Source organism: Ovis aries, chromosome 2 (assembly GCF_016772045.2).
Source record: "Ovis aries strain OAR_USU_Benz2616 breed Rambouillet chromosome 2, ARS-UI_Ramb_v3.0, whole genome shotgun sequence".
Lineage (NCBI taxonomy): Eukaryota > Metazoa > Chordata > Mammalia > Artiodactyla > Bovidae > Ovis > Ovis aries.
In genome coordinates, this window is record NC_056055.1 from 35,407,385 (window position 1) to 35,551,563 (window position 144,179).

Here is a 144,179-nt window from a genome sequence, read left to right on the forward strand (position 1 = left end):
TCAGCTTGAACATCTGGAAGTTCATGGTTCACATATTGCTGAAGCCTGGCTTGGAGAATTTTGAGCGTTACTTTACTAGCGTGTGAGATGAGTGCAATTGTGTGGTAGTTTGAGCATTCTTTGGCATTGCCTTTCTTTGGGATTGGAATGAACACTGACCTTTTCCAGTCCTGTGGCCACTGCTGAGTTTTCCAAATTTGCTGGCATATTGAGTGCAGCACTTTCACAGCATCATCTTTCAGGATTTGAAATAGCTCAATGGGAATTCCATCACCTCCACTAGCTTTGTTCGTAGTGATGCTTTCTAAGGCCCACTTGACTTCACATTCCAGGATGTCTGGCTCTAGGTGAGTGATCACACCATCGTGATTATCTGGGTCATGAAGATCTTTTTTGTACAGTTCTGTGTATTCTTGCCACCTCTTCTTAATATCTTCTGCTTCTGTTAGGTCCATACCATTTCTGTCCTTTATCGAGCCCATCTTTGCATGAAACATTCCCTTGGTATCTCTAATTTTCTTGAAGAGATCTCTGGTCTTTCCCATTCTGTTGTTTTCCTCTGTTTCTTTGCACTGATCACTGAGGAAGGCTTTCTTATCTCTTTTTGCTATTTTTTGGAACTCTGCATTCAGATGCTTATATCTTTCCTTTTATCCTCTGATTTTTGCTTCTCTTCTTTTCACAGCTATTTGTAAGGCCTCCCCAGACAACCACTTTGCTTTTTTGCATTTCTTTTCCATGGGGATGGTCTTGATCCCTGTCTCCTGTACAATGTCACAAACCTCCGTCCAGAGTTCATCAGGCACTCTATCTATCAGATCTAGTCCCTTAAACCTATTTCTCACTTCCACTGTTTAATCATAAGGGGTTTGATTTAGGTCCTACCTGAATGATCTAGTGGTCTTCCCCACTTTCTTCAATTTAGGTCTGAATTTGACAGTAAGGAGTTCATGATCTGAGCCACAGTCAGCTCCCTTGTCAGTACAGTTCAGTTCATTTCAGTCGCTCAGTTGTGTCTGACTCTTTGCAACTCCATGAATCGCAGCATGCCAAGCCTCCCTGTCCATCACCATCTCCCGGAGTTCACTCAGACTCATGTCCATTGAGTCCGTGATGCCATCCAGCCATCTCATCCTCGGTCGTCCCCTTCTCCTCCTGCCCCTAATCCCTCCCAGCATCAGAGTCTTTTCCAATGAGTCAACTCTTCACATGAGGTGGCCAAAATACTGGAGCTTCAGCTTTAGCATCATTCCCTCCAAAGAAATCCCAGGGCTGATCTCCTTCAGAAAGGACTGGTTGGATCTCCATGCAGTCCAAGGGACTCTCAAGAGTCTTCTCCAACATCACAGTTCAAAAGCATCAATTCTTCCACGCTCAGCCTTCTTCACAGTCCAACTCTCACATCCATGCATGACCACAGGAAAAACCATAGCGTTGACTAGATAGACCTTAGTTGGCAAAGTAATGTCTCTGCTTTTGAATATGCTATTTAGGTTGGTCATAACTTTTCTTCCAAGGAGTAAGCGTCTTTTAATTTCATGGCTGCAAAGTTGCGTCTGACTCTTTTCAATCCTGTGAGCTGCAGCACGCCAGGCATCCGTGTCCTACACTGTCTCCCAGAGTTTGCTCAAACTCATGTCCATTGGGTCGATGATGCCATCTAACCATTTCATCCTCTGTTGCCCACTACTCCTCTTGCCCTCTTTTCCAGTGAGTCGGCTCTTCACATCAGGTGGCCAAAGTATTGGAGCTTCTGCTTCAGCAACAGTCATCCCAATGAATATTCAGGACTGATTTCCTTTAGGATTGACCGGTTTGATCTCCTTGCAGTCCAAGGGACTCTCAAGAGTCTTCTCCAACACCGCAATTCAAAAGTATCAATTCTTCAGTGCTCAGTCTTCTTTCTAGTCCAACTTTCACATCTAGATTATGTGCAGAATATTCAGATTGGACAGGAGAGAAGCAAAGAGTGCCTTTTACAGAAGTTGGCTTCTGTCTCTGCCCCTAAGGCAAGAGCTCAAGGCAAAATTCTTGGCTTGGTCTCTGGATCCTTCTCTTGGTTGTAGGCCCCACAAATTAAGAGGGGGAATCTTTGTTTTGTTCACTGATAACACTTAAGTGTCTAGAATAGTGTCTAGTTCATGACAGGCTCTCAATAAATGTTTAGGAACTGGAGATGCCAAAAGCAGAAAAGGAACAGTGGGGAAATCTCAAGTCTTCAAGGCAGACAGCATAGATTGGGTTGTCTGGCTCTAGCAGGTTCTAGCTCTGTGACCTGGGGCATGGTGCTTAACTTCTGAGGTCCTTGTGATTCTATAGGCCTGGACAGGGAAGGTGTTCCACCATGGTTCACTGGGGGGACAAAGCAATTCTGCCTGGGGCACCCATTGCCCTGTCTCTGCTGTTTGCCAAGGCTGTACTCAGTCTCCACTCCCTGATCACCTCCTCACCCAACTCTGGGACACGGAGACCTCAGCACTGACAGGCTCCTTTGTAATCAGCTGCCCTCGTTTAGGAGGAACAAAGAGAGGCGGGGATTGGAATCTGAATTCCTATTTACTTCCTGTGACTAAACTGCACAGAGAGAGTCATGGGGAAAACCCAGTCTGCTATGGCTAGTGACAGGCACTGCACGTATTTACAAAGTCCTTGCTCAACTTCGACGTTTCCCTGACTCAAATCAACCCTGAATGGAGACAAGTAAATGTAGCCCTTTTACAGAACCTGAGCCCCATGTTTTACAGAAACACTCAATATCCAAGCTGATAACTCTGAAAGGATTTTCAAACAATTAAACTAATATTTATCAAATATTTACTATATCTGAGGCACTGTTATAGGTCCTGGAGTTGCATCAATGAACAAAAACAAAGGTCTCTGCCGTAACAGAGCTTATGGTCTATCAGGCAAGCAGGTAATTGGTGTGGTCAATAAGTACATTTTACTGTTTTGTTAAGTGACAGTGCCATGGAATTTTTATTCTGGAACAAGAATTATGATCATAACAGATTTAAAAGATTTAGTAAACAAATATTTGTTCACTAAATCCTGAAAAGAGTAGAATCAGGGCAGCCCTCAGTTTTATTTTAGAAGATGTTAAGAAAAATAAGACCAGTGTGCTGCCCACTGACAGGGAAACATCACTTTTATCTTACACGCATGTGTCCCAGGTTTTAAATCACAATCATGCTGAACAACATCTTAATACCCTGTTTTGTGTCATCTTTCTTCCCCACATGGCACACATTTAAGGTCCCCTTCACCCTGCCCACCTCTGTTCCCAGGCTCATGGTGAGAAAATTGAGAGTCAGAGTCTCTGAGCAACTGACTCATTCAGGTTCTACAAGGAGATTATTAATGGAAGAGTCTGGAACTTGGGTCCTGATAATTTAATGGGTTCTAGAAAATTCTGAGAGAGATGGGAATACCAGACCACCTGACCTGCCTCTTGAGAAATCTGTATGCAGGTCGGGAAGCAACAGTTAGAACTGGACATGGAACAACAGACTGGTTCCAAATAGGAAAAGGAGTACGTCAAGGCTGTATATTGTCACCCTGCTTATTTAACTTATTGCAGAGTACATCATGAGAAATGCTGGACTGGAAGAAACGCAAGCTGGAATCAAGATTGCCAGGAGAAATCTCAATAACCTCAGATATACAGATGACACCACCCTTATGGCAGAAAGTGAAGAGGAGCTAAAAGCCTCTTGATGAAAGTGAAAGAGGAGAGTGAAAAAGTTGGCTTAAAGCTCAACATTCAGAAAACGAAGATCATGGCATCTGGTCCCATCACTTCATGGGAAATCAGTGAGGAAACAGTGGAACACAGTGGCAGACTTTATTTTTCTGGGCTCCAAAATCACTGCAGATGGTGACTGCAGCCATGAAATTAAAAGACGCTTACTCCTTGGAAGAAAAGTTATGACCAACCTAGATAGCATATTCAAAAGCAGAGACATTACTTTGCTGACTAAGGTCTGTCTAGTCAAGGCTATGGTTTTCCAGTAGTCATGTATGGATGTGAGAGTCGGACTGTGAAGAAGGCTGAGCGTGGAAGAACTGATACTTTTGAACTGTGGTGTTGGAGAAGACTCTTGAGAGTCCCTTGGACTGCATGGAGATCTAACCAGTCCATTCTGAAGGAGATCAACCCTGGGATTTCTTTGGAGGGAATGATGCTAAAGCTGAAGCTCCAGTATTTTGGCCACCTCATGTGAAGAGTTGACTCATTGGAAAAGACTCTGATGCTGGGAGGGATTGGGGGCAGGAGGAGAAAGGGATGACAGAGCATGAGATGACTGGATGGCGTCACTGACTCAATGGATGTGAGTCTGAGTGAACTCCAGGAGTTGGTTGATGGACAGGGAGGCCTGGTGTGGTGTGATTCATGGGGTCGCAAAGAGTCGGACACAACTGAGCGACTAAACTGAACTGAAACTTACACAACTGGAAGTCTAGAATCTCATGGGCTGGATTGGGATGAGGGCAGGAGAGGGGAGATTATACACAGACATATACAGAAAATACAACAAGAATAGCTAATTTATTGAGTCCTGAAAGTGTCAGGCTCTGGTCCAACAATTTCACAAATATTATTATTAGGTCCTCAAAAAACCCTAAGAGGTCTAAGAAACTGAGTCTCTGAGGGACAGCCTAATCGCTCAAGAACTCAGACTTGAAGAGGGAAATTTGGGTTAGAACCAGGTAATCTAACTTTAGGGCTTCCAGGTGGCTCAGTGGTAAAGAATCTGCCTCCCAATGCAGGAGACACAGGTTCGATCCCTAGGTCGGGAAGATCCCCTGGAGTAGGGAATGGCAACTTACTGCAGTATTCTTGCCTGGGAAATTCCATGAGCAGAGGAGTCTAGCAGGCTACAGTCCATGGGGTAGAAAAAGAGGTGGCTTCTGTTTTAGCGACTAAACAACAACCTAACTTTAGAGCTTTTAAGAAAAGTGACACCAAGACATCCATATTCAAAAATAGAAATGTGTGTACTTCACATTGTCCCACTTCAGAAGTTCATAATATCTGGTGGACCCACTTAAAACAAATTGTCCATTTGGACTGAGATTGGTCTGATCTTTTTTTTTTTTTAATTTTTTAAAATTTATTTATTTTAGTTGGAGGCTAATCACTTTACAATATTGTAGTGGGTTTTGCCATATATTGATATGAATCAGCCATGGGTGTACATATGTTCCCCATCCTGAACCCTCCTCCCACCTCCCTCCCCATCCCATCCCTCTGGGTAATCCCAGTGCACCAGCCCTGAGCACCCTGTCTCATGCATCGAACCTGGACTGGTGATCTGTTTCACATATGATAATATACATGTTTCAATGCTATTCTATCAGATCATCCCACCCTCACCTTCTCCCACAGAGTCCAAAAGACTGTCTATACATCTGTGTCTCTTTCTGTTTCACATATAGGGTTATCGTTACCATCTTTCTAAATTCAATATATACGCATTATTATACTTTATTGGTGTTTTTCTTTCTGGCCTACTTCACTCTGTATAATAGGCTCCAGTTTCATCCACCTCATTAGAACTGATTCAAATTCTTTTGAATGGCTGAGTAATACTGAATAATACTGAGTAATATTCTTTTTAATGGCTGAGTAATACTCCATTGTGTATATGTACCGCAGCTTTCTTATCCATTCATCTGCTGATGGACGTTTAGGTTGCTTCCATGTCCTGGCTATTATAAACAGGGCTGCAGTGAACATTGGGGTACACACGTCTCTTTCAATTCTGGTTTCCTCGGTGTGTATACCCAGCAGTGGGATTGCTGGGTCGATGCCAGTTCTCTTTCCAGTGTTTTAAGAAATCTCCACAGTGTTCTCTATAGTGGCTGTACTAATTTTCATTCCCACCAACAGTGTAAGTGGGTTCCCTTTTCTCCACACCCTCTCCAGCATTTATTGCTTGTAGACTTTTGGATCGCAGCCATTCTGACCGGCGTGGAGTGGTACCTCATTGTGGTTTTGATTTGCATTTCTCTGATAATGAGCGATGTTGAGCATCTTTTCATGTGTTTGCTAGCCATCTGTATGTCTTCTTTGGAGAAAGGTCTGTTTAGTTCTTTGGGGCCTGGTCTCTTTCTTCTGCCGTTTCACCATGCCCCATGCCAGTGTGTCACCTGTGTCCCACGAACTTGGCTCCATAGAATATCCAGCACCCCACCTACTGTCCACTCACTTATTTAAGACCAGCTGATCATCTTTGCTCAAGAGGTCTCCTAATAAGGCTTTTCAAATCCTGTCATTCCTTTTATACTTGCATTGTATAAAATGTAGCTTCTCATCAACTGGGGCTATTTTGTTACCTTGAGATGCTGTTCCTATTGGATGATATAAATGCTTACTTTTCCCCATAACTTTCACAGTAAGGAATTCTTCCCTGGTGGCTCAGACAGTTAAGCATCTGTCTACAATGCAGGAGACCTGGGTTCGATCCCTGGGTCAGGGAGATCCCCTGGAGAAGGAAATGGCAATCCACTCCAGGACTATTGCCTGGAAAATCCCATGGACATAGGAGCCTGGTAGGCTACAGTCCATGGGGTCGCAAAGAGTCGGACACGACTAAGCAACTTCACTTCACTTCACTTAAGTGGTTACAAGCATGAGGGGATTTTTCTAGAGTTTTCTTTTTAAGAATGGTTATGAACTCATGAATTTTTGTAGACGTGATATGGTTTCACTGTAGTAAACATTGCCCTTTTGGATGTTAAAATCGTCTTAACTTTGATTACTTTTCAGATCATGTTTAGATGCAACCTCAGGTTTAAAAACGTCCTTGTTTCTAGAAGTCATAGGTGCACCTCTCTGGTTCTTTTCAGGGAGATGCTTTGTAGAAGCCTTCCGAGCCCCTATATAGCTGTGCTGTCTCTGCACTCCCTCCAGGCCAGGCCCTGTGCCCTGTGATACCCAAGACAGTCAGCACCTTCAAGAAGATTGGATGGCCCCAGGCAGCTCACCTGAGGAGCTGAGAGTCGAACTGTGAGAATGAAGCAGTCCAGGGACTGCTCCAAGTTCAAGCAAAAAATGCCCCAAAGCCAGAACAGAGCCGCAAAGCCCTGGCAGATTTGTGAGCAAGGAAGAGAGTAGAACAAAATGAGGCAGACGAGGGCCAGGCATCCTCCTGGGTTCCTCCACTGGCAGAACAGTGATGAACAGTTTCTCAGTACCTGCAATTCTCACTAGAGACACTGGGAGTAGGATTTCTTTTTTTTTCTTTTCATAATTAAAATTTGTATTGAGTGAATGAGTGAAAGCTACCCAGAATGACAGGTTTTGATGACTGTTAAATCAGGCTGCAGCTGCTGCTGCTAAGTCACTTCAGTCATGTCTGACTCTGTGCAACCCCATAGATGGCAGCCCACAAGGCTCCCCCATCCCTGGGATTCTCCAGGCAAGAACACTGGAGTGGGTAGCCATTTCCTTCTCCAATGCATGAAAGTGAAAAGTGTAAGTGAAGTCACTCAGTCGTGTCTGACTCTCAGCAACCCCGTGGACTGCATTCAACAGGTGCCTCCATCCATGGGATTTTCCAGGCAAGAGTACTGGAGTGGGTTACCATTGCCTTCTCCGTTAAATCAGGCTAATGAATGCTAATAAAGCAATTGGTAAGTAAGAAACTAAAGTTAACAGAAAAACTCAGAAACAGAGGTTTTCTTGCATATTTTTACATAGTTTTCTGTGTTTGTGAGTGTTACACTACATATGTAGGACATTGTCCTTTCCTGCACAGTAGATTGAACAGACTTAAATACCAGTATTTCCCTGTGTTCCCAAATAATGCTGCAACTTCCAGATGTTCTACCAGCTGCTCTAAGAGCCCTGACACTATCTCGGGCTTCTGCCAAAATGTGAAATAACTGGGTAATGATGGATGAGGCTGAAAATATGAGCTCAAGGTGTGTTTTAAACATTTACTTTTAGAATTAGAGCAACTTTAAGGGCCACTTACAACTTTGGGGGTACATCCTTAAATTTTTGAAGTTCAGTATCACCCACATCCAAGGTAAGAGAAACCCAAGTAAGACGGTAGGTGTTGTGAGAGGGCATCAGAGGGCAGACACACGGAAACCATAATCACAGAAGACTAGTCAATCTGATCACACTAGGACCACAGCCTTGTCTAACTCAATGAAAATAAGCCATGCCCTGTGGGGCCACCCAAGACAGGCGGGCATGGTGGAGAGGTCTGACAGAATGAGGTTGACTGGAGAAGGGAATGGCAAGCCACTTCAGTTTTCTTGCCTTGAGAACCCCATGAACAGTATGAAAAGGCAAAATGATAGGATACTGAAAGAGGAACTCCCCAGATCAGTAGGTGCCCAACATGCTACTGGAGATCAGTGGAGAAATAACTCCAGAAAGAATGAAGGGATAGAGCCAAAGCAAAAACAATACCCAGTTGTGGATGTGACTGGTGATAGAAGCAAGGTCCGATGCTGTAAAGAGCAATATTGCATAGGAACCTCGAATGTCAGGTCCATGAATCAAGGCAAATTGGAAGTGGTCAAACAGGAGATGGCAAGAGTGAATGTCGACATTCTAGGAATCAGCGAACTAAAATGGACTAGAATGGGTGAATTTAACTCAAATGACCATTATATCTACTACTGCGGCCAGGAATCCCTCAGAAGAAATGCAGTAGCCATCATGGTCAACAAAAGAGTCCAAAATGCAGTACTTGGATGCAATCTCAAAAATGAAAGAATGATCTCTACTCTTTTCCAAGGCAAACCATTCAATATCACAGTAATCCAAGTCTATGCCCCAACCAGCAATGCTGAAGAAGCTGAAGTTGAACGGTTTTATGAAGACCTACAAGACCTTTTAGAACTAACACCCAAAAAAGATGTCCTTTTCATTACAGGGGACTGGAGCAAAAGGAGGAAGTCAAGAAACACCTGACCTAACAGGCAATTTTGGCCTTGGAATGCGGAATGAAGCAGGGCAAAGACTAATAGAGTTTTGCCAAGAAAATGCAAACACTCTCATAGCAAACACTGGTCATAGCAAACACTCTCTTCTAACAACACAAGAGAAGACTCTACACATGGACATCACCAGATGGTCAACATCAAAATCAGATTGATTATATTCTTTGCAGCCAGAGATGGAGAAGCTCTATACAGTCAACAAAAACAAGACCAGGAGCTGACTGAGGCTCAGATCATGAACTCCTTATTGCCAAATTCAGACCTAAATTGAAGAAAGTAGGGAAAACCACTAGACCATTCAGGTATCACCTAAATCAAATCCCTTATGATTATACAGTGGAAGTGAGAAATAGATTTAAGGGCCTAGATCTGACAGATAGAGTGCCTGATGAACTCTGGACGGAGGTTTGTGACATTGTACAGGAGACAGGGATCAAGACCATCCCCATGGAAAAGAAATGCAAAAAAGCAAAATGGCTGTCTGGGGAGGCCTTACAAATAGCTGTGAAAAGAAGAGAAGCAAAAATCAGAGGATAAAAGGAAAGATATAAGCATCTGAATGCAGAGTTCCAAAAGAATAGCAAGAAGAGATAAGAAAGCCTTCCTCAGTGATCAGTGCAAAGAAATAGAGGAAAACAACAGAATGAGTAAGACCAGAGATCTCTTCAAGAAAATTAGAGATACCAAGGGAATACTTCATGCAAAGATGGGCTCGATAAAGGACAGAAATGGTATGGACCTAACAGAAGCAGAAGATATTAAGAAGAGGTGGCAAGAATACACAGAAGCACTGTACAAAAAGATCTTCATGACCCAGATAATCACGATGGTGTGATCACTCACCTAGAGCCAGACATCCTGGAATGGGAAGTCAAATGGGCCTTAGAAAACATCACTACGAACAAAGCTAGCGGAGGTGGTAGAACTCCATTTGAGCTAATTCAAATCCTGAAAGATGATGCTGTGAAAGTGCTGCACTCAATATGCCAGCAAATTTGGAAAACTCAGCAGTGGCCACAGGACTGGAAAAGGTCAGTTTTCATTCCAATCCCAAAGAAAGGCAATGCCAAAGAATGCTCAAACTACCACACAATTGCACTCATGTCACACGCTGGTAAAGTAATGCTCAAAATTCTCCAAACCAGGCTTCAGCAATATATGAACCATGAACTTCCAGATGTTCAAGCTGATTTTAGAAAAGGCAGAGGAACCACAGATCAAATTGTCAACATCTGCTGATCATTGGAAAAGCAAGAGAGTTCCAGAAAAACATCTATTTCTGGTTTATTGACTATGCCAAAGCCTTTGACTGTGTGGATCACAATAAACTGTGGAAAATTCTGAAAGAGATGGGAATACAGACCACCTGACCTGCCTCTTGAGAAACCTATATGCAGGTCAGGAAGCAACAGTTAGAACTGGACATGGAACAACAGACTGGTTCCAAATAGGAAAAGGAGTACGTCAAGGCTGTATATTGTCACCCTGCTTATTTAACTTCTATGCAGAGTACATCATGAGAAATGCTGGGCTGGAAGAAGCACAAGCTGGAATCAAGATTGCAGGGAGAAATCTCAATAACCTCAGATATGCAGATGACACCACCCTTATGGCAGAAAGTGAAGAGGAGCTAAAAAGCCTCTTGATGAAAGTGAAAGAGGAGAGCGAGAAAGTTGGCTTAAAGCTCGACATTCAGAAAACGAAGATCATGGCATCTGGTCCCATCACTTCATGGGAAATAGAAAGGAAAACAGTGGAAACAGTGTCAGACTTTATTTTAGGGGGCTCCAAAATCACTGCAGATGGTGATTGCAGCCATGAAATTAAAAGATGCTTACTCCTTGGAAGGAAAGTTATGACCAACCTAGACAGCATACTGAAAAGCAGAGACATTGCTTTTCCAACAAAGGTCTGTCTAGTCAAGGCTATGGTTTTTCCAGTGGTCATGTATGGATGTGAGAGTTGGACTGTGAAGAAAGCTGAGCGCTGAAGAATTTATGTTTTGAGCTGTGGTTTTGGAGAAAACTCTTGAGAGTCCCTTGGACTGCTAGGAGATCCAACCCAGCCATTCTGAAGATCAGCCCTGGTTGTTCTTTGGAGGGAATGATGCTGAAGCTGAAACTCCAATACTCTGGCCACCTCATGCGAAGTGTTGACTCATTGGAAAAGACTCTGATGCTGGGAGGGATTGGGGGCAAGAGGAGAAGGGGACAACAGAGGATGAGATGACAGGATGGGATCACTGACTCGATGGACATGAGTCTGAGTGAACTCTGGGAGTTGGTGATGGAGGGAGACCTGGCGTGCTGTGATTCATGGGGTGGCAAAGAGTCGGACACAACTGAGTGACTGAACTGAACTGACAATTACTTGGGGCATCTCTATTATTCTAAGTCACATAATTTGACCTAGAAATGACAAGTTTTACTGGTTTAAAGATATATTATGTAAAAGAAAACCCCTATTCCAAAAACCTTAATCTTTTTAAGTAGCAGAATCTTTGCTGTTGTTAATAAGTCCATCCCAACTCTGCACATGAATAGTAAAATATGTTTGGAATCTGTATTTAACCACATGGGGTGAGGGGGCAGGAAATATATGGAGTAACGTAGTTTCAGAGATGTAAAAAATAGAAATTAGGGTTTCTGAGTTCTCTGGATGTCCCGTTGTTAGGACTGCATGCTTTCACTGCTGAGGATGCAGGTTCAATCCCTGATCAAGGAACTAAGTAAGAATCTGCAAAGCTGTGTGGCACAGCCAAATAAATATGAGTTTCTGGGGCAGGGAGCAGCCAGGCCAGGGGGAGGCGGTTGCACTGTGTGTTCTGGTGACACCTGGCTGTCTGTTGGCCCCAGCCCCACAGATCTACTTCCTCAAAGGGGGATATGAGACCTTTTAACTGGAATATCCTGAGCACTGCATGGACATAATACTTATTTCACAAGACAAGGTTGAAGGTAAGAGAGCCCTCAATAGACAGAATGGGAACCAGTGCTCACATCAGCTATTGGCCAGCTGTTGAACACGGCAGCCCTGTTACAGTCCTTCTGTTCCTCAACCTTGGAAACGCCTGCCATGCATCCAAGTGTTATCCTCACCAATCTGCATTTCACAGCCCCACTGAATGTCTCCTACAGATCTACGAGGCCTGCCCAGCCCATCTACACTACAAAGGGGTCCCTGCAGAAGACAGTCCCAAGTTTGACATTAGCTCCCACTTTCAAGAAGCCATAGGCTTCACAGAATGTCAGGGAAAGAAAGGAAAGGCCCTGGTCCACCGTGAAACTGGGCTCCTCATTCACCTACCATCTGCAAAGTTAACCTCACAAAGACCAAGCAGTTCTGCCTGAAGGAGGCCTTCAATCCCTCAAGAAGAGGAGGAGTAACCGCCTCCTCTTCGGCCTCCCAGGCCAGCTCCTGCACTACGGCTCTGAGATCCTGCCTTCCAAGCCACTCCCCGGCTCCCTCCTGCGGAGGGCGGCAGTCGGTCCTTCATTCATGGCCGCCTCACCATCACTGAGCGCTGTCGTGCCAGGCTCCCGCTGCATGTGCCAGCTTCATGCTGGTACCAGTGCTGACCCTCCTCAGGGTCTCAGAGCTCAGCGGGAGCCCATAGCCACAGCACTGCCGTACTAGGACTGGGTTGGGGCACCAGCCCAGCCAGGAACAACTGTGGTTTTGTTTTCTAAACTCACAGATATTTCAGACCCGTGCAACACTGAAAACCTCAGGTTTTCATGTCATACTATCCCCGTGGAACAGTGAGTGGTCATCAAGCTTGCAAATGAGCTTTACTGACTTCAGGGATAGGTTCTCAGGACTGAAGGCAGGCCCAGCCGTTATGAGAACACAGTGCATGTGGCTCCTGGGCCTCCAGACGTCCTGTCCTTAGGACTGCCCGGTTCTTGAACTTCAAAGTTCACTGCTTCATTGCCTTAAGCATAAGGCAATAAGTACCTGCAGGAACAGAGGGTGGGGAGCCAGGAGGGGAAAGCTGTTGTTAGACTAGAAGAAAAGGAGGCTATGAAGCCAATTCATTTTCCACCTTATTTAACTTTGGAAATCTCTGTCTGTGCTTCTTCAGGGCATAAGCTGTCACCATCTGGTCAGGAAAGTAACCCTACAGGGTTTGTAAGGACACCATATATATGCTGATTTGAACTCTCCCTCAAATGCTGTTGAGACTCCTTCATGGGTCCAGTGGAGGTGGTTGGCTGAAGCAGCAAGACATCAGCTCTCTGACTTTGCTTTTCACTGTGGGTTCTTTCTGGGACCTAGACCTTTAGAGTGATTCTTATTGTTCTTGAAACTTTCTTGTTGTATGTCTCTTCAAAGCAGCTCATGTGTCATTTGAAGTCATTCTTCAGACTACAGACCACAAATCACCCTTTAAAGTGAAGAAGGAAAAGCGTAACTACTGTGTGTTCTGAGTCAGTGGCATTGGAAACATTCATTTCCCCAGCTTGCCCTCCTTATGCCTGCCTGCCTCTTCTCTCATGACACTTGTTTTCTTCCCTGCCCCTGGGAGTAGGCTTCACGCTATTGACTTCTGAGGTTCGCAGATTTCACAATTTGATACTATTTGTTTCATCTATAAGCTATTTCTCCAGGAGAAAAAGCAATTTCTTAAAATCATACAGATGTGAAGAAAAGCAGTATGTTACTGATTGTTGTTGTTTTTATTGTGCAAAATAAAAAAGTAAAAGGGAAACATGTGTATGCAAATTAATGTCCCTGTCCACACACACGACACAGAGGTTAAATTTATAATTAGCATATATGAATAATTCACATCTTTTTGTATCTTTTTATTTTGTAACACCTCATTAGCTTTATATAATACCTCAATAGCTCTCATATACATTTGAGTGTCGTTTTGCTCTGAACCACTAAGGAATAAATTATAGACATCATACCCCTTTATTCCTCCATATTCCAAAGTCTATTTCCTGAGGTCATTCTCTAACATAACCATAGTATCATTATCAATATGAGGAAATTTAAGATTATACCTTACTATGACCAAAATTCAAATGTGCTCAGTTGTCCCTATGTTGGTCTTTATAACAGACCTCCCCCTTGGTACAGGACTCACTCCAGGATGATGTACTGCATTTATCTGTCAAATATCTTTGGTAGTCTGTAATCTGAGATGGACTCTCTGTCTTCTTTGTCTTCTACAAACATAACAATTTTGAGAAATATAGTCCAGTTATTTTGTAAAACATCCCCCAACTGGCCCCAATTAGACTCAGGTTATACATTTGGGGCAATAATTCCACAAAAGTGATGTGGTGTCCTGCTCAGTGCTCATATCAGGAGGCACAGAATGTCACTTTCCCCCATTTCTGGTGACTGTTTGGTAAGGTGGTATCCTCCAGGTTTCCCCATTGTAAAGTTTCTCTTACTTTTTCTTTGATTAACACATACTTTGTGGGGAGACACAAAGAAGCACATAAATGTCCTTCTCATCAAATTCTGCCAGCCACTAACTTTAGCATCCATTCATAATTCTTGCCATCACAGTTGCAAAATGGTGAAGAAAACACATTTGAGTGGTCTCTGCTCCACAGATTGCAATATTTTTTTATAGTAGCAGCCTTATTTAGCTGACCATCCAAAACCACCTCCCATGGCCTTGCAAACCGTGTCTTGTTTTCTCATGCACTGAAAAAGAATGAAGAATGTTTCCCCTGGGTTGCCTTTTGGGGCAGCTGCTGGCAGATTTGCCCTGGAATCTTGAGTGTGTGCCGTCTTCCTACAATGCACCAGACACTTTCCATGTGGTACCCCATCAAACTCTCCCAGTAGGCCTGTTAGAAGGTAGGCAAAATTCCGAACCTCGTTTTGCAGGTAACAACAGATATTTAGAGAGGTTTCTGGTGAGTAATTTGCCTGAGGTTCCAGCTAGTTAGCGTTAGTAAGAGGCAGAGCCTGGGTTGGCAGCTAGACTGAGCCCAGAGCCTACATGCTTAACTGCTACCTTACACTGATCCAAAACAAACTCAGGGCTTGTTTGTGGCAGGACCAGGAGTAGGGTGAGCTGGGCAGGGGGTCTGGGGTACAACATTTAAGAAGGCTCTCACTCTCATGTCCTGACCCTGTACTCACTTAAAACATGCACCCTAGATTCTGCTTATTTCACCCTCCTCCCAGTGCTGGTTCTTGGGCAGGGCCAGCCATGGGCGCTAACCTCCTTCACAGTTCATTATACAGTTCACACAGATTCCTGGGACAATGGGAATGCAGGGGTTTCCAGTTTCCTCCTTTGGTCAATAGACAAGCTATTCAGCCTTGAGTCTGCTCTGCTCTAAGTGATGCTAAATACAGAGACTAAGGTGGGTACCATCCCTGCCCTCCTGTCATTTGCAGGTCCAAACATTCACTTCCAGTGGAATCAGATATGACAGGTCAACTCTTGGGGCTTCTTAGGAATTACCTCAGTGAAGCACTGGCACATCTTTTGGGGATTTCAAAGTATGCAGATGGATTAAACTCAGCTTTTTTCCATTTTATTAAGCTTTTTCCATTCATCTTGGTTGTAGTTTGCTTTTCCCACTAGCAGACTGAACACTTTTGGGTATTAACTCAGTTGTGCTTCTCTTGGGCTTTATTTCCTTCCAGAACTTAGCTCTTGACAGGTCTAGGTTTCAGACACTTAGGCTCAAATCACGATGTTGCCACTTACTAGTTATGTTCTTGGAAAAGTCACTTCGTCCCCTGAGCCTCAAGTGTTTCATCTGTGAAATGGGGCTATTAGCACCTCATTTGTAGGGCTGTTGCAAAGATGAAATGGAAGCACTATAAGTACCTAAAAGGTGCATGACAATGATCAACAGATGCTAGTTCTCTTCCCTTTTGCTTTACTGGCCCACCATTGTACCAAGATCATCTGTCTAAGGATTATAACTAAAGTGATCCATAAGGCCAAGTAATTGTAAATCATGTGTGGGCATTATCCAGGCAGCAGATTCTACACCTGGCCTTTCCTATACCAGCTCTGTAGTGGGGGTGTTGAAAAGCAAAATCTAACTTCAAAGATGATTTTGTTGGAGAAACATCTCAAAGTATTTTCTATTTCAAACACACATTCAGTTCAGCTCAGTCGCTCAGTCATGTCTGACTCTTTGCAACCCCATAAATTGCAGCGCGCCAGGCCTCCCTGTCCATCACCAACTCTCGGAGTTCACTCAGACTCGTGTCCATCGAGTCAGTGATGCCATGCAACCATCTCATACTCTGTTGTCTCCTTCTCCTCCTGCCCCCAATCCCTCCCAGTGTCAGACTCTTTTCCAATGAGTCACCTCTTCACATGGGGTGGCCAAAATATTGAAGTTTCAGCTTTAGCATCAGTCTTTCCAATGAACACCCAGGACTGATCTCCTTTAGAATGGACTGGTTGGATCTCCTTGCAGTCCAAGGGACTCTCAAAAGTCTTCTCAAGTTCAAAAGCATCTTCTTCACAGTTCAAAAGCATCAGTTCTTCGGTGCTCAGCCTTCTTCACAGTCCAACTCTCACATCCATACATGACTACTGGAAAAACCATAGCCTTGACTAGACGGACCTTTGTTGGCAAAGGAATGTCTCTGCTTTTCAATATGCTATCTAGGTTGCTCATAACTTTCCTTCCAAAGAGTAAGCTTCTTTTAATTTCATGGCTGCAGTCACCATCTGCAGTGATTTTGCAGCCCCCAAAAATAAAGTCTGACACTGTTTCTACTGTTTCCCATCTATTTCCCATGAAGTGATGGGACCAGATGCCATGATCTTCATTTTCTGAATGTTGAGCTATGAGCCAACTTTTTCACTCTCCTCTTTCACTTTCGTCAAGAGGTTTTTTAGTTCCTCTTCACTTTTTGCAATAAGGGTGTGTCATCTGCATATCTACAAAGGCGGTGCAGGAGCAGCTGAGAGGAGCTACCCCATGCCCGAGGCCATGGGCGGCGGCAGGGAGGTGCTGGCCAAGGGGAGCTACTCCACGTTCAAGGTCAGAAGGGGCGGCAGTGAGGAGATACCCCTAGTCCAATGTAAGGAGCAGCAGCTGCACTTTCCTGGAGCAGCTGTGAAGAAATACCCCACGTCCAAGGTAAGAGAAACCCAAGTAAAACACACATTATTGCTTTTCTTTTTCTCACTCTTGGATTCTCTCTTAATCTAACTAACCAACTCAAAAATTCAGGTTGGTTAGACTAAGGTTTGTAGCCATCACAGGATTACATTCTTAGTTTACTAAACTACTTCAAAATGTATTTTAAAAAAAATGTTAATCTGTAGTACGTGGAATGTCCTTCCAGGGATGACAGCAGGAGCAGATAAAAATCACGCTGAAACATGTAATACATTGTTCTCAACATGTGAGAAATGTTATGGACAATTTTTTTTAATTCATTTTACTCTTTTTGGAAATATATCACCAAAAGGAAAAGAATGATCTTACTATAGAACTACGTACATGAAGCAAGATCTACTATCATGTGTTTATAATTTTTTACTTGCAAATTTTTAATAAATTTGAAGGGGGTTGGGAGGTTCTTTGTTTTTCTTTAATATTTGAATTTGTATATACAGTCTATGGTTTTGGGTCTAAAAGCCAACTTTTACGGAATGGAATAGAACATACATCCCTTGATTAAAAAGTCTAGTGATTTGATTGCTATGCAGTGGTTTCAAAGTTTAAAATTGAGTTTGAGGAACCCTGCAACCCACTCCAGTATTCTTGCCTGGAGAATCCCAGAGACAGTGGGCCCCCGTCTATGGGGTCGCACAGAGTCGGAGACGACTGAAGCGACTTAGCAGCAGCAGCAGCAGCAGCAGCAGCGATGAAAATAGCTGATGCAGTGGAATTAAGAGACAATTTCCCAGGCCTTGGCATAGATTATTCCTTACAAATAATGATTCTGCGTAACTGGGGAATGATTTAATATGTGGTCTTGGAAAGTTGCAAGGGTCTTTCATCTCATTTTCCGATCACAATGCCTATCTCCAAATTGTTTAAAATGAGCCATAGTTTCTACCAAGGTACCATCAAGTGATAGTCCCATGAATAGTCCCAAGTTAATTCTTGTGCTGCCAAGAAAGTCAGAATTTTCATTACTTCTAAAAGCTTTTAACCAAAAGTTTCAGATAGATAGCATTTTAAGTTAATACTTCTCTGGAAATGACTATCTAGTTTTGCATTTTAGCATCCTGCTTGTACATGCAATTTGCCCTAAGTAGCTCTCAAGTTTTCCTTTTAGCTGGTATTGCCTTAGAATGAAATAAACAGGTCATTGTGCCTTTAAATCAACACTGTAGTGTGATCTTGCTGGTACTGTGACCTGCTCTCAAATATGCTTGTATCTTTTCAAACATGCTGGCTACAGCCTAGGGGAAGAGAAAATACTGGGTTGTTGCCTTTTAAAAGTTTCATATAACAATACCTGTAAGAATGTCAAGACATTTGAATCACATTCCTGCAATTACAACCATAAACAGAAGAATGAAGGTTTTTCTTTTTCTTTGGAGAATAAGGATCCTCTCCAACTATAAACTAGATTGAGTCTTGAGCAGCCATAGACAATACAGAAATGAACGGGCATGTTTCTGTGCAAACAAAATTTTATTTATGAACACTGAAATTTCAATTTCATATAGTTTATGTATGTCATGAAATATTCATCCTTTCAATTTTTTCAACTGTTTTAAGATCTAGAAACCATTCTTAGCTCTGGGGCTGCCTAAGGACAGGCAGAAGGCTGGGTTTAGATCTTGAGCTGAGTTATAGTTTTCTGTAGTGAGCAGCAGAGCCAGGATTTGAACCCAGGCAGTATAGGTCCAATGAGCTCTTAACATACACACACACACGTGTGTATATATGTTCATATCATCATATTGTATATATGTATACATGTATATGTGTTCATATATACACATATGTGTGTATACATATATTCAATATGATGATAATGATAGTAAATCACACTTTTATAGAAAATTTAGTAAAGGATGAAAGAGAAAATAGCAACCACCCATAAAACCACAACCCAGGACTTCCCTGGTAGTGGTGGTACAGTGGATAAGAGTCTGCCTGCCAATGTAGGAGTCACATGTTCGATCCCTGGTCCAGGAAGATCCCACGTGCCATGGAACAGCTAAGCCCATGCACCATAACTACTGAGACTGAACTCTAGAGCCTGGGAGCCACAGCTCCTGAGCCCACGTGCTGCAATTACTGAGGCCTGTGAACTACAAGGATGAGTAGCCCCCATTCACCACAGTTAGAGAAAATCTGAAAGCAGCAATGTAGACCCAGTGCAATCCCAATAAATAAATAAAATAAAACATGCAGAGGATTAAAAAAAAACCACAACCCAGAAATAACCACTAGTAATATTTGATACAGAGAAGGCAATGGCACCCCACTCCAGTACTCTTGCCTGGCAAATCCCATGGATGGAGGAGTCTGGTGGGCTGCAGTCCATGGGGTCGCTGAGGGTCAGACACGACTGAGCGACTTCATTTTCACTTTTCACTTTCATGTATTGGAGAAGGAAATGGCAACCCACTCCAGTGTTCTTGCCTGGAGAATCCCAGGGACGGGGGAGCCTGGTGGGCTGCCGTCTCTGGGGTCACACAGAGTCGGACGCGACTGAAGCAACTTAGCAGCAGCAGCAGCAGCAGCAATATTTGATATCTTCTTCCATTCTTTGTCTACTGTACACAGCATTCAATTTATACATTTTAGTTTTTCACTTAACATAAACATTTTTCACATTTCCGCACAGACCTCATAATTATAATAATGAATAGATGCACGATAGTTCATTTTAAACGTACTAGGGGAGATTGCTGTTTTGGGGGAAAAAAAATCCCATAGCTAAAAATTTCATAGAGGAAAGAATCTTTTAAGTTGGTCACTTTTCATTTACCTGCTACATCTTTGCATTTCTAGGAGCTGGATTTATTTTTAAGATATTTTGATCTAGACCATTTTTAAACACTTAGAAATCTTAAACACTAGGCCACCAGGGAAGTCCCTCTAGGAGTTGAATTTTTTGAAGCGACCCTGTTTGCTGGCAGGGGTAGAGTAAGAAGGCTTTGGAATCCCCCAGACCTGAATTTGACTTTTCACTGTCCATTCATTAGCCAAATGGCCCTGAGCAAACCATTAACTTTTGTTACTCCGAGATTAACTGAGGTGATGTTCAGGGACACCTCAGTTTTCCTTTGTTTCAAGATAAATCAAGACCACCATATGTAATGTCTAGAACACAGACCTAGCACAGAATCCTGGTCACTTGGTAATAGCCAGCCCTTATGTTTCCTGCCACTCACCACTCCCAGTGCCCAACACTAGCCCAGAAATTAGATTCTTTCACTCAAGACTGTAGAGAAAATGTTCTTTTCAGTTTTGAGCACCACAGGAGTCTTCTTCCCTGAGTGAAAATCGACGGGCAGGAATGGGGATAATAAGAAGGATTAATAAAGTAGGTGGACCTGCCCGGAAAGCGTACACCCCGCCCCTCGCCACTCCTGCCCCACCCCAACCAGGAGATTTAGATCAAAGTTCCCAAACTGAATCGATGGCCTGGTGCCTATGACAGCAGGTGGCATTCTGGCTTCAGCAGAAGCTGTGTTTGATTTCACAGGTACAGCGGATCTCCAGCCCAGACGTCTGAAAAGACTCCGGAGCCCAAGTCCATGAGCAGCAAAAGCTCTGTGGAGCTGCAGAGGGTGGCGGCCCTCCCAGCCCAGGGTTGCAGCAACAGTGGCTTTCAGGTGAGCAGAGCTTTTGTTTTATGTTTAAGACCAAGTAATTAATGTTCTTTCCTGGCCTTTCTGGCAAGTTTCTTCACTAAAGCAGAGGTCTTATTGTAATAAAATAAGGTTCTTAATGGTTCTCTTTAAGCCTATTATTCTTTCCTTCTTGGGTTGACAAACCTGAAAAGTCTCTTAACTGAACCTGTTTTGATCCCTGACCTGCCCTATCACTTGAAAACAACACTTTGCTCTCCTGCTTGTGTTTAGGGCTCATATGGCATGGATATAGTATTTACGTACAGTTTCCCAAAGAACTGGTGAGTGGGGAAGAATGGGGAAGAATCTAGATCCTGAACGTAATCAGCACCTCAGAGTTCCTTCCTCTCTCTCTTTCTTTAAGTATACATGTGTATTCTTTTTTTCCCACCAAACTTCAAACTTTTTATTTTGTATTGGGATATAGTAAATTAACCAGATTGTGAACAGCAAAGGGACTCAGCCCTAAATATCCCTCAACCCCCTCTCCCACCCAAGCTGGCATATAACATTGAGCAGAGTTCCAATCCTTGTTGGTTATCCATTTTAAATATAGCAGTGTGTACTTGACCTTCCCAAACTCCCTAAGTATACCTTCCCCCAGCAACCGTAAGCTCATTTTCTAAGTCTGTGAGTCTCTTTGTTTTGTAAATAAGTTCATTTGTGTCATTTCTTTTTTGATTCCACATATAAGGGGTGTCATACAATATTTCTCCTTCTCTGCCTGACTTCACTCAGAATGGCACTCTCTAGTTTCATCCATATTGCTGCAAATGGCAGTGTTTCATTCTTTTTAATGGCTGTTATTCCATTGTGTATATGCACCACATCTTCTTTATCCACCCCTCTGTCAATGGACATTTAGGTTGCTTCCATTTCTTGGCTTTGATAAATGGTGCTGCAATGAACACTGGGGTGCATGGATACTTTTGGATCTTTTTTTTTTTTTTTTGAGTATATGCCCAGCAGTGAGATTGCAGGGTCATATGGTATCTCTATTTTTAGTTTTTTAAGGAACCTCCATACTGTTCTCCATAGTGGCTGTACCAATTAACATTTCCACCAACACTGTAGGAGGGTTCCCTTCTCTCCACACCCCCTCCAGCATTTGCTGTTTGTGGATTTTTTGCTGATTGCCATTATGACTGGTGTGAGGTGATATGATTTGTATTTCTCTAATAACTAGCGGTGTTGAACATCTTTTTTGTGTGCCTGTTGGTCATGTATATGTCCTCTTTGAAGAAATGTTTATTCAGATCAGAGTTCCTTTTTCTTAAACCAGGTATTAAATCCTCTGTCAGATCAGGCCTGGGTACCTGCCCCACACAGCTGGGTTTTGCAAACTGTCTTATGTCATCAACCAAAACTCACTGAGTGAGTAATGCTGCTTGGCCCAGGTCCATATGCCACAGGAGACTGTCTCCAGAAAATACCAGGCTTTCTGACTAGGTCTGGGACAGGGATTTTTCAAGGCTCTTCCCAAGTATGCTTCCTTTCCTAAGCTGACACTCAACCTGCGAAGCCATGTGAACAGATGTCAGAAATCCCCTAGGCTTTAACTTCAATACACAAGCAAAACAAATGTTTAAGCAATAGCAAAGAAAGGAACAAGGAAGGTAAAAGCGTTTGACTCAACCCTGAGTTGTCCTGAGTCTTCCGCAAGTTATTGTAACTTCCCTGATCCTCAGTTTCATCATCTGCGTATTTATCACAGTCATGCTCATCTCACAGGGTGTAAGTGAAGGGGAGAGAAAATCCTTCCCTCTACTGTCCTAGATTCAGCTCCTAAGGTCTGTGAATTAAACTGACAAATGGGAGATTAAATAGTAGAAAGGGCATACAAAGTTTATTAATATTTTTAATTTTCTGTACACATAAATTTCACAGAAAGAAAGTAAAAATCCCAATGAAGCAGTAAGACTCAGAATTTTTTAAAAGGATGATAAATTGTGGAGAAGTATATAGACAAAGGAAAGCAGGATTGCACTTTCAGGGTCAATAAATTGTGGAGAAGTGACTAGGAAATATGTGGCGGTAACTACTGGAAGACAAGATTAAGATACCTGTGAGATGTCTCCTCACCATCTCTGCCTCCAGTGATACAGATTGTTCAAGTACTGACCAGGTTATCTGTCCAGTGCTAGACCTTCAATAAGAATTTCCAGAGACACCTATTTACTCAGCATGGTTGTTAACTGCCCCCTAGATATGGCCACCACCAGGGAGAGAGCCAATTCAACAGGGAATAACAAACTATTCTGTGTCACAGATGTTCAGAGAACATCAGGTGTCGCTTAAGGGTAGGCAAGGATTTCCCAGATAAACAAGGAAGGTTGTGAACAGAGCATCTCAAACAAAGAGAACTGCCTGCGCCCTGGCCCAGGACCTGAAAGAGCCTGTGTGCTCTGGGTAGAGAGGATGTGGAGCTGGTGGGGTGAAGGGAGTGGGGGAGGCTGGTGTTAGACCATGTGGCCTCCATGTGTGCTCATCAGATATTCAAGAAGGAAACGATCAAAACTTATATGATCAAAGTATTAAAGTACTCCAGCACTACTTAAAGGTGAATAGAAATGGGAAGAGATTTGTGTGTGGTTAAGATACCAGTTAGGTTAGTCTGATGGTCAGAACCAGGTTATAGGCAATGGAAACTGATGCTGGGTGACAGTATTAATACTAATTAGAGGCCCCCCTGCAGTGGGATTGTCAGGGAGAGGAATAAGAGCTCCCCTGCCCGTGAATATTTCCACGACTTCCTCTGTAATATACGTAAACGACATATGTACTATATGGTTTCTTTAAAAACAGTCTTAATTCACTCAGGCTGCTGTAACAAAATACTGTGTTGGCCAAAAAGTTCATTCAGGCTTTTCCCATAAAATCTTACAGGAAAACTCAAACGAACTTTTTGGCCAACCCAATATCTCGGACTAGGTGGCTTGCTATTGTTCAGCTGCTAAGTCTTGTCTGATTTTTTGCAACCCTATGAACTACAGCACGCCAGGCTTCCCTGTCCTTCACTATCTTCTGGAGTTTGCTCAAACTCATGTCCATTGAGTCGATGATGCTATCCAAGCAACTTATCCTCTGTTGCCCCCTTCCCCTGCCTTCAATCCTTCCCAGCATCAAGATCTTTTCCAATGAGTCAGCTCTTTGCATCAGGTGGTCAAAGTATTGGAGCTTCAGCTTCGGTCCTTCCATGAATATTCAGGGTTGATTTCCTTTAGGATTGACTAGTTTGATTTCCTTGCAGTCCAAAGGACTCTCGAGAGGCTTCTCCGGCACTACAGTTCAAAAGCATCAGTTCTTCGATGCTTAGCCTTCTTTATGGTCAAACTCTCACATCCATTCACGACTACTGGAAAAACTGTAGGTTTGACTATACCAATCTTTGTCGACAAAGTCCCGAACAAACTTTTTGGCCAACCCAGTATCTTGAACTGGGTGGCTTATAAACAGAAATGTATTTCTCGCAGTTCTGGAGGCTGGGAGGTCCAAGATCAAGGCATCAGCAGATTCAGTATCTGGTGAGGCCCCCATCCTCACAAAGACAAAAATACCAGGGAGCTCTCTGAGGTCTTTTTTTATAAAGACACTAACCCCATTCACAAAGGCTCTGCCCTGTTGAGTTAATCACGTCCCAAAGTTTCCATCTCCTGACATACCACTCAGGGCATGAAATTTTCAAAATAGGAATCTGGAAGTGGGGGGCAGCGAGGCATAAAGTAGCAAGCCTAGCACAATGTGCACATAATAATAGAAGCTCTAGGTACTCAGGTTAAAGAGAACGACACATCCACATTTCTAGCTTGAGATGTCAACTTAGAAGTGATTCCCTTTACAGAGATAGAAAATCTAGGAATCAGGTTGGAGCAAGGAAGAGAATGACTTCATTTTGAGGCCTGTTGTTTGAAATTCAGATGATACCGAACATTCAGATAAAGATGGAGATGAAGCAGGAAGCTTCATGCACACCTGCACCAGAGCCTGGAAGGGGCACTAAACTTTGGGGGGCTGTTAGCAGAGAGGTGGGCAAGGGCGTGGATGAGACCATGGGAAGGGAACCCGGGGAGCGCCAGTGTATCAGGAACTGGAAAGTCACAGGAAGAGAGGACAGAACCAGGTGAGGGGGGAGAGTCTGGGGAAGCTGAGGGGGAAAGAACTGCAAGGTCAAAAGCTAAGACTCCTCCATGGAGGAGACAAGTTCATTTGATTTGCTAACTTGGATATCACTGGTCACTGGGGCAGGGTGGGGGCCGGGGACAGTTTGTGTTGTAAGTAGGCATTAAGACCCTGGAGAAAATGAGGAGAGAAAAGACATTCCTCTGGCAGAAGGGAGAGAGGTGGGCTCAGAAGAGGCAAGATCAGAGTTGCAGGCAGGGTTTTTCCAATCATTGTAAAATGTAACATGCAGAAAAACACATGAAACCAGATAGACAAGGTATGAAAAAAACCCAACCAGGTCAAGGAACAGGACATTGTCATCCCTCAGCTCGGACAGTCCCATCCTGCACATTTTGTTCAACTGCCTCCCTCACTCAGGATAGCAAAATAAAATAGGGAACTCTAGTCAACATCTGGTAATAACCTACAATGAAATAATCTGGAAAAGAATATATAGAAAGAACTGAATCACTTTGCTGTACACCTGAAACTACCAAAACATTATATAAATCAACAATACTTCGATTTAAGAAAATGAAATAATGTGGTAATTCTGAAAAACAAGTACCTCCCCCCTTTTCCGGGGTTTGCTGTTGCTGGTTGTTGCTGTTGCCATTATTGTTCCTATTGGTTTGTTTATTGAATTAACTGAACTAATTCTATGGAGTCTGCATTTATTGTCATGTGTTGCCACTCAAGGCTCTGTTCAGTGAGTTTAATAATTAGTTATGGATCTGACATAAATTCCCAAGTGCCTGAAACCAATCAATGTCCCCATCCATGCTAGGGGCTCTGTGACTGCTGGGGAGGTTGTCCATAGTCCTCCGGCAGGCCAGCTCCAATTCCATGCTTACTCGACTCTGCTTCTGTTGAGTTTCCACATCAGCCAGAAATAAGAATTTTTATTTTTCTCAGGTCTTTCTCGGGCATCCCTGGGCTTCTAGTCTCCCTTATGGATATCTCATTCTCCAACTTTTCCTTTACATTTTTGTTTATCTTGCTGTTTTCTCCAACAGTCGTCACAATCTCAGGCAGCTGCCTCCGATGTTAAACCATGGCCCTCAGGGAAATAGTATTGGGTGAACGATGACTCAGGAGACAGGTTTGATCCCTGGGTTGGAAGATCTGCTGATGGAGGGCATGGCAACCCACTCCAGTTTTCTTGCCTGTAGAATCCCATGGACAGAGGAGCCTGGTGGGCTACAGTCCGTAGGGTCACAAAGAGTCGTACACGACTGAAGTGACTCTGCATGCATACACATACACGAATGCAGACTCAGATTAAATAAAGACAAGCCTTTCGAGTGGGAATTGCCAAGGAACTGCAAGACAGGTCAAATAAGGGCTGTGATCTTGCAACTAGACTTTGGGAGAGTGACATTCCCATTTTTTCTCTTCCTTAGGATGCTAGGCTGCTTAGTTTTCACTGCTATTTCAGTTGTTTTTCAAGGTCATCATGACTCTGGGGAGAGTGGAATAGGACCAGAGAGTTCAGACACCACAAAGCCTGCAGTTCTGAGATTCAGTCATTGTATTTGGAAAAAATATTCTCTGGATTGTCATAAGCCTTTGGTTAACTTCCAGAGCTCCAAAAAAGTGATTTTGACAATTTTGCCAGTGTTCTTGTTGCCTTTATGAAGGTGAGGAATTTGAGATGTTCTTACTCCATCATTCCTGCCAATGGTACCAGTAATCTTAGTTTATATATATATATATATATATATATATATATATATATATATATATATGTTTTTTAATTTTGGTGAGGTCTTCTTTTCTGCGTGGGCCTTCTCTCCAGTTCTGGCAAGCAGGGACTACTCTCTAGTTGTAGCTCCCTGACTCTGGAGCATAGGCTCAGTAGTCGAGGCACACGGTCCTGTTGCTCCAAGGTGTAAAGGATCTTCCCAGATCAGGGACTGAACTGGTGTCTCCTGTATTGGCAGGCAGACTCTTTACCACGGACCCATGAGGGAAGCCCAATAACCTGAGATTTAAATAGCAAACCTAGACATGTCATAAAGGAGTATGTGTATGATTAAATGACGAATGGTTCTAGCCACATCTGAGGCTTCAGGAGAGTGAGAGTAGCTTTGGGAGGCATGCACCGTATGATCAGTCATGAGTACAGCCACGACTAAGGTTCTGAGGCTTACAGCCATCATGGCTGCCTTTTACCAAAACTGGCATCTAATGGTCACAGGAAAAGGAAAGGAGAAGAGGGAGATTAAATGCTTTATTTTCCTTCCATGAATATCCCTTCTGATTCTAAGAGGCTTCTTTTGAGGTTCTACATGTTGATTGCATGGAGTAGAACCTGATTTGTTATCTATCTCTGGTCCTGATTGTCATGTAGATGTCATGTCAGTGATGACTGAAAGCCCTTGATCAGTCATGGGAACACCAATTGAAACTGGCTCACAGGGTACCGTGTGCCGCCAACACAGCCCCAACCTCCAGACCTCTAAAGGATGGGCTGCCAAGGTTTTTAGGAAAACATTCTTACCTCAGTTAAGACAGATCCAAGACTGGTTACCAGGCTTCCTATCTCTCTCTCTCTTTTACTACTGATTATAAAACTTCCGCTCCATAAGCTCTTAATTTAAAAGGAAGACAGTGATGATTGCAGACCCATTTTATCTAGACACTGTTGATGTTAATGACAAACTAGGCCCCAGATGCTAACTGAACTGTTATTTGTCAAAAAATATCAAAGGTGGGAGAATTTGAAATTTTATATAGAACAGATTATTGGGAGCATGAACCCCAAATCTCTATCATGCCACAGAAATTTGGAATTTCGTCTTCATATTGCAGATTTAGGCAGATGAAGAACAGCATGATTTTCACTGAAAGCCGGGCTCTAGAGTTGGAGACATCTAAATTCACTCCACACATGGCTAAGACCTTTGGCCCAGAAGCCATTTATAGTCTTGGCATGCCTGGTCATACTTTCTTTTTCCTTTGAAAATCAGAAAGAAAGCGAAGGTAAATGTCTTATATCCTTTGACAGTAAATAGAAGTTTCTTATGAAAATCCTGGGAGTCACAATGTTAAGAAAACTCTCATGGGTTTTCAGGAACAAAGGAGATGATTACTGGGAATGATTGTCAGGAAACATACCTGAAGACATCTTGGTGTTCCTTCCAATCTCCTGGTTTTACAAATTCAAGCCTTTGTTTGTCTCTTTCCTTCCAAGAGCCAAAACTCTTTCAACATAAAGCATAACATTTATTGATTCAACAAAAATTTATTGAGTTCTGACCTCGTGCCAGACATTATACTAGGAGCTGAAAACAGGGAGCTTCTGTTAGGTTAAATTAGGTAACAATGGCAAAGTAACAGAACATAGTATGTAAAAAATGCTATTCATGATGCAAGGAGGTGATCTCCCCTAGACTGGGAGTTGGAGAAAGTTTCCTAAATGTTCAAAATGAGTATCTACAGGCTTTCATTCCCTCACTAACTCATTCTACAAATATCTTTTGAGCACCTACTCTGAGCTGTTGCTGTTTGGTGTTCAGTCGCTATGTTGAGTTCGACCCTTTTCCCTGTCCTTCACCATCTCCCAGAGTTTGCTCAGACTCTGAGTCCCTTGAGTCGATGATGCTATCCAAGCAACTCATCTTCTGTTGCCCCCTTCTGCTACTGCCTTCAGTCTTTCCCAGCATCCGGGTCTTTTGCAATGAGTTGGCTCTTTGCATCAGGAGGCCAAAATACATGAAGCTTCAGCTTCATCATCAGTCCTTTCAGTGAATATTCAGGGTTGATTTCCTTTAGGACTGACTGGTTTGATTTCCTGGCAGTCCAAGGGATTCTCACACATCTTCTCCAGCACCACAATTCAAAAGCCATCAGTTCTTTGGTGCTCAGCCTCCTTTATGGCCCAATGCTCACATCCATCCATGACTACTGGAAAAACCATAGTTTTGATTATGCAGACCTTTGAGCTGAGTGGAAGGAAAATGCTCATTAGGGCCCAAAGTGTATAATTCCCCAGGCCACCATGTCAAGAACTATTTTTCTCATATGACATTATATGGAGAAGTCAAGGCCCTGAATGAAAAGATATGAGAGGCACGAACAGGAAGATGGAGAGGGTGGTAACGAGAGGAATTCGGGAATAGAGGACAGTTCTTTATTTACCTCATGGCTCTTTGCTAATTTCAAAATCTTGGTCCCAAGAATCTAAAACCAATACATTTACATTTGAAACTGAATTTCTATGGTCTGTGGACTTAGGAACATTCTAGAATAAGTTAGCCAGCCAGATTATAAGAGGTTGCAACTAAAGTCATGGAATAAATTCTTCATTGAGAGGGAGGGATAAATTAGGATCACACGTACACACTACTGGGCTTCCCTTGTGGCTCAGCTGATGAAGAATCTGCCTGCAATGTGGGAGACCTGGGTTCAATGCTTGGGTTGGGAAGATTCCCTGGAGAAGGAAATGGCTACCCACTCCAGTATTCTGGCCTGGAGAATTTCATGAACAAAGTCCATGGGGTTGCAAAGAGTCGGACACAACTGAGCGACTTTCACTTTCACTATACACACTACTATATATAAAATAGATAAACAACAAAGACCTATTGTATAGCATAGCGAACTATAGTCAAATCTTGCAATTATACATACACATATATATATATATGAGTCATTTTGCTCTACTCCTGAAACTAACATGCGTTATAAATCAGTTCAGTTCAGTTGAGTTGCTCAGTCGTGTCCGACTCTTTGCGACCCCATGAATCGCAGCACGCCAGGCCTCCCTGTCCATCACCAACTCCTGGGAGTTCACTCAGACTCACATCCATCGAGTCAGTGATGCCATCCAGCCGTCTCATCCTCTGTCGTCCCCTTCTCCTCCTGCCCCCAATCCCTCCCAGCATCAGAGTCTTTTTCAGTGAGTCAACTCTTTGCATGAGGTGGCCAAAGTACTGGAGATTCAGCTTTAGGATCAGTCTTTCCAATGAACACCCAGGACTGATCTCCTTCAGAATGGACTGGTTGGATCTCCTTGCAGTCCAAGGGACTCTCAAGAGAAGCAGAAGATATTAAGAAGAGGTGGCAAGAATACACAGAAGAACTGTACAAAGAAGATCTTCACAACCCAGATAATCACGATGGTGTGATCACTCACCTAGAGCCAGACATCCTGGAATGTGAAGTCAAATGGGCCTTAGAAAGCATCACTACGAACAAAGCTAGTGGAGGTGATAGAATTCCCATTGAGCTATTTCAAATCCTGAAAGATGATGCTGTGAAAGTGCTGCACTCAATATGCCAGCAAATTTGGAAAACTCAGCAGTGGCCACAGGACTGGAAAAGGTCAGTTTTCATTCCAATCCCAAAGAAGTCAATGCCAAAGAATGCTCAAACTACTGCACAATTGCACTCATGTCACACGCTGGTAAAGTAATGCTCAAAATTCTCCAAGCCAGGCTTCAGCAATATGTGAACCGTGACCTTCCAGATGTTCAAGCTAGTTTTAAAAAAGGCAAAGGAACCACAGGTCAAATTGCCAACATCTGCTGGATCATGGAAAAAGCAAGAGAGTTCCAGAAAAACATCTATTTCTGCTTTATTGACTATGCCAAAGCCTTTGACTGTGTGGATCACAATACACCGTGGAAAATTCTGAAAGAGATGGGCATACCAGACCACCTGACCTGCCTCTTGAGAAACCTATAGGCAGGTCAGGAAGCAACAGTTAGAACTGGACATGGACCGACAGACTGTTTCCAGATAGGAAAAGGAGTATGTCAAGGCTGTATATAAATCAACTATACATCAATTAAATATATATGTATATTTCTCCACAAAACATGATCAGAAAGTAACCCATTCATATGAGATAAGGCTCTTTGCATCATGAGAAAGTGTCAGTCATAGTCTAAAAGGGGCTAGAACAGGCATTAACAGCTCCCCTTCTGGACCACACAGTTACCTTACTCTCCTGACCTGCTCAGCTTTGGAAATGTACTGATCATCCTACACTGTCATCCATATTACTTTATAACTTTGCTAGCTTTTAAAAAATCTTTATTTTTCTAATTCTAGTTATTGCGTTCTGAGTCTCTCATCCACTCAAGACTAAAGGTTCAGGAACATTTACAAGGAGTAAGTTGGTTCGAGAGTACTGGTCTGACTTGGGCAGCCAGGGAGGTTTGAAACAAAATATTTGCTTAATTGAGGGGCAGATGCAGGCAAGCAAAGCAGGAGAGAAGCAAAGGTCTAGAAACAGGGTATGTTGGATCCAGCAAGGAGGGGCAGATTCAACAAAGGACGGTTCCAGGAGACTGCATATTTGTGGCTTTCTGTTGCTCCACACAGCCACTTCCTTGTTCCCTTGCAGAGCACAAGGTCTTTAGGTCAGGGAAGAGGGAAGAAAGGAGTAGGGAAGGAAGAATTTAGAAAAGCACAGGTGGGAGTAAGAAGTAGACTGCAATGTTCCAAGCACTGGCCATAGCATATGTGACTTTGACCTTGGCTGGAGATGGCAAAGGGCCCCTCATTAAGGAAGAAGTAGGAGAGAGAAAGGGGGTGAACTCTTGAAAAAAGCCATACTGTTGGGGGTTGGGGAAAGTGAGGATAACAGGGCACAGATACTGAGGTTAAAAGCTACATATTAAATTTTTCTAGGAGGACAAAACCCCTTGGATCGAAACTTCAGAACTAAACTACTAGTTCTGTGATTTGGGCACACGACCTAACTTCTTCTTCTTTTTTTTTTTTCTTTTTGGTGCACTGGGTCTTCACTGCAGTGTTCAGTCTTCTCTAGTTGCTGCTCACAGGCTTTAGAGTGTGGGCCCAGTAGTTGAGGTATGTGGATTTAACTGCCCAACAACATGTGAAATCCTAGTTCCCCGACCACAGACTAAACCTACATCCCCTGCATTGGAAGTCAGATTCTTAACCACAGGACCAGCAAGCAACTCCCAAGTTACATAACTTCTATACCTATTTTCTCATCCAAAAATAGTTACTGATACCCTGCATCATAAGACTTTTGTGATATTAATGTAAAGCACTGCTGCTGCTGCTAAGTCACTTCAGTCATGTCCGACTCTGTGCGACCCCATAGATGGCAGCCCACCCGGCTCCTCTGTCCCTGGGATTCTCCAGGCAAGAATACTGGAGTGGGTTGCCATTTCCTTCTCCAGATGTAAAGCACTGGTACCTAACAAATGCTCAAGTATTTATTACTAATGCTCAAGTAACTATTATTTAAACCATTTAGGTGGGGAGACTATTTTGGTGCAGGTGAAACCAAATTTTGAACTCTAAGTGTGAAGTCTGTCTCTTTTTATAGCAAATCTTGGAATTCACTCATGGAAAAACTGTGAGAGATGCAAGCAAGCAGATCTGAATTTTTACCATGTCAACTGAACATAAAACCTTATGTCCGTGAGGTCCCCCAGCACACTGGAGAGCTCAGTTCTCAATACCTAGGGCTCTTCACAGCACTTTAAAAAGCGATTTACAAATATTTTGGTTTATTCTGGAGCTTCACCAGTCGCTCAGAAGTAGAGAATCCGCCTGCAATGCAGGAGTTGCAGAAGACACAGGTTTGATCCCTGGGTCAGGAAGATCCCCCAGGAGTAGGAAATAGCAACCCACTCAAGTATTCTTGCCTGGAAATTTTCATGGACAGGAAGAGCCTGGGGGGCTGCAATCCATGGGGTCACAAAGAGTCGGACATGACTGAGCACTTGCAAGCCCTACAGATATTTTGGTTCATTTTGATTCATGTTCTATTTAGTCAAATGAATTTCTTTAAAAAATTTTTTGTATACTGTAAGTTTCTAGCACTTAATTAGCACTCTGTGGAAAGAAGTGCTTAATGGCTAACGTAATTTTGAAGTGAAATGAAGTGAAGTGAAGTGAAGTGAAGTGAAGTGAAAGTTGCTCAGTCATGTTCAACTCTTTGAAACCCCATGGACTATACAGTCCATGGAATTCTCCAGGCCAGAGTACTAGAGTAGGTAACCATTCCCTTCTCTAGGGGATATTCCCAACCCAGGGACTGAACCTATGTCTCCCACACTGCAGGCAGATTCTTTACCAGCTGAGCTACCAGGGAAGCCAAAAACCAAAATTTTTCCAGTTGTGAGCAAATTCAAATGCCTATGACATAATATATGCTATCCACCAGCAAAAAATACTGCAGTAAGTAAGGATAATATTTAGAAATAAATGACCATAACGCCCCACAATAACTCAAGAATCAGGCATGACTGACCCAGACTTTATCCCATAGGTGATTCAGGCTTTGGCATAAAACAGCCTGCTTTGTTGTTGTTGTTGTTGTTTTCCCACACCCCAGAGCTTGTGGGATCTTAGTTCCCTGACCAGGGATTGAATCTGGGCCCCCTGCAATGGAAGCTCAGAGTCCTAACCACTGGACCACCAGGGACGTCCCTGAAACTCACCTTTACATGAAGACGGCTGGAGAGTGGCTGAAGCAGGAACTGAAAGTAGACTCGGGGTTGATTTCACTGAACTTGCAGGAAGGTCCCAAGTTGTAATACCCACTATATAAACCAATGGTTGCAAAAACAAAGCAGGATTTTGAATAGCTTAGGGGCTACTCAAGGTATGACAAGATGAAGTTACAAGATGAAGGTATCATTAATGATATCCAATGTCTCTTGATACCACCTGCATCTCTTCTTCCCTCTTTCCCTTTTCTTCCTTCTTACTCTGTCTTTCTCCAATAATAGACATTAATGAAGAGCTGAAGCTATGTTTTCTGAAATGAGATGAAATGAAATGAAGAAATTAATTGAAAGAATAAAGTCATTTAGTGATTTGTCTGACCAAATTGGTTCACAGACAAACGTTATATTCTTCACAGTTTTTGTATAAGTATTAGACCATACTTAATTTTAATTTTTCTGTGTGTATGATTAACAGGTCTTTTATTGGTAATAAACAATCAGAATAGTACATATGCAGTATTTAGTAGACACAATAAAAGTTAAGAAATTCAAAACCTGTGTAAAACAAAACGCTGGAGAAAAAAAAATCAGACAGCTCAAGAGATGCAATGGGAAAGGTCCTCACCATCCTTTGATTGCGCCTTGTACTCTGTACCCAACAGAACTTACCATACTTACCAAAATAAGAAATATAGATTTTTAGTATTGAGTATATTTAAGAGGATTAAACACATTTTCTAAGAATTTCACAATGACAAATAAGGGATCCTTTTGCTGGTAAAGCAGACTGAAGTAGGGAAAGGAAATTAACTTGTATTCTGTAACCATTTTAAATAATTTCTCATTTTTCAAACTACTTTCATAGCAGAAATACTTTACACTTGCACAATATTAATTACTTTGCTGTACATGAAAGCCTGTGGTAGGCTGATTATACGATAAGACTGCGAACAAGCAGGAGTACTTTTCTGATGTCAGAAGAGTACACAAGACTGAAATATCTCCAAAAGTACATTAAAAATTCATTAGCATAAACATCAAAGTACGTTACAAATATATTCAGGAAAAAAACACAATCACTAAAATGTGGTTTAGAGCAGAGCCACTGTCTACCCATGGCTTCAAGTGGCAATTAAAGTTCATAGCAGGTTTAGATGCCGTTACATTTTTCCAGTGGTCTTGTATGGATGTGAGAGTTGGACTATAAAGAAACTGAGCACCAAAGGATTGTTGATTTTGAACTGTGGTGTTGGAGAAGACTCTTGAGAGTCCCTTGGACTTCAAGGACATCCAACCAGTCCATCCTAAAGGAGATCAGTACTGAGTGTTCATTGGAAGGACTGATGTTGAAGCTGAAACTCCAATATTTTGGCCACCTGATATGAAGAGCTGACTCATTGGAAAAGACCCTGATACTGGGAAAGATTGAAGGCAGGAGGAGAAGGAGACGACAGAGGATGAGGTGGTTGGATGGCATCACAGACTCAATGAACGTGGGTTTGGGGTGGACTCTGGGAGTTGGTGATGGACAGGGAGGCCTGGCGTGCTGCAGTTCATGAGCCTGCAAAGAGTCGGGCACAACTGAGCGACTGAACTGAACTAAACAGGACCCCTCTACTATATTGACTTATGCACCCTTTTAAAATTACTTTACACAGCCTGAAATTTCACAAAGAGGTTCTGATGTCATTACTAAATGAGACACTCTTACTCCTTACATCAACTTTGTCACCAACTGAAAATGCCACCTTACTAATAGCCACAGCTCTGAATATGTGGGGCTTTATTATACCTGGATATCTGTGTGGGTTCTGTTTATAAAAGGGGGAAGGGGGTGTTTATCCTTTCGTTTGGTGTTTGGATGCCATGCTGCTGCTGCTGCTGCTGCTGCTAAGTTACGTCAGTCATGTCCGACTCTGTGCGACCCCGCAGACGGCAGCCCACCAGGCTCCTCTGTCCCTGGGATTCTCCAGGCAAGAATACTGGAGTGGGTTGCCATTTCCTTCTCCAATGCATGAAAGTGAAAAGTGAAAGTGAAGTCTCTCAGTCGTGTCAGACTCTTCGCAACCCCATGGACTGTAGCCTACCAGGCTCCTCCACCCATGGGATTTCCTAGGCAAGAGTACTGGAGTGGGGTGCCATTGCCTTCTCCGTTGGATGCCATGAGGCATAGGAAATGTATAACAAATTACCTCTTAGAATGTGAATCATTCTAAAATTGAAACTGTCTAGATAGGGAGAAGAGAGAAACAAGAAGGCCCAGAACTCTGAGAGGACAGGTTAACAACAAAAATAACAACAACAACAAACCCTAGAAGTGTGGGTGACAGGTAATAACAGAGACAGAACAATGTTTTTAGGCCATGTGTAATAAATAACACAGACCCCAAATTTCAAAGAACTATGTAATTCCGACTTGGGTTCTAATACCAGAACCAACAGCCTCTTGGGCTTCAATATTGATGGCATTCTTGATGGAGTCACAATATATTTACAGTTGGGATAAGGAGAAAGTGATTTTATTTTTTTGCCTTCTATTAAAGCTATCATTCCAGGTTTTAATCAAAGATCCAAGAGTATTTGTCCTACAGGCTGGAATGATGTGGTTTGGAAGTTCAAGGTACATTTAAAAGTTGCAACAAAATATAGATAGCCAACATGTCTTAATCTTTTGATCTTTGACAATCAGGAGCCCTACAGAAAGACCACCAGCAGCTTTGTGGCACAAGGTAGAAGCGTTTTTATAAACAAAACACAATCTGCAACCACCTCACCACCTAAATTTTAATTTGGTCCGTCCAGACAGACTAGAGATTTACCTAGTGAAACACTCCAGAGAAGGAAATGAGAGTAAGAAGAACCTCAATTTCAACTGAGAAATTCAAAAGGATTTTATTCTTGTTTATTAATTTTTTTCTCAAATGTGAGAAGATGTTTTGCTTATAAGAGCATTTCTGGTTCCCTCTGTGATTAAATGAGTTGAATCTTTGGAATTTCAGACACAGCCAAGTTTATTCCAATTAACCTGTTGACATGGTACCTTGAACTTTCCAATAGTCCTTATACCAACTACGGGGCTTCTCAGGTGGTTCTAGTGATAAAGGATCCACCCACCAATGTAGGCGACACATTTGATCCTTGGGTCAGGAAGATCCTCTGGAGGAGGAAATGGCAACCCATTCCAGCATTCTTGCCTGGGTAATCCCATGGACAGAGGAGCCTAGCAGTCTGCAGTCCACGGGGCCGCAAACAGTTGGCTAGCTAACATACTGGCTATAATGAAATGATCAGTTAAATAATTTATGGTTGACAGCTTTCCCTCTAAACTTCCTGAGAAGAGGGACTGTATATGCAATGCCGAGTAACTAATACAGGGTCTCTGGCATAGTGGGTGCACAGTAAGTATTTGGTAAAGGAGTAAATGAGAGTGCTTGGGAGGGAGCCCCAAGGAACTGTGCATAGCAGTTAAGGGTTCAGTGAAAAGGCTTATACAGTACAAGAGAAGAAGCCCAGATGGTAAGGGAGAACTAACAAAATGTGATCACAGAAGTCAGGGACAAGAATATTTCAAAGAGCACCTGGTCCATTGTGTACGACGAAAACTGGCCTTAGGGAAATGGAAGCCATTGATTTACTTTAGCAAGGGTGATTTCTAGCATGGTAGGAATGAGAGCCAGTTCAGCATGGGTTAAAGAATGAATATGGGGCAAAAAGTAGAACCAGTATCTTATCTAATCAGGCTGCTGTAACAAAATACCACAGACCCAGTAGCTTAAAGATAACGGACATTGATAACTGGAGACTGGGAGCCCAAGATCAGGGTGTCAGCATGGTCGTGGTTCTAGTGTGAGCCTTCTTCCTGTTTTATAGTCAGCACCCTGAAATCCCTGTGTCCTTGTGTAGTGGAAGGGGTGGGGATCTCCGAGGGCTTACTTTCACAAGGGCACTAATTATTCCCAACCATTAGAGCTCCACCCTCATGACTCAAGCAACTCTTGAAGGCCCCACTTCCTAATACCATCATCTTTGGGGGTTAGAATTTCAACATGACGAGTTTTGAGGGGATGCAAACATTCAGACCATAGCAACCAGTAAGTGCAGATAGAAAACTGGTTTTTAATGGGAGAAGAATTCTTGACTTCACATAACAAAAAAATTAATGAAGATGCAAATGTTAGAAAATCAAGGGCAAAGGAGGTTGAGTACGGTAGTTCCTGGGAAAGCACAGAGCCCTGTGCCCAACCCAGAATAAAAAGTACAGAAGTCGTCATATTATTGTTCATATTATTAGCTTCTCTGTGGGTGTCTTGAGACCTCTCCCTCTCAAGTCTATCTTAGGAGTCCTTGTGGGAGTGTCCTCAAATATTTAAACAATCAATTTAATTCAAAGAAAGGCAAAAGAAACAATAACAGGAAATTGGAACCAGGCTGAAATAATCATACATTATCACCTACAGGTATCAGACACTAAGATAAGAGTGAAAGACAGCTCATCAGAAGGGCAGTGATGTCTCGGAGAGTACAATTCTACATGTATATGACTTTGAGCTAGTTCCAGGATCTAGAAACCATATGTGATAAAAGGAAGACATACACATATGTGTGCTAGAGAAATTTAACTCCACTATTGGGATAACTTGGTAGACTATTCCATTATGAAGTTACATTGTTTTCTTTCTAATTAGTAAGTGATCCTTCAGGTCCCCAGTACATTTCACCCCATGGTTTTTGCGTCCATTGATGGCCTTTTCCTCCATCAGTTATTACCTTAGGAGCTGCAAAATGTTGACTTTCATCTTGTCAATATTCCTTACCTTATTCTTTTCTTTTGAAAAGAATGAACTTCCCTTTTTTTCATATTTCTTTTCTTTTTGAATATCACTGTGGACTAATATTCCTTTTTATTCATCATTTTATAATTAATTGCCAACATTATATTATGAAATTTTTCAAACATACAGAAAAGTTGAGAGTTTCGCAGTGAACACATCACCTACAATCTATATTTTACTGCAGTTTATCACATATTTTTTCATCTATGCTGTCCTTTATCTGTCTGTCATTCCACCTTATTTTTTGACGTAAGTTACAGACTTTATTCATATTTTTTACTTTTTGATATTCAATTTGTCCAGATTTGGTCAGTGACCTCAGAATGCTTTTTACCAATGACTGGATTTATTTATTAGATATAATCACCCAAGAAAGGATATTAAGTAAGCATTCAGAGTATATAAAAATGAGGTCACGGTGATGGTTTTACCAGGTTCCAGCTTCCAGATTTCCAGGATCAGAGGGGCCCTTGGGTTGGCCTTGGGTGGCACCTCTATCTAGCAGCATTAGGGGAGTGGCACCACCAAGTGGACGCTGCATGCAACAACCACTCTCTAGTCTACCTTAGCTTGGTCTGGTCGGGTTCCAGAATTAACACTGGAAAATAATCTGCATTTCATCTTTTAGATATAACCCAGAACGCTGATAATTTCTGATAGAAAAAAAGTCATTTAGAAAAATCATATGATGTCAGCCTAAGACAATTAAGCAGGAAGCTTAACCATCACTCATTTTCTCATTTCAAGAATCTATAAGAATCAAATGCAAAGTTCTTTATTCCTAGGCATTATGTGATTTATCTCACTAGTAGATTTACTGGATGTTAATGTGAATAGACGGAGAAGGCAATGGCACCCCACTCCAGTACTCTTGCCTGGAAAGTCCCATGGACGGAGGAGCCTGGTAGGCTGCAGTTCATGGGGTCGCGAAGAGCCAGGCACGACTGAGCGATTTCACTTTCACTTTTCACTTTCATGCATTGGAGAAGGCAACGGCAACCCACTCCAGTGTTCTTGCCTGGAGAATCCCAGGGATGGGGGAGCCTGGTGGGCTGCCGTCTATGGGGTCGCCCAGAGTCAGACACAACTGAAGCGACTTAGCAGCAGCAGCAGCAGAGATGCATATATGTTATCCTATCATAAATTAATTTCAATATCTTAATAACTGGTATTTCAATATAATTGGCTTCCTTTTAATTCTATATATTTAATTTTATGTTTTTAAAAGCATCCTGAAATGGCTCTGTCAGCTCCACCCACTGTCCTGCCCTAAAACAGCTCCCAGAAGTTGCACATAACTTCAATCACAAAGGCAGACTTCATCATAACTGCTGGGAGTTTAGGAAACATGCCCTTTTCTGGGAAATCATAGGTCCTGCTAAAATTCAGAGTTGTATTTCTAAAGGAAATGGGGAAGAATAGATTTTGGGGACAACTAGCCATCTCAGCCACAGTATATTTTTTTTATTGGAGTTCAAGAGATGTTAGATTTCTATTCTCTGTAATTTTGGTTTTCCTTTATCCTTACTTTCCATTTGATTTGTCATAGACTAAAAATGTTCTCTTAACCTCTTTCTAAACATGTCTAAATTTTTCTCCCTGTTTCCCTTATTAATCCATGCCACTTGTATATAGATAGCCATACATTAAAGAGTGTGAGTGTACCTTGACCACTGGCATTTTTTTGGACATAGTCATTGACTTTTTTGTGCTCTATTCAGCCTGGATTGATTAAGATGATGACCACTGAGTCATTTTCAGTATATGGTTGTGTTCTGTTATTCTATCTGACTCAAACTGATTTGCTTGCTCTTCGCTCCTCTCCCTGATAGCTCAGTTGGTAAAGAATCCTCCTGCAAAGCAGGAGACCCCAGTTCAATTCTTGGGTAGAGAAGATCCGCTGGAGAAGGGATAGGCTACCCACTCCAGTATACTTGGTTTTCCCTTGTGACTCAGCTGGTAAAGAATCCGCCAGCAATGTGGGAGACCTGGGTTCAATCTGGGTTGGGAAGATCCCCTGGGGAAAGGAAAGGCTATCCATGCCAGTATTCTGGCCTGAAGAATTCCATGGACTGCATACTATCACAAAGACTCGGACACATCTGAGCGACTTTCAAAAAAAAAACTCCTCTCATCATATTTCAGTTTGTAATTGTTTTTTAATCTTTTCATTGTTTGGTTTGGTTTATTTTTGGTTGGTTTCTTCTGAAGATGTATTTGGTTTTTTTTATTTTAATGGTTCCTTTTATAACCAACTTAAAATTATGAATGATCACAGAATTTCTATAGTTTCTACTTTCCTTTATTTTATTTCCTTCTGGTCCATCACTTGATTTTAGCTGACTATATATGTTTTAGCATTTACCTTTCTACATTAAACACTGCTACTTAAAATCTCTTCCAGTTCCGAAAATTAAACGTTGAGGAAACAGGCCTACTTAGCCTACCATTGATCTTTTTATTTCCTCCTCCCTCAAGCGGCGCTCTGATCACTTTTTCTACATTAGTAGGAGTTATAATGTTTATAATTTATTCTGGACTCTCAATCCCTAAATTGTTTTGGGTTTTGATTCATTAAAAAAAGATTCAAAACATACTATCACTTGTTTTGCCAAAATTTCTCCATTTGGCTATTTTTTCCTCAAGAAGTTTCCTCCGCAAAGCTCACCAGGGAATTCCCTGGGGGTCCAGTGGTTAAGACTTCACCTTCCAATGCACTGGGTATAAGTTTGTCCTCTGGCTAGGGAGTTAAGATCCCACATGTCTCATGGCCAAAAAACTAATTCATGTCAAGGAATGGCAAAACCCACCACAATATTGTAATTAGCCTCCAACTAAAATAAATAAATAAATTTTTTTAAAAAGAAAAAAAAAAAGCACACATAAACCAGGAGCAATTTTGTCATATACTCAATACGGACATTAAAAATGGTCCACGTCAAAAAAAAAATTCTTTAAAAGAAAGTTCACAGAAGTCATAATCCATGAGTATTTGCATGTTTAAATGTATTCTTTTTAATCCAACAAATAAAACCTTCCTCTAATTTTTCTCCTCCAGGTATAGAACTCTGCCTCTTTCTACTTTTCCTTATATTTCTATCCTTAGAGGTTCCCCTTGCCCCTGGCTCACAAAGATCATGAGGGGGGAATGTCATCAGTGTGCTGTAGCCCTGACACCTTGCGCCCAACTCAGAGCTCCCATTAGAACATTCAGAGGTAACAGAGGACTGTGCCAGGGCAGTGTGACTATGAGCCCCAGACTGGTCAGGTGCTTTCCTCCCACAATATTGCACCCAATCTGTCAACCCACACAGGCTTGGCAGGAAAAACTGAAACATTTCACAAAGGAGCAGTCTAGCCAGTGCACATCACCTCACATTAAGGATTACGTAAACCCAAGACTTGAGCCGGATGTTGCATGAGTCAAGAGGGTCAGGAGCAATAGGTAAAGTTTATAGGCTTCTGGAATACTGCCTTTGAAAATGCAACCATTCCAAGGCAATGCTCATGCAACTTGGAAGAAAATATTAGAAAGTAACGGCCTTTTTAAAATTTTATTTCATTTGGCTGCACCTCAAAGCATATGGGATCTTAGCTCTCTAATCCAGGATCAAACCCATGCCCCTGCCCTTGGAAGGCAGTGTCTTAACCACCAGTCCACCAGGGAAGTCCCAGGAATAGTCTTAAAATAGTTGACATTTGTAGATTTTTTTAATAGATGATAGATAGATAGGTGGATAATTGGTTTGGGGTAATAATGGTAATATGAAGAAATTAGATTCACAAAATAGATGTTGACTTTTACAAGCCAAATTTTGATAAGAGGACAAAGTGACTAAATGCCCCAGAATTAGCAAGCAAGTAGCAAACTAAATCATAAAATTGACATGAAAAAAAAAGAAAGTCAATAAGTACTTACTATGGGTGGCACCAGACTGGTCACACGGCCCCCCTAGTTAGGTAAAGAATGCTGCATTCCCATGTAATAGAGTATGAGGCCTCAAGAAATTAAGGCTGGATTTGAACCAAAGTGTGACTATGGAACTCGAGCTTTTTAATCATAATGCAGCCACAATTCATATAGATAATTTATCAATATCCCATGAAGCAGTCACCTGAGATTTATGCTGTCATTGCCTATGGTCTATTTGTATTGCATTTTGGAGTTTTAAGTTACTATTTGAAGTAGTTGCTCTATAGTTCAGTCGCTCAGTCGTGTCCGACTCTTTGCAACCCTATGAATCGCAGCACACCAGGCCTCCCTGTCCATCACCAACGCCTGGAGTTCACTCAAACTCATGTCCATTGAGTCAGTGATGCCATCCAGCCATCTCATCCTCTGTTGTCCCCTTCTTCTCCTGCCCCCAATCCCTCCCAGCATCAAGGTCTTTTCCAATGAGTCAACTCTTCGCATGAGGTGGCCAAAGTATTGGAGTTTCAGCTTTAGCATCACTCCTTCCAGTGAACACCCAGGACTGATCTCCTTTAGGATGGACTGGTTGGAGTCTAGTCCTAATCCATTTTCAGAGAAATGGATACAGAAAGGTTAGATCACCTGAAGAAACTCAGAAAAGCAGCAGAAATTGGAGGTGTATTACTGACACCTTCACTTCGACACTTAAGGCTAAGAATATCAGAACACAAGACGACCGTCTTAATTGAAGGAGAGAGAGCCGTCTTGTGCTAGTCCTCACCACTGGGAGTGTTAGTCGCTCAGTTGTGTCCCATTCTTTGCAAACCCATGGACTGTAGCCCACCAGGCTCCTCTGTCCATGGGATTCTCCAGGCAAGAATACTGGAGTGGGTTGCCATGCCCTTCTCCAGGGGATCTTCTTGACCTTAGGATGAAACCCCGGTCTCCCGCACTGCAGGCGGATTCTTTACCATCTTAGTCACTTCAAGTGGGTTACCACTTGTAGAGACACTGTTTTATCTGTTGGTGTATGATTCTAAAATAGTCACCAAGCACTTCTGAGCCTGGCACTGTGCTGCGCACTTGGTACCCATCAGAGAACAAACGACAGAGTATCTGGCTGCTCAGCTCAGAGTCCAGGGGGTAAAATACAGATTTACCCAGTCCCAAGTCCAAATGACATCACGTTCCCAATTTTCACTGCAGGCACTGGGACTTCAACACCTGTGGCAATATTTAAGGTGTCCTGCCTCTCAGAATGTACCACATTGTTGCTTCTGTTACCAAGTTAGACACAAGGCCACCCCTCTTGGGGCTTTAGTCAAACTGAAGCACTCCTGGCTTGGTCAGGGAGTTCTTTGCTGCCCAGGTTTATGCTGCCAATAATGAAACTGAGTTTGGTGCAAGCAAGACAGGCTTTGCCAGAGAATAGAGAAGGGGAGCTCACATTCTAAAGGTACCTTCTTCCCAGAGGGAGAGCAGTCAGGGAATTCCCAGGACCAGGAGGCAGACAGGTCATCGGGCTCTAGGAAAGGGGTAGAGATTTCTAGGGGCAACCAGTGCACGCTCCGTCTTCCATGCTCCTTTGCACATGGCACCAATTGCACCTGCTGCTGCTGCTGCTAAGTTGCTTCAGTCGTGTCCAACTCTGTGCGACCCCACGGCCAGCAGCCCACCAGGCTCCCCCATCCCTGGGATTCTCCAGGCAAGAACATTGGAGTGGGTTGCCATTTCCTTCTCCACCAGTTGCACCTAGCAGAGTACAAATCCCAGCTTTGGGTGATGAAGCAAAGGTAACCCTTGGATACCTCCAGGTTTCATCTTTGCAGGTGCCTTCCTGTGGTCACGTCAGAGTCAGCTCTGGGTGGTTGACCACTGTATATCTCTCCAAGCATATATCTCCCCCAGCACAGCTACAGAGTATTTCTGCCAAACACCAGGTACTTCGGAAACAAACACAGAGATAAATCAGATAAATGTCCTTCAGCTCTCAGGTGTTGATATGGAAACACGGGGATTAAATCAAAACAAGGAAAGCAGTGACCCTCAGTCTGCTTTGTCCATTATCTGGTTTTGCTGTGGGCCTTTGTGGTATCCTACTGAGAAAATACAACTAGCCTGTTCAGCTGAAAACCAATTTCTATGCCTAGGGCCTGGGCTGCATAGCATGAATGACACTTTGAGGAAGTTTGCATTAAAGGTGGGCAGAGATTTGGAACTAGATATACACATATTGGAGAAGGAAATGGCAACACACTCCAGTATCCTTGCCTGGGAAATTTCCATGGACAGAGAGCCTGGCGGGTTACAGTCCATGGGGTTATAAGAGTAAGACACAACTTAGCGACTAAACCTCCACTACCACCACACTCTTATATACATATTAAATACATGGAAAATAAAATAAGCAACCTAGATCACCAATCTAATCTGGGCAGTATAAAACCCTCCACCCAAGGTATATTATCAAACACTTCCTAAAACTTGCTATGTAATGCCAGGCCCTAGAACAAATTAAGGAACTTCACAGCAACTCCTGGAGCTCCTTGTCAACATCACTTTGCCTGCTGGGAAATCTCATCTTTGATAAACCTATATGCTCTACATCCAGCCAAAGATTAGGCTCAAAGTCTCCTTGGAAGAAGATTTCCGTTCTTGCTCCAGGTCTCAGCCAAGCTGTGCCCCACTCAGCAAGGTCAGTTCCCCAGTCAGAGCACGTGAGGCCAGAGCAGTCTGTATAAGGAAAGTGGAAAGAAAGGCCCTCCTGGCATAGTGATACTGAGTCTTGATAGAGACACTACTGCTGAGAAATGGAAGCCGTGTTGGTTCAGTCAAGGGCACAGTGGGAGAGAGAGACCAAGTGAGTGGAGCAGGCACGGTTAGAAGAGGAAAAAATATTACACTCATCATGGAGACATGTGCTATGCTGTGCTTAGTCGCTCAGTCGTGTCCGACTCTGCAAACCCATGGACTGTAGCCTGCCAGGCTCCTCTGTCCATGGAGTTCTCCAGGCAAGAATACTGGAGTGGGTTGCCATTCCCTTCTCCAGGGGAATCTTCCTGACCCAGGGATTGAATCTGAGTCTCCCATATTGCAGGCAGATTTTTTAGCATCTGAGCCACCAGGGAAGCCGCCCATGGAGACATGACCTGCCCACAAATGCAGGAGTGCCCACTCATGTTATTTAAAGGGCAAAGTTGACTTAGAATCTGTCTAAGGTAGGAAGGCCATCATGCTGGCATAAGAAATGACCACCAGAACCTAAAATAAGTTTAAAAGTGACGCCAGTCTTTCTGGAATCTTAAGGATCTCTGTCATTTCTACTCTGAAAGTGAAAGTGAAGTCGCTCAGTCGTGTCCGACTCTTTGGGACCCCATGGACTGTAGCTTACCAGGCTCCTCCATCCATGGAATTTTCCAGGCAAGAGTACGGGAGTGGGTTGCCATTGTCTTCTCCAATTTCTACTCTAATCTAATGTTAATAGCTATAGTCCAAATCAGTCTTTCTTAATTGAAAGGGAATTCAATCTGTAGGTATACTACTATGTCTTTAGACATTCCAAAGGCCAAAAAGCCTTGGCCCACTGGCTAAACTCTACGAGTATATTATGGCCTGAGGTTGGAAAGTCTTAACTCAGATTCTATCTCCTGTATTTCTGATTGTACAACCTGAGTCAGGGAATTTACTTATCTTTGCCTTAGTTTCCTCATCTGTAAAAAGGGTGATCCCAATAGTCACCTCACAGGCCTCTATAGATCAAATGCAAAATGCTGTAAAGGTTTCATGCAGTGTCTTGAACCCACTAAATATTATGTAAGCTCAGGTGTACATAAAAGCAAAAAGCAAATGTAACAAGGGAGAAGTGTGTTTCCTGCAGGTAAGTCAGGAGGTGGGTTGTGCAGAGGCAGAGTGGGAGCTAAGGTTTCCAGGGGCCCAAGGCCCCTCTAGTTCACCACTTTGACATCACAAGGATGGGGCCTTTGTGTTCATGACCCGGTTGGAACCATCCACCACCAGGCAGCAGGACAGAGGAGAGTCTAGAAGGAATAAAGAGGACCTGCCAGCCATCTCTTAAGGAGCATCCCCAAGTTGCCCAACTCAGGGCTCCACTTCTATTTACATTTCATTGGCCAGAATCTAGTTAAAAGGGAAGCTTGCAATTGTCACCTTTATTTTGGGTGGTGATGTGTTCAGCTAAAATTCTATAGGAGACCCCTCCCAGCCACAAATAGATGCCAGTGGGGAGGAGGGTGAGTTCAGTTTTCAGGACTATGTTCTAGAAGTTGTGTGGTTTAGAAACTGAACAAAAGGAAGAAATTAACTTAAAAGGCTTCTGTCCATCCGTATTCCCTGCACCGACTGTGGATCTATATTTGCTTGAACCACATGGAAATGCAAGATTAAAAAGACAAGGTAGGGGAACAAGCCCAAACACCAAGTACTCCTGGCTCAAGGATCTGCCCTCCAGCGGGGACCCAATCCAAGATCATCCCCTTAGGACACACAGCCACTAAGGTTAAGTAGAGAAGTTAAAACTGCTGTGCTGTAAATTGCTTAGAACTACTCATAACATCGAGTACCCACAACGTTGTTACCTATTCAGGGAGCAGGTATGCCCTCCGAATACAGTCATGGTTGTAGGAGTCCAGTGTACTATGATATCTTTCAGTCCTAATTGCTAAGTAGATGGGGAACAACAACAATGGGCTAAGAAGTAATTATGGGCCACCTATTATAGCACGTAGGACTCCAATTTAAAAAGAAGCAGATAAATGGGTATTTTAAGGGTCATTTTCCAGGCACCAATTAACACCCATAAACACCTTTGCTTCTGTTGAAAATCCCCAACTGGGAGATATTGTTCTTCTGAACAACGCTGAAAAGCCAAAGCATGTACTATAGTGGGGGTAAAACCATCCCATTACATGTCCAGAGGTGCCCACTCTACCCCTCACTCAACCCCTACACTGCCACCCCCACCCCTCTCCTCTAGCATTAACCCTACAAAGGTCAGCTCCATCGTGCACAGAGCTGCTCAAGGAAGTCTCCAATTCTGCCACTAGGTGGCAGGAGTAATCAGCACCTGGAAGCAGAAGCTCTTGGAGCCAGAAAACGATAGGAGTTGGAAAGGGACCATGAGAACACCAAGTCGAAACTGTCGTGTAGATGGGTGGACAGAGTGGTAGAAAGATGTGACCTGCCCTGTGTCACCTGTGTATTTAGGGACCCAAAGGACCAAGCCCCCTCAGTTACCGAGGTCCTTTTTTCCAACTCCTGTTGGGTTTTATTTTTAGCTTCTTATTAAGCAAATTTTCAGCACTCATGAAAGTTATAAGCAGTTTGGCCATAAGACCTTTATGCATATATCAGGTGCTGCTGGAAGTTAGACTTTATTCATGTTTATACAGTCCTATGTTTCAATAAGGGATTCCCAGATGGCTCAGAGGCAAAGAATCTGCCTTCCAAGCAGGAGTTGCAGGTTTGGAACATATATTACAAGTTGGAATTGTACTTTTTTCCCCCTAGATCTGTAGGGCCAGCCAGAGGTCTAAAGTTAAAATGAAACTCACAGAGGGAACTGCCTGGTGGTGCAGTGGGGCACGCACGGGTCAATCCCTGGTGGAAGATCCTACGTGGCTAAAAATAATCAAACTCATACATTTGTTTCTTCTTCAAATCAATGTCATACCTGACAAGGTTAGCAGGCAACATTTCTTGAAAAGATAAAAGCACCTATCTGACACTGTTTATCTATCTGCAGCCTTACTTGGAATGAAGTGCCATCTAAAAACGCTAGCTGGGGAAGAGATGGGAGAAAGATTGGACCCATCCCAAAAAGGCAAAGGAAAAATGAACCAAGTGTTTGTCACATTTGGGAAAAACAGCTAGGGGTCAAGACACACTTCCAAGAGCAAACCCTGCTGCTGACCATACATGACCACTGGAAAAACCACAGCCTTGACTAGATGGACCTTTGTTGGCAAAGTAATGTCTCTGCTTTTGAATATGCTATCTAAGTTGCTCATAACATTCCTTCCAAGGAGTAAGCGTCTTTTAATTTCTTAGCTGAAATCACCATCTACAGTGATTTTGGAGCCCAGAAAAATAAAGTCTGACACTGTTTCCACTGTTTCCTCATCTATTTCCCATGAAGTGATGGGACCAGATGCCATGATCTTAGTTTTCTGAATGTTGAGTTTTAAGCCAACTTTTTCACTCTCCTCTTTCACTTTCATCAAGAGGCTTTTTAGCTCCTCTTCACTTTCTGCCATAAGGGTGGTGTCATCTGCATATCTGAGGTTACTGAGATTTCTCCGGGCAATCTTGATTCCAGCTTGCTCTTGATTCCAGCTTGTGCTTCTTCCAGCCCAGCATTTCTCATGATGTACTCTGCATATAATTTAAATAAGCAGGGTGACAACATACAGCCTTGACGTACTCCTTTTCCTATTTGGAACCAGTCTGTTGTTCCATGTCCAGTTCTAACTGTTACTTCCTGACCTGCATTCAGGTTTCTCAAGAGGTAGGTCAGGTGGTCTGGTATGCTCATCTCTTTCAGAATTTTTCACAGTTTATTGTGATCCACACAGTTAACGGCTTTGGCATAGTCAATAAAGCAGAAGTAGATGTTTTTCTGGAACTCTCTTGTTTTTTTGATGTTCCAGAGGATGTTGGCAATTTGATCTCTGGTTCCTCTGCCTTTTCTAAAACCAGCTTGAATATCTGGAAGTTCACGGTTCACGTGTTGCTGAAGCCTGGCTTGGAGAATTTTGAGCATTACTTTACTAGAGTGTGAGATGAGCGCAATTGTGTGGTAGTTTGAGCATTCTCTGGGCATTGCTTTTCTTTGGGATTGGAATGAAAACTGACCTTTTTCGGTCCTGTGGCCACTGCTGAGTTTTCCAAATTTGCTGGCATATTGAGTGCAGCACTTTCACAGCATCATCTTTCAGGATTTGAAATAGCTCAATATCTCACAAATCCAACATCTAAGAATAAAATTATCCAGCCCACAGTTAACTATATTTTGTTTCATTTTATAATTTGAAAGTCTGTGTGAAATGTTGAAAAGAAGGTTGGAGAGCTGCACTCTCATCTCAGCTCTGCTTGCTGGAAGGCTACATAGCCTAGTCCCAGCATCCTTCTTCCATCTGTCTTCTTCAAGTTCGACCACACCAATCTTTTCCATCATAACAACACCAGTAAAAATCATGCATATTTCAAATATAGGTAATGACTTTCAGTGCAACACATGCATTTTTCAGATCATCATCTTTCATAGTTGAACCATGCTTTATCTTTAAATCTTGTTTAGAAGGAACTGCTAATATTTTATAGGATCTTTTGCAGGATAGAAAACACAAGGCAGGAGAACTTAATCTGGGCCTGGAGAAAGGCACATAGTTCTGTTTGGCTGGATTTTCCTTCATGGTGCCTGCAAGGGGAGCAGAGTAAGTCGAATGAACAGGATTGAGCAACCCTGAACTGTGCCGAGGAGTGTGCAATTGACTCCAGAGGCCAGGAGTCTCATTTTATAATGTAGAAAGAGTAGCTTAGAAGGAATTTATATACAGATCTGAAGGAAAGAAAGATTAAAAGCAGAGAAACTGATCAGGAACATGTATAATCAAAGAAGTGGAAAATGCAAAACATTTAAGTTTTTGTTAGTCTTGTACTTAGAGCATTCATATCTTTCAGGGAAAAAATATTTAAATTTTTAACTAAAACATATTTTTGGTGCCAGCAACCATATGTACCATTAGACTACATTAGAAAACAAAAGGATTTAGAGAACTCTCTGGCTGTCCAGTAGTTAGGGTTCCGTGCTTCCATTGCAAGGGGCTTAGGTTCAATCTCTGGTCAGGGAACTAAGATTTCACAGCCAAAAAAAAGGAAAAAAGACAAAAGGATTTACATTTCTAGATTGAGATAATCTTTTTCCTTATGTGGCTTTTACAGACAGTAAATTTTCAAGATTTTTAAGTCATTTCTATTTCTTTAAGTACTAAGATTCATTGTTTCTTTCTTTAATCAGCTGACTCATCTGAACACTTCGTCTTTGTTGTCTCATCCCTCAAAAGTCTTTGGGTATCATTCATTGAAAGAACATCTGTTTTTTTGGCTCTGAAATTTTACTTTTGCAATCCTGTACTTTTTCTTAGAATGATGAAGATGGCTTTGAAAACCAGAACACATCAGGAAATGACCACTCACTAAGGAACAGAGCTGTGCAAAACAGAGAGCATGAAAATGGCAAACAGGTATGACTGGAAAACAGCGAGTGAATCTGTCACCATGGCAACTGCTGTGCAACAGCTATGGGGACTGAAAGCTGGCACTCAGAGGAGCAAGTTAAATGGTAATTGGGGTGGCTATGGCAGGGTCATGAGGAAAATACATATGCACAAACAAAGATTCTGTGTTTATACACCTGTTCTCTCTGATGGAGAGAGTACCCAGGCTTGCTCTGACACTTCGTGATTGCACATTCCAAATTCCATCCCAAGACAGGAAGCACTGGCTTCAACAAAAACATCTCAATTTTAAAGTAAATGAGGCAGACAGGAGGAAGGTTCTAAGACATGGTTCTAAAACTGTGTTTGTGACACCCCAGGGCTCCTCAATGACATCTAAGTGTACACAGCAAGTTGAGGTGCTCTGTGACAAAACCTCTTATTTCTTTTATATATTGAATTCTGGGTAGGATCTTATTTTTTTTGTTGTTTGTTTGCCTGAAAATATCTGTAGTATGTCTTCATTTTTGAAGGATATTTTCACTGATTATAGATTTTTTAATTAAATGTTTATGAATTATAGTTGATGTACAGAATTATATAAGCTACAGGTGTCAGGATCTCATTTGAAAAAAGGGTGCAAATTACCCATGTATATCATCCTTTAAAAAGTAATTTTGTTTGGGTGCCATATTTTAGGGGGAGTTTGCTCATGATAAATAAATAGCTTATTTGAAGTAAAAAATTTGAAATATTATTGCAGCAAAATTTGGGAGACAAATAATGAACTGTAATTCCAGAAAAAAAAATCAGTGTCTAACATATTGGAATACAGCTTGTTTCAATCCAAGTTACATATACATCTATGTGCATGTCAGGTATATTGGGATTGTGCTTTCATATTATTTGGTAATTGTCTATTTCACCTAATATATTCTAAAGTGTTCATATCAGTAAGTGTTCTTCAACCAAAAAAAAAAAAAAAAGAGAGAGAGAGAAGACAATACTTCTTTTCAGACAAAAGCCTGCACATAGATGATTATACAAGCTTGATTCATAATCACCAAAACCTAAAAGCAACCATCCAGACAATAAAATGTTATTCAGCACTAAAAACAAATTAGCTATCAAGACATCAAAAGAAATAGGAGACCGTTACATGTGTATTACTAAGCAACAGAAGCAATCTGAGAAGACTCCATACTATGTAGTTCCAACTATATGACATTCTGGAAGAGGCAAACTGTGGGAACAGTAAAAAGATCACTGGCTTCCAAGATGGGAGGGAAGATGGGAGGGAGGGAAGGACAAATAGGCACAGGGGATTCTTAGGATGGTGCAAATACTCTGTATGATATTATAATGGTTGATACCTGTTATTAAACATTTGACCAAGCCCATAGAATGTACAACATCAAGAGTGAGCCCTGATGTAAACTATAGACTTCATGGGTCCATCAGTTGTAACAAATGTACCACTTTGGTGGAGAAGTCAATAATGGGAAAGGCTGCATGAGGTAGGGGGCAAAAATATGTGAGAAAACTGTACCTTCCTCTCAATTTTGCTATGAGCCTAAATAAATAAGCTCTTAAAAGTCTTGGTTTAAACATTGTTTCACTAAAAAAGTCAAAAACAAAAATTAAGTATTATTATAAATAGAAATATGAAGACTGAGGAGTAGCTACTCGTTTGGTCACAGTGGTCCTTAGGTGACCTTGGCAGTGACCTTAGCAGAAGCCATCTCAGTAAAAGTTTGGTCACAGTGGGTTGAGAAGTGAACAGGATATGGAGTGTCTCTGAATGTAAGGACAGTTCTTTCAAGTGGTTTGACTGTGAAGGGAAGGAGGGAGAGTAGATGTCCCATGACTGTGGGGTCAGGAAGGTTTTGTTTTGTTTTGGTCTTGTTTCAAAGATGAAAAGGGGTTAGAAAAAACAAAAGAGAAAACAAAGAAATGCTAGACATTCCATATGGTAAGTAACTTGGGACAATTTTACTCAAAGAAAATAATGATGAAGATCATTTAAGTGAAAATTTTACCAAACTTTTTCTCTTGGCCAAGCTTGGTGTTAGGTAGGGGAAAATAAGAAGGGCTTCTCTGAACCCCTGACCTTTGCAGCTGCAGCCTGGACTCAGCTGGTCTCTATTATAACCATCCTTGTGGCTGAGGCCCAGCCCACGACCTGGAGGCAGCCTAAATCAGGAGCATAATGGGAGTTTGGCCTCAAAGGACAAGATAATCTTTGAGGATCCTTTCAGAGACATGCTAATAACTAATTTCCATGGGTTTTGTTGTTGTTAAAGACAAATAAAAGCCTCATGGGATCTGACAACAAAGTCTGAGACTTGGCATTATACCTCTTAGGCACGTTCAAAACTGCTTAACAGCTGCCTACTCCCTCCCAACCTTCCTTTGCCTTTGCTTACAATAGCTGGACCTGTTTGAGACATTATCTCAGAATGATGGGAGGTAGGAAATCCTTCCCATCGTCACAAGAATAGAATGGGTCATGGATGCTTAAGAGCTCCAATAGTACTTGTGAAGATTGTTCATAAAAGATAGCCCTGGTTGGAACTTCCCAGCAGGACAGTCCAGTGGTTAAGGTTCTATGCTTCCAATGCAGGGGGCATGGGTTCCATCCCTAGTTGGGAAACTAAGATCCCACATGCTGCACACCTCCCCCACCCCCCGCAAATAAAAAGCGCAGGTACGAAAAAGAAAAGGTGAAAGTTGCTTAGTCGTGTCTGACTCTTTGTGACCCATGGACTGTAGCCCACCAGGCGCCTCTGTCCATGGAAATCTCCAGGCAAGAATACTGGAGTGGATAGCCATTCCCTTCTCCAGGGGACCTTCCTGATCCAGGGACTGAATCCGGGTCTCCTGCGTTGCAGGCAGATTCTTTACTGTCTGAGCCACCAGGGAAGCCCAGGCATATACATCACTCAATATCTAGAGCAAGGGCTAGTTGAGTGAGGAAATATTTCCCCTTAACCCAATTGATAGAAGAACCCTAGTTCCCAAGGGTAGTTTAATAGCTTTGGAAGATGCTGAGCTACTGTTCATATCAGAAGACCAAGCCTTGGGCTGCCAGGAAAATAAAAACAGCCTTAGTCTCAGTCTTCTGGAAACTAGAGCTGACAGAATATAAAGGGAGATTTATGTAGCCTCTGGTATTAACTTCATTTAGCACTTGTCTGAAAACAGAGCAGGAATTCAATGATTACAGTAGAGATAGGAACTAAAAGCAGAGATATTAGCCAATTGGCTGAAGAAATGGAGAAAATACCAATGGCTCCTTTTAAGTAAAGGGAGAGATGAACGAACCTAGATTTTTTTTGTGACAAGGGGAAAAATCTCTGAGCAGTTGATAATTGGAGACATAATCTTGCATAATAATTTTAAAGTAATTTAAATAATTTGGAAAATTTTCCTCGCCAAAATTCTGAGCAAAAGAGATCAGAGTCCATTATGCTCAGCATTCTCATCATTCCACCTCTGTCCCCATGGTTGATTTCCAGGTAGAAGAGCACATCACCATCGAGCAGGATTCTCTAAGAAAGGATGAAGACGAGGAGGATGATCGAGAAACGCATCGAAAAGGGTACAGGTTCAAACCATAGAAATACTCTTGGGCTTCCCTGGTGGCTCAGACAGTAAAGAATCCACCTGCAATTCGGGAGACCTGGATTTGATCTCTGGGTTGGGAAGATCCCCTGGAAGAGGGCATGGCAACCCACACTAGTATTCTTGCCTGGAGAATCCCCAGGAACAGAGGAGCCTGGCAGGTTACCCTCCATGGAGTAAATGACTAAACACAGCACAGCATCTCCTAAGCAAAGTGGTTTTGCCACTTTTTTATTCTCATCTAATTTTTAACATTAATTATGATTTATCAGAGATAGTCACCACCAATCGCCCCTCCCTACTACCCACCTAACAGCATTTTCAGAAAAATTAATGAAACTCTAGTATAATCAATGTGGTAAATTCAAATTGCTGATATCCTAGGAACCCAATATCCAGGACAATCTTCTAATTAAAGCTGTAAATTGTCAACTAATTGCCCCAGTCCATGCAAACGTAGTTAATTCATCTTCTCAATGTTCAATCAACGAGCAATTGATTTCTCAAAATCCAATTCACTTTAAGTCCCAACAAACTTGCTCTTACCTCATGGTATCATGAAAATATTCCAGTCCTTATCACTCATTAGCAGGAGAGGCAAATTATTATTTTTATTTTTTGGATCAGAAAAATGAAGCCCAGACTTAGCCAAGGGTTTGTCAGCTGGAAAAAAAGCTAATTTAAATTTCAGCTTCTGATTCCTAGTCCAAGACTGTCTCTATCATAACACTAAAGTGTTTGTAAATTTTCTAAATTCCTGTTTAAATTTGGTGTTAATTCCTGAGTCTCTGAGGAACTTGTTGTGTATCAGAAGATAGAGCTGGTCAAAATTCAGATTGAAAGTTCTTGTCACATATGCATCATAAGGAATTTTTACCACCGTGAGAACCTACTGTTTAGCACAGGGAGCTCTACTCAGTGCCCTGTGGTGGCCTAAATGGGAAGGAAATCCAAAAAAGAGTGGTTATAGGTATACACATAGGTGATTCACTTTCCTGCACAGCAGAAACTAACACGACACTGTAAAGCAGCTTATACGCCAACAAAAATTTTCTTTCTAAAAAGAATTTGTACCATGTTGGAAACCTGAATTTGGTTTCGTCCTCATTTTAGTTCAAGAATCTCTGACCCTTGGGGCCAAGAGATTCTCTTGGGTGGTGAGAGGTACTCAGGTTTCATCTGTGTTAATGGATGGAAAAACAACCACCAAGAGATTTGGAGTCATTCAGCCTAGATAACCAAATGGCCAAAGCGACTATTTCTAGCCACTTCCTTTTTCTGCAGCGTCAGGTTGCTGTAATGGACTATACACACTCCCTGCAATTAAACAGTCTGATAAATTTGACCTGGAGTAGATGGATGTGCTCTATTGAATGTTGCTGTCTGACGCTGCTGCTTTAGAACACTATATCCACAACTGAGGACAATGTATCAGCAGCCTGTCCTAAATTAAACCACGAAAAATTTAGTCTTTATTGTACTTATATTCCCTCAACATGTTCTAGAACAGTGTCACTAATTCTCAGTACACCGATTCATACACACACATAAGACAAAATTTTCATGAAATAATGCCTGTCATCACTATGTGTGATATACTCTGACATGTCCTATTCTTTTGTTTAAGGACAGTTATCACATGCTGTATGACAAACTTCACAACTCACAAATGGGTCCCAACCCACAGCTGTAAAATATTGTTCCAGAAAAGCAATAAGAAATCCCATTTCATTTATCTAAGAATTCAACAAAGGCCTGTCAAGCACTCAGTGTCCAAGCTGCTGATGTTGGGCTCAGACATCTATTCTCCATGAAGTTACAGTCAGTCAAGGTTTCATAACAAAACATAATTAAAGGAGAATGTAGGAATAGGTTGCAGAGGACTACCTCTGTCTGAGGAAATGCAAGAAGGCTTTGCGGAAGCGAAGGGCTTAAGCAGTGCCCTGAACCATGAAGGGGACTATGACATGGACAAGTGGGCATGACTGCTGGAGGGAGGGAAACTGGAGAATGTTTACCAAGGGGATGGGAGGTCCTAGCTGGGGGCTGAGTCCTTTGAGATCCTGGAGATTGTGAATCTTCTATACAGGATAAAGGGTTATTTTAGAAATCCTGTCCAATGGCCTGAAAGTGGTCATGATTAAATGTGCAAGTAAATTCCTTCCATTTAGCCTCAAGTAGGAGAGGAGAGGCCTGCGTTGGGAGGAACACTGAGGAAAGAGGTGTATTCAGGGAAGCCAGAGTTCAAAGCAAGCATGGGGGACTGGGAACACCCGGGAGAAGAAAGGACAGTTGTTGTGAGTACCACCCTGGGACCTCTCCAGACTCCCTTACTGGGGTACACCATCTTCCTTGGAAGAAGTGATCAGATGCACATATGGCTTGCACACTCCACACCACCCTGTAACAAAGCTCTGGGCAGAAACAAAGACATCAACAATTCCAGAACCTTCTGAGAAAAGCTATATTTGAGGGTTGACAGCCCTCAAATCCCCAAAATCCTACTTCACTTTTCAAGCATCTTGTGAAGACAGTCACCCTTCCACTAGAGAGGGGGTGATCTAGCCTAGTGAGAAACAGTCTCAGCCTATGATTCATTCTCAGCTTTTGGTTGGTTATCCTGTCCCCTGCTTTATTTCTGGGAGCACATTTCCTGCATCTCCATAATCTCTCAGAGCTTGGCACATCCATTCAGCAAAGGTTGAGCCAATCATGGATGATTTTGGCCTAAAATGAAATGAGTTTCTTATTTCTATTTTGTAGGACACAAACCTCATGAATATGTTTACCTGATGACTTACAAAGCCTAATCTACTATAGCTTTAGCGTGCCAGGATATGTCGTGTATGTGGTGTTTACATCTGCCTACTTCTTGCCTTTATGTTGTTACAGGTGCCTGGAAAGGATGTGTGGGAGGATGTCTGATTTTTGTAGAGAACACAAAACAACCCTTCGGTACATCATCTGGGGCATTTTAATAGCAGGTAAATAGCAAAAGGGAATGGGATACTAGTGTCTCTTTTCCAGGTTCTCTCAAATATCAGTTTTCTGTAGAAAACAAATAAGTCTTCCATTCCCTGAATCATCTCTGAGTCATCCAGGGAGGAGAGAATTTCACCAGAAAGCCCCTGAGTGGTGGGTCTCGGCTTGAAATGCCCATGTAGATAGCTGTTCTGCGTGATAAGTCGCTTCAGTTGTGTCTGACTCTTGCGACCCTATAGATTGTAGCCTGCCAGGCTCCTCTGTCCATGGGATTCTCCAGGCAAGAATTCTGGAGGGGGTTGCGATGCCCTCCTCCAGGGCATCTTCCCAACCCAGGGATCGAAGCCAGGTCTCTTGCACTGCAGGCAGACCCTTTGCCACTGAGCCACCAGGGGAAAGCCCCATGTCCTGTTTATGCAGCCAGCAGCTGACTTTAGATTACCTACTCCCATGATCTTTATTATTGTGGTAAGGATTTGAGGGTTGGATAATGCAAACTCAGGTAACTGGAAAAATGGTGATAATCACAAGGCAGCAACCTAACTGAAGGGGTGATATAACTGATCAATTAATGCTTTATGTGAACACAGAACAAGGAGGAGCCTAGGGTCACAAAGCCCTCTCCTCCTGCCTGAAAGCAGGACCAGGTGTCTTCACAGATGAGCAGGTGTCCTGCTTTGACTCCCTCCAAACAAAGGGTTCCAGGGCCCATTTCAAGGAACATTCCTGTCTATAAAATGTGAGCCCTCCCACTCCAGTCCATAGACATTAATCCAAGATGGCTGACCCCAAGAGGTCAGTGGTTTTCCGGTCTCACAGTGACAGAACAGGGAGCATCAGGGTTGAAAACATGCTTGCTTGCTTTCTACCAGACCAAATAGTATTTTGCAGACCATACTAAAAACCACACAGCTATTCCATTGTAGTACAAAGTAAGCAGATGGCGTGGCCATGTGCCAAGGCAACTTTATTTGTAGACTACAAATACAAATATACAAATACAACTGTACTTGCCACCTACAAAAACAAGTGGCAGGCCAAATTTAACTTGCAAACAAAGCCATGTTTGCCAACTTTTAATGAAAACCTTGTGTTCTTATCCCAGAATCTCCTCTTCTAAAGCTAACAGCCTGGTCATCACCCACCTCTTTCCTTTAGAGATTCTGTAGCATGTTAATGTTGTGGCGTTCAGAGATTTTCCTACTCAAGTTTAGGCCAAATCTGGGCCACAAACCAGGAGACTCAATAATTTTTGCCAATGGTTGCTTTGATGCCTGGCCTTTCTCTGTAGAAGCTCATCTTCTGAGTCTGGGTATCAGAAAAAGTAGTCAGTACTAAGCAAGGGGCTTCCCTGGTGGCTCAGATAGTAAAGAATCTACCTGCAGTGCAGAAGACCTGGGTTCGATCAATAGGTTGGTAAGATCCCCTGGAGAAGGTGATGGCAGCCCACTCCAGTATTCTTGCCTGGAGAATTCCATGGACAGAAAAGCTGGGGAGCTGTAATCTATAGTGTCACACAGAGTTAGACTTAGCACTAAAGTGACTTAGCATGCACGCACTAAGCAAGAGCTCCAGTGATCAAGCAACAAGATTCAGGAATTCAGAAGTTTCCTTAAGAAAAAAATCTGGCACCCTGTGCTTCTAGCATTCTTGGAGAGACTATTAAAAAAAATAATAATAAAGGAATTTAACCCACAATACAATCCTTATCATCAGAAGGGCCAATAGCTATGTCAAGAGCACCACTGTGTTCAATGGTTTTCTGGTGGGCCCTGCCCTTGGCTGAGCCAGATCAGTGCTGGAGGCTGGTCTCCAGCTGACTGGTGATGTTCACTGTCTGTGTTTGCTTCCTGCACAGGTTACCTGGCCCTGGTGATCGCAGCCTGTGTGATGAACTTTCACAGAGCCCTTCCTCTTTTCGTGATCACCGTGGTTGCCATCTTCTTTGTGGTCTGGGATCACTTCATGGACAAATATGAGTCTCAGATAGCCAGGTTCCTGTCTCCAGGCCAAAGGCTACTGGACAGCCATTGGTTCTGGCTGAAGTGGTAAATGCACTCAGTTCTTTTCTTGTGGTTGAGTGGGATGTTAGTCTTTTCCAACACTGTTCCATAGATTCATTCTGAAATTGCTTCCTCATTGATGGGATATTGAAGCTAGAAACAACCTAGGGAATAATCCATTAAAAAATTTTTTTTAAATCTTCATTTCACAAGCAGGACACGAAGGCCTAGATCAGGCAGTGATTCATGCAAGATGTGCTCAAATGCCCCTACAAACTGCTTTCATTTCAAGTGCTACTAAATGATAAAATGTTGTCCAAAAGTTGGGATGGTTCTGACTCGAAGCGGTGACTCTCTGTCTGGGCATCTGTAAATTAATAAAATCAACTCTCTCTTATAGGACCCCTGTCCTGAAGGTGACTGTTCAGGGCTTTTCTTTCAGCCTGTCTCTTTGGGAGCCCCCCTGTCTCCAGGTGGCCCTACAGGGTAGGACCCAGAACCCATTCTCCTCAATATGGCCAACATGGGATCTACCAGGAAAGTTCACACATTCTTGGCCTAATGACCAGGGTTGTACAATCCCAATAGAGCATCCTCTCCAGCTCTGCCATTTACTGAATCACTCCTGTTGTGCCCACTGGGTTCTCCAGGAAGTCAGAACCAGGTCTAAAATCCAACTTAGCTCTCCGAGGCTTGGGTGGGTCCCCCAGTGCAGAGGACACATTTCAAGTTCTTCCTTGAAAGGAAGAAGGTAATACTTCACCCATCTCCCTAAATGGAGGAGAGAATTCCCAGCATCTCTCAGGAAGAAATCACCAGATTTCTTCTCTCGGCATCCTTTCTCCTCTCTGACCCCTTTATGACTACTGCGCCAGCAAAGAATCCAAGCGTTTGGAATATTGGGGATACATTGCTTCATTTTTTGACTATGTGCCTTTCTAGCTACACCCAAAGAGAGTCTCTTGCAATTTCTAGAAGCATAATTTCCGAGTGCCAGTATGTGTTACTCGATATGTTTTGTTTGTACATTTAAGCCTAATTAAGATTTCCATGTTAGCACAATAAATGATGCCAAAGCATCCTTCCTGGTTTTCTTAGGGTGATATGGGGCTGCCTGATCCTGGGAGTTATTCTCTGGCTGGTCTTTGACACTGCCAAATTGGGCCAACAGCAGCTGGTGTCTTTTGGAGGACTCATAATGTACACTTCCCTGACATTTCTATTTTCTAAGCACCCAACCAAAGTAAGTATGAAATCAATCATTTTTTTCTCCTTTTTTTCCCTCATGTGTAAATTGCTCAAAGTAATGAGTATGAAAGAATTGAACCGCTATTCCATATTTTTCTTACCTTGCTATGATATTTTAAATGGCTAAGGTGCCCTTTTCCTGAATGTTAATAGTTCTATTACTCTACCTTTTTCATTCTCAGTAATTTTCCAGTTGTTCAACCAGTGAGATACTCTCTTCTGTCAAGTCTGATTTATACTTCTATACCCCCATCCCCCTGTTACATACAAAGAAAACTCATCCGTTTTGATCCAAATTTCTTCAGGCCAGTAAATAACAATATTCTACCATTGGATTCTGCAGTTTATCAAATTTCTATTTGCCATTGAGGCTATTTTACTCCAAAAATTTGTCCTTAAGCAGTTTTGTTTACGTTGAATTCAATTCTCATCCTTGTTTTGTCATCCTGGAACCCACTAAATCAGCAAGAATTTTCAGATATTAAAACTTTCACATATGATTCATAACAGCAAACTTTACTAGCTGAAAGTCTGAAGACTTTACTGGCTGAGTGATTGATCCAAAAAAAGAGAGAATTGATCAAAGACCAAAGCCACTTGATAAGATCCAAATTGCTTTCCCTGTTTCGGTGAACATCCCCACTGTTTTCTGTGCCTCCAGTCCCATAGTTCTTTGCAGAGCAGTCATCTCTGCACCAAAAATAAAAGCACTTGATTGTCCATTTACATGCTGCCTGCTTTGGGACTGCATTAGAGTTAATTGTGAAATTACAGTGAAATGAAAGCCCCTCCACAGGGTGGAATTTCACTTAATTCACTTACAGATTGTCAGATCAACAAACCGTGGACACACAGAGAAGTCATGTTCAGCCTTTCCATTTTCCAGATGGGAAAATAATTATATGTATCTAATATTTACCACATGACCAGAAGACCGGATCCTTCCTCCTTTAATGACTCTACTAAAACTACTCTTCATGCCTAAGTGATTTTATCATGACACAATGGTTACATATGTTTCCAGGACTGAAGGCTTAAACTCAGGTTTAAGAAGTAGTACAATTCTGAGATTTTTAGTATAATTCTAAGGAGGGATTCTTTGCTCACAGCTGCCTTGGCCTCTGAAAGAAGGTGAGTCACAAGCTATATCTGAGAAGCTTTCAATAAAATAGTGATCCTCTGGTAATTTATGCTGAGTTTAGCATTCATTTTCTAATAAGATATCTCTTCTTTTTTCTGTATAGGTTTACTGGAGGCCTGTCTTTTGGGGAATTGGGTTACAGTTTCTTCTTGGCCTTTTGATACTAAGGACAGAACCTGGATTTATGGCTTTTGATTGGTTGGGCAAACAAGTTCAGGTAAGTTCGGTTCAAAGGACCACCTTGTTTTCTATAGTGCTTTTAACATTTGAATATAATCCTTAAGATATGTTAGAAATAAGTTTATTTATCTGCATTCAGTTCAGTTCAGTCACTCAGTCATGTCCGACTCTTTGAGACCCCATGAACTGCAGCACGCCTGGCCTCCCTGTCCATCACCAACTCCCGGAGTTCACCTAACTCATGTCCATTGAGTCAGTGATGCCATCCAACCGTCTCATCCTCTGTCGTCCCCTTCTCCTCCTGCCTTCAATCTTTCTCAGCATCAGGGTCTTTTCAAATGACTCAGCTCTTCTCATTAGGTGGCCAAAGTATTGGAGTTTCAGCTTCAGCATCAGTCCTTCCGATGAACACTCAGGACTGATCTCCTTTAGGATGGAGTGGTTGGATCTCCTTGCAGTCCAAGGGACTCTCAAGAGTCTTCTCCAACACTACAGTTTAAAATCATCAATTCTTCTGTGCTCACCTTTCTTTACAGCCAAACTCTCATACCCGTACTTGACTACTGGAAAAACCATAGCCTTGACTAGATGGACCTTTGTTGGCAAAGGAATGTCTCTGCTTTTGAATATGCTATCTAGGTTGGTCATAACTTTCCTTCCAAGGAGTAAGCATCTTTTAATTTCATGGCTGCAGTCACCATCTGCAGTGATTTTGGAACCCCCCCAAAATAAAGCTAGCCACTGTTTCCCCATCTATTTGTCATGAAGTGATGGGACCAGATGCCATGATCTTAGTTTTCTGAATGTTGAGCTTTAAGCCAACTTTTTCACTCTCCTCTTTCACTTTCATCAAGAGACTCTTCAGTTCTTCTTCACTTTCTGCCATAAGGGTGGTGTCATCTGCTTATCTGAGGTTACTGGGATTTCTCCGGGCAATCTTGATTCCAGCTTGTGCTTCTTCCAACCCAGCATTTCTCATGATGTACTCTGCATATAAGTTAAATAAGCAGGGTAACAATATACAGCCTTGACGTACTCCTTTTCCTATTTGGTTGAGTCAAATTTTAATTCCATAGCATGAGTTAGACAAATAATTTTGTTTATGTGGAATACGTTAATCTGCCAAGTTCATTATTATTTTGGTTGTCCCTTACCCATATCGTGGGCTTCCCTGCCCATGGGAGACCTGGGTTCAATCCCTGGGCTGGGAAGATCCTCTGGAGGAGGGCATGGCAACCCACTCCAGTGTTCTAGTCTGGAGAATCCCCATGGACAAAGGAGCCTGGCAGGCTACAGTCCATGGGATAGCAAAGAGTCGGACACAACTGAGTGACTAAGTACCCATGATATCCCTTCTCTGTCTCATTTGACCCGTGCATCCTGTCCCAGGGCCACTCTTCTAAGATGCTTTCCCAAACAGAAAAACCAACTACTATGCATCCAGTAGTAACTAGTACCCTCCATGTACCATCTATATTTTCTGGAGCAAAGTATCACACCCAGCTTATTCTTTAGCATCCTAGAGTCAGAGTGAATGTCAGAAATGCCAGGAAATCTGTATGCAGCTACAGTCCTAAAATATACTTCCCAGCCATCTACTGGAGGGGGAAAGCTAAGAAAATTAACTCTCCAAGTCTCTCCGCAAGTTTTCTGGGTCCTCACTGCAGAGCCTGGTTGGTCTTGTGGATGTTAACTACTGTTTCAGTGTTTGTAATGATCTGCTCTTTTCTTTTCTGTAATTCAGACATTCCTGGGGTACACTGATGCTGGTGCTTCATTTGTCTTTGGTGAGAAATATACAGACCACTTTTTTGCATTCAAGGTAAAACCAAACACTTTTTTTCTGTGTAGACATTTCCTTTTCAGTGACTTCTTCACATGCAGATGTTCAGATAGACCCTAATTGACCAGACCCAGGCATGTCACAGGGGCACAGCACAGCACCATCCTTTCTCCTTTACAATTTACCTGAAGTCAATGGGCTGAAAATACATTATTTTGTTATTATAACATTAAGGAAGACTTCCCTAGTGGTCCAATGGCTAAGACACTGAGCTCCCCATGCAGGGGGTCCTGGTTCAATGGTCAAGGAGCTAGATCCCACATGTCGCAACTAAGATTATGCATGCTACAGTGAAGATCAAATATCCTGCCTGCCACAGCTAAGCCACGATGTGGCCAAATAAATAAATATATTTTTTTGAACATTAAAGAGAACACGTAGAGGAAATCAGAAATAACAAAACATAGGCAGATCTCAGAGATGTTGCAAGTTCAGTTCCAGACCACCACAGTAAAGTGAATATCACAATAAAGCGATCACACAAATTTTTGGTTTCCCCAGTGCACATAAAAATTATGTTTACAACTCTACTGTCATCTACTAAGTGTGAGATAGCAGTATGTCTAAAAAAAAGTACATACCTTAGTTTAAAATCACTCTATTGCTAAACAATGCCAGAACAATCACAACAGTAACATCAAAGATCACTGATCACCATAACAAACATAGTCATAATGAAAAAGTTTGAAATATTATGAGCATTACCAACATGTGACCCAAAGACACAGAGTGAGCAAATGCTATTGGAAAAATGGCGCCAATAGACTTGCTCAATGAAGGAGTGCCACAATCTTTCAATCTGTGAAAAATACAACAGGCAAGAAGTGCAATAAAGTGAAGCACAGCAAAACAAGCTATGCCTGTACCTTGGGGAGTTGCATAACACTTGCTGATATACTTATGAAAGCTCATATGGGGTAATAGGATCTGAGATTTCAGGGGAAAGAACATGAGGTACCTGGCAATGAATAGACATATGGCTGCTAATGCCTTCCTGGTCCAGGCTCAGTGACAGCTCTGCACTCAGGAAACTTCTTAATCCCAGACAGACTGGGACAGCTGGTCACCCACATCAACCTCTGTTCTTACAGAACCATCCCCGTGCTAAACCTTTCCCCTCTTTGCTTCAGTACTGCTTTCACCTTGGCAGGCGTTCAGGCCGGGCCTTCTCTCAACCGCAGGAAGGAAGGCAACTTGGTGACTTAGCCCCAAGGTCAGGCTTAATCAATTCTCACAGCCCCAGGAAGCTCACCTTCCTCTGGGAAGTCCCTACAAATCCTTGTTGATGAGTCAGAAAAAGCATTTGGCTTTTTCTTCAGATTTCTTTTTTATGGCATGCTATTGTTCCTACATTTTTTAATTGTTTTCTCACTCATGGACTCCATTTACCTCCAAATTACCTCGGCCAACTGCTATGCTGAATCTTTTTTTAAACTACTGATTTGATACTTTGGTGCTGAAATAACTAAGCCATCTCTGAAAGGGCCAGTGTTTGCAAACTGAGATAGAAATATGTTCCTATCATAAATTGAATCCAGAATTACAAAAAATAAAATCACAAAGAAGGTGGAACTTGCTGTTCAAGCTGCACCACTGTCTTCAGACCTCCCCACCACCACCACCACCAACAACAAGAACAACACCTGTCCTCTCCTCCAGGGCATCCTTTCTGCGAGAATAGATTCCCTGTGGGAACATTAATGAGATGAGCCCCTTTAACTCCTTGAAGCTTTCAGGAAGGCTCTGCCTGCCCATTAAAGCCAATAAAAGCACATAAATGAGTGCATTCTGAATAATGGCACAAACAGCCTTTTAATAGATTGTTCTAAATTAGATCCTGTACAAATTGTCCTCAGTCCTTCTGTGTCTCTGGTGGCAGCTTGTTCCTGGCCATTTAGCTAGGAACAGAGGAAAAGGGAACAATGGAGTAGGGGTGGTGAGGGATCCAGACCACAACCCGGTATGATTCACGCAGGGTAGAAACCGCTCCCTGTAGAAACGCAAGCTGCATGGAAGGCATCCAAAGAGCATCAGGAAAAGATCTAGAAAAAGACAATCTTCATTAACACAAAAGTAGACTAGTTCCAAAGTCTAATCTTTGTATAATGATTCAAAAGTCTATAAGTAAAATATTCATTATTCTAAAAACTAAATGCATGAATGCTTGCTCTATAGGAGGCATTATTTAAGTACCTACTGGGTCACTACTATAAATAAAGACCTGAGGTTGCTCGCAGTTAACCTTGATCCAGGTTGTTCTGATAATAAGTAGTGAATCCTATGTCTGTTGAATATCAGAATGACAAGGATATCTGCCAGTGGTTTTCAGTTTCTTGATCTAATTATTATAAGTTTCGTCCCCAAAATGTCATTGCTTCTCTAGAAACTGAAGTAAGGAAAGCCCATCATAGTAGGATTTTTTAAGTTTCCTATGAAATAAACTCAAGTTTACTCTGAACAAATTAAAAGAGACTGTATGTAGATGAGGAGGTTGCCTGATAAAAGTGTTCTTTATTCAAGAGAAGTTTCCAGTATTTTGATGACATTTCAGAGGGGGAAAAGGAGGCAGAAAGAAGGAGATTGATCTGAAACCTACTAGTACTGCTGGGATTAGTGTTAACCTGTGGCCACTCTTGTCCTCCACCCACCCCCAGGTCCTGCCCATTGTGATTTTCTTCAGCACTGTGATGTCCATGTTGTACTACCTCGGATTGATGCAGTGGATCATTAGAAAGGTACAGGGACTAGAAGGAAGTGGGTGACAGGGGTCGAGCTGATTATCTCAGGGACAAAGTCTTGAATGTCTTTTATCTGGATTTTTACAAAGTGCCTTTCCCTTCATACCAAGATCCACTCCTACCCCAAGGTATTAGATTCAAACCCAAAACTCCTCCATGGATCTACAGAGGGGATTTTATCTCCAGGACTTCTAATAATGCTGTGACTTGCGACTCCCTGGACATCTTCATGAAACCTCAGCAGTTACTCCGTTAACCAAAGAACTGACTTCAAGAAGTCAGGACCAGATTGTCCTTTCATCTTGACTATCCAGCCATGCCTTACACAGAGTCACTGCTTACCCTCAGATGATAACCCAAATGGATCCTCCTTGTTTAGGAGTTGTTAGAGAATCAAAGGAAGAAAGGAAAGCTGCTCTTCTCTCATGAGGGGCTTTTGACAGCATGCAAAAAAATTTTTTTTTTTTAGGTCTGAAAAGTTCATCTCAGTCCTGCTGCCCCAACAACTGTCAGTCCTACATCATGTTATATCACAAAACTCAGTAATTTGTAAGTTAGTTTAAATGCACTCGAGAGCAAGGCAGCGTATAGAGGTTTTCGGCACAGCCCCAACCCTCCTTTGATCCCTGTAAATAAATAAAATGGAGAGAGAGCCAGAATAACAGCAGGATTAAAGGTTTCAGCAAGAGTTCCAGAGTGCATAATTTTCTGACTGTCAGTTGAAACACTTAGTATTCCTGTGTTTCATGTCGAAGCAGGAAGGAAGGAGAGAGGATGCAACAGAAAGTCCCCATTCTCAGGTGGGCCCTACAGTCTCTGGTTGGAAGAACCACTACAAAAGTGGGACTGTCAACCATGTTTGAGACTTAGTGAGAAAAGACCAAACCTCAACTATATCCCATTACTTATTAGCTAAGCAATCTCTGACAGAACAACTAAACCTTCCTGTGCCTTGGTTTCCTCTTCTGTAAAATGTGTCTAACTACAGAACCTCCCTGAGAGGGTTATTATAAGGATTAAATTCACTAGAACAAGGGCTTAAAATAGTCCTTGGAATGCTGTGAAGACTGACATGACTGTTAGAAAATATTAAAACTTATTACTTGAAAAAAAATCAAGACATTACTTATACAAAATAGACATTTCAAGAGACATTCATTGTATAGTGTTCAAAGAATATACAATGACTCAGACTTCAGTTCAGTTCAGTTCAGTCACTCAGTCATGTCTGACTCTGAGACCCCATGGACTGCAGCATGCCAGGCCTCCCTGTCCATCACCAACTCCTGGAGCTTGCTCAAACTCATGTCCATCGAATCAGTGATGCCATCCAAATACCTCATCCTCTGTCAACCCCTCCTCCTCCCGCCTTCAATCCTTCCCAGTGTCAGGGTTTTTTCCAATGAGTCAGTTCTTCATATCAGGTGGCCAAAATATTGGAGTTTCAGCTTCAGCATCAGTCCTTCCAATGGATATTCAGGACTAATATCCTTTAGGATTGACTGGTTTGATCTCCTTGCAGTCCAAGGGACTCCCAAGGATCTTCTCCAACACGACAGTTCAAAAGCATCAGTTCTTTGGTGCTCAGCTTTCTTTATGATCCAACTCGCACATCCATACTGGAAAAACCATACCTTTGACTAGACGGACCTTTGTTGACAAAGCAATGTCTCTGCTTTTTAATATGCTGCCTAGGTTGGTCATAACTTTCCTTCCAAGGAGCAAGTATCTTTTACTTTCATGGCTGCAGTAAACATCTGCAGTGATTTTGAAGCCCAATAAGGAAAGTCTGTCACTATTTCCATTGTTTCCCCATCTATTTGACATGAAGTGCTGGGACTGAATGCTATGATCTTAGTTTTCTGAATATTGAGATTTAAGCCAACTTTTTCACTCTCCTCTTTCACTTTCATCACAAGGCTCTTTAGTTCTTTGCTTTCTGCCGTAAGTGTGGTGTCATCTGCATATTTGAGGTTACTGATATTTCTCCCAGCAGTCTTGATTCCAGCTTGTGCTTCATCCAGCCCAGCATTTCGCATGATGTACTCTGCATATAAGTTAAATAAGCAAGATGACAATATACGGCCTTGACATACTCCTTTCCCAATTTGGAACCAGTCTGTTGTTCCATATCTAGTTCCAACTGTTGCTTCTTGACCTGCATACAGGTTTCTCAGGAGGCAGGTCAGGAGGTCTGGTATTCCCATCTCTTGAAGAATTTTCCAGTTTGTTGTGATCCACACAATCAAAGGCTTTGGAGTAGTCAATAAAGCAGAAGTAGATGCTTCTGGAACTCTCTTGCTTTTTTTTGATGATCCAGCGGATTTTGCCAATCTAATCTCTGTTTTTTCTGACTTTTCTAAATCCAGCTTGAACATCTGGAAGTTCATAGTTCATGTACTGTTGAAGCCTGGCTTGGAGAATTTTGAGCATTACTTTGCTAGCGTGTGAGATGAGTGCAATTGTGCAGTAGTTTGAACATTCTTTGGCATTGCTTTTCTTTGGAACTGGAATGAAAACTGACCTTTTCCAGTGCTGTGGCCACTGCTGAGTTTTCAAATTTGCTGGCATATTGACTCAGACTTACCATTCAAATAAGATTTGATCAGCCTGCTTTATGCACTATATAATGAAAACACTAGGTGGTGTTTTGAGGGATTCCAAGGAGCTCCAGTCCTTTCTTTCTCAGTGCAGAAAGAATTCAGTGAAAGGCATGATTTATTAGAATAGGACGCTTACGAATTTTACAAGCAGACAGGCAAGAAGGTGCCACGCCCTGAGAAACTAGTGGGCTACAGTCTTAGAAGAAAAGGAAAAGTGCAGAGAGGGAAAAGACCATGTCCTTCCTCATTCTTGAGTAGACACCATGCTTCCTTCATCAGCTCCTCCTCCGTGCTTGGCAGAGGAGGTTTTGGCCCCACCAGGTCAAGCCAAAACTGTCATGGCACTACGTAAAATTATTTCACATCTCAGTACAATGAGGGTCTTTCATTTTGAAGTGTCACCTTTTCATAAATTATTGTTTTTATGTGTGCAGAGAGCATGTTACTGAACTCGCTGGGCAGGATGTGGGTCTCACGCCACCATTGTTTCATTGTTTGGGGGCAATGTCTTGTACTTCTGTTGCAGGGTTTGTTGCTAAGCAAGCTTGCTTGGTTTTATGCTTAAGCAAATCTGCTTTCCTGAGTAATCATTAACTTACAGGAGTCTCCCCCTTTTTTTTTTTTTTTTCTATTTGCAGTCCCTTAGTGTGATTTGCTATTTAATCACCTACTTTGTCCCTTTATTCTGTCCCTATCAATAATGTATATATATTCAAGCTTAGTACAATTGTTGAAGTCCTCCGTATTTTCCTCCATTTTAAAGATTTTTATCCCTACTTTGAAGTTCTGTGTGTACAAACAGTTCCTTACTGACTTTATCCTTGTTTGCCTTTTAGGTTGGATGGGTAATGCTAGTGACTATGGGAACATCTCCTGTTGAATCTGTAGTTGCTTCTGGCAATATATTTATTGGACAGGTAAGTTATAATATCAAAAAACAAAACATCTGCTAAAATGGATACTCTTTCCAGAAAGAGGAAAAAAAAAATTTTTTAATGACAGTGTTATTTCCTTTACTGTAGGAGGAAGATATCAAGATAAGGAACCCTCAATATTAATAATGTGCAGACTCCAAGGGGAGAGAGAGAGAGACAGAGAGAGCTCTTCTAAAAGAGTCCATGCCCTAGTGTGGAATTTGGGTTCTTGGAAGTTTATGGAGAGGAAGAAAAACTGAATCATTTTATCAAAGCATAGGGCTTCTCATGCATAGACGCTCAACAAATCTTTTCTGAATTAATTGAGTTGTTGAGGTTTCTGACCCACCCGTCAAAGGCTAGCAGCTCATCTACTCAAACGGAGTTTACCATTCGTCTTGAAGCTGCAAATATGTAACAGGCAGCCTCGCATTCTCTAGTACTAATATAAAGCTTGTGGCAATGAGAGAGACCAAGAAAGGCTTTCCCCCGGGAACCATGCAGCCATATCAGTACTTAAGCTCATTCTCAACTTATCTGAACCATCCAACAGTCTCTTTGCTGAGCCTAAAGAAAAATGCTGATGAGCAAAAGCATTTTCACCTTCCTTATCTATCACATGCACTTTTGCCTGAAGTCCATTTAAGCAGAGAAATGTGTTGCCAAGGGGCATCTCTCAAAATGGCAGCATTCCTAAGGGATATATAAGTAAGAAATCCTCATCACTTAGGATACATAACTTCAGGCAGAATGGAATCACACACCATGGAAACCAGGTATGAATACTTGCTAGCATGGCTATGCAAGGAAACTGAATTTGAAGCAAAAATCAAGTCACCCCGAAAAACACATGGCCCCAAATTAAAAAGCTTACAATTGCTCCAGGCAGCTGAGCCTTCTGATCAGTAAGCCTAGCTTACTAGCCTAGAGCAGAGTTCTTTCCCTAGTAGTTGAAATTATTATAATTATAGTCATAAAATCCCTCAGGACTAATTAGGGCACCATCTTGAGCTGATTACTCCTACCTGCAGGGTAAGAGGGCTCATGTACTGAGTTTCTATTTAGTCCATAAATTGAAGCTCAACACACTCAATCTTATAGAACAATTAGAAATAATGAGGGGAAAATTGTAAAATTGCACACATGCTCCTGTTGTGCTCAATTTGACACTTAATATGTACTTAATATGCTAAAAGTACAGCTATTATTTATGGAGAGTCCCACACCGTAGGCCACCTGCCCTCCTTAATGGAACTCAAGCCTTTACAACTATATTCTAATCGATGCCTTTCCATGCAAGTAGGGGTGGTTCTCTGATTTTCAATTAGGGAAGGGCCCGTGGGCACCTGTCTTTGTTTTTGCTGGTATTTTTTAATGCTTATGTCTTTGTTTCCCTATGGTATCAGCAAAGAAGTTAGGGTATGTTGAGATGAAGCTGGGAGATGGGAAGTCACAGAAGTTTGGGAATCATAGTTCCCAAAGCCAGGCCAGTGGATAGAGAGTTACTTGGCCCATGGTTGTCCAACTTTAGAAAAGAGTACCAAGTCCTCAGAGTCCAATCCTAGGGTAGGCAGGAGCCTTACATAAACTGGCCTTGCAAACTTCACATATGACTCTGTATATACACTGCCCTAGAGTCCAGAAGACCCAGACATTGATAGTATAGGTTCTTAAACATGAACACTCATCAGAACCACCAGCAAGTTTGTTAAAACACTGCTGCTGGACCCAGCCCTAGAGTTTTCCATTAAGTAATTCTGAGAATCTGTGGGTCTAACAAATTCCTGGGTCAAGCTGATGGAACTGGCCTGAAGTCCACTCTTAGAAATACTGCTATAGAGAATGGAATTTTGAGTAGTAGCCTCTCCTCCTCAGGGAACGTTTAATCTGGTCACTTTGTATTTCCAGACCGAGTCTCCTCTGCTGGTCCGACCGTATTTACCCTATGTCACCAAGTCTGAACTCCACGCGATCATGACCGCTGGGTTCTCTACCATTGCCGGAAGTGTCTTAGGTGCATACATCTCTTTTGGGGTAAGAATGTTTCAGGGTTAACTTATGGAAAAATTCAATCTTTTTTTTTCTTTGCTATTGTTATTTCAGTTCTTTCCTTTACTACTGCTGCCAGATAAGGAGCCAAAAAGAGTATCCCTTTTTGCTGTATAGATGGTCACAGTTCTTTTGGCATTTGAATAGAGTGACCCCAAGGAGCTTTGGTGTTTCACTTTCATATCCCAGCCACCTAAACACGAACTATATCCAACCATACCAGAATGAAATCTGGTATTTCAATCATAACCTCATATTATGAGGTTACTTTGGGTGAAAATTTAAATATGTAAAAAAAAATTTAACTATTACAGACACTAGTTAAAGGCCATCTAGGTCAGGGATTAGCAAACTGTGGCCCAGGGGCAAATTTAGATCACTTTGGTTTTTTTTTTTTTTTTAAATAACTACAGTTTAATTGGAAGCCAGCTATTCCTGTTCATTATCTAAGCAGCTTTTATGTTACAGAGTTGAGCAGTTGTGGCCCCAAAAGCCAAAACTATTTACCCTTTACAAAAAGCTTTTCCTGACTCCTGGCTTACAGCAGAGATTCTCAAAATCTACTTCACATTAGAATCACCTGGGATTTTTTAAAAGCTTTTAAAAGCCCTAATGCCCAGGTCCATACCCCAGAGTAATTCATCCAGAATCTCTTGGGATGAGACCCAGGCATCAGGATTATTTTTCAGTCCTCAGATTTCATTGTTTAGCCCAGTTTGAGAGCAGTTGGTCTATGGGATGGGGCTGAAGAATGTTATGATAACTGATGCACATGCCTCGAGCACAGAGCTTACAGCCTCCAATGGAGAAATGGAATAACATAGCAGTTGCGTGGTCCAGCTGATGAGGAATTCTTATAAGATAGGCAAGTTTCAATCCAGGACTTCATCCAAATCTTACAGAGCCAATCAGTGGGAAGAGGAAAGACAAAAAGGGTGGTGACCTCAGGAACAGCAGTTTGACTCATGCCTCAGATGGTTGGCTGTAGGAATTCTGCCACAAAACTGTGCTGGATGGAATGGGAGTGGGGAGGGAGGAGCAGATTCTATAATTCTGGAAACACAGGGAAGAGAATCCAGAAACAAGATGAGGTTGTGGGAGGGAAGGGGAAAGAGTTTAAGCAGAACTGCAGTGAGGAAAACAAAACCAATTTACAGATTAAAGGGACTCTGAATAAACGGATATTATGTAGAGGCACAAAGGACATCAGGAAACCAAAAGGGAGATGGAGAGGGGTGTATCCATGCCTGCACCCCAGATACCCATCACCTAAATTGATGACATAATGAAATAGCTTTAGGGGCTATTTGAACATTCAAGAGAACAGAGAGGTAGAGTTATCTTCTTTGAAAGTTCCTAAACACAGGATTAATTCTCTTCTGAAATGGTAAACTTTTGGTTTGTGCTTCTCCAAGAGGATGTGGTCAGTTGATGCCATGTCCTTCCTTCTCTCAAGTTGATGCCCGGGAGATGACTAATTGAGCTTTTCCAAGCCTCCAAAGAAACACTGATTTCTAGCACAGAATCAATGCCTGCCCATCACCTCCCTTGTAAGGCGTTTGGGTCATTCATTCTAAACACAACAGCATGTAAGAATTAAAGATATTAAAATTAAAAAATTAAAATTAAAATTAAAAAAAAAACACAACAGAAAAGCTAAACCTTAAACTGGTCTTTCTCTTGAAATCACAGGTTTCATCCTCTCACTTGTTAACTGCTTCAGTTATGTCTGCACCTGCAGCATTGGCTATTTCTAAACTTTTTTGGCCTGAGACAGAAACACCTAAAATAAACCTCAAGAATGCCATGAAAATGGAAAATGGGTAAGTGGGACAAGTTCACCTAGTTAATAGTTAATTACTACCCAAGTAGCAGGCTGGGGGTGGGAAAGGAGAGTTTTGTTCCAGTCCAAATTCAAAGTGCAGCAAAAATTTTATTAGCAGAGAACACAGTGAATTAAAGTGAATTTAATTTCACATAACTATGTAGACTTCATCCAAATATCTTCTTTCAGCACTCAAGGAAATCTCCCCCAACTACCAGTACCTAAATGTCAATACATTTCCTTGACTGTTCAGGTCTTTCATTTAATTAACTTCTTTTTAGATTGAAGTATAGTTGGTCTGTGGTATTATATTAGGTTCAGGTGAACAGATAGGTAATTTTAAATATCATGTAAAGTTCATTGTGGCCCCCCTGGTAGCTCAGCGGTAAAGAATCCGCCTATAATGCAGGGGACACAGGAGACATGGGCTTGATCCCTGGGTCAGGAAGATCCCCTGGAGAAGGAAATGGCAACCCACCCCAGTATTCTTGCTAGGAAAATCCCAGAGGACAGAGGAGCACGGCAGGCTGCAGTCCACAGGGTCACAAAGAATCAGACACAACTGAGCAGCTGAACCCACACATGGGCTTCATTGGGCCATGATTTAACACTGTAGGAGAATCATAGGATCACCATTTCCAGAAGTTTCTTATATAATAGGGATGATGAGATGTGATATTAGTATTCCTAACCCCTCTTAGGTTCATTTACTATTTGCTCTTTTTGAAAGAAAGAGAAAGGGGTGAAAAAAATAAGGAATTTAGGATGTTCAAAAGTATGTCATTATATAACAGAATTTCAGTTCAGTTCAGTTCAGTTCAGTCGCTCAGTCGTGTCCAACTCTTTGCGACCCCATGAATCGCAGCATGCCAGGCCTCCCTGTCCATCACCAACATCCAGAGTTCACTCAGATTCACGTTCATCGAGTCAGTGATGCCATCCAGCCATCTCCTCCTCGGTCGTCCCCTTCTCCTCCTGCCCCCAATCCCTCCCAGCATCAGAGTCTTTTCCAATGAGTCAACTCTTCACATGAGGTGGCCAAAGTACTGGAGCTTCAGCTTTAGCATCATTCCTTCCAAAGAAATCCCAGGGCTGATCTCCTTCAGAATGGACTGGTTGGATCTCCTTGCAGTCCAAGGGACTCTCAAGAGTCTTCTCCAACACCACAGTTCAAACACATCAATTCTTCGTCAACCAAAGTTTCTGAGATTCATCCATTGTTTGTATATAGAGAATCATAACCATGCGTGGAAAAGCAAGTTGCTAAAGTATATATATGGAATATGTGGATTTCACTTATAAAGCTAGCAAATGTGTAAACTAACACAATATATTATTCAGGGGTAAAGAAAATTAAAAAGAAAGGGAATCTTAAGCAAATCCTAGTGGGCCAAGTACCTCTGAGATTAGAGAGAAGATGTGATTAACGTGGGAGTGCTCAAAGCTGATGTGACATTCCATTTCTTAAATGAGATGATGGATGCATACACAGACCGTCCTTGAATTGTTACTTTTTATACTGTGAACTCCCGGGTGAACTCCAGGAGTTGGTGATGGACAGGGAGGCCCGGCGGGCTGTGATTCATGGGGTCGCAAAGAGTCGGACATGACTGAGCAACTGAACTGACTGACTGACTGATACTGTGAATATTTTATAAATATTCTCTGGAAGCCATCAAATATAATTGTTTAAACCTATAATATTTTATTCTTTCCCATTTTTTTATTATAAATTATTTCCCCAAGTTAAAAGAGTGGTATAACACTTAGACACTCATAGGCCCATCACCTACACTCAAAAACTAAATTCTTTCATGATTTCATGGAATTCAGGTGAGTGAGTATTTCAGCCAGGACATGGGTCTGAGAGTTCGTCTCTCCATTCAAATAAGCTCCGATTATGCCATTTCTACACCAATGATGTCCATCCACTGACAATCTTTCAGTAATTCTGCAATTGCTATTTTTTGATAAAGTGATTCAAGGAATCTCCTAGAAGCTGCAACACAGGGAGCATCCTCATCCATTTCCCTGGTGGCGAACATCGCCGTGAATTTGATTGCCTTCCTAGCTCTGCTGTCTTTTATGAATTCAGCCCTGTCCTGGTTGGGAAACATGTTTGACTACCCACAACTGAGTTTTGAGGTACAATTCTATCATATTCCTCCTCCTTTTCATTTCTGCCAACCTTTGTTAAAAATAAAGCTGGTTTATGAACTGTCTATAATATACTCTAACTGGCTATAGTGCACTCTTCTACCATGTACAGACTTACCAGGAACCCCACAACTTCCCACCCCTCTCTCCTCCTTCCCCCAACACAGAATCATTCATTCCTGACTCCTTCCCCTAAATCCTTCCTTACTTCAAATGACCAGTTTCAACCTTTACTCCTAAAGGATAAAGAGAGGCTAGAGGAGGAACAGGGATTTCTGTGCCTAAGGACACAGAGGGGATGGGAACAATCTGGTCACAGGCATGAGGCCCAAGAACTGGAAGCAAATCACTGCTCTAATGAGGTCTTCTTCTTCTTCTTTTTTTTTTTTTTTTGTAGGTAATATGCTCCTACATCTTCATGCCCTTTGCCTTCATGATGGGAGTAGACTGGCAAGATAGCTTTATGGTTGCCAAACTCATAGGTTATAAGACATTCTTCAATGAATTTGTGGCTTATCAGCAACTCTCAAAATTGATCCATTTAAGGCAAGTGGGTGGACCCAAATTTGTGGATGGTGTGCAGCAATATATGTCGGTGAGTACATTTCCTTCCCAATATACTTCAACACATACATACATTCATCAAATAGCTGCTGGTGCCTCTGTGTGTCAGGTACCATGCCAGGTATTTGGGGTACATCAGAGAAGAAAACAGGCCCGAAATCTTTGACTTCACGATCGGGTTACATTGAGTTAATCACAGGGTATGCATGTGCGCATGAATGTATGTGATTGTGTGTAGAAAGAAACACAGCTAATCTTTACCACTGTGATCATTTACTTTTGAGCCACTATCAGTGCAAATCCATGAGCTGGGATTATAACCAATAGCTCAGCTGGTAAAGAATCCATCTGCAATGCAGGAGACCCCAGTTTGATTCCTGGGTTGGGAAGATCTGCTGAAGAAGGGATAGGCTATTGACTCCAGTATTCTTGGACTTCCCTGGTGGCTCAGCTGGCAAAGAATCTTCCTGCAATGCAGGAGACCTGGGTTTGATCCCTGGGTTGGGAAGATCCCCTGGGAAAAGGGAATGGCTACCCACTCCAGTATACTGGCCTAGAGAATTCCATGGACTATATAGTTGCAAAGAGTCAGACACAACTAAGTGACTTTCACTTTCACTTCACTTTCACATCAGATGTTTATGGAATGTCTTCTTTGAGCACTGTGCTATGGATGGCTGCCACAGTGTTAAACGAGTGATAAAGCTTCTGTTCTCATGGGACTCATCATCTAATGATCATGAAGTTCTCTTTCTTCTTGTTTAAGAAACTGATCTCTGAGAAACTGCCTAAGTGCCGCCTAGTGCCTGGACATATTAAAGAGGCAGTGAGACACAACAACTATCCTCCAAGTGAATGAGGGAAGAGAAAAAGCTCAGGCCCTATAATTATGTCATGATTTCAGGTCCATAGCCTGCAAGGAGATGCTCATGTCTACTTGGCCTTGAATGGGATGAGGGCATCCAGGTGAGGCTGTTATTTCAGCCATATTTGCAGCTGAGTCTCCAGCTTCTACTTTTCTGAAGAACAGAATTGTCACACATGGAAACTCTGAGGGAAATGGCAAACATTTCCTACCACCACCATTACTCATCAAAATAATCTGCTTGGAATTAATGTCCTAGGCACATATTTGGCTTTAAAGGGAAAGGGAAGAAAAAGCATGCTGTTCAAGGTTCTAACTGAGACTGCCCACTTCTGACCATCTCTCCCAGCATCCCAAACACCAAACACAGATTACTCCCACATGTCACACAAATATAACAGCATACTCCAGGGCAGTATTGATTTGTACTTATGGTCAGGGGCATTCTGACCCACACATCTGAGATGAACAATAGCTCTACAGGTCTCCTGTTTGTCAAATGTTCATTCTTCAACTGACCACGCAATGGAGCTTCGCCAAACGTCCTCATCGTTTGGATGCTGCCACAAACTAGCTGGCTTCCCTGCCAAAAGTAAAGAATAGGCTAAATTAAGTGAAATGTTTTCCATCCCCTACTGCCGGTTGCCTGGAAAAAGTAGTTTTGTTATTAAGCAAAGTGAGCTCTCAGTTCTGGCTGTACTAAGCAGGTTTGTGAACAGGTTATTAAGAGGATAGAAATAGAACAGTAGAGCTGATGTGGGTTGGGAGTGAGCCCAACCAGGGGCAGACTCACAGAAGGATATTTGGAGACAGGAACTCAATGGCTTTTGCTGTTGTTGAGTCACAAAAGAGAAAGCATTTTGTTTTTCCAAATGTCTTATTTCCAATCAACCAAATGGGGACGAGTTCTTACAATTTCTGTTTACCAACCAACAAGTGGTGGGAGTGTCCCACCATCTGGAAAAGGTACAATGTGACTAAAGCATAAAACCTGGGTCCATAAGGCAAGAACCCAGTGTTATCCATTGAATTATGCACACTGATGACCTTCATCTAAGTGTTCAGAATGCATATGTAGAGATGGCCAACTGACACGTGGAAAGATGCCCATCACTAATTATTAGAGAAATGAAAATCAAAACTGCAATGAGCACATCCGCACACCAGTCAGAAGGACCATCATTAAAAAGTCTACAAATAACAAATGTTGGAGAGGGTATAGAGAAAAGGGAGCCCTTTTACACTGTTGGTTGGAATTGGTACAGCCACTGTGGAAAATAGTATGGAGGTTTCTCGATAGCTCAGTTGGTAAAGAATCCACCTCCAATGCAGGAGACCCCAGTTTGATTCCTGGGTCAGGAAGATCTGCTGGAGAAGGGATAGGTTACCCACTCCAGTATTCTTGGGCTTCCCTTGTGGCTCAGCTGGTAAAGAATCCACCTGCAATGCAGGAGACCTGGGTTCGATCCCTAGGTTGGGAAGATCTCCTGGAGAAGGGAGAGGCTACCCACTCCAGTATTCTGGCCTGGAGAATTCCATGGACTATATAGTCCTTGGGGTTGCAAAGAGTCAGACATGACTGAGAGACTTTCACTTTCACTTTTCCTCAAAAAATTAAAACTAGAGTGAACATATGATCCAACAATCCCACTCCTGGGAATATACTCAGAGAAAACTGTAATATGAAAAGATACATGCACCCCAGTGTTCATAGCAGCACTATTTACAACAGCCAAGACATGGAAGCAATCTAAATGTCCATCAGTGGATGAATGGATAAAGAAGATATGGTACATAAACACAATAGAATACAACTTAGCCATAAAAAATAATAAAATACTGTGATTTGCAGCAACGTGGATGAACCTAGCTATTATCAGACTAAGTAAAGTAAGTCAGAAAGAGAAAGACAAATACCATATGATATCACTTATATCTAAGGGAAATCTAAAATATAACACAAATGAAATTATTTATGAAGCAGACACAGACTCACAGACATGGAAAACAAACTTACAGTTACCAAGGGGGAGCGACAAAAGAAGGGATAAATTAGGTTTGGTATTGGCAGATAAAAACTACTATACATAAAGTAGATAAACAATAAGGTCCTACTGTACAGACCAGCAAACTAAATTTATACCCTGTAATAAACCATAATGGAAAATAATACATATGTGTATATAATAAATATATACGTATCTATATATCTGAATCATTTTGCTGAGCAGAAGAAACTAACAAAACAGTGTAAATCAAATACACTTCAGTTTTAAAATGCGCTCTTTATCACTCCATCATTTTCACCATCTTCTTTTTCTTAGAATAAAGATAATACTTTGCATGTTTGTTTGTTTACACATAAAATGTACCATGGTACAGAACTCAAAAGGTACAAGAGGTGTACAGGGAAAAGGAAGTCATCCTCCCTGTTTCTCTACGATTCAGCTCCTCTCCACATTTCACATCATGCTCTCTGTTGTTAGCAATGCTCTTTGCCCTTGATAACGTATCTTGGATGCCTGTGACACAATATGAGCACATCATAACTTATTTCAACCAGTCCCTTGTTGATGAACACTATTACAATTTTTTAGCTACTAGAAGTAATGCTACAATGACTTTCCTTGTACCTGTGGCATCTTTGATCCAGTACAAGGAGAGCTGAAAGAACTATTATTAATTTCCTAGTACAGTGCAGCTCTTTCTATCACATAACCCTTGGGCAAAGGCTAAGTGGAATCATCCCAGCCTACTTTTCCTCTTATTATAAGACCGTACATGGCCACATCTGTGTCCCTCCTTCCCCTAGATCCTCAGAAATGAGGAGCAAATCTTAAGCACTTTTTGCCATCTCCTTCCCCATGGCCTCTTAACAAGCTCGCCTATTTTTGAAGCCAATTGAACTAAATGAAAAAGCAATAGACTGAGCAAGGGACAAGAATGAGCTTTTCCGCAAACAGTGGACTGCCCAAATACTTGAAATATATATTTTTTTTCCTGTCTGCATGATGATGGAGAATATCAACAAAGGAGTTCTCAGAAATTGTGAAAGAGAAGAGGAGCTTTATAATCAACAAAAAAACTTACCATTACCACTTGAACCTTGAATGTGAGCTTTTAAAAATTCAGTTAATAAAAAAAAAAAAGAGAGAGGAAAAAAAAAGTCACTGCTACTTTTGATAGAGTGTTAGCCTGGTTTGTTCTTCAAACCAAATCATAGATTTTTCAGGATTTTGGTAAAGAAGATTATTGCCTTGGTCATGTGGGTGCTTTTGCCAGTTTGGCTGTGCCTGTGGTGAACAACTGAGCCCACTGAATCTTCCAAGCCTCCCACAGTCAGCCGCTCAATCTGAGGAAGATTATCTGGACTGAGCAGCCTGTCATGTCCACTGGAACAGAGAAGGAGAGTCACGCTCATGCTTCCAAGAATCCACCTGCCATCTTCTCATCTTTCCCTGTGAAAAGACTATTCACTCTCCTGGCACCTAATATTCCTATGATCTGGTCAGAGCTGAGGAGAAAAGAAAGGCAAGCACACACCACAGATAGCTGAAAGGAGCCTCTCTGCTATCTGTGAGCTTCCTTTTTACTATGATAATTCCTTTTCACTGAAGTATAATTTACCTTCCAAAAAAGGCCTATATTTTGATAAATCTGTCACCTTTGTAACCACGCCCACAATCAAGATAATGAACATTTCCACCACACCTAGAAAACTTCCCTTTGCCGGTTGTCAACAACACCTCATCCCACCCCAACCCGGTCCCAGGAAACCAGTGATCTTTCTCCCACGATAGATCATTTTTGCCTGTTCTAGAATTTCATATAAATGGATTCAGGATTCATATTGTTGCATGTGTTAGTTTTTTCCTTTCTATTGCAGAGTAGTATCCTATTTTATGTATGCTGCTGCTGCTGCTAAGTCGCTTCAGTCGTGTCTGACTCTGTGCGAACCCATAGACGGCAGCCCACCAGGCTCTGCCGTCCCTGGGATTCTCCAGGCAAGAGCTCCGGAGTGGGCTGCCATTGCCTTCTCCAATGCGTGAAAGTGAAAAGTGAAAGTGAAGTTGTATCCGCACTTCATTTATCCATTTGGCTATTGAAGGACATTTGAGTTATTTCCAGCTTGGGGCTATTGTGAATAAAGCTGCTTTAAATACTCATGTACAATCTCCTTGTAGGCATATGTTTTTATTTCTCCTGGGAACATTCCTAGGAGTGGTATTATTGATCATACAGGCTGTTATGTTAATTCGATTACAAAAAAAACCCTGCTAGGTATGTTCATATTTTACGAACAGGCTGTGTCACTTTGCATTCCCACTAATAGTGTATAAGAATTCCAATTGCTCCTCATCCTTGTCAACACTTCGTGTTGTCCATCTTTTTTTGCCATTTTAATGGATGCATAGTGATAGTTTATTGTTTTCATTTAATTTTCATTTTCCTGGTGACAATTGATGTCAAACATCTCATGTGCTTATTTTGGCCACTTGCGTATCTTTCATGAAATCTTTTTATCTGTTTTTTATTGGGTGCTTGTCTTCTTAATGAGTTATAGCATTTCTTTATACATTCTGAATAAGTCCTCTGTCAAATAAATGTAATGTGAGTATTTTCTAGAACCAATTTTGTATCATCAGTAGCTAATACTTTGCCTGACACAATATAAAAGTTATCATTGAGTAGAAAATAGCATTTGTAGAGGTCAAGAGTACCAATCTAAGAACTTCATGAAGTCTCTGAACCCACACAGCCCCTTTTCCTTCCCCAAAATTCAAGGGGAGATGGAAAAAACAACGGGTGTTTGATACCATACACTGTATATTTATCTGTCGATAGTGATTTCATAGTCAGAATTGGAAGCCCAGTTAGGATATCAGATTTACTAAACTAGGTCACATCATGTATACATCTGTGTGTTTATGCTTATTTCCAGATGCGTTCTGAGGCAATCTCCACTTATGCTCTCTGTGGCTTTGCCAATTTTGGTTCCCTGGGAATAGTGATCGGCGGACTCAGTAAGTGAAAAGAATATTCTTCACCTACAGATATGGTGTAAATGTGCTTCTGATCTCCTTGTTGCTCTGTAACATTATTTGTGTTAGAAAAAGAGACACTGCAACAGCAGTAAATTCTTTGGGGTCTATTTTTGCCCCCGCTCTGCAATGTAGTTTTCCTATGTGTGTCCTGGCTAACATCAGGAAGAATTTGCTCAAATGTACAGATATTATTACCCCACTCAAAGATGACAAACACATTTCACTTTGCATACCAATTCCAATAGATTTTTAATGACCACCTGGAGAAGGATTCTGAGGGCCAGTGGAAGTTCAATGGGAAAATGCTGTGATTAATTAATTCTGTGCCACCATAGGCAAAGAAGGGGATGGTGAGAGATGAGTTGCAGATATTTGGGATCCCTCCTTGCAACCCATTTGCCTTGCCATGCCCTCAACACACTGTGAGGTCTCCTACAGCAGAGAAACTTCTCTGGGTGTGGAGCTCATCACTTAGCTCTTGAATCTTGAATTTTCCCAGTCAGTTTACAAAAGGAAAAGAAAAGTCGGCTGACCTGAGACTCCAACCCTAGAACTCTCAGAGGCAGGGAATTTGGAACTGAAATCAATATCCTCAACATTAACCTTCCATACTTTCTCCCACGTTCCCCAGCTTCCATGGCTCCTTCAAGAAAGCGTGACATCACCACAGGAGCAATGAGAGCTCTGATTGCGGGGACCATCGCCTGCTTCCTGACGGCCTGCATTGCAGGTATTATATTGTGTTGTTTGTGTCCTGTCTCCCTGCGCTCACAGGATGGCAACTTTGGGGGCACAGTGCCCACCACCTACATACACAGCGTACGTTGCTGTAGAGAGCTGGGAGGTAGAGCTGCTCTTAAGCATGCTGTGATGTGAAATGTGCAGAGCATGGTGGAGAAGTCAAGAATAGAAGAAGAGTTCAGTGACATCATTAATTAAATAAATGGCACTCTGTTCCACTTCTAGGCATGCTTACCAACACTCCTGTAGACATCAACTGCCACCACATTTTGGAGAATGCCTTCAACTCCAGCTTAGTCAGAAATACAACCAATGTCGTATCTTGTTGCCAGGGTCTACTGAGCAGGTATTGTACTTTTGATGATAACTTCTTTATAGTCATCATTAATAATAAAAAAAGAGCATCCACTTATTATAACTTCATAACTCTTAATATAAGACCCTGTGTGGCAGTTCTAACCACCTTTCATCTTTTTATTTGTTTATGACTATACTGGTTCTTTGTTGCTGAGTGTGGGCTTTCTCCGGGTGCAGCCAGCAGGGGCTGCTCTTTGCTGTGGCATTGTGGTGCATGGGCCTCTCACTGCAGTGACTTCTCACTGTGGATCGTGGGCTTTAGGTACCTAGGCTTCTGTAGCTGAGGCACACTAGATTCTAGACAGCAGGCTCAGTAGTTGTGGCACACAGGCTTAGTTGCTCCACAGCATATGGAATCTTCCTGGTCTAGGGACCAAAGCCATGTCCCTTACATTGGTAGGTGGATTCTAAACCACTGGACCACCAGGGGATCCCAAAATACCTTTCATCTTGACTTTTCTCAACTAAGACTAGAAACCATAACACTAACCAATGCTGCTCAAACATTTTAATATGCCCCCAGCCGTGTATTAGGCACTTTGTATGAATTAGCTCAGTTAAACCTTGCAACCACTGTATAAATTGGGCACTATTGCTTTTTTAAGCATTAGATAAAATCAGGGCTTAGAGAAACTATGTCACTTACTGAAGCAAAATGAGTGCAAGCAAGAGTAAGATAGAAAGAGCCAAGAAAATTTGAGTCTTTCTGCCCACAGAGCCCAGACCCTTATCTAAGACCCTAGTACTTGTTACTAGGTACTGCCTCCCTTTCAAGAGTATCAAGCAGTGCAGGCTACCCTGACAGCATGATGGTGATGAGCCTCAGTGGACGAGGGGCCATCAGTGACTCATGCCAGCCTCCCATTCTTGTACAGTTTCTATCCTCAAAATCAGTATCACCACTCCATCTGCTCTTCCTAAGGTGCAAGTTTTAGGGTTTTTTTAATATAATTTTATTTATCTATTTGTTTTTGGCTGTGGCATGGGCCTTCCTCTAGTTGCAGTGAGCAGGGGTGACTCTCCATTTTCAGTGCATGGGCGTCTCATTCCAATGGCCTCTCTTATTGCAGAGCATCAGCTCTAGGGCACGTGGGCTTCAGTAGTTGAGGCTCCCAGGCTCTAAAGCACAGATTCAGTAGTTGTGGCATATGGGGTTAGCTGGTCCGCAGCATGCAGGATTCTCCAAGCCCAGGGATCAAATCTATGTCTCCTGCATTGGCAGGAGGATTCCTTTCCACTGAGCCACCAGGGAAGCCCCGTGTGCAAGTGTTTTATAAAGATTGTTTCTATCCTTTATTTGTTTATTCTGGAAGAAATAAGAGGAGTCTCTCAGGCCAAACAGGATTTAAGAGTCAAAACTACTTTGTCCTTAACCCACCCTAACCAGAATTTTAGGCTTCCCTGGTGGCTCAGATGGTAAAGAATCTGCCTGCAATGTGGCAGACCCAGGTTCGAACCCTGGGTTGGAAAGATTTCCTGGAAAAGGGCATCGCAATTCACTCCAGTATTCTTGCCTGCAGAACGCCATAGACAGAGGAGCCTGGTGGGCTATAATCCATGGGGTTACAGAGTCAGGCACGACTGAGTGACAAACACTCCTGGAATGTGAGGGAAGACATCAGCTTCCTACCCTGTGCTATTTCTCATGTGTCATCTTCTGTTCATCTTCCGTCTTTGAAGTCTCAACTAACTGTTTTATTCTCCTTTGCTCCAGCACTGTTGTCAAGGGGCCTGGTGAGGTCATCCCAACCGGAAACCATAGCCTGTATACTTTGAAGAACTGCTGCAACTTGTTGAATACACCAACACTGAACTGCAGTTGGATTCCTAATGTACTTTGAGTCCAGCCACTCCTCCAACAGAACTCTAAGTACAGGTGCTGAATTTTCTGCTTTGAGGAGAATGGGGAGAAACAAGCTATTTCCACAGATCAATACTTCTGTCATGGAGTTTCAGCTTTAAAGAAGAAAAACAGGAATGAATGCTTCAGATCTATAGTATCTTCCTCCTCCCCTTTTTTCTCCCCACTACTGAGAATTACTCATTTTGGTGTCCCAAAGTGACATGTTGTCTCCAAAAATGTTTCCTATCTCAAAAGGAGATTCTGGAGACGATGCAAAGATGCTTTTTAGTGAAGTGATCTTAATGGCATAAAGACCACACTATATGAGGAAACACAAATACTAATGACTGGATTAAAGGGGTTTCACCCAAAAGAAAGAATGTGAGAAAGGTTTTGGAATACCTTAAGTAATTTATTTGTGTTTTCATTTTTGTTCATATGCAAGAGTAATTTTTTTAAATCCATGTGTGAATAGTTGACTTGTATGTGTTGTGTGTGTATGTGTGGTGGTGATGAAGTGGGAACATAAATGGTATTTACACGTCCATTCCCTCTGTTCTGTAGGTTCTGGTGTCAGCCTTCGTAAAAGCCTATGGCACAGTGTGTGAGGGATGCCAGTTAGTCATATGTTGGTTCTCCTCTGTTTACTATGACTATTATTTTTCTCTCTTACTCTTTTTTCTCTTTTTAACTCTTTGCATTTTTCTACTCTGTTTTATTCCTGAGAGTTAAAGTTTTCCCCTTTTCAAATTCAAAAATTAATAAAATTCATTTTTAATAAAAGTGGCAATATTACACACATACCCCTTTCTCTCCATCCTATTCACTCCAGTCTCTTTCCAGTACCACACTTGGAAATTAACTGTTAATGGACTAGTACTGAGGGAGGGAGATATTATTTCTGAGTCATGTGGTGAGACTAGATAGAAAGGGGGTAAGGATCAGGCAAATGAGCTGGTGAGCACTTGAGGCTTGCTGCCTCCAGAAATCTTATCAATACTCTGTGAACTTTGTGAGTGGCGCTGGGCTAGGTGGAAGTTTCCCTTTTCCCAGTGAAGCTACTCAGTCGAAGGTTTTGGTAGACAGTGATGTCTTCACTCTTCTTTGGCACACGTAGATACTGGAGAGCTATTTATTCCTCACAGAATATCCTCCACCCACCCGTAGTCTTCTGAAATGGCAAAGATGGAGTGTCTTTGTGTTTCCTGTGTGTTTCCCTGGCTGTTGCCCAAGGTCACCCAGCACTATTTTGCACTCACCCAGCACAGAACGTTGCTGTCAGTCTATGCACGCTGACCTTGTTTCAAGCCAAGGCTGTGAAATGAAGAATTCTGCATTCTGTCTTATCTGTCCCTGGAATCCAAAGTCTCCACCCTTTTTTCTGAGTCTATCTTCACACTGATACAGTTTTCATTAACCTGAAAGTCCTTTTTCAAATACAGTATTATGAGTCCAGATATGAATGTTTCCTAATCTCAATAAAGAGGGACATTTACTGCTTCTTATTCTCCTTATTATTTCCCACTGATTTGCAAACAGAGAAGGGGTCAGAAGTGGCATTTCTCTGTCCAATCCAGAAGCTGTGGTTACAAACAAATTCTCTGACACCACAGAAGCCTTAGGGTCACAGCTAAGAATAGACTGGAGTCATGAAATATGGAAATTTTTCTTTGATTTTTCTTTCCATTGATAAAATCAGCACATCCAAGCAGTTAGGTCTGAGTGAGGTCTCTGTAACGACACAGATTACTAACATGCCTTCATTTTGCAAATCCTCCCACCTAATTGTTCTTATGTTCCTGTAGTTTAATTAGGCTGATAGGCCATTAGGCCATTGTGAAGAGCTTAAGACATGCACCTGCCCAGTGAGGCTGATTTCCAATTACAGAACCATTCCAAAATCAGGAATGATTATAAAGAAGGTATTGAAGGACAACAGTGTTCCAGGAAGGATTAAACTACACTGAATGTACTGGAGCAGGGGAAGCAGAAGCAATCATTCACATTTTAAACAGTCAGGAGCACAGGATTAAAGAAGACATGCTTGGAACAGGTGCACCATATGGTGCTAATTGTCCTAAAAATAACTTACCTTTTTGCAGCTGTGTGTGTGCGTGTGTGCTCAGTTGTGTCTCTCTGTGACCCCATGGACTGTGGCCCACCAGGCTCCTCTGTCCATGGAATTTTCCAAGTAAGAATACCGGAGTGGGTTGCCATTTCCTTCTCCAGAGGGTCTTTCCAACTCAGGTATTAAAGCATCTCTTGCATCTCCTGTATTGGCAGGTGGATTATTTACCACTTGCGCCACATTTTACAATCTGTTAATAAAAACAACTTTTCATTTAAACTAAAGCAGGAAGAAAAGTGTGCCATTGTCCATTCTTCTTCTGACTCTAAAGACAACAGCCGTTCGTGATGATGAGTGTATTTTCCTTTATATGACAAAGGCCCTGTGACTGCCCTGGACGTAGAGTGCTTTCTACCCTGGTCATTAGTGGGCCGCTTGGCATTTCTATTACAAGAGACTCTAAAAAGTAGGCAGTAGTTCAGTTCAGTTCAGTTCAGTCGCTCAGTCGTGTCCAACTTTTTGAGACACCATGAACCACAGCACACCAGGCCACCCGCTCCATCACCAGCTCCCAGAGTCCACCCAAACCCACGTCCATCGAGTTGATAACACCATCCAACCATCTCATCCTCTGTCATCACCTTCTCCTCCTGCCTTCAATCTTTCCCAGCATCAGGGTCTTTTCAAATGAGTCAGCTCTTCTCATCAGGTGGCCAAACTATTGGAGTTTCAGCTTCAACATCAGTCCCTCCAATGAACACCCAGGACTGATCTTTAGAATGGACTGGGTGGATCCCCTTGCAGTCCAAGGGACTCTCAAGAGTCTTCTCCACAGTTCAAAAGCATAAATTCTTTGGCACTCAGCTTTCTTCACAGTCCAACTCTCACATCCATACATGACCACTGGAAAAACAATAGCCTTGACTAGACGGATCTTTGTTGGCAAAGTAATATCTCTGCTTTTTAATATGCTGTCTAGGCTCATCATAACTTTCCTTCCAAGGAGTAAGCATCTTTTAATTGCATGGCTGCAATCACCATCTGCAGTGATTTTGGAGCCCAGAAAAATAAAGTCAGCCACTGTTTCCAGTTTCCCCATCTGTTTGCCATGAAATGACGGGACCAGATGCCATGATCTTAGTTTTCTGAATGTTGAACTTTGAGCCAACTTTTCACTCTCTTCTTTCACTTTCATCAAGAGGCTCTTCAGTTCTTCTTCACTTTCTGCCATGAGGGTGGTGTCTTTTGCATATCTGAGGTTATTGATATTTCTCCCAGCAATCTTGATTCCAGCTTGTGCTTCCTCCAGCCCAGTGTTTCTCTTTTTTCTTTTTTATTTTCTGTAATACTTTTTAATTCTTTTCTTTTTTAATTTTTATTTTTACTTTATTTTACTTTACAATACTGTATTGGTTTTGCCATACATTGGCATGAATCTGCCATGGGTGTACATGAGCCAGTGTTTCTCATGATGTATTCTGCTATAAGTTAAATAAGCAGGGTGACAATATACAGCCTTGACGTACTCCTTTTCCTATTTGGAACCAGTCTGTTGTTTCATGTCCAGTTCTAAATGTTGCTTCCTGACCTGTATACAAGTTTCTCAAAAGGCAGTTCAGGTGGTCTGGTATGCCTATCTTTTTCAGAATTTTCCACAGTTGATTGTGATCCACACAGTCAAAGGCTTTGACATAGTCAATAAAGCAGAAATAGATGTTTCTCTGGAACTCTCTTGCTTTTTTGATGATCCAGTGGATGTTGGCAATTTGATCTCTGGTTCCTCTGCCTTTTCTAAAACCAGCTTGAACATCTGGAAGTTCACAGTTCACGTATTGCTGAAGCCTGGCTTGGAGAATTTTCAAACCAGCTCCCCTACTCACTCTGCCTCTAGCAAAATAGGAAGACAGTGACTGAAGTTAGGGATATATTCCATAGCCATGGAACAGAGAAAAGCACTCAAATATCAATCTTGCAATTTAGTTATCTGACAACTGCCAACCACTTTTTTTTTTCTTTTTTCAACCATATCCTGTGGTTTGCAGGAGCTTAGTTTCGTGACTAGGAATTGAACCCAGGTCTACTGCAGTGAAAGCGTGGAGTTCTAACCACTAGAGCACCAGGGAATTCCCCAACCACTTTAGCATGAGAAACCAAGATTAGGGAAAAAAATGATGTCTTGCAAGTCATGTTTACATGCAGAATCAGCTCCATATCTTCCATGTACTGGGCATTCTTCCAGTAATACTCATAAAATAAGAGGACTGTAGAATCCTAAGTCACTCAGAAATATCTCATTTCCTTGCACTCCCCAGCCCACCCCAACCTGGAAGTCATGTAAAGCTACCTATGATATAGTAATCTGTACATTACTGTAGCTAATAGGGGCTTCCCAGGTGGCTCAGTGGTAAAGATTCCATCTGCCATTGCAGAAGACACAAGAGACGCAGGTTCAATCCCTGGGTCACAAAGGTCCCCTGGAGTAGGAATGGCAATCCACTCCAGGATTCTTACCTGGAAAATTTCATGGACAGAGGAGCCTGATGGGCTACAGTCCAAGGGGTCACAAAAAGTGGGACATGACTGAGCAACTAAACAAAGGCACATAGCTAAAAGGAGAATTGGGGCATTATTCCCTGGTCTAATCTAAGTTCCTTCAACTTCAGAGTACCTACCTCATTTCGTAATTATTCACTCATGTCTGTCTGACCCACTAGATAGACTACTAATTCCTATATATCTCCAGTACTAGTACCTGGCATCTAGTAGACAGTCAGTACATGTTTTTTCAATGTATGATTAATGCAAAATTACTAACCTTCACATAAATAGGGATAGTTAATTCAATCACTGTTAAAAAAATTTTAAAAATAGCTCATCCAGAATGCATACTTAGAATAAAAATTGCAAATGATATGCCAGCATATAACCGAAAAATTAGAAATCTTCCTCCCAGCTCAGTTTCATTCCTCACAGTCAACTACAGTGAACACTGGTGTCACTGTTCACTTTTCTCAGCATATAATAAACTATACAGTGAGTTATAACTATCAAACTGGAGTGAATGAGTCTTTTTTCAAATCTTAATGCCAGAATTACTTTCACCTTCTATTTCTTGGCAACATCAAGCACATGGTTTTGCTTATCTTATAATAAACTGTACTGAACAATGATTAATGAACAAAGTGCTGGCAACTGGTCTTCATGATAATCAGCAAGGCCAGTCTGCAATTCAGGTGTTGTCTCCCATGAAGCTAAAGGGAATCACTGAAACACCCCAATGCCCAATGTGAATAGGTGTACTTATGTAACCAGATTCTTTCTGCTTATATGAGCAAATTTGAAAAGCTGTTATAGGAAACAGGAAACAGCAAGCTGGCTGCCACTGCTGGCAAGTGTGAAATATGATTCAGCAACTAAGCATCCACCTCTGGACCCGAACTATCCCTGTTCGAATCTGTTCAAATCCGGCCCCTAGTTCAAATCCCAGCCCCACTGCCTTAGATATTTATGTAACCACTCTGTGCCTTGGTTTCCCCATTTGTAAAGTGCAAATAAACATATTTTCTCCTGTATAGTTTTGTGATAATAAAGTTAAATCATGTAAAGCACTTAGACAAATGCCTCACAGAGAAAGGCTATAAAATACACTTGTTCTTCATCAAGGTATAATTTATAGACAATAAATGTATAGATTTTAAGTGTACATTTTGACGAATACATACACCCATGTGACTATCACCCCAATCAAGATGGAGCACATTTTCATCATTTCAGAAAGCTCCCCGGTCCACTCTGCCTCACCCCCATACTCCCATATTCCCAGGCAAGCCTGACAGGTTTTCTTTCCACTAGAGATCAGTTCAGATAAATGGTTCAGCTGGAACATCGTATAAATGGATTCATACAGCACATGCTCTTTTGTCTCTTGTTTTTCTCGTCCAGCATAATGAACGTAAGTTTTGTCCGCCATTCTGTTTTCATCACTGTTCCTCCATTCTATAACTACACCACCATTTATATGTCCCTCCTACTCTTGATTGGCATTTAGCTTGTTTTAGTTTTTGTAGAATATTTGTTTTTCAGGAAAATTTCTATTTGCTGCACACTCTTAAGGAGTTTTAGGATATGTTAAGCTTTGCATAGATAAACTGAAATGTGAAGAATGCATGGTTTACCCACATGGAGGTTTGCTCCTTTTTCTTTTTTTTCTTTTTCTTTTTTTTGGCCATGCCACTTAGCTTTCAGTATCTTAGTTTTTTAACCAGAGATCGAACCTGGGCCCTGGGCAGTGAAAACATGGAGTCCTAACCACTGAACCGCCAAGGAATTCCTGGAATTTTGCTCCTTATCATCCTTCCTCTCCCTCATAATCTTGCTGAATCTTTTTACTTATATGTCATTCTTCATGGGGACTTTCAAGATGGTTGGCTTCAGGCCACAAACTGATGGTCACTCTTGGTTGAATAGGGTGTTGATTAGCTGCTCCTACACGGCACATAACAGTACTGTCACTCTACCGCACTCTGAGAAAAATCATTTGGCTTTCCTAAGCCTCCAATAAAAGTAAGAGTTATGCTAACATTTAACTTCATAGAATTCTAAAGCAAGAATATAAATTAAAAATATATAAGAAATGTAAGAAACACTTTGTAGTTTGCAATATTATAGGAAAGTACCATGCATCTTCGAAGTGAGCTTTGGTTACACGAAACAGATTTAGGCTCCAGTAGTTTGCAAGGTCAGAGAAGGCAATGGTACCCCACTCCAGTGTTCTTGCCTGGAGAATCCCAGGGATAGGGGAGCCTGGTGGGCTGCCATCTATGGGGTCGCACAGAGTCGGACATGACTGAAGCGACTTAGCAGCAGTAGCAGCAGCAGTTTGCAAGGTACAGAAGCATTGATCAGCTGAAAATGTTGTTACTTAGGAGCCATGATAAACTTAACCCCATTTATGGGACAGATTGGCCAGTTCTTCAAAGCATCTGTGCAAAACAAAGACTCAAATTCTCATTAGAATTCATCCATCAAAATTCCAGCTGCCCTTTTCTGAGATGGGCATCTCAAACAGTTGGGAATTATTTGCTCTCTTTGACCATCCGTTCATCAAGGTCTGGCCACAGAGAATAGGCCATGTGGAAAGTGAGAGTTTCTGCATCTACTTAAACCAAAGGAACCAAACAGAAGGCAACAATATGTTCTTGGGGACTCAGGAGAGGTCCTCCTGTTGCAGTCTGACTTGAGTATTGCTTCCATAGCAACAGACTTCAGCGTTCTCAAACAAGAGCCAAGTGCTCAAAGGAGGCTGCAGCTGGACACTCGAAAAAGTTTTTTCTCAAAAGCTACAAAAGTACTCAAAAAGAATTCAATTAAAATTCCATCTAAAATTGGCGGGGCTGGGGGATCGTCTAGATGATCTGAAGATCAAGTTAATTTCTTAAATATTCTCTTTTCCATCTTCCCATTAATACAGGAATATGTTTCAGGAGAATTTCATTTAGGTTACAGTTTTTCACAAATGCCTCTGGTCAAAAAGGACAGGCATTGTCCGGATAGCAATAGCAAGGAGTAGGTCAGAGACCGAGAGAACTGTCCCAGCAAGCTGGCCAGAGCCTGGGGCGCCCTGAGAGGATGAGGTGAGATTGGGGCTCCAGAAGTGACTCCCTATGGTGGTCTGCTGCAACTGTATAGGGACAGGTGTTTATTTCTCTACCCCTTCTTATAATAAGCTTTTATAAATGCCTGATTGCAGAAGTAATCAGCTGTATTTTGTAGAAAAATATTCATAACTGAAGAAGAAAATAAAAACATCCATATCCCATCACAAAGTATAATAAGTACTAATAATCTGTGGGATATAGTCATTCAATGTGTCTGTGTGCATGTGTGTGGGTGTGGGTGTGTGTGTAAGACTTTTAAAATAGACCACTACTATGATTTATTTTGAGGCCAGCTTTTCCCTCGTAATATATCACGGACACTTTTTTAAAAATATTTATTTGGCTGTGCTAGGTCTTAGTTGCAGCATGTGGGATCTTCAATCTTCACTGAGGTACTAAAAAAGGGATCTTTTTTAGTTGGGGCATGCAAAATCTTTAATTGCAGCATGTAAACTCTTAGTTGTGGCATGTGGGATCTAGTTTCCTGATCAGGGATAGCACCCTGGCCCCCTGCATTAGAAGCATGGAGCCTTATCTAGTGGACCACCAGGGAAGTCACTATTATAAACACCCTTGATTTTTAAGTATTCTCCTACATCATCATTTGTAAATGGCTGCTGTATATCCCACTGTATCACTGTACCAGAATCTAACCAATCTCTTACAGTTTACTATTCCAGATATTTCCCATTTTTCATGAGTATCAGCAATACACAGTCTTGTATTCAACTCTCCGCACACTCATGATTAGTTCCTTGTAACACATACAAAAATGCTAGAGACACATAGAGATGTTGTCTCCCAACATATTTCCTTTTTAATGCTAAGACTCAGGACAAAGCCAAATGATCAAACTATGAATGGATAATGTATTTCCAGTACAAATTCAGCCTACTAGCTCAATTGCTGGCAATCAAGAAGGTCACTGAAACGTAATAGCAAGTCAGGACTTGTGTAGGATTTTATACACTACTGCCATCCACTTTGTGAAAATCCTGGGTAAATGACACACCAGGTTATCTTCATCCAATTAAAGATTAATTTTCTAGTTCCTTATTTGAAAGTGAAAATGATTTCTCTATTTTTTTTCAGTGGGTTTTTGTACTGCCAACACAGATTAACTGGATATGAATAAAACAAAAGGAAGTTTGAGCGCTAATTCCTGACCCCACTTGAAGCTAGTCCAGGAGGAAAGAAGTCCTAGTCCATGGAGAATCAAAAAGTATGGTTCCTGCTGGTACTGCTGAATACAGGGCATGCTGATGGCAGAGGACAGGTGAGCACTGCCTAGGTCCTGTGGCCTGGGTCTGTTCTTCCAGTTAGGGGAGGATCAGCAGTTTCGCCAGCAAAAGCAGGATCCAGAATTGTGTCCTGTCTCCTCAGGATGCACAAGAGAGCAGCCATGGTGCCTTGTTTGCAGGGAGAGGGAGTCAACTCCCTGCACCAACGGTTCACAAACAACCACACTATACACCTGTTCTGTACTTCGCTCTTGGCCACTCCTTTGCAGGAGAAGCCATCCACAGAACCCAGGAGGTAGAGGAAAGGATCCCTTCCTACCCCTACAATCTCTAAACTGGAGATTATAACAGCTACCCCAAAGAATTAGCTTTAAGTATTAAATAAATGGGTGGTGTTTGGCCCATAGAAGAATTCAATAAATTTTAGCAGTGATGATACAGAGAAGGAAAATATTGCCTAGCTCACTCCTCTGCAAAGAAATGCAGATTACCCAGCAGGTTCACAATAATGATGGTTCAAAGATTAGTCTTTCCATTACACTCTGCACTAAAGATTTCTCTACATGCAGAAAGTGACGTTAGCAATGATCTTGATAGTGATTTTACTGAACTTCTCACTAACCCAGTTTGAAAGGAGACTTCTAGGACTGTTATTCTCCTGAAACTTGTCTGCCGAAGCAAAAATGGCACGTAAGACCAGGTTTGGATTCTAGTTTAGCCACTTCATCTCCAAGACTCTATTAGGAGATAACTGTACCCCCTCATTCTGACAAATAATGAGATAGTAAGATAAGAAAAGTGGCTAGTACTGTTTGTCATATACCATATGTTCAATCCACGGGCTACTTTTGTAGTTATCACCATCATGTTCTTTGTCATAATTATTGAAGATGATGGCTTTCTGTGAATGAGGACCAAAAAGGAGGGTAATAAGCACCAGAACTGGAAAGAAAGAAAGGACACATGATCAGAATATTAAGTTTTTAAAGGCAGAATGTGTTGATGGAGAATAGAGCGGTACATGTGGATAATATGTGATAAAGTTGGTAAAACCAAATAATACTAGAGTCTAAGTAGTACAAAATTATCTCAAGTTTGCTGTGTGTTTAAAAAAAAACTTTTTTACTGTAAAATGTTTGGAAAAATTCAAGGCTACCATTTCTCTCTCTCCTTCTCATCCTCATTTTACTGTCAACCCTACAGCATTCCCATTGCCCCCACCCTTACCCACCCACACACCCCCTGTCCATACACACACGCACACACAAATACTTAAAGGCAAGGATGATTGATTTTTCCTTGTGCCTTGATATTTCACATAGAGTGAAGAACTTGTAATTCACTTCCTGGCCTAAATTGCAAGCTGTTTTTATGACAGTGGTTCCCTCCCTTCCCCCAGAAGTCATACTTTTTATTTCCTTCTGGTTCAGCTGACAGCTCCAATTTGTCCACATCAGCAATCAATGTCTCTCACATCCCAGAACCCTCCCTCCCACCCTGTTGCTCTCAGGCCCCCAACTTCTGGAGTCAAATAGTTTCTCACCAGGAAACTACAGAGAGGAAGAAGATGGGGCCTGGGATTGGAACCCTCTTTCCAGAGCACTTGAAATGTCAAAGTCAACTGCGGTTTTCTCTTGTTGCTATGGCACAGGTGACTCTGTAGAGTCGCCAGCCTGGAAACTGACAGACACAGATCAGCATGCACTGGTTGCCATGGTGAGGAAGAAGCTAAGCATGCTTTCTCCATGCCCATTGGCACCTGGCATGTCAGGAACCCAGAGCTGCGAGAGGGTGCTAAAAGCCCTCATCAAATCGTTAACATTTAGGCAGGAATTCAATTGTGCTCGACTGTCTGAGGGTGATGCTTCACTAAAGAGATTGTCACAGGGAGGAGAAATGCTGGACCCTTCAGAAACCTGGACAACAAAGTATTAAAAGCAAATTCCATGATTTTTTAACTGACTTGTTCTTGTTCTTTTTCAAAGGAAGTTTCATTAACTCCATAAAGAAATGTTTAATCTTTGGCAATCAACTTCCTTTAGTCTAATATTTGTCAAAATGCTGTCCCCAAGCTAACAAATCAGAAACAAAGATCATGGCATCCAGTCCCATCACTTCATGGCAAATAGATAGGGAAACAATGGAAACAGTAACAGACTTTATTTTCTTGGGCTCCAAAATCACTGCAGATGGTGACTGCAGCCATGAAATTAAAAGATGCTTGTTCCTTGGAAGAAAAGCTATAACCAACCTAGACAGCATATTAAAAAGCAGAGACATTACTTTGCCAACAAAGGTCTGTCTAGTCAAAGCTAAGCTTTTTCCAGGACTCTTGTATGGTTGTGAAAGTTGGACCATAAAGAAGGCTGAGTGCCAAAATATTGATACTTTTGAACTGTGGTGTTGGAGAAGACTCTTGAGAGTCTTTGGACTGCAAGGAGATCCAACCAGTCCATCCTAAAGGACTGTCTGAATATTTATTGGAAGGACTGATGCTGAAGCTCAAACTCCAATACTTTGGCCACCTGATGAGAACTGACTCATTGGAAAAGACCCTGATTCTGGGAAAGACTGAAGGTAGGAGGAGAAGGGGACGACAGAGGATGAGATGGTCGGATGGCATCACCAACTCTATGGACATGAGTCTGAGCAAGCTCCAGGAGTTGGTGATGGACAGGGAAGCCTGGTGTGCTGCAGTCCATGGGGTTGCAAAGAGTCAGACATGACTGAGCGACTGAACTGAAGCTAACAAATCAAAATCTGTGAGGGTGGAGCCCAGGCACCAGCAGTTTTAACGATGTCCCGAAGGTCTTAGGTGCACCGATGTTTGAAAAATACTGCTCTAGTATAGCTGTATAACTTTAAAGCTTTGTAATAAAACAACAATTCCTGTCAGTAGCACCAAAACATGGGCTTTCCAGGTAGTGCAGTGGCGAAGAACCTGCCTGACAATGCAGAAGCTGCAGGAGACACAGGTTCGATCCCTGGATCTGGAAGATACCCCAGAATAGGAAATGGCAACCCACTCCAGTATTCTTGCCTGGGAAATTCCATGGACAGAGGAGCCTGACAGGCTACAGTCCATGGGGTCACAAAAAGTAGAACACGACTGAGCATGTAGCATGAGTACCAGCGAGCATCAAAATACCTCACCATTCTGGATCCTTTTTGTCATGTCCTTACAACACCATGGCTCCCTAAGAGCTGCACTCTTTTTAAAGATATTTGTCTACCAAACAAATTGCATGTACAGTCAGCCCTAGGTATCCTCGGATTCCACAACCACAGATTCAACAGTCCTGGTCTCAGGCAGTTGAATCAGTTGATGCAAAATCCATAGATTTCACTGACAGTACTGTGTAATTTTCTATTGGGAACTTGAGCATCAGCAGACTTAGGTGTCTGCCAGGGGACTCAGAACCAATCTCCACGGATACTGAGGGATGACTATATTGAATGATAGTGATTTCCCCTTTTTATCAAATACTCATGTAACCCCCTTCAGCCCAGGTGAAAGCATATTGCTTACTACACTTTCAGAGATTAACAACAATCATTCAAACTCTTCAGTCCTACCTTCACTGACCATTAGTGATCTGAGCATCCCAAATCAAGATTACAGAAACGGCTGAAGAACTCCATCAAAGAGAGGTTCTGAGATTCTGACTCATGTTAAACAGAAGCAATAACAAGATCCACCCTCCTCCTAAGGAATGTAAACTTATTTATTCTTTCATTACTTATAACCACCCCTGTCCCATTGTGGATAGAATTTAAAGTAATTCACAAAGATTCATAAAATAACCTAAATTGGTACAACCTTCTACTTGTTTCCTAATAGCTCATTTCCCTTTCCTTTACAGTATTACTATTCCTCATTTTTAGCTGAAACACATGGCTACCCACATTTCTCAGCTGTCCTTATAGCTAGGTGTACCCAAATGCCTAAGGTCTGGTCTCTCTGTGTGTCTATGTGTGTGCTCAGTCATGTCTGACTCTTTGTGACCCCATGGACTGTAGCCCACCGGGTTCCCCTGTCCTTGGAATTTCCCAGGCAAGAATACTGGAGCAGGTTGCCATTTCCTTCTCCTTAAAAGAGAGGATTGATGTGTCCTTTCCTGATGATTGTGGACATGATGGTAAGAGTAACCTTCTTGGATTATGAGTTAGAAGTTGTATGTTGAAGATGACAGAACAACACATTAGAAGTCTGGGCTCCTAATGATCGTGGAACTGCCATTCCAAACTTGGACTACTTACCCAGAATTCTACCTGAGAAAAAAATGAAGCTTGTATGGTGGCTCAGACTGTAAAGAAATGGCATTGAAACATGTATACTATCATGTAAGAATCAAATCACCAGTCTATATCCGATGCAGGATACAGCATGCTTGGGGCTGGTGCACGGGGATGACCCAGAGGGATGTTGTGGGGAGGGAGGTGGGAGGGGGGTTCATGTTTGGGATCGCATGTACACCCGTGGTGGATTCATGTCAATGTATGGCAAAACCAGTACAGTATTGTAAAGTAAAATAAAGTAAAAATAAAAATTAAAAAAATAATAATATATAACAAAAAAAAAAAAAAGAAAAGAAACTGCCTGCAATGCAGGAGACCTGGGTTTGATCCCTGAGTTGGGAAGATTCCCTGGAGAAGGGAATGACAACACACTCTAGTATTCTTGCCTGGAGAATTCTACGGCCAGAGGAACCTGATGGGCTACTATCCATGGGGTTGCAAAGAATTAGACAGGACTGAGCACCTAACACTTTTACTTTCACTTCTTGATTAAGCTGCTGGCATTTTGAGTTTTTCATTCCAAAGGCAAATCTAATACTTACCACTAAGGCAAATGAGGGAAAAAAGGTTAACAAACATGCAGTAAAGAGAGAAATAAACTTAGGGCAAAAATAAATACCATAAAGTCTTATATATTTGCTGTGAATAAGCTGCAACTTTAGCTTCAAGCTTTCTAATGGTCAGTGCAACAATAAGACCTTTAAGGACACATCTCAGTGTCATAAGGTTTTTTGTTTTTTGTTTTTTGTTTTTTCCATTGCTCAGGAGAAAAACAACTGTTCCTGATGCTAAGAGCAAATTAATTTATCTTAAGAGCTCAACATTCAGAAAACGAAGATCATGGCATCCGGTCCCATCACCTCATGGAAAATAGATGGGGAAACAGTAGAAACAGTGCCAGACTTTATTTTTTGGGACTCCAAAATCACTGCAGATGGTGACTGCAGCCATGAAATTAAAAGACGCTTACTCCTTGGAAGAAAAGTTATGACCAACCTAGATAGCATATTCAAAAGCAGAGACATTACTTTGCTGACTAAGGTCCGTCTAGTCAAGGCTATGGTTTTTCCAGTGGTCATGTATGGATGCGAGAGTTGGACTGTGAAGAAGGCTGAGCGCCGAAGAATTGATGCTTTTGAACTGTGGTGTTGGAGAAGACTCTTGAGAGTCCCTTGGACTGCAAGGAGATCCAACCAGTCCATTCTGAAGGAGATCAGCCCTAGGATTTCTTTGGAAGGAATGATGCTGAAGGTGAAACTCCAGTACTTTGGCCACCTCATGTGAAGAGTTGACTCATTGGAAAAGACTCTGATGCTAGGAGGGACTGGGGGCAGGAGGAGAAGGGGACGACCGAGGATGAGATGGCTGGATGGCATCACGGACTCAATGGACGTGAGTCTGAGTGAACTCCGGGAGTTGGTGATGGACAGGGAAGCCTGGCATGCTGCAATTCATGGGGTGGCAAAGAGTCGGACACGACTAAGCAACTGAACTGAACTGAACTGAAGAGTCTCCATAAGGAGGGCGTCCATCCTGTAATATAGTAACAGCAACTTCCACAACTTCCTTATGGTAGAAACAATTGTTTCACGATGTTCTTCAATACAGGCCAGGAGAATCCAAGTTTAGGTAATTTGACATTGCCCTGTCCACCAGTTTACATAGTGTGCTAGACTGATGGCCCTCCTATCTCTCGCAACCACTAGCTAGCTGGACTTAAAGAGGTAACAGGTGAGAGGATAGGAAGTGGTTTAAGAAGCCAAATTCTTATACACTCAACCCATCTCCAACTTGTCTACCACCCACATCACCACCATCAACGAGAAATGAGCAGAGTTGATATATCTTCTCTTTTATATTCCCCAACCTTTCTTTTTCTCCTTAAAAAGAAAAAACCTTGAAGTTATTTTAATTTAAATTTTATAGATTATTTTAAACCTGTTAAAATTTGTGTGTGTGTGTGTCTGTGTGCACTGGAGGAGGAATTCAGTGTGTAATTTTTCCATTTCTAATCCCTACATATCTCTGAATTATACAATACAGGTAGATAATGAATAAAATTCAGGTATGTAAGGCAGTCATTTACCAAGGGAAAAAAAAGGCCACAGGGACTAAGAATTTAACTTATGGGTCATGTATCCTAACTATGGATACAAAGTGGCAAACATTAGCAGTTTATATCCAATAAAACAAACCAAAATGTTTTCCAACACAACATTCTTTTGCTAGGGGCAGAAAAGTCACAGAGACACAATTTCAAAATTTCTAGTGAGATGCCTTCTGATGGAATCTCATGCCTGCTCCATTGATTCTCCAGCATTTCAAGCAGGATCTTGCCCTGCGAAGACCTGCTACTCTTGCCTGGGTTTCCTTCTGGCTTTATCCTGTTGAAGGAATGATTTGTGAGAGTGTGTGAGGGAGGTGAGTGGTGAACATGCACTACCTAGACCATTTGGTTACATACTTCACATCCAGTGTGTTCCCTTTATATACTTTGCCTAGGTTTTGTTAAGACATGCTTTCCTATCACCCAACATTATTGAGAACAGAAGGATACATTGTTTTTTGTTTGGTGGCTTTTACCCTGAGCATTACTTGTTTTCATGATGCAGATATTGTTCTTAATTTGGTAGAGAGCTGAGAAGTCTATCTGCAATCATTCCAAGTAACTCAAGTCCCAGAGAAACAACACAAAATGAATTCCTCTTGATCCCTCAGAGAGGATGATGGAACATCTATTTTCCCCCATTTAATTTAAATTAACTGTCCAATTCCCCTAGGCAGCTACAGGCAAACATCTCAAAATTTTTATCACACTGGTCTAGTTGCTATCCCCTGGTGGTTCCAAGCCACCTTTTCATTTATACATGGAATTCACAAAGAAATTCATTTCCCACAAACAATCTCTAATTAGGATCAGCTTAGTCTGAAAGTGTGCAGCAAATAGGAAAATGAGAGGATTAGAAAATATCCTTTATAGCAGCTACAAATAACTTTTTAATCAATCTGGATATTCCTCTCCAAGAAGTCACTCTTCTCTTCCATCGAGGAATTACGCAATTTTTGCCTGTCATTAGCAACAATCTCAGCATCATGCATAATAAAAGTAATAGAGCTAATCTTTTTAAATGCCAACCAACATCTGGACAGATTTTTCTCATTTAAAACAGCTTTCATTTGCATTATCATCTCCTGTGATCTTACATCTGCTTTGTGTGCAGTAAAGTGGGTGTTTTTATTTCATTTCACAGGGACAAGGCTAAGGGGTTCGCTGTGGAAACTCACGTTACTGTGGTTTTTCTGATCAACCTTAGACAAGCTGATGATGATGTCTCTGAATCTCAGTAAATCTATAAAATGAGGATAAAAATAGTACCTACCACAGACGGGTGCTGTGATGTGCAGTAACAGACATGCAGTAACCCTATAAAGTCTCATAACTGCCGGTTGAGGATGGAGGGGCGAGTTGGTCTTCCCAAGGACGGACAGTTTAATCTGCAGAACCAGGAAGAACCTGGCCTCTCAACTCCAGACCTGGGGTTTCCCTGAAGCAAGAATCTATTAAGGAGTGAAACTGGGGCTTCCCTGGTGGCTCAGTAGTAAAGAATCTGCCTGCCGATGAGAAGACATGGATTCAATCCCTGATTCAGAAGATCTCACAGGTCACAGAGCAACTAAGCCTGTGTACCACAGCTACTGAGCCCAAGCTCTAGTGCCGGGGAGCCACAACCACTGAGCTCTCACGCCATAGCTACCGAAGCGCACATGCCCTACAGCCTGTGCTCCACAACAAGAAAAGCCACCGCGCATCGCAACTAGAGAGCAGCCCCACTCACCACAACTAGAGGAAAAAACCACCGAGCAGTGAAAATCCAGCACAGCCAGAAGTAAATTTTAAAAAAAAAAAAAATTTTTATAGGAGCAAAACCCAAGGTCAGATCAGATATTTACAACACTTACACCTCTCTTTCTGCCATCCCATCAGCTACATGAGCTGATGTGACTATAAAGAATGAAAGGATTAGATAACTGACTCTTCTTTGGGGCTGCAATGCCTCACAAACATTTGATGATCAATGGAAGAGTCTGTAAATAATAAACAGAACTCGCAGAATGGTGCTTGGAATCCTAAAGCCTGGAAAATCTGTCACGTATTGCTTCTCTGATCCACCACGCATAGGGAAAATGCACAATGCTGAATTCCCCAGATGGCCACAAGGTGGCAGAATGTCACCAGCAAGGACTCTCAAGCCCATACACCATGATGGAGCAAATCAGGCCAGGGCGCTGATTGGTGTCTGACACCCAAGATGACAAAAGAAATAGTCCAGTTAACATCAGCCCTAAACTAAAGTTAGTGCCAAACATTCTGCAAATGCTATTCTTCTGCCTAAATGCTCAGCTCTTATTCCAGACAGTAACATAGGCACCTCATCAATCTTCAACCACAAAAAGGAACTTTGAGGTGACCATTCCAACACATATAACTACTTCTACTTATATTAATCCCAACTTTTAAACATATAACTTTAGGTGCTGGGAGCCATCCTCCAGAATCCCCAGAGCTCTCTTATATAATATTTTCATATAAAGATGAAGATATCTAAAAAATTTAATTATTTCCATATAACTCAATTACCATAGAGATTTTAAAACCTGGATTTTCCTACTCACCTACCTGTTTCTGAGCTATCTTCTCTTTTACTCTCTACAAAAGTGAGTGTTTCAACATTGTAAAGCAATTATTGTTCAATTTAAAATAAATTAAAATGACAAAAAATAAAAAAAAATTAAGTGCATTTTAAGGAATAATGGAATAATTTAAATAATAGCCTAACAATATACAAGATTTTACACAGACTTGTATTGTTTTAGAGTTAGATGGTAACTGGGAGATTATTTATTAATTCTTTAATGCTCTTCTTTTCCCAGGGCAGAAAGTAGTAGTTCCAGAAGTTAGTTAACTTGCCTAAGATAACACAGAAAGTCAGTTCAAAACTGACACCTGAACTTTTGTCATCTGACTTTCAGGATTGTTGTTCAGTCGCCCAGTAGTGTCTGACCCTTGGGACTCCATGGACTGCAGCATGCCAGGCATCCCTGTCCCTCACCATCTCCTGGAGTTTTCCCAAGTTCATGTTCATTGCATCAGTGACGCCGTCCAGCCATCTCACCCCCTATCGCCATCTTCTCCTTCTGCCCTCAATCTTTCCCAGCATCAGGGACTTTCAGGATAGTTTGGACTAATTTTGATCTTTTGTTTAACTATGTCAGAAAATTCATGATTGTCCTTTACCTTATAGAATAGAAAAGCCACTTGTAAGAAGAGAAAATTCCAGTCCAGTATCATGTCATGCATTCTAGCAGTTCAGCTGGTTCTGTGATAGAAATTCAATAGCGGTTAAGACAATTTCTGAGAAGTATCATGATTACTACAGTGATAAAGACCCCTCCACAGAAAAAGAAAAAAATTAAAACTCTAACAGATAATCTAGGAGTGAGTCTCTCTAGGACTTGAAAAAGAACCTACCGGGTCACAGCCACTCCACTGAGATATGAGATTGAATAAAATTCAGGCAGAAGGAACAAAATGCCTCTCCAGGGACTCTGGAGACCCAGAGCTTGTCTAGGAAGGTGTGATTATAAAGTAATGAGTCTGATTTTAAAAGAAACACAACCAGTGCTTACCCATCTAAGTGAGCAGTCACTTTGGGAAGCTGTGTATTTCTGCCAGAAATACTGCAGCCACTTAAACACCAACTCTTCTTTGGGACTTGCCTTCAGAGTTTCACCATATTCTGCCAAATTGCTACCATGGGCATAAATCTTGGTCGTATGAGGGTGGATTTGTTTCTGAGAAACCTCCAGTCTGCTCTTGGAAGATGGGTAGTCAAGGCAGACAGTAATATTTTGGGATAAAACTGGGTTGCATTTAGTCATTGGGTCAATTCCCCCTGTGGTTTATAAATTTGACCAGATGGTTCATCTAAGGGAAAGATTCACCTATTGAGGGGAGTCAGGGAAAAAAAATTAAGGTATTACAAATTTATGCATTACTGATTTCAAAATAAAGACTTCTTAATTCCGGTTCTTAATCATTTTGCATCCACTGATGAGTTACTCTTTGTCTTTCCACTCATGTCTTAGTTCCTCTAAGGGAAAAAGCCGATTATTGGATTAAACAACATGAAATTGCACACTCAGCCATATTTGATCTACACAAATCATGCAATTCAAGCTCATACATTTGACATCATAATCTTTAGCAAAGTAGCAAAAAGTAGTCAACAGTGTGAAGCGATATCACCATGTTGAGATGGATGTCAACACTGAATCACCAGAAAATGCTCCTGAGCAGCCCCATGAGAGGTAAACATCAGTTTCCACCCTCCATAGTTCTAGTTTCTACACATTTAGGGGATTTTTCACTCTCTAATTTAAACTGCATACTTCAGGGTGAAAATGCCAGCCATGCATGCCAGCAAAGAGCCTCTCACAAACAGGACTATTCTCAGTCTCATTCTAAGTCATAACCGACACATCATGGCCTTATTCCACACATTTGGAAGCAGATTTACCAACCTGGTCCCTCTAGGTCCTGGGATTCAACTAGATAGGTCAGATAGTTCAATTTGAACTTAACTGGTGTCATTAAGGAACAGAGCGTACACTTGGCCTTTCCACCTCCCTCCCGCAGGGCAGATGGGACCTTGCACATTAAGACTGAAGTCATTGTTCTGTGTTGTCTTTCCCTTCTGATTCTTTCTTTTTCTTTAAGATTACTTTGTTGCAAGAGTAGTTTTTTTTTAGATATTTGGCTTCATTTTAAGAGTAAACTTTTTGTCCCAATTTTGAGATATAATCCTCTGGTTTTTCTTCACTTCATTTTTAGTTTCATTTTTTCCTTATCCTGTATTTACCATCAAAACAGGATTAAAGATGCTATTCCACCATCCCTTCATTTGAATATTCAGGAAGTGTCATTCAGTATCACTAACCTGCCCAGGAGAAAAGACTAAGGGGTGAAAGCAGAGAACTCCTGGATGTTATTTCAGCTTGTATGTCATTTAATGTTTGAGTGGGAACTGTGCCATCCATTTGCCTCTTACAGAATTCTCCGCTAGGGAAAAGCTTTGACTAAGGGGAAATGTCACTGGTAAAACCTGGCCCTGAGGAATTAACCAAGTGATGCACAAAGTTATGAAGATCCCATGCCGAAGAGATGCTTCCCATTCAGAACATGGCACAGCCGGGGAAGACAAAGGCTGATGACAGAGCCCAGCACCTCCCACGAAGCCCCCATCCCGTCACCCTCAAAAATCATCATCGGTGGAAAGTCAATCGGCACGTTCAATTATATTGTGACAAATTTTATGGTTCATCCGTGCCTCAAAATGAACAAGCGGGGCTACACAACTGTAGAATTATGATCTCTGCTGGGGACTTCCTGAGGAGCCACAGGGTGGCCTGGAGGCGTTCGCACATCCTTTGTGTTAGCCCAGGAGCAGCCTGACTGGCCTGAATTCCTGTCCCTTTTCATCACTGCTGCCTGGAAATGCATTTCTTGATTTGTTTTCTTTTTAACAAACTTTTGTGATTACAAAAGCAATATGTTTTCACTGTTAAAAAAAAATTAGATCTCATGTGTATTGGATCATCACATTGTACATCTTAAATAATATTATGTGCCAATTATATCTCAATGAAGTTGGAAAAAATGAAAACTGTCAATAAGGAAAAAACAGGAAAATTCAAAACATCATTTTCTTATTCCTGAAGGTTACCACAGTTAACACTTATGTGTATAGCATCCCACACTTTCCTTCTATGCATATATATCCCATATGTATATATAATCATTCATCTTTCCATGTTAATAAATCTTCTTCTAATACAGTACTTTTCAACCCCTCACTCCCATTTTATCCAAAATGTGTTACTGCTAGTTTAGCTAACCCAGCATCCAATCCAGGACTATGCATTATATCAGATTATTATCTTTAATTTTCTTTTAATCTAGGACTCTCATCTTTTGTTACACATCATGAAGTCCTTGAAGACAGCAGGCCAGGTACCTAGCAGAAGTCCTATCCTCTTAAACTTGTCCTCCTATCTCCATATTCCCTGTAAACTGAAAATTAGATCCAATTGATGAGACACAAACACTTCCTGGCTAGGATCCATCAGAGAGCTGTAGTGTACTTCATATTGCCCCACACCAGGAGAAAAGTAACACTTAGTTCCCTACCATTAGTGACTCTATGATTGACCTCAGGATTAAGGGAGACAAGCTTAATCCACTCAACCAGGAAATAATCTGTGGGGTGTTACATTAGCAAATAATTTTTGAGACTCTAAACCTTTGTAGCTAATATCCTGATCCTATATATATCATAAGTAAATGGAAAAGAACAGAGCGCACAAGTTAAAGACCAAGAATGGAGTTAGAGTAAGAGAATGGGCAAGACCAAGACTTGAGGAGTGAGTAGTAGTAGGGCATTCACGGCGCCTTTCCCTTTCCAAAGTAATTGATAGACATCAATGCAGCTTGTCCTAACTCATGAGCCCCAGGGACATTGACGGGACATTGACGAGGCTAAACACCTGGTAAAGGCAGCACTGGTATTGTGCAATCTTATTTTTTCTTTTCCCTAGAAGAACTCTTCACAGATCGAGGGTTCTGATTTCTCTTTCCACACTTATTAGTCAAAGTTACAATGCCAAGCTCACATATGCAAGTTCTTCAGAAACAAGAGCTGGATTTAATTCTCCCCAGAGGAGCCTAATCTAAACCTGATCGGAGCGTGATTGCTTCAGCTGAAATCCCATTTGCTGAGTATTGTCCTAGCAACAAGGCAACAGCAGGATCTGATCCTATCTCCCCACACACTCGCTTTAGTCCCACTCTCCATCGTGGGGGCCACAACTTTGTGACAATGACCTCATGCAGTGAGGTTTGTTGTTGAGCTATGGTTGCTGAGTTCACCGCTAGACAGGGGACATCAAATGGAGCCCTCTCAGGAATAGGTAGTATGAGGCACCACCCCCAGGAACAAGGATGACTGGTCCTCTTGTTAGTCACGATAGTACACGTTGTACTGCTTTGCTGCTGGCTTTCTGAAGATGAGAGTGGCACACTGTTTCAGACAGCCGGAAAAACCTGAGTTCGTCAGTCCTTTAGGCAAGTATAACTGGAAAAGCTCACAAGAAGATGCCTCTGAATATGTTTACCTCTGTGCCTCTGAGCAAAACATTTATGTGGTAACTCAAGGCGGCTTGTCTGACTACAAGGATGACCTAATTTCCAGAATAATAACAAAAATGTCCAATTAACCTGGATAAGGTAAATCGGCCCAGAGTGTGAGAGGAAGAGAAAACAAACACCACCTACCCCAGAAAACACACACACACGCACACAGAGGCAACCTTGGCCTCACGAAAATATGATAGATTTAGACAGTCTAGTTCAAGTGAAACTCTTAGGGCAGCTCCAATAAGTCTTCCTGTCTTTCCAACTGTATAGAAGACTTGAAAGCGCTCCTGGGACCACTGCAGAGGTCTTACGAGAGCTCAGAATTAAAAGGGGTTTCTTGCATGGCTGGTAGATACACAGCCTTTGGCCAAATGGAAACTCGATAACTTCTGACTAAATGACCCAACCAGGTAATCTCCTTCTAATGGCCATCAAGTTGAAAATTAAAAGGAAAAAGAATGCAATATGTAGAAAAATGAGTCCTAGAGGCCGTTCTACCTGCTGCTTCAACTCCAAGAAGGCTCCTCTGGTCTCTGCTTTTTAAACCAGTTCAGCTGGAAGAGTGCCAGCCACCCTGCCAGCCACGCCTCGTTGGCCACCTCTGACATGTAGAAAGGCTGAAAATAGAACCTCGAGCCATTTTCTCTGCAGCTCAACCCTATAATTCTCTGTCTTTCTAAATATTAACAGCAGCCCCATTATGCCATAGATTTAAAAGTATTTGTCCCTTTTGTGATTTGGTTTTTGGGTTGTTTTTTTTGTTTTGTTTTGTTTTTTTTTTTAGACAAGCATGACCACTGCACTACTTTTCTTTGGGAAAAAGCTTTTTATGTAAAGAACGAAGTGCCTTTTTATTTGCTTTTCTCCCTATGTAGCTAGGCATGCATGCTACATTTTTTTCATGATGGCTTTTATACTTGGTTAAAATCACCCAGAAAAAATCAGTAGGGAAGAGTAGAGTATTTCCTTAGTTACCCATTGGCCATAGTAACTGAAGTCCATAGAAATCCATTTCCCATTTCCTACTATAAAATTTTATATGCATTTTAAATAATCACTTGGATGTGCTCCCTGTGTTTTCTTTTGAGCTTCTTTTCCAGCTTCAGGTATTTGATTTCCCTCAGTTGCTTTCTTGTTTAAAAAAAATTTTTTTTTTTTTTTACTAATACATAAACACTCAATTCTGTTCATTAAGCCAGTGACCTTTGCGTTTTCTAACAAAGTTCTCCAAACCTGAAGCTAACACTTGACAATGCTTTGTTTGATAGGCACAAACAGATTAAATTGTCTGCCCTGGGATATCTTTTTCTCCCTGACTTAGAAGGATTCCCTGCATTAGATGCTGGGCTCCTTACAATCGTAACCACAAATTACTGCAGCTTGCCCTTTCCAGCCTTAAACCAATGCAAATGCCCTTTCTGACACATCAGTGGAATAGAATTTCTCCAGAGCCCCCAGCCCTCATTCTCTAGATCCTCACTTTAGGGGACCTAACCTCAACCAGGCTGAACATTCTTTGCAAATCCCTAGAGGCTCTCAAAGATCTGATCTAAAACTAGATTCCCAGGCATTACCTCCCACAGAATCTGACTCACTAGGTCTTATTGGGGTCCACGAATTGGCACTTTTCAACAACCTCCTGTCCCTGCCCCAAGCAAATGGTCCTTGGAACTCACTTTAACATACACTTCTCCAAGAGTGCTCATCTCAATGGCTTTTGATCAATGCTGTGTTCATTCATTTACCCAACAGTGACCTGCTGTGAGTAGGTCGTCCCTCAAGGGGCAGACAAATTTCACTTGGGCCCTACCCTCAGATGCTAACTTATGGTCTAGCATGAAAAGTGAGATGCGAGCATAAATGTCTACTCAAAGGGAGTAAGAGATTTGTCATAAGAAAAAAGTCCAGAAGAGGAAGAGGTAACTTGGAGCTGGAGAAGGCTGGGGAGCTGGAGAGCTTTGTGGGGAGGTGACATAGACACTGAATCTGAAAGAATGCATAGTGTCTGGGCACATGGAGGTAGAATAGGGGCTTCCCTGGTGGCTCAGTGGTAAAGAATATCCACTTACAATACAGGAGACACAGGAGACTTCAGTTCGATCCCTGGGTCGGGACGATCCCCTGGAGGAGGGCATGGCAACCCACTCCAGTATACTTGCCTGGAAAATCCCATGGAGAGAGGAGACAGGCAAGCTACAGTCCATAGGGTCACAAAGAGTCAGACACGACTGAAGCGACTAAGCACAAGCATGCAGGTAAAGAATAGAGGAGGCATTCTGGAACACAGCTGGTGTGAGCAATGGCTCAGAGTGGGTTAGTATGAGGAAGTAGGGGAAAGGAAGTCATTTAACAGGTGGGGAGCACAGGGAGCAAGAAAGGGCAGAAGGGCAAGCAAGCTTGGAGAAGAGAAAGTAAAAGTGAAAGTCGTTCAGTCGTGTCTGACTCTTTGCAACCCCATGGGCTATACAGTCCATGGAATTCTCCAGGCCAGAATACTGAACCATTCCCTTCTCCAGGGATCAAACCCAGGTTTCCTGCATGGCAGGCGGATCCTTTACCAGCTGAGCCACAAAGAAAGCCCAAGAATACTGGAGTGGGTAGCCCATCCCTTCTCCAGAGGATCTTCCTGACCCAGGAATCAAACCGTGGTCTCCTGCATTACAGGCAGATTCTTTACCAACTGAGCTACCAGGGAAACCCTTAGAGAAGAGAGTTGTGGCCAATCCTGGAGAACCTGGAATGCCAAGTACAAGTTACAAGTTACCTTAGTTACAAGAGTGTAAAGTATACCTGGCAAAGTATGTGAGCAGAGTTGCAAGCAGTCCCAAGCTGCCCCCACCCTGTAGTCCTAAGATGCTCCCAGAGTGTTGCAACATGGTTGCCCTGGGCATTTGTCCAAGAAGGTGAGAAGAAAGTCTGCTGAGGCTGACAGTGCCTTAGCCCCACTGTCCAGGAACCTCATACACGATTTCTCAGAATAAGACATCCAGCGTCAGCTCACACCTTGCTTTACAGGAATCCACTAAAGTCAGAAATGGACCAGGGCTTTCAGCAGTGGATTTTACCACCACAGAACCTGTAAATGCTCCTTGAGCTGGAAGGAAGAGAAACCATGTAGAGTGAGAGTACTCCACGCTCTCACACTTTTATCCTCTTGAGAACACTGCTACATCTCCATCATGTACCACACACACACACACATTTAAAACTGTGCTATAATCTGCTGGAGGTTAAAAATAAGAACACAGCACTATTAAGACTAGACTTTCCCTGGCAAAATTTCCCATATCCAGTTTAATGAATAATTTTTATTTGTGTGGATAGCACTTTGTAGACTTGCCAAGGGTTGCAATTTCCCTATCTAGACCATAACCTTGAAATGAATCATTCTTTCTGCAGTCTTAATAGCTCCATCCACACCATACCACCACCCCCCTCAGATGCAAGTTGTCTCCATCCACAGCTGACCAACCACACATCACGGAATTCTGTGAAAATTCTTAATCAGAAGGCCAGTACCTCTGAATGCACTTCAGAATTACCAATAGCATAGAGTACATGAGCAAATTATACCAATAAATTCACCTCTTTTTCACCTTAGTCTAATCAGAAATACAAACAACATGTGCCAGAGAGAAATGAATTACAGTCAGAAGCAGAAACCCGGAAGAAGCTGATGGACATTAGGATTACTCGCCCAGGTGATGGGTCATTTCTCTGGGAAATCTAATCAGAGGCGATAATAACATGTGCTTTTTCAGGACAGGAGAGTTTTTTTTCTCTGCTTGCTTTGCAACAGCAGCTCAACCTTCAGCAAGTGCAGTATGTCCCTTGTGACATTTTTGCGCATCTAACATTATAAAGAGCCATTATATGGGGGAGTTAGGTGTTCAGCGCCCACTGCTCTCTGTTGGTTTTACTGACAGGCTGTGCCAACAAACCAGAGAGTAGGTGCCTAGCCCTACGGCCAGACTGGCCCATTCCTTGTGTGACCTGCTTATTGTGGATCAGGCTCTAGAAGAGGCCATGAAGAATGACCTAAATGCTCATACCCCCTTGGCATGAATGGGCACCAAACTATCTTCGGTTAGAGCCTCCTGCAACTTCTCTGCCTGTTTCATGCAGGTGCACGTGAAAGCAGATCAAAATGGGGTGTGGGACTGGAGTTAACAATACTGTACTGTACACTGGCAAGTTCCTATGAGAGTAGAGCCTTAATGTTCCCACCATAACAACAACAATAAAAGGGTGAGGTGAAACGTGTGTGAAGTAATCTTATTCCAGTAGATATTTCATAACATACGAGTCTTTCAGATCACTGTGTGCCTTAAACTCACAGAACGTTCAATTATATCTCAACACAGCTAGAATTTTTTTTTTAATTTAATTAAAAAATATGGAATGCAGACCTTCCATGAGTCAACATTGGTCTCTGTGGAGACCCGGAAATAGCTGCCGGCCAAGGCCGGCAGGACTGAGAGCAGTGATAAAGGATCTTTAGCAGGAGATCAGTTGGCAAGCTGGTTCCTGCTGGGAGGACAACTAGGACCTGCAAAAAACGTCCCTTTTTCCCCTGGGCCATGTGGGATGTCTGCCAAGGCTGCTGGCCCTGCCCCACCACCCACAGGCACAGCTTAAATGCTCATGGAGTTAACCCACACGTACACACACAAGCAAAGTGCCACTGGCTGGAAATAGAACACTGGAAGTAGGGCTACCCTAGAAGGAGCCTCTGCAGATGCTTCAAGCTGGGATAAATCAGTGCTGGGAACCTTAGATTTCAGCCTTAGATTTCAACCTTAGATTTCCAGCTAAGGGTCTAGAATTATGCTTTTTGGTGTGGTAGCCGCTAATCACATGTGGCCACTAATGCTGGAAATTTTGAAAGCCTGAATTGAGATCGGAGCTGGGCTTTAAAGTCTAAAATATACAAGGGACTTTGAAGACTTAGCATGAAATAGAGAATGCAAGATATCTTGTGTATAATTTTTATACGATCAAGTGTTAAAATGAAAATATGTTGGATTATGCATGCATGCTAAATCACTTCAGTCATGTCCTACTCTTTGTGATGCTACGTACTTGTAACCTGCCAGGCTCCTCTGTCCATGGGATTCTCCAGGCAAGAATACTGGAGTGGGTTGCCATACCCTCCTCCAGGGGATCTTCCCGACCCAGGAATCTAACCTGCATCTCTTACATCTCCTGGATTGGTGGGCGGGTTCTTTACCACTAGTGTCACCTGGGAAGCCCATGTTGGATTATACTAGATTCTTATTGCTAGTGTAACAAATTACTACTAAACTTACTGGCTTAAAGCAACACCAATTTCTTTATATGACAGTCATGGAGGTCAGAAATCCAAACTGGGTCTCACTGAACTGAAATCCAGGTGTGCTCCTCTGTAGGCCACAGGGGAGAAGGTGTTTCCTTGTCTTTTCCAGTGTCTAGAGGCTGCCCACAGTCCTTGGCTCATGGACCCCTTCATCTATCTCCAAAGCCCACAGGGTTCCACTTGTCTGGCCATTCTTCTCTGACTACAGTCAGAAAAGAATCTCAGCTTTTAACAGTTCATGTGATTAGCTCTTCCCTGGTGGTTAAGAGGTTAAAGCGTCTGCCTCTAATGTGGGAGACCTGGGTTCGATCCCTGGGTTGGGAAGATCCCCTGGAGAAGGAAATGGCAACCCACTCCAGTACTCTTGCCTGGAGAATCCCATGGACGGAGGAGCCTGGTAGGCTACAGTCCATGGGGTTGCAAAGAGTCGGACATGACTGAGCGACTTCACTAGAACAGGCCCAGATAATCCAGAACAATCTAGATTTATCTCCCCTTCTCAAGGTCTTTCACTTAATCATATCTGTTAAATCCCTTGTATCCTGTAGGGTAACATACCACAGGTGGCAAAATTAGAATGTGAACATCTTTGGAGGCCCATTACTCTGCCTTCCTCATGGATGAAATACAATATATTATTAGGATTAAATTCATCAGCTTCTTTTTTACTTTTTAAATGTGTCTACTAGAAAAAATTTAAGTTGCATGTGTGGCTTTCATGTTATATTTCTTCTGGACATTGCTATTCTAGGACTTTTTAATCACCAAAATTCACTACATGGATCACTGTAGGGTGCCCAGACCTTGTCTAGGGCACATGGGTACAGCCCTGAGGTGACCTCCACTCCTAGGGCACAGCTACATGGCATATACAGTATGCTCCCAGAGTGACAACAGGCCAATTTGCCAGGGTGTAGGGAGAAGGGGACGACAGAGGATGAGATGGCTGGATGGCATCACTGACTCGATGGACGTGAATCTGAGTGAACTCTGGGAGGTGGTGAAGGATGGGGAGGCCTGGCGTGCTTTGATTCATGGGGTCACAAAGAGTCGGACACGACTGAGCAACTGAACTGAACTGAGGTCTAGTTTACACTGTGGTCCCAGCAAAATTAGTACCAGTGCTTTGGCTCACTCAAAATGCTATGTTTTGGATGATGCATTAAATGCTTGTCCTGCTCATGTGTACTAGCTGCTCACATTATCAAGCAGAGCCTCCACTCGATTTGCTCATGGAAGTCATGGGTTTACATCGGTCTTCACATCCCACCCCACTGGACTGTCTTGGTCTTCCTCATTAGCATGGCTCCATCAGCAAGTACAGCTGACACATCACACTAGTCAGCTGTAAGCTAATCAGTTTATGAGTTTTTACACTTTGTTATTAAATTACAAAATAGCACTATAATTATAAAAATAAATTTCTACAAAAATCCATAATGTAGAACATGCGTGTGTCCTATGACTCTCCACACACGTCCCCATAGATACCAGAGTCAATAGTCTGCCAAATATTCCTTCAGATATTCTCTTCTCTGTGCAACAGTTTTGGTTGAAGAGTCTCAGTTCAGTGAAACAAGTGCGAGGCTGATTCATTAACAGGCTCTCCATGCCCATACAGTATCAGGAAGACTGAATCTAGTTCAGCCAGTTAAACTCAGTTGTCCAGTAACGATTAAATCCAGTTTAAATTTAATCTCTTTTTTTAGTTAACTAACACTGAGTGAAATTCAGAAAGTATAATTATTAGTGCTCAGTTCAAAGTCTCAGTCCAGAGGTTTGTCTGAAGATGCTAGAAGCAGAGAAGGGAATGTCAGACCCACTTTCCCAGGCCCCCTATTCTCCGCTCCAGTGCAACTTTTATTGGTGTGTGTGTGTGCATTTGGAGGGAGTACCCCCCTTTCTGCTGGTCACTGCTACCACTGTGCAGCAGTGGACATGGAAAGGTGGTGCTGTCTATTGAATGGTTGGTCCCACAGTGAAGTCTTCTGCCCAGCATGTTTTTGTTTAGGCAGTAAGGGCTACCAGGCAGTGTGCTCACTCATGGGGCCCAAGACATGGCACCATTGCTTTTCCTCTCCTTTCTAAACTACCCCAGTGGTAGGCACTGTACCTCTCTAAGATACACATCTTCCACTTGATCAGGTGCATCCCCCTCACCCAACATCCTCAGTCCTCAATTTTCACAAAGGAATCTCCCACCTGCTCTACTGTACTCCCCTGGGAACTGGGGGAGGGAAAAGGCTGGTGAACCAAGGGTGTAACCAGCACCTCCAATCCCACAATTCTTTAAGGGGTTTTACTTGTTGAGACAACCCACAAATTCCAGGAGCAATGTGGGCCTGATGGCTGGGCTCCAGGGTTACCCTCAAACCTCAGAAGCAAATTTTGAATGTCCTTTCAGAGGAGTTCAGGTCTTTAGAGCATTAGCTGCCCATACTATTTTCTTGGCCTTGCAATAAACACTACACTTTCCTTCACCCCAACCCAGTGTCAGTAGATTGACTTTACTGCACACAGGTAAGTTGACACCTGTTTGATTCATTAGTATGAATATTACTGTCCCAAGAATCCTATTGTCCCCTGTCTGCCTCCTTCTCCAGCCATCATTGTAAATGGAACAGGTGGTAATATTAAGTTCTTCTGGAACCCACATCAGAAAGCCTGTGGTTGCTGGATGCTGAGAATCTCTCATTGTCACCTGGGGCTGATTCCTCAAGAATATGTAAACTTGGAAGGAACAGAAAAGTTTCTCCACAGGATTTACCCTTTCTGCACATCCTAATGGGCTTCCCTGGTGGCTCAGTGATAAAGAATCTGCCTGCAATGAAGGAATCACAGGAGAAGCAGGTTCAGTCCCTGGGTCAGGATGATCCCCTGGAGGAGGGCATGGCAACCCATTCCAGTGTACTCACCTGGAAAATCCCTTGGACAGAGAAGCCTTGCGGGCAACAGTCCATGGGGTTGCAAAGAGTCGGACACAACTGCAGCAACTTAGCGCACGTACACACATCCTAACAGATTTTTCTACTAAGGTGTCCCTCCAGACAAATTCTCTCAAGTCCTAGCATTGGAATGAATTCTACACAATTACTTCAATTGTTAAGTAAAACACACATAATAATTCCCAGTGTTTATGTAACTGCAACTTAAAGGCAAAACAAAATACTGACAGAAGAAATGAAATTATGCAAACTCTGGCCAGATTATACCCATTATAAACAAACAAGTCACAAATTGTCTAAGGGAGAAGTGATGCCCCAAGTCACTCACTGACTGCCTTTGCAGCACTCAGCTGCTGGCAAGACCAAAACATAAATAAAACTCACCAGAAATGTTATAACATGGAGTCACAGAAATTGACCAGAGAGAACAAAAAACAACAACAACAAAAAGACGAGCTATAAGAAGGGAAAGACAAGGGTTCCAGAGAATCAACTCAAAAAGTGAAACATCCAATGAAGAGATATTCTAAAAAAGAGAATGAAAAAAGTGGAGGTGCAGAAATTATGAATAATCATAACAATAATGATAATATATTTCAGACTGAAAATTTTCTGCACAGAAAGTGAAGAATCATGAAAACTGAATTTCAAAATGAAATCCTAAGAGAAAAATGATGACTCATGCGAAGAACTGGCCATCAAGTTAACATCAGCTTGAAGATACAAGGCGCAGTGCCTTCAAAAGTTCTAAATGAAAGTGATTCTCAACCTAGAACTCTATCTAGTCAAAATCAATCAAAGAAAATGAAGGAAATACTTTTAGATAGGTTCTCAAAATTTTACTTTTTAAGAAAGTTAAATGGCAGCAAATATTGAAATAGTTAAAAACACTTTTAAGCATTTGCCTTTGGGAAGTAGGATATAGAGTAAAAAAGGAAGGGAATTTTTAGTACTAATATTTTAATTAATGTTGTAAAATATACATTAGTTATCATATTTTATTATTTTTTCAATTATATTATAAGAATAAGGTGACTAACAAGAAGTATGAAAAAAGACTATTGACTCAAATATATGGGGTCTGATCTGTTCCAGATTTCCCATATTCAGTTATCTTAATGATTTTTTCCATATACAATATAATGTGTGTGTGTGTGTGTGTGTGTGTGTGTGTGTGTGTGTGTTAGTCATTTAGCCATGTCTGACACTTTCCAACCCCATGGACTGTAGCCCACCAGGGTCCTATGTCCATGGGACTTCCCAGGCAAGGATACTGGACTGGGTAGGCATTCCTTTCTTCAGGTATATTATGGAATATTGAATATGATATCACATTTAGGAAGTTTAAAACATATCTAGTGAAATTTCTGAGGATTCCTGAAGCTGCCTGGGCATCCGGGGCTTGCCCAGCTGCTCACATCCCCACAGTTGGTGGTGGCCTTGGGTTCTGTCCCTGTGGTGGCCCAGGGAGCCACTAAGTGTAATGATCGGACAGGACTAATTAAAAGGATTCATTATATATCTTAAGACTTTTTACTAGAGCCTTGGGAGATAGTTCATGGGAGGCATGGGATTTCATTTTCTGGACATTGACCTGGTATCTGTGAACATCTCTTTGAACTTGGTTATAGATTTGCTCTTCAGAGAGGAGCCTGGTAGGCTACAGTCCATGGGGTTGCAAAGAGTCGGACACGACTGAGCGACTTCACTTCACTTCCTTTCAGATAAAAATGAATGCCATGTCTGAGCCAGCACTGAAAACGTGGAGTTTAGAAGATGTTTGCAAAGTGGAGTCAACTCACAGATCAAACCCTGAGCTTTTGGAGTGGAAGCACTGTCTCCAAGACACTTGACTACCAGAGAACTAACCCTAGGGAGTATCAAATAGTGAGAACTCACACAAAAGAAACCACTTTAATACAAGACCTGGCATCACACAACCACCAGTAGCACCCTGTGCAGGAAGCCTCATCTAAACAACAAACAAAACAAAAATACAAACCCAAGCATCAGCAGATAGGTTTACTACCTCACTCAGCCTTGCCCATCAGAGGAAAAACAAACAAAGAAACAAACAAAAACTCAGCACAAATCTCACCCTATAAGAAGCTTACACAAACCACTGGACCACCTTAGGAGGGCAGAAACCAAAAGGAAAAAAGAATTCAACCTTGAAGCCTGGGAAAAGGAGACCTCAAACACAATAAGTTAAAAAAAATAATGAAAAGGCAGAGAAATACTACACAAATGAAGGAACAACTAGAAACATAGAAGTCCAAATAAATAAAGAGGAAATAGGCAAACTACCTGAAAAGGAATTCAGAATAATGATAGTAAAGATGATCAAAAACCTTGAAAACAAAATGGAAGAAATTCAGGAGTCAATTAACAAAGACCTAGAAGAATTAAAGAATAAGATGCAGAGACAAACAACACAGTTACTGAAATTAAAAATACTCTAGAAAGAATCAACAGCAGAATATCTGAAGCAGAAGAATGAATCAGTGAGCTGGAAGATAAAATAATGGAAATAACTTCTGAAGAGCAGAATAAAGTAAAAAGAATGAAAAAAACTGAGGATAATCCCAGAGACCTCTGGGACAACATCAAATGCACCAACATTCGAATTACAGGGGTTCCAGAAAAAGAAGAGAAAAAGAAAGGGTAAAAGAAAATTTTTGAAGATATTATAGTTGAAAATTTCCCCAACATGGAAAAGGAAATAGTCAATCAAGTCCAAGAGGCACAAAGAGTCCCAAACAGGGTAAATCCAAGGAGAAACACACCAAGACACATACTAATCAAACTAACAAACACTAAACACAAAGAAAGAATATTAAATGCAGCAAGGGAGAAGCAACATGTAACATGCAAGGGGAACCCCATATGCTTAGAGCTGATCTTACAGCAGAAACTCTGCAGGCCAGAAGGGAATGGCAAGATATATTTAAATTACTAAAAGGGAAAAATCTACAACCAAGATTACTGTATTTGGCAAGGATCTCATTCAAACTTGATGGAGAAATAAAAAGCTTTTCACACAAGCAAAAGTTAAGAGAATTCAGTACCACCAAACCAGCTTTACAACAAATGTTAAAGGGACTTGTATAGTCAAGAAATATAACAGAAGAAAAAAGATCTACAAAATCAACCACAAACAATTAGAAAATGGCAATGGGAACATATATACCAATAATTATTTTAAATGTAAATGGATTAAATGCTCCAACCAAAAGACACAGACTGGCTGAATGGATACAAAAACAAGACATATATATATGCTGTCTACAAGAAATGCACTTAAGACCTTAAGACACATATAGACTGAAAGTGAGAAGATGGAAAAATATATTCCATGCAAATGGGAAGCAAAAGAAAGCTGGAGTAGCAATCCTCATATCAGACAAAATAGACCTTAAAATAAAGAAGATTACAAGAGATAAGAAAGGACACTACATAATGATCGAGGGATCAATCCAAGAGGAAGACATGACAATTGTAAATATCTATGCACCCAACATAGGAGCACCTCAATACAGAAGACAAACACTAACAGACATAAAAGGAAAACCTGATATAACACAATAATAGTAGGAGACTTTAACACCCCACTCATACCAATGGACAGATCATCAAAACAGAAAATTAGTAAGGAAACACAAGTCTTAAATAATACATTAGATGAGATGGATCTCATTGATATCTTCAGGACATTCCATCCAAATGCAAAAGAATACACCTTCTCAAGTGCACATGGAACATTCTCCAGGATAGATCATAACTTGGGTCACAAATCAAACTTCAGTAAATTTAAGAAAATTGAAGTTCTATCAGGCATCTTCTCTGACCACAACGCTATGAGACTAGATATCAATTACAAGAAAAAACTGTAAGAAACACAAACACATGGAGATTAAACAATGCATTTCTAAATAACCAACAGGTTACTGAAGAAATCAAAAGGGAAATCAAAAAATTTCTAGAAACAAATGACAATGAAAACATGACAACTCAAAATCTATGGCATGCAGCAAAAGCAGTTCTAAGAGGGAAGTTTATGGCAATACAATCCTACATCAAGAAACAAGAAAAACATCGAATAGACAACCTAACTTTACACCTAAAGCAACTGGAAACAGAAGAAGAAGAAAAAAAAAACAAATTAGTAGAAGGAAAGAAATCATAAAGATCTGAGCAGAAATAAATGAAAAGAAATGAAAGAAACAATAGTAAAGATGAAAAAAAACTAAAATCTGGTTCTTTGAGAAGATAAACAAAATTGACAAACCTTTAGCCAGACTCATCAAGAAAAAAAGAGAGACAAATCGAATCAACAAAATTGGAAATGAAAAAGGAGAGGTTACAACAGACAATACAGAAATACAAAGGACTATAGGAGACTATTGCAAACAACTGCATGGCAATAAAATGGATAATCTGGAAGAAATTGACAGGTTCTTAGAAAAGTCCAATCTTCCAAGACTGAATCAGGAAGAAATGGAAATTATGAACATCCCAATTACAAGCACTGAAATTGAAGCTGTGATCAAAAGTCTCCCAAAAAACAAAAGCCCAGGACCAGATGGCTTCACAGGAGAATTCTATCAAACATTTAGACAGGAGTTGATGTCTATCCTTCTAAAACTCTTTCAAAACATTGCAGAGGAAGGAACACTTCCAAACTCATTCTACGAGACCACTATCAGCCTGATACCAAAACCAGACAAAGACAACACACAAAAAAAGAAAACTATAGGCCATTATCCCTGATAAACATAGATGCAAAAACCTCAACAAAAATTTTTTGCTAAAAAATTTTAGCAAACAGAATTCAGCAATACATCAAAAAGCTCAAACACCATGATCAAGTTGTGCTTATTCCAGGAAAGCAAGGATCATTCTATATATGCAAATCAATCAAAGTGATATACCATATTAACAAATTGAAAGATAAAAACCATATGATAACCTCAATAGATGCATAAAAAGCCTTTGACAAAATTCAGCACCGATTTATTATTATAATTCTTCTAAAATGGGCATAGAAGAAACCTACCTCAACACAGTAAAGGCCATATATGATAAGCCTACAGCAAACATTAGTCTCAATGGCAAAAAACTGAAAGCATTCCTCCTGAGATAAGGAACAAGACAAGGGTGTCCAATTTCACTACTATTAATCAACATAGTTCTGGAAGTCACAACTACAGCAATCAGAGAAGAAAAAGAAATAAAAAGAATGCAGATCAGAAAAGAAGTAAAGCTCTCACTGTTTGCAGATAACATGATACTGTACATAGAAAACCATAGAGATAGTGTTAGAAAATTATTAGAGCTAATCAGTGAGTTTAGCAAAGTTGTAGGATGCAAAATCAATACACAGAAATCACTTGTATCTATATACTAATAATCAAAAATCAAAAAGAGAAATTAAGGAATCAATCCCATTCACCATTTCCACAAAAAGAATTAAATATCTAGGAATAAACTTACCTAAGGAGACAAAAGAACTATACACAGAAAATTATAAGACACTGATGAAAGAAATCAAAGACAACATAAACAGAAAGAGAGATATTTCATGTTCCTAGGTAGGAGGAATCAATATTGTGAAAATGACTATAGTACCAAATGTAATCTACAGATTCAATGCAATCCCTATCAAATTACCAATGGCATTTTTCACAGAACTAGAACAAAAAAACTTCACAGTTCATATGGAAACACAAATGACCCCAAATAGCCAAAGCAGTCTTGAGAAAGAAGAATGGAGCTGGAGAAATCAACCTTCCTGACTTCAGGTTATACTACAAAGCTATAGTCATCAAGACAGTATGGTACCGGCACAAAAACAGAAATATAGACCAATGGAACAAGATAGAAAGCCCAGAAATGGATACCTTATGGGTACCTTATTTTTGACAAAGATAAGAATATACAATGGGCAAAGACAGCCTCTTCAATAAATGGTGCTGGGAAAACTGGACAGCTACATGGAAAAGAATGAAATTAGAACACTTCCTAACACCATACACAAAGATAAACTCAAAATGGATTAAAGACCTATATATAAGACCAGAAACTATTAAACTCTTAGAGGAAAACATAGGCAGAATACTTGACGACATAGATAAAAGCAAGATCCTCTATGATCCACCTCCTAGAGTAACGGAAATAAAAGCAAAAGTAAACAAGGGGACCTGATAAAATTTAAAAGCTTTTGCACAGCAAAGGAAACTATAGCAGGGGAAAAGACAACCCTCAGGATGGGAGAAAATAATAGCAAATGAAGCAACTGACAAAAACTAATCTCAAAAATATACAAGCAACTCCTGGAGCTCAATTCCAGAAAAATAAACGACCCAATCCAAAAATGGGCCAAAGAACTAAATAGACATTTCTCCAAAGAAGACATACAGATGGCTAACAAACACATGAAAAGATGCTTCACATCGCTTATTATTAGAGAAATGCAAATCAAAACCACAATGAGATATCATCTCACACCAGTTAGAATGGCCCTCATCAAAAAGTCTACAAACAATAAATACTGGAGAGGGTATGGAGAAAAGGGAATGCTCTTGCACTGTTGGTGGGAATATAAATTGTACAGCCACTATGGAAAATGGTATGAAGATTCCTTTAAAAACTAGGAATAAAACCACCATATGACCCAGCAATCCTACTCCTAGGCATATACCCTGAGGAAAGCAAAATTGAAAAAGACACATGTATCCTATTGTTCACTGCGGCACTATTTACAATAGCTAGAACATAGAAGCAATCTAGACGTCCATCGACAGATGAATAGATAAAGAAGTTGTGGTACATATACACAATGAAATATTAGTCATATAATGGAACACATTTGAATCAGTTCTGATGATGAACCTAAAACCTATTATACAGAGTAAAGTGAGTCAGAAAGAGGAAGATAAATATCACATTCTAATGCGCATATATGGAATCTAGGAAAATGGTACTGAAGAATTTACTTACAGGGCAGTAATGGAGAAACAGACAGAAAATAGACTTATGGACATGGGGAGAGGTGAAGAGAGGATGAGATATATGGAAAGAGTAAGTAAACTTACATTACCATATGTAAAATAGAAACTTACATTACCATATGTAAGATAGATAGCCAACAGGAATTTGTTGTATGGCTCAGGAAACTCAAAGAGGGGCTTTGTATCAACCTAGAGGGGTGGGATGGGGAGGAGATGGGAGGGAGGTTCAAAAGGGTGGGGATATATGTATACCTATGGCTGATTCATGTTGAGGTTTGACAGAAAACAACAAAATTCTGTAAAGCAATTATCCTTCAATTAAAAAAAATAAAGTAAAAAGGAAAAAAAAAAAACATATCCAGTCATTAAAGCCCTTTATTAAGATCCCCTGGAGAAGGAAATGGTAACCCACATCCTGGAGAATCCCATGGATGGAGAAGCCCTGTAGGCTACAGTCCACGGGGTCGCAAAGAGTCGGACATGACTGAGCGACTTCACCTTCACCTTCGCCTTTGCCTTCACCTTCACCTTAACATGCAAATCAACTGTTCAATCATAAACATGTACCATATGGCTTTGATGTTTCTTATGTTTAAAATGAGAGGTGAAGTTACCATTATAAGAAGAATGTTATAAGAATGTTATAAGAAGAATGCTGTTTAAATTTTTTCCTTTAGAACTTTTAGCATTTTTCTAAATTTTCTTCAATTAAAATAGACTGCTTTTCTAATCAGAAAAAAGTTTAAAGGAGAGACTTTTTAAAAGATGATGTATTTGAGTTTAAAAATAGATTCAAATGCTACTATGACAAATACATAAATTTAACTAGAAAAGAAAGAATCTAAAAGAGGAAAATATTTTTTTAAAGAGAGAGAATAGAAAGGAACAATATCCCTGTATCATACAAGAACATTTGGTTTTTCTAAGAGACTCAAACCTAACATAACACATTCCAAAAGAATTTATTTCACATGTTTTGTTGTATGAGATTCTCAACAATGTTACTCAAAATGCTAGGCCATGGGCTAAGGATGGGAAACTCTCCATTACCTAAAGCCTGCTCGTTGTGATGGTAAATGTTATAATATAAAATGAAAAGAAGCACTGGGCTGCTTCCTCCCTAATGCAGAATCCCAAGCAGGAGGGAAAGAGAAGAGAGTGAAGCGATGACAAAACTCCCTTCCTTCTGAAACTGTTGCCCGTGTATGGACAATGAATCTACAAAATGCTGCCAAGAGTCCCTGTGAACGCGTGGCTCTTCTTTGCTCAGCAAGGCTGTTACACAGAGGATTACTTAGAGTTTCATGTCAACAGGTGACTTGATGGAACCCTTTTCCCTCACCTGTAATTTACTTAAATGCCAAGAATCTTAACGCTGACTGTCAACAGCTCCATGTAACATTTAACACATGTGACCTCACTTGAGTCCCTATCTCACTTTAAGTACTTTAAAAATGCATTATCATCTCACCTCAATTTACTGCAGGATCTTAAAGAAATACCATTTCTTGAAATGAATTGTTACATAAATCACAGCTGCAAAGTGCTATGACAAAGCCAGCCTGATTGCCCAACACCCCAGAGCACACATAAAGGCAGGAAATCTTCTGCTCTGAAAACAAAGAGAAGACATGTCTGTCTGTTACAGAATTCCCAGCATCAAGCCATGCCATTGAAGGGTTTCAAAAATTCCTGTTGGGGCTTCCCTGGAAATCCAGTGGTTAAGACTTTGCCTTTGATTCCTGGTCCGACAGCTAAGATCCCACATGCCTTGTGGCCCAAAACACCAAAACATAAAACAGAAGCAACACTGTAACAAATTCAATAAAGACTTTTTTATAAATGGTCCACATTTTAAAAAAATCTTTAATAAAAAAATTCCTTCCTTAAAAAACTAGGAATAAAACTACCATATGACCGAGCAATCCCACTACTGGGCACATACCCTGAGGAAACTGGAATTGAAAAACGCACATGTACCCCAATGTTCATTGCAACAATATTCACAATAGCTAGAAAATGGATGCAACCTAGATGTCTATCAGCAGATGAATGGATAAGAAAGTTGTGGTACATATACACAATGGGATATAACTCAACTATAAAAAAGAATGCATTTGAGTCAGTTCTAATGAGGTGGATGAACCTAGAACCTATTATAAAGTGAAGTAAGTCAGAAAGAGAAAGACAAATATCATATATTAACAAATATATATAGAATCTAGAAAGATGGTACTGACCATCCTACATGCAGGGCAGCAAAGGAGACACAGATGTAAAGAACAGACTTTTGGATTCAGTGGGAAAAGAAGCAGGTGGGATGATTTGGGAGAATAGCACTGAAACATATATATTAGCATATGTAAAATAGACAGCCAGTGGTAGTTTGGTGTATGATGCAGGAAACCCAAAGCTGGTGCTCTGTGACAACCTGGAGGGCTGGGAAGGGAGGTGGGAGGGGATTGGGAAGGGAAGTGGGAGGAGATTCAGGAGGGAGGGGACACATGACTATGGCTAATTCATGTTGATGTATGGTAAAAACCATCACAATATTGTAAAGTCATTATCCTCCAATTAAAATAAATAAATATGTTTTCTAAAAATAAAATTAAAAATTCCTATTTAAAAGTAAAATGTAGGTTTCTGGGGCTTCTTGATACGTTCTGCAAATTACCACACAACCACCTGGTCCAAGTGGTGGGGAAACGTGGAGAATGGCCCTGGAAGCTGGGATGATTTCAGCACCTTGAGACTGCCTCAAATAGAGGGATGTGGCTTAATTGTCCCCAGGATGCTGGGTCTAATATCCAAGAGCACTTACCCCAGAGCACCTTGGACAAAGGTCTGAAAAGACGGCTATATTGAGCCTGAAGCAGATCCTCTGGTATGTATGTATTGTATGTGTTAGTCTCTCAGTGTGTCTGACTCTTTGCAACCCCATGGACTATAGCCCCCGCCAGGCTCCTCTGTCCGTGGAATTCTCAAGGCAAGAATACTAGAGTGGGTTGCCATTCCCTTCTCCAGGGGATCGTTCCAACCCAAGGATCAAACCTGGGTCTCCTGCATTGCAGGCAGACTCTTTACCATCTGAGCTAGCTGGGAAGCCCAGATCCTCTGGTACCTTCAGGTAAAAGTTTTCCCAAAGGGTCTTCAATTATCACCTGCTTGGTCCCAGGAAGAGCACAGGCTCTGAGGAATCCCAAAAGGCACTGGAAACACCAAAATAGAGCATCATCAGCTCCCATGGCATAAAAACTACCCCAGATGTTTTATGGCATAAATTATAATTAAATGCTCCAGAATAACCCAGTGCTTCCTGGAGGCCATGCCCAGCCCCTCGAACCTGCCTTCCACAGCCACCACATTCTGACAGGCATGAATCAGAACCTTTCCCTGAGTCCTGCCAGTACCCTGCAGGAAACTCAAATGTCTGCCCAAGGGCTTGAATTTCCCTCATGCTCTTCCTCCATCCCTATTGCCCATCACACCCCCCAGGGGTGTCCAGTGCTCCAGCCTAGTGACCCAACTCATCACCAACCAGACTCCTCCACTTCTGAGATTGCTTTCCACACTGAGGCCTACCAAACTACGAAGGAGCTTTCAACTAGCCTCCCCTGATGAAGTAAGAAGTGCTTGCCTGTTCTTCTGTCCCCATGGTCCCCACAGCAGGGACATGAATAGTATCACACATCTTCTACTGCTTTTCTCACGTATCTACTCTCCTGACCTGGTGGAAAGGTCAATGTCTATCCCTTTTCCAGTCCAACTATGCTTCCCTTTCCCTGATCAGCTGGGGCTCACAGAATCCAGAGATGGGCAGGGAATCTCTCAGCATCTGTTTCCCGGCTGCTCTTGTTCCTTGCAGAGAGCTAGGGGTCTGTTGTGTGGCCCCCTCATTGCTCCTCCAGAGACGGGTTTCCTTAGGCAGGCTCCTGGCCCAGCCAACTGCATAGCACCTTCTGTGCCCCTGGATCCTACCACTTGAGGAGCCAGGCTTTGTGCTCTTCAGGCCTTGTCACTTGGACCTGAGCTCTGGTCCATTTCAGGCCCTGAAATCCAACCTCACCTTGGGGCCGGCCTGCTTTTCCAAACCAGAAAGCACAAGGCCTTTGTCCATTTGCTTTTCCTTAACTAAGGGGATTAATCGCCAGCAAGGAGTCATCTGATGGGTCCAAGGGTCAGATCCCAGATCTTAGAATAGGAAAAAGTTGTTTATACTTAAGGAAGGGAAGGAGGATACAGAATAAAGTTGGTATAGGTACACTATAAGTGCAATGTTTGGTTACCACTTCTATAAAACAGGACTCTTTTGTTATATGTGTTTATTCATCAAACATTTAGGGAGTGGCTATGGGCCCATTAGAGTGCTAGACAATGGCAGTCACAGAAACTGCCCTCAGGTAGGTATCTGGAAGCACCTGGAGACCAGCCATCAAAGAGACTCCTCCCATCAACCATGAGGAAATGCTATTCATTATCTCTTAAAACCACTCATTATTATTTGTCTGTAGGCACACAGTATAAATTTCCATATCTTAAATTACCTATTGGTTACTTTGCTTTTTAGAGAGGTCTGTAGATCTGATTTCCTTGGGGTAGAGCCCTCCAGGAACTCAGTTCTAAAAATCACATGTTTTCCTGGATTTGGGGCTAAAAATCTTTAAACTCTGTCACTCACATCACTTGATGCCTCTAACATAAGAATCATAGGTGGCAAGCCTGCATGTTCTCTGATTACATTTATAAAGAAAGAAAGCAAAGCTCGGAGAAGTTAATTTCCAAATAGGGAGGCAATCCACAGGGAAAGGGCCAGATTCTAACCAATAAGAAACTCATTGTCTCCAATTCCAAAACCTACTATTTCCAACAGGAAGCTGAAAGAAAGCCAGAAGCATTGAACCTCTGAGGGAAGGAGTTTAAGAGGTAGGATTATTGTGGTCATCAGAGTGAGATTTGCCGTGAAGCTCATAAAGCATCAACTTCAGGGCCCTGCACTTACATAAGCTCCTTTGCATGCACGCTTAGTGTCCAACTCTGCAACCGCATGGGCTGCAGCCCACCAGGCTCCTCTGTCCATGGGATTTCCTAGGCAAGAATACTGGAGTGAGTTGCCATTTCCTTCTCTATAAGCTCCTTTGGAGGTTCGTAATATGAAAAGGTAACCCTTCATAAGCATTTCCATCAGGAGAGTGTCATTTCTCACTTGTTTTAAATTTGTAATTTGTTGGATTTTATTTTCTCACCTTAAATAAGTATTTGTTCAAAATTAAAAATTTGCTGAAAATTTAAAAAGTCTTTTCCTTAAATAGGGGACTTCCCTGGTGGTCCTAAGTCTTCACAGTCCCAATGCACGGGGCCCGGGTTCAAGCCCTGGAAGGGAACTAGATCCCACATGCCTCAATGTGCCACAGCTAAGACCTGGTGTAGCCAGATGAATTAATTAACTTAAAAAACAGCTCCTCCTCCCCGCCAGCCACTGCCTCCAGATTGCATAAGTTCCCAGCAACCCGGTTGCCCCACAGTCCTACATTTGTTTAGCAAGAGCTGAGTGGTCATGGGGTACTGAGTACAGAAAAGGAATTGCCAGCCTTAGAGACACCATCCCTCACCTCACTCATCAAAGAGAGAAACACATAAGTAAATAGCATGTAAAGTTAACAAAAACACCTATTAATTGACTGACTTCCTACATATTGAAGGGGAAAACAAAGACATCAGTGCCTGGGGAAAATGTTATCAGGCAAGGAAATAACCACTGGTGAGTAAATTAACTGAGAACTCAAAAAACAGGAAAAGTCAGGAATTCTTAAGTGTAATACTGGAGGTTTCATGGTGATTATGCTAATTAGGGATTGAGAAATCTATAGAGCAGTGACTGAGTCCACAGGTCTAGACGGAGTTGGTTTATACAGCCCCATTGTTTATTGGTCAGGAAAGTCTTCAGTTAGACCCAGAGAGGGTCTGATGTCCCCCAGGCTACTGAAGGCTGCTGGTCATTTATTAGCTTCAGTAGGATAGAACCAGCTAAGAAGAAGCATGGCATTCTGTTTTAATAACTCCCAGGCAAGCGCTACGGGAAGAGGAAAATTTTCTTTGAACATACAGTAAGCCAGGAACAATAAGGCACTCAGCTTAGGGCTAATCCACCTGACAACCATGAGGGATATATATTATTTAGTGATTAAGTAAACCAAAAGGGCTTAAAACAGTGTCTGGCACATAGCAAGTGCCACATCATTATTTGCTAATATTATTATAGCATATATAATACACTTTATAGTTGGAAAAACTGGGATCCAAAGAGGTCAAGTAACTTTCTCAAGACCACCCAACTAACAGTGTTGGAGCTGGATTCCCAATTTAGAGCTCTCTGATTTTTCTTTAGCCAAAACTGACCTTTTGCACAGAAATCCCTGAATAAATGTCCCAGTTTCCTGGATTCCTTTGAAAGCTATTCTAGAAAAAGAATTTTGAGCATGAACTTATTCATCATCACAGGGCTATGATTTACATCACGGTTGTGGTCTTTGGATGTGAGTCTGGAAGTGGCAGGACCTCAATCCCATGAGCACAACCCTCTTCTTTCAGACCAATGACTGGAGAAGGGCCGCAGGACAGGACCAATTCTGAGTCTCTGTCCAGAGAACAGATGGCCCGGAGCACAAAAGACCCCAGTGAGGAAGATTATGTGTTTTCTAAAAGTGACCACCACTATATCTCCCACCCCATTTACTCTTCTGATGATGCCCACAATGTATTTTTTTTTAATTTGACTTTATTTTTTAGAGCAGTTTTAGGTTTACAGAACAATTGCCCAGAATTTTCTAGGGACCCTTGCCTCCTGGCCCTTCCAAGACCCTGACAAGAGTTCCAAGAGTTCAAAATGTGGTCATGGGTTTTATAAAGTTTGCAAAAATTAGATTTTTAACCTTCATTGGTCAATTCCACAGTCTCATTCCACACTGTCTTTTTCTCCATCACATTTCCCTTTATGGAGGGTGGTTTTAGAGTGGCGACAGGTATTTCTGAATACCACTGAAGGAGAGTTGGTGATACAAGCAGCTTGAGTTTAGCTTGGAATATGTTTACACAGTTCATGGTCACATTTGTATGTGGTTTAATCTCCCCTTTGTAGGGATGGCTTCCAGAAATACTCCAGCTGCCCACTGTGCTTACACCAAATATCATGGCGTGAAGACCTAGGCCAGTGACTGTATCAGGAGACAAAGAACCCAATGGCACTTGCCACTGAAAGGATGAGGATAATGGAGGGAAAACAAGGGCTGAACTATGTGCAGCCAGAAGCCAGACTATGGGCAAGTCTTCCAGTCATCAGATATGTAATAATGTAAGCAGAAGACCCCTGGCCAGAATTCTTCTTATCTGGAATACTCAAGACAGCTGATACAATAATAAACCTATCATATGATTTTTTCATGTTTGTTGGAAATTATGTGAAATAGAATGTCTCAGAATTCCTGCATTGTGTACAGGACACACATATAGGGTACAAATTGTAGTACAAACAGTTGCCATGTGAGGGCCCATATTTTATGTACTCCAAGGTGTCAGATTGAATCTTAGCATATCTAACACATCCCTTCCTGACAAAGTCTAACAATGCCTGGTGAGATAGCATGCAGTATCGCCACCAATGCTCAGAAATGGCCTAGAAGAAAAAGAAAACTACTCCAGTGACAAAACTCCTATACATAGTGATCAACTGGTCAATCAACCCATTGTTAGTCACTCAGTCATGTCCAACTCTTTGCAATCCCATAGTCTATAGCCTGCCAAGTTCCTTTGTCCATGGAATTCTCCAGGCAAGAATACTGGAGTGGGTTGCCATTTAATTCTCCAGGAGGTCTTCTTGACCCAGGGATTGAACCCAGATCTCATGCATTGCAGGAAGTTTCTTTAGCATCTGAGCCATTAAGGAAGCCCCTGGTCAACCAACAGGTGCCATTATAAGTGTAATTTGATTGCTCAACTATATAACACAACTCAACTTGGTAGAAATTTCAAAATGCATCTCAATTGTTCATATGGACCTTATTTCCAGATTATGTATTGCTTTCAGAATCACTGATCCTACTAAAAGAAATATGACAGGAGGGAAACACCCTGGTGGAAGTGAATAATGTGAATCAAAAAGTAAAAACTGGCAGAGCTTTAAAGTGTAAAAAAAAAAAAAAAAACTTTTCTTGCTTTTAGAAGATAATGGAAACTAAAACCTTTGATGATCAACATTATAAAGATAAGGGGAAAAAATAATTACAACAGCCAATAAAAAGTAGATGAAAATTAAAATAGAAAAATAAAAGTGATTTGGAGAATCAGGACACTAATATGGGAAACAAAAGGAAGGAAGCTGGATGGCCTCGTAAAGGAAAACATAGTTGGTGCAGACAATGGAGCAAGCTTGAGATACATCACGGCTTCAATTCAGTGAATTTGGTGACTTTGCTATGTGTCCTTTACATGTCCTTTTTTATTAGCCACAAACAGAGCGGTGCAGGGGCAGGAAATTGTTTTAGAGATTTGTCAGGCACACAAGTAAGTCCACAATGTTGTTTCCTGCAGTTTATAAAGTTGCTGGTATTTGTCTGCTTTTTTGCATATGTAGTTTTGTGATTTGTCTTCCAATTCTAAGCACTCCCTATCGATAACTAACATTCTATTTGTAGTTTTGTATAATTTTTCCTCAAGAAATTCCCTGAATTACCCGAGTTTCAGGCCCTGCTAACAGTAGCTCTGACTCCAGAGACAGATTGTGCAGTTTGAGCCTCTGTCAATGGATGTCAAGCAATATTAATTATTCTCTGCAAAGAGAAGAGGACCAGAAGGGGCAGAGGCAGATCTGGATGGCCCCACAGGTTCGCTCTTCCTCTCTGATATGGAGGGTTTGGTGAAAGGTGCCCGCCAGGGTGATAGCTTTGGGGGAAAACAGAGTATGTTTGCAAGCTTTGGCTGCTTTTTGTACCTTTCAGGAAGACTCAAGAGTAAATTCAGGCTAGGCAACCACTTTGAAAGCAGAGAGGGAAAGAAAGAAAGCTATACCAAGGCAGAAAGGTGATTTCTGCTGAGGCCCTTATATCTGAGTTGACTCTCAAAGTTGAAAAAGTCAACTGGCTAAATAGTTACCATTTATAATATAAATGAATGAGTAAATAAATGAAAATAAATAAAAACTGTAAAAGTCCACTTTCTCCTCAACATAGATTCCAGTGCCAACTGCTATAAAGTCATAGTCTTTATTGCAGTCACCTTGATTAGCTTAAACACAAAGAGATTGTTAAGGATATAAAGAGCTCCTAGGGTTTCTAGAATGGCTGAAGAAACAGGCTGCAGCTGTAGGGAAACTTCCCAAATCAGAAATTTTCATTTTTGGAGGCAGCAGCTCCCTTGTAGTTCAGTTTGATGGTGTGGTTCTGGAAGGCACACTTGAATCTCAGTCTAGGGTCATTTTCAGCAGAACTCTGGCCAATACACCTCACTTAAGAGCAGTGGTGATAATCCATAAGTCTCATCTATAGGTGTGAGAATAATAAAAAAGATCTTTCCACAAGGGCTTAATTCCAAAAATATACAAACAGCTCATACAACTCAACAGCAACAACAACAAAAAACAAAACATTCAATCAAAACAGGCAGAAAACCTAAATAGATATTTCTCCAAAGAAGACATACAGATGGACAACAGGGACATGAAAAGATGATCAATATTACTAATTATTAGAAAAATGCAAATCAAAACTATAATGCAGTATCACTCCACACTAGTCAGAATGGCCATCATTAAAAATCTATAAATAACAAATGCTGGAGAGGGTGTGGAGAAAAGGAAAACCTTCTAAATTGTTGGTGGGAATGTAAGTTGGTGCAGCCACCATGGGAAAACAATATGGAGGTTCCTCAAAAAACTAAAAATAGAGCGGCCATATGATTCATCAATCCTACTCCTGGGCATATCTGGACAAAACTTTATTCAAAAAGATACACGCACCCTTATGTTCATAGCAGCACTGTTCACAATAGCCAAGACATGGAAACAACCTAAATGTCCATCAACAGATGAATAGACAAAAAAGATGTGGTACGTATACACAATGGAAAGCTACTCAGCCATAAAAAAGAATGAAATAATGCCATTTGCAGCAACATGGATGGACCTAGAGATTATCATTCCAAGTGAAGTAAGTCAGACAGAGAGAGACAAATACCAAACGATATCACTTACATGTGGAATCTAAAATATGGCACAATAAACATCTACAAAACAGGAACAGACTCAGATACTTAAAAAACAGATTTTGCCAAGAGGGTTGTGGTGGGGAAGGGATGGAGGGGGAATTTGGGGTTAGCAGATGCAGGCTATTACATAGAGAGCTTATAAATAGCAAGGTCCCACTATATAGCATGAGGATCTATACTCAATACCCTGTGATAAACCATAATGGAAAAGAATATTTTAAAATGTGTGTATATACATATATATATATTTCAGTTATACATCCATTCATATATCTGAATCACTTTTCTGTACAGCAAAAATTAACATAACATCATAAACCAACTGTATTTCAGTTAAAAAAATCTTTCCTTCACCATGTTGTTTCCTGTAGCTGAAATGTATTCTTTATGTTGTGTGGCATCTCATACTGGGACTTCCCTGGTGGCTCAGCAGTAAAGAATCCACTTGCCAATGCAAATCCCTGGATCAGGAAGATCCCCTGTAGAAAGAAATGGCAACCCACTCCAGTATTCTTGCCCAGGAAATCCCATGGGCAAAGGAGCCTGGCAGGCTACAGTCCACGGGGGTCACAGAAGAGTCAGACATGACTTAGTGACTGAACAACAACAACATGTCATATTATGAATATGCTACCATTTTTTTATCCATTCTTCTGGATATTTCATTATTCCCAGTTTTGGAACATTGGGAATAAAACTGGTATGTGTGTGTGTGTGTGTTAGTTGCTCAGTCGTGTCCAGCTCTTTGCAACCACACAGATGGCAGCACACCGGGCTCCCCCATCCATGGGATTCTCCAGGCAAGAACACTGGAGTGGGTTACCATTTCGTTCTCCAAAAGGAACCATAGAAAGAAAGAAAGTGAAGTCACTCAGTCATGTCCAACTCTCCACGACCCCATAGACTACAGCCTACCAGGCTCCTCCATCCATGGAATCCTCCAGGCAAGAGTACTGGAGTGTGTCGCCATTTCCTTCTCCAAAATTGGTATGAACATTCTTTAAAGAAAAAAAAAATACAGTTTTCCAGAGCTGTACTAATAATGTCTGACCTCTTTTGGAAATTTTCTTAAGGATTCTTCATAAAAAAAAATGCAGCACCATCGTGCAAAACGTTGTTGGAAAAACGTTGTTAGGCAGTGATATAAGCATGACTACCTTTTTTTTACCGATACTAGAAGTATCAGTAATTAGTGGGGATTAACCTCTGTAATAAGTACAAGGATACAAAGATGGAGTTATTTAAAGTCCGCCACCTATTTCATTCAGCCTTCTCAATCTACCTCTCACACTACTACCATTGTCAATAAAACTGGAAAAAAACTATGCCACAGAATAGGATAATCTTGAAAATTTTTGTTTACCACTGAAAATTTCTTCCAAAGCAGGAATATTCAGGAGTTGACAATGTTGAATTCTTTAACACTGAAGGGAGACTTTTTGTTGCCTATGTTTGGACTGTATGAGAAACATCCTTTGACAGCAATAAAATGTAGCAGGTTCTCCCAGTGGTAGGGGGAAACTGCTATTACAGACAAGTTCAACTACTCTAAAGTTCTTCATGATAATCAGATTAGCAGCAACTCTATTATCAATGAATTCTATTTTTGATAGGGGATATTTTTATATTCTCCATATAAGCTTCCATTTGTGTGTGTGTTAATCACTCAGTCATGTCTGACTCCTCGTGACCCCATGGGCTTTTAGCCCTCCAGGCTCCTATGTACATGGAATTCTCCAGGCTAGAATACTGGAGTGGGTTGCCATTTCCTACTCCAATATAGGCTTCCATACATAGGTTAATTCAGGTCACTTACTAAGTCTGTTTCAGGGAAATAATGCAAACACGTAGAATTCCTATGCTTGGCTTTTCAACACCTCTTGCAACAGACCTGAGACTATATGGTTCAGTAATTCTTATAATTGACTCGAAAGTGTAAAATTTCCCTGCAGAATTTGGTCTTCGGTGTAAATATGTTTTCACTTCTGAAAAAATCTTTTATCTTATCGGAAAAACTATGAGCAAGATTCTTTTGACTCTGCTAGCCTTCACCCCAACCTACCTCTTAACTTCCCTGGTCAATAGTAATTGCTTCCGAGACTGACTGATAGAAGTCCCCTGTGGTTTTACTTTGTGTCCTCTTAGCTAACCTGGGCCTATTCTTCCCAAAAGTCCTTTCCCCATACTGTTTCAAGCTAGATTTGTATGCAAGAGCAATTTGCATGAGATTTGGAAGCCACAAAGTAAGTAGCAGCTGTTATGCTTGGAAATTGAATGCAGGTCACACACATTGCTGACCTGGCTCATCTTGTCAGCCTGGAGCAGCAACAGGCTGTACTGCTCCTTCAGCTCCTGCCAGATCCCTTCAGTCAGTTCCTCCTAGTTCTGGACCTGCACATGGCTTCACAGCAACAAGCACCAGCATTCCTACAGGTCAGCGGCATCACCAGAGTTAGATGCAGTGAAAGACAGATAGTTTGCCCTCATACGTTCCGATCTGTTCATTTTCCTCTGCTTCACCTCCAGCTTTTCTTCCCAACTGCTTGCCTTGATGACCTACAGCAATGTCAGGCCAACCACCAAACAGTTCCCCTTTATAGGCTTTCAAAGTCACTAGCCGGTGACTTTTTTCTGATCCTCCAACCAGTCTCCTTCCAGAACTTGACTGCCTTAGCTCTTCCATAGTTGTGTAAAGTCTGAAAGTGAAAGTTAGTTTCAGTCACTCAGTCATGTCCAACTCTGCGACCCCATGGACTATAGTCCACCAGACTCCCATGGGATTCTCCAGGCAAGAATACTGCAGTGGGTAACCATTCACTATTCCAGGGGATCTTCCCAACCCAGGGGTCAAACCTGGGTCTCCCACATTGCAGGCAGATTCTTTACCATCTGAACCACAGGGAAGTCTATCACTACCACAAATCCCATTTCCATACCACTCACAGCGGCTTCCCAAATGGCACTAGTGGTAGAGAATCCGCCTGCCAATGCAGGAGACACAGAAGGGTTCAATCTCTGAGTTGGGAAAATCCCCCAGAGGAAGGAATGGCAACCCATTCCCATATTCTTGCCTGGAGAATCCCATGGACAGAGGGGCCTCGCAGGCTATGGTCCATAGGGTCACAAAGAGCCAGAATGATGGAAGCGACTTAGCACACAGGCACAGTGGTTCTGCTCCCCGGGCTAAACTCTGATGATGTGGTTCAGCTGACGATGCTGATGGAGAACGGGGTGACAGAAGGACCCAAGAAATGCAGCTCCAAGTCTCAGCTTAATTACTGCAGTCGCTCAGAGGCACTGGCAGAGAGCAAATCAACACACCTTACTCATTTTTGTTGTTATTCAGTCATTCAGTTGTGTCTGACTCTTTGCGACCCCATGGACTGCAGCACGCCAGGCTTCCCTGTCCTTCATCAACTCCCAGAGTTTGCTCAAATTCATGTCCGTTGAGTCAGTGATGCCATCCAACTGTGTTGTCCTCTATTGTCCCTTCCCCTCTTGCCTTCAATCTTTCCCAGCATCAGGGTCTTTTTCAATGAGTCAGTTCTTCGCAGTAGGTAGCCTAAGTATTGGAGCTTTAGTATCAGTCCTTCCAATGAATATTCCAGGTTGCTTTCCTTTAGGATTGACTGGTTGGCTCTCCTTGCTGTCTAAGCCACTCTCAAAAGTCTTCTCCAGCACTACAGTTCGAAGGCATCAATTCTTCAGCTCTCAGCTTTCTTTATAATCCAACTCTCACATCCATACATACATGACTACTGGAAAAACCATAGCTTTGACTAGATGGACCTTTGTCACCAAAGTAATGTCTCTGCTTTTTAACACACTCTCTAGGTTGTCTAGAGCTTTTATTCCAAGGAGCAAGCGTCTTTTAATTTCATGGCCGTAATCACCATCCACAGTGATTTTGGAGTCCAAGAAAATAAATTCTGTGACTATTTCCATAGTTTTTCCATCTATTCACCATGAAGTGATGGGACAAGATGCCATGATCTTTGTTTTCTGAATGTTGCCTTTAAGCCAGCTTTTTCATTCTCCTCTTTCACCTTCATCAAGAGGTTCTTTAATTCCTCTTAGTTACTCCTAATAGTCACCAAAAGTCTTCACATTTTTTATGAAATCCAATACAGCCATTCCACCCCTAAGGATTAATCTCAAGGAAATAGCTACAGATTGTATAATTGTATAATATTTTGATAAATCATTTGGTGAAACATTTTAGTTAAAATAGATGATTTAGGAAATGCTATCTCAAGATGGTTAGTTTTGCTGATGGCAGATCTTTTTGCTTTGCTGAGTTGAATGTGCAGAGATGAATAACTCTGAACTCTGGACATCCCAAGGATGTTGGGAAAATGTGTCTGGGAAAGAGAAAGAAGAGAGAAGGGGCTACCATCTGGAAAGAAGAATGGAGGGTAGAAAACACGAACATCAAGTGGCGAAATAATCTTGAGTTTCCAGGATTCTTTTGTGTGCTGTGTGTTCCCCCATGAAACAGTCTCATTTGCTAATTCCCAGTGGGACTGGCTCTATTTGGAGACAAGTTAAAGTGCTGAGTCCATCTTCAAAATGAGCATACAGCAAAACTAGGGGAAAAAATAGGAAAATACTGGAAATAATCCAAGTGTTGGAAATTGGGAATTATTTAAATGAAGTATGTCATTTCTAGACAACAAAATACCAAGCTACCATCAAAAACTATTTGTAAAAGAATGTTTAATAATACAAAAAATCATCTAAAGTTAAGAAAGCACATTTCAAATAGAATGGAGACTATTAGCAAAGGAAAAAGAAAGTAAACACCAAATACTGACAGCTATGGTAAGTTAGGCTGATTTTTATTTTCTTCTTTTTATTTATTTGCAATGTTTAAATTTCTATAATGAGCAGATATTTCTTTCATAACAAAACAAAAATAATGTATGTAGATTTTTGTCAACTGTTTGTCTTAAACCTGAAACAAGGGCTCAAAGGTAGAAAAACAAACAGTAGGTAGACTTAGGCAAGTACTCATGTTCCAGAAATTGCTATTTTGATCCAGCTGCATCCTGTCACACTTCTGTCACCCTCAGGAGAAGGGACATTGGTCAGCACATTCTTCCTCTCCTCCTCCTCAACCAGGACAGTATGCATGAAGGCACAGACACAGAGATGGGACTCGCTGTCCTCAAAGTGAGGCCGTTCTTACCTTATCTGTCAGAAGCTGCCACTGACTCCGGGGAGCAAAACTTGACACCATCCAGGAGAGCTGAAGCTGCACTTCCGAATTTATCCCCTCAAGAAAACCTCACATGTGCACAAAGACTTGTGCACTAGAATGTCTATTTCAGTATGGCTTCTTTTTTTATTAATTTTTTTCCTATGGAAAATTTCAAAACTATATTGATATAAAAGCTAACACAGGAATTTAATAAACCCCCATATGCCTGTTCCTCAGCTTCAATAATAATCAAGTCATGGCCAATCTCATCTTATCTAAACCCTGCCCACTCACCGCCACGCTTGTATTATTATTTCAATGCCCATCCCAAACATTATACCATCTCATCCATAAATATTTCAGTATAGTTATATCACACATTTCTGAATATATCTGAATATAATATATATAATAAAACTCTTAAAAAATAACTGAAAATAATAATAACCATAATAGCTTGTTACATCAAAGACAAAATGAGAATCATTTCTCAATAGCTTTAATTCTCAGGTCAAAGTTCAAATTTTCAATTTTTTTTCATAAATATCATTCTTGAAACAATTAAGACTCTGAAAATGATGGGATATTTTAAAACTATTGTTAAATTTTTTAGATGCAATAATTATTTTGTGTTTTTTAAGCCTTAGTCTGAAATGCTTATGGATAAAATGGTACATTACCTGAGATTTGCTTCCAAATGGGGGTAATGAGGATGGTGACAAAACAAGATGGACTGAGAGTTAATAAATGTTGAAGTTCAAAAGTGGATACATGACTGTTCATTATACCATCTCCTCTGCATTTTTGTGTTAATGTATTTGAAATTTTCCATAGTAAAAAACAAACAAAAAAAATACAAACAGTATGGGAATATAAAGACAAAATTAAGAATGTAGTTACATGGGGAAGAAGAAGTAGAGGGTAGTTGACATTATTGGAAATGTTCTAGTTCCTGATTGCAAGTGACCTTTGTATTATTTTAAATGTGTATATTTTAAGTATTATGTTACTTAACACTGAAATAGAAGATGATAGACAAAATGAAAGTGCTGATATGTATATACTCATATACCTATGCTGATATGTGGTGCCACAAACCAAAAATAAGTATTACTCCAATTCAGTGTGGTTGAGCACCAAACAGTGGAGGGATTTATGTGGTGATCAATACACAAACACATATGTGCATATGCACACACACAGTGCTGAAACAGTAGCTTCAGAAGCAATGCTTATCCTTCCTACATGCAACACTCTAACGTCTTCTATTATAGTTCACTTTCTAAAATGTGCTGGTCAGGATGCAAATAAACTGACTTCTTGATCCTAAATGATCTACAGTGTGGAAAAACACAGGACCATTTGATGATTCAGGTCTCTTCAAATTCTCAAACTATGGAAGGATAAAGTTGGTTGAATCTATTTCATAGGCATTCAGTTCAGTTCAGTCACTCAGTCATGTCCGACTCTTTGCAACCCCATAAACCGCAGCATGCCAGACCTCCCTGCCCATCACCAACTCCTGGGGTCCTCCCAAACCCATGTCCATTGAGTTGGTAATGCCATCCAGCCATCTCATCCTCTGTCATTCCCTTCTCCTGCCCTCAATCTTTCCCAGCATCAGGGTCTTTTCCAATGAGTCAGCTTTTCGCATCAGGTGGCCAAAGTATTGGAGTTCCAGCTTCAACATCAGTCCTTCCAATGAACACCCAGGACTGATCTCCTTTAGGATGGACTAGTTGGATCTTCTTGCAGTCCAAGGGCCTCTCAAGAGTCTTCTCCAACACCACAGTTCAAAAGCATCAATTCTTCAGTGCTCAGCTTTATTCATTGTCCAACTCTCATTTCCATACATGACCACTGGTAAAACAATAGCCTTGACTAGATGGACCTTTGTTGGCAAAGTAATGTCTCTGCTTTTGAATATGCTATCTAGGTTGGTCATAACACTCCTTCCAAGGAGTAAGTGTCTTTTAATTTCATGGCTGCAATCACCATCTGCAGTGATTCTGGAGTCCAGAAAAATAAAGCCAGCCACTGTTTGCACTGTTTCCCCATCTATTTGCTGTGAAGTGATGGGACTGGATGCCATGATCTTCAGTTTTCTGAATGTTGAGTTTTAAGCCAACTTTTTCACTCTCCTCACTCACTTTCATCAAGAGGCTCTTTAGTTCTTCTTCACTTTTTGCAATAAGGGTGGTGTTATCTGCATATCTGAGGTTATTGATATTTCTGCCAACAATCTTGATTTCAGCTTGTGCTTCCTCCAGCCCAATGTTTCTCATGATACACTCTGCATATAAGTCAAATAAGTAGGGAGACAGTATATAGCCTTGACATACTCCTTTTCCTATTTGGAACCAGTCTGTTGTTCCACATCCAGTTCTAACTGTTGCTTCCTGACCTGCATACAGATTTCTCAGGAGGCAGGTCAGGTGGTCTGGTATTCCCATCTATTTAAGAATTTTAGCCCTGGTTACAAATACCAGCTGGAAAAGGGTCTTCAGGGGTAGGGGCTCTGGGTGCTGTAGACTTGGGTATGGCATAAGCACTCTTGGAGGAGGTCACCACTAACCCCCCATAGAGCCATCAGAACTTACAGAGAACTGGGAAACAGACTCTTGGAGGTCACAAACAAAACCTTGTGTGTGCCAGAACCCAGGAAAAATGAGCAGTGACCCCACAAGAGACTGACCCAGACTTGTCCATGAATGTCCAGAAGTCCCTGGTGGAGGTGTGGGTCAGTGGTGGCCTGCTACAGGGTTGGTGGCACTGAGTGCAGCAGTGTTGTGCATGGGACTTTTGGAGGAGGTCCATTATATTCATTACCTTCACCATAGTTTGGTCTCAGGTCAAATAATAAGGAGGGAACACAGCCTCACCCACCAACAGAAAATTGGATTAAAGATTTACTGAGCGTGGCCCCACCCATCAGAACAAGACCCAGTTTCCCCCTCAGTCGGTCTCTCTCATCAGGAAGATTCCACAAGCGTCTTATCCTTCTCCATCAGAGGGCAGACAGAATGAAAACCATAGTCACAGAAAACTAACCAATCTAATCACGCAGACCACAGCCTTGTCTAACTCAGTGAAACTGTGAGCCATTCCTTGTAGGGCCACCCAAGGTGGATGGGTCATGGTGGAGAGTTCTGGCAAAATGTGGTCTACTGGAGAAGGGAATGGCAAACTGCTTCAGTACTGTTGCCTTGAGAACCCAACGAATAGCATGAAAAGGCAAAAAGATAGGACACTGAAAGATGAACTCCCCAGGTCGGTAGGTGCCCAATATGCTATGGGAGATCAGCAGAGAAATAGCTCCAGAAAGAATGAAGAGATGGAGCCAAAGCAAAACCAACACCTAGTTGTGGATGTGACTGGTGCTGGAAGTAAAGTCTGCTGCAATGGCATAGGAACATGGAATGTTAGGTCCATGAATCAAGGCAAATTGGAAGTGGTCAAACAGGAGATGGCAAGAGTGAACAACAACATTTTAGGAATCAGAGAACTAAAATGGACTGGAATGGGTGACTTTAACTCAGATAATCATTATATCTACTACTGTGGGCAAGAATCCCTTAGAAGAAATGGAGTACCCATCATAGTCAACAAAAGAGTATGAAATGCAATACTTGGATGCAATCTGAAAAATGACAGAATGATCTCTGTTCATTTCCAAGGCAAACCACTCAATATCACAGTAATCCAAGTCTATGCACCAACCAGTAATGCTGAAGAAGTTGAAGTTAAATGGTTCTATGAAGACCTACAAGGCCTTCTAGAACTAACACCAAAAAAGATGTCCTTTTCATTATAGGGGATTAGAAGGCAAAACAAGAAAGAAATACTTATGGCAGAAAGTGAAGAAGAACTAAAGAGCCTCTTGATGAAAGTGAAAGAGGAAAGTGGAAAAGTTGGCTTAAAACTCAACATTCAGAAAACTGAAGATCATGGCATCCAGTCCCATCACTTCACAGCAAATAGTTGGGGAAATAGTGGAAACAGTGGCTGGCTTTATTTTTCTGGACTCCAAAATCACTGCAGATGGTGCTTGCAGCCATGAAATTAAAAGATGCTGACTCCTTGGAAGGAGTGTTATGACCAACCTAGAGAGCATATTAAAAAGCAGAGACATTACTTTGCCAACAAAGATCCATCTGCTCAAGGCTATGGTTTTTCCAGTAGTCATGTATGGATGTGAGAGTTGGACTACAAAATAAAGCTGAGCACCAAAGAATTGATGCTTTTGAACTGTAGTGTTGGAGAAGACTCTTGAGAGTCCCTTGGACTGCAAGAAGATCCAACCAGTCCATCCTAAAGGAGATCAGTCCTGGGTGTTCATTGGAAGGACTGATGTTGAAGCTGAAACTCCAATACTTTGGCCACCTGATATGAAGAGCTGATTCATTGGAAAAGACCCTGATGCTGGGAAAGATTGAGGGCAGGAGGAGAAGGGGACAACAGAGGATGAAATGTTTGGATGGCATCACCAACTCAATGGACATGGGTTTGGGTGAAGTCTGGGAGCTGGTGATGGACAGGGAGGCCTGGCATGCTTCAGTTCATGGGATCGCAAAGAGTCCAATACGACTGGGTGACTGAACTGAACTGAACTGAACAGGAAAATTTGGCCTTGGAGTACAGAATGAAGCAGGGCAAAGGCTAATAGAGTTTTGCCAAGAGAACACACTGGTCACAGTAAACACCCTCATCCAACAACACAAAAGGAGACTCTACACATGGACATCACCAGACAGTCAATACCAAAATTAGATGCATTATATTCTTTGCAGCCAAAGATAGAGAAGCTCTATACAGTCAGCAAAAACAAGACCAGGAGCTGACTGTGACTCAGATCATGAACTCCTTATTGCCAAATTCAGACTTAAGTTGAAGAAAGTAGGAAAACCACTAGACCATTCAGGTATGACCTAAATCAAATCCCTTATGATTATACAGTTGAAGTGACAAATAGATTCAAGGGATTAGATCTGATAGACAGAGTGCTGGAAGAACTATGGATGGAGGTTTGTGACATTGTACAGGAGGTAGTGATCAAGACTGTCCCCAAGAAAAAGAAACACAAAAAGGCAAAATGGTTGTCTGAGGAGGCCTTGCAAATAGCTGTGAGAAGAAGAGAAGTGAAAGGCAAATGAGAAAAGGAAAGATATACCCATGTGAATGCAGAGTTCCAAAAATCACAAGGAGGGATTAAGAATGCCTGAAGAACTATGGACAGAGGTTCATGACATTGTACAAGAGAAATGCAAGAAAAAGAAATGGAAAAAGGCAAAATGGTTGTCTGAGGAGGCCTTACAAATAGCTGTGAGAAGAAGAGAAGCAAAAGGCAAAGGAGAGAAGCAAAGATATACCCATTTGAAAGCAGAGTTCCAAAAAATAGCAAGGAGAGATAAGAAAGCCTTGCTCTGGGATCAGTGCAAAGAAATAGAGGGAAAAAATAGAATGGGAAAGACTAGAGATCTCTTCAAGAAAATTAGAGATACCAAGGGAACATTTCATGCAAAGATGGGCATATTAAAGGACAGAAAACCTAACAGAAGCAGAAGATATTAAGAAGAGGTGGCAAAAATACACAGAAGCACTATACAAAAAGATCTTCATGACCCAGGTAACCACGATGGTGTGATCACTCACCTAGAGCCAACCATCTTGGAATGTGAAGTCGGGTTGGCCTTAGAAAGCATCACTACGAACAAAGCTAGTGGTGGTGATGGAATTCCAGTTGAGCTCTTTCAAATCCTAAAAGACGATGCTGTGAAAGTGTTGCACTCAATATGTCAGCAAATTGGGAAAACTCAGCAGTGACAACAGGACTGGAAAAGGTCAGTTTTCATTCCAATCCCAAAGAAAGGCAATGCC

The 144,179-nt window shown here is 41.6% G+C and overlaps 1 protein-coding gene, 1 non-coding gene and 1 pseudogene across 5 annotated transcripts; 2 read left to right on the forward strand and 1 right to left on the reverse strand.

Annotated features, from left to right (window-relative positions):
* The first annotated feature begins 11,728 nt into the window (after positions 1-11,728).
* On the forward strand, positions 11,729-12,597 carry LOC121818501 (dual specificity protein phosphatase 5-like; annotated as a pseudogene).
* Positions 12,598-20,503: 7,906 nt separating this feature from the next.
* SLC28A3 (solute carrier family 28 member 3) lies at positions 20,504-87,392 on the forward strand. Of its 4 annotated transcripts, none has more exons than XM_042243078.2 (18): positions 20,504-20,719; positions 50,247-50,345; positions 53,837-53,925; positions 56,835-56,926; positions 58,783-58,972; positions 60,026-60,170; positions 61,420-61,533; positions 63,241-63,318; positions 65,994-66,074; positions 69,517-69,597; positions 71,503-71,628; positions 73,336-73,466; positions 75,445-75,613; positions 76,023-76,220; positions 81,997-82,078; positions 82,731-82,829; positions 83,066-83,186; positions 84,912-87,392. In XM_042243078.2, exons 1-18 carry the CDS (start codon positions 20,642-20,644, stop codon positions 85,036-85,038), a joined length of 2,100 nt encoding a protein of 699 aa, XP_042099012.1. In that variant the 5' UTR covers positions 20,504-20,641; the 3' UTR covers positions 85,039-87,392. The 4 variants fall into 4 exon arrangements, with proteins under 4 accessions (XP_042099012.1, XP_004004155.2, XP_060266845.1 ...); XM_004004106.6 differs by having other exon boundaries at positions 53,837-53,919; XM_060410862.1 differs by having other exon boundaries at positions 83,066-87,392.
* Positions 33,242-33,314, reverse strand: TRNAG-UCC (transfer RNA glycine (anticodon UCC)). Its single transcript has one exon. It is a non-coding gene; the product is annotated as a tRNA-Gly (tRNA).
* Positions 87,393-144,179: the final 56,787 nt, after the last annotated feature.

Coding starts and splice junctions, on each gene's coding strand:
- SLC28A3 (XM_060410862.1), top strand. CDS start 20,642: ATGAGCAGCAAAAGCTCTGTGGAGCTGCAGAGGGTGGCGGCCCTCCCA. Junction 69,598..71,502: donor GCAATATATTTATTGGACAG/GTAAGTTATAAT, acceptor TTGTATTTCCAG/ACCGAGTCTCCTCTGCTGGT. Junction 73,467..75,444: donor GCCATGAAAATGGAAAATGG/GTAAGTGGGACA, acceptor TTTTTGATAAAG/TGATTCAAGGAATCTCCTAG.